This window comes from Dendropsophus ebraccatus, chromosome 8 (genome assembly GCF_027789765.1).
Source record: "Dendropsophus ebraccatus isolate aDenEbr1 chromosome 8, aDenEbr1.pat, whole genome shotgun sequence".
NCBI lineage: Eukaryota > Metazoa > Chordata > Amphibia > Anura > Hylidae > Dendropsophus > Dendropsophus ebraccatus.
In genome coordinates, this window is record NC_091461.1 from 2,584,899 (window position 1) to 2,726,772 (window position 141,874).

The 141,874-nt window shown below is 49.2% G+C and overlaps 6 protein-coding genes across 11 annotated transcripts in view; 3 read left to right on the forward strand and 3 right to left on the reverse strand.

Moving 5' to 3' along the window:
• The first annotated feature begins 17,927 nt into the window (after positions 1-17,927).
• Positions 17,928-39,225, forward strand: RPS6KB2 (ribosomal protein S6 kinase B2). The gene is made up of 15 exons (XM_069979588.1): positions 17,928-18,036; positions 19,563-19,597; positions 19,669-19,789; positions 20,794-20,862; positions 22,194-22,341; positions 22,745-22,802; positions 22,877-22,977; positions 23,082-23,172; positions 24,747-24,837; positions 29,129-29,236; positions 29,317-29,379; positions 29,469-29,546; positions 30,065-30,169; positions 30,250-30,344; positions 37,327-39,225. The coding sequence occupies exons 1-15, from the start codon at positions 17,977-17,979 to the stop codon at positions 37,436-37,438; spliced, it is 1,335 nt and encodes a 444-aa protein (XP_069835689.1). The 5' UTR covers positions 17,928-17,976; the 3' UTR covers positions 37,439-39,225.
• A 3,358-nt stretch (positions 39,226-42,583) lies between these two features.
• TMEM134 (transmembrane protein 134) lies at positions 42,584-76,688 on the reverse strand. 5 transcript variants are annotated; one of them, XM_069979594.1, is made up of 9 exons: positions 76,635-76,688; positions 67,596-67,742; positions 67,034-67,083; positions 65,858-65,947; positions 65,538-65,614; positions 65,417-65,461; positions 65,282-65,335; positions 44,421-44,478; positions 42,584-43,816 (listed from the first exon to the last, which is right to left on the reverse strand). In XM_069979594.1, the coding sequence occupies exons 2-9, from the start codon at positions 67,713-67,715 to the stop codon at positions 43,732-43,734; spliced, it is 579 nt and encodes a 192-aa protein (XP_069835695.1). In that variant the 5' UTR covers positions 67,716-67,742; positions 76,635-76,688; the 3' UTR covers positions 42,584-43,731. The 5 variants fall into 5 exon arrangements, with proteins under 5 accessions (XP_069835695.1, XP_069835692.1, XP_069835694.1 ...); XM_069979591.1 differs by lacking the exon at positions 76,635-76,688 and adding an exon at positions 76,357-76,486; XM_069979593.1 differs by lacking the exon at positions 76,635-76,688 and adding an exon at positions 75,092-75,111.
• Positions 52,908-59,040, forward strand: LOC138798353 (calcium-binding protein 2-like). The gene is made up of 6 exons (XM_069978767.1): positions 52,908-53,264; positions 55,025-55,055; positions 56,885-57,028; positions 58,081-58,190; positions 58,670-58,817; positions 58,973-59,040. Exons 1-6 carry the CDS (start codon positions 52,977-52,979, stop codon positions 59,038-59,040), a joined length of 789 nt encoding a protein of 262 aa, XP_069834868.1. The 5' UTR covers positions 52,908-52,976.
• Positions 76,689-76,780: 92 nt separating the features above from the next.
• AIP (aryl hydrocarbon receptor interacting protein) lies at positions 76,781-92,934 on the forward strand. Its single transcript, XM_069979590.1, has 6 exons — positions 76,781-76,921; positions 84,140-84,319; positions 85,326-85,514; positions 90,176-90,352; positions 90,718-90,859; positions 91,956-92,934. Exons 1-6 carry the CDS (start codon positions 76,826-76,828, stop codon positions 92,156-92,158), a joined length of 987 nt encoding a protein of 328 aa, XP_069835691.1. The 5' UTR covers positions 76,781-76,825; the 3' UTR covers positions 92,159-92,934.
• Positions 92,439-98,567, reverse strand: CDK2AP2 (cyclin dependent kinase 2 associated protein 2). Its single transcript, XM_069979596.1, has 4 exons — positions 98,303-98,567; positions 95,305-95,405; positions 92,675-92,810; positions 92,439-92,593 (listed from the first exon to the last, which is right to left on the reverse strand). The coding sequence occupies exons 1-4, from the start codon at positions 98,370-98,372 to the stop codon at positions 92,526-92,528; spliced, it is 375 nt and encodes a 124-aa protein (XP_069835697.1). The 5' UTR covers positions 98,373-98,567; the 3' UTR covers positions 92,439-92,525.
• A 15,533-nt stretch (positions 98,568-114,100) lies between these two features.
• LOC138798960 (calcium-binding protein 2-like) overlaps positions 114,101-141,874 on the reverse strand; it is a 49,884-nt gene continuing 22,110 nt past the window's right edge. The window contains exons 1-6 of one of the 2 annotated variants that reach the window (XM_069979600.1): positions 139,892-139,954; positions 135,089-135,119; positions 128,567-128,701; positions 119,702-119,811; positions 117,207-117,354; positions 114,101-114,197 (exon numbers count right to left, since the gene is read on the reverse strand). In XM_069979600.1, coding sequence (XP_069835701.1) covers positions 114,172-114,197; positions 117,207-117,354; positions 119,702-119,811; positions 128,567-128,701; positions 135,089-135,119; positions 139,892-139,933 — 492 coding nt within the window. In that variant the 5' untranslated portion in view covers positions 139,934-139,954 and the 3' untranslated portion in view covers positions 114,101-114,171. Of the gene's footprint in view, positions 114,198-117,206; positions 117,355-119,701; positions 119,812-128,566; positions 128,702-135,088; positions 135,120-139,891; positions 139,955-141,874 lie in introns of those variants that run through there. The other variant, XM_069979599.1, reaches the window with a different exon arrangement.

The following is a 141,874-nucleotide window of genomic DNA, read 5'->3' on the forward strand; positions in this document are numbered from 1 at the left end:
TTTTTAAATATATCTAGAGTTGTAACCTGCAGTATTACCAACTCGTCACTTATAAATCACGGACACAGATAAGACAATGTATCATGATTATAAGCCTGGCCCAAGTTTTATTATGGTAATCACATTTTATAGACAGAATATGGGGCGGTACTACTCATTCATATGAAATATGTAACAGACAATACAGGCGGGGTTCCAAGTCACAAGACACATACATGTCACACTCTGATAGGCCAGTCCACAAATGGTCAGTAGCTTCCTGTACTGCGCAGTCAGGGTAACACAATGTTTTATTATTCAAAAATTGTTTATAGATAAGTGTCTCTCCTTTGTTCCTCCGTTCCTTGGGTATTGTGACTATAAATGATAACTTTCCAGGAGCTCTTGTCATTGACGTGCTGCCAGCATTCCTCTTCTTCATCCAGAACATCTCTTTGTCACCCTCTGATCATCTCCAGTCTCTTCAGAGGGCAGTATATATAGGTGTAGTCATATAGGTACGGTGCAAGTAGGTAAAATCCCAATACCTGGCCTTTTCACGTGTATCACCTGTTATGTATTATCCAGTTACAGGTGCTTTTCCCTCTGATTCTGTCCTATCCTGTCTTCTCTTTCTCCACACACTCACAGCCTCCCCCACTCACAGGAGGGCTAATTAGCCCCTGTAGGAGTTAGTTCTTGGTGGGAGGAAATGCGGAGTCTTACCCTGGTTCTCAGAGTGAGTGGATGTGTGAGGAACTTGAGTGACCTGGAAGCTATAGGAACTGACCCTAGTGGGAAAAAGCTATGGAACGTCTATGTATCCCACTGTGCAGTGCAGGACAATTGGGAAACCCTGGTAGTCTGCTTCACTCAAATAACCTCAGACTAGGTCTCGTACTACCCCCCTAGGAAGGGTAGCCCGCACTTAGGGGGCATAAGGCGGTCAGGACTCAAAGTTATCCGTGAGTTTGAGTATTCTCTTTCACTTCTTTTTGGTCTCTCAAACTGTTCCGGCAGAGCACACTACTACATTGGGCATGGCCCCTCTGGCAACTCCTCTCTTCTCTCTACTACAAAGCACCTTTCTACCTCAGCTACCAGCACCTAAGCCTTCCGTAAGTTTTGTACTGATGTACTGCACTGTTACTACGTGTACTGTTTGCACTAAGTTGATCCAAAGTAAAAGTACCAACGCACTGGACTCTGGCACACTCTTTGCGCACCTGCATCTACACAAACCTGTACACTTAGGTTACTCTTTCTTGTGTGTTGTGGCCGTGCCAAGTGTCCGAGGTTTGTCCAATACCACTCCAGGCTACTGTGACAAGTGCCCAAGTGACCCTAGACCCACACAGCTACCACACCACCATACCAGCGGACCCGGCTTGAGTCCCTTCACTGGACATAAACATCAAATGTGGTCCCTAAGTCCCCTCGCTGGCCATAAACATGAGATGTGGTCCCTTGGTCTCCTCGGTGGCCATACACATCAGATGTGGTCCCAAGGTTCTCTTGCTTGCCATAGAAATCAGATGTGGTCCCCGCATCCCCTCGCTGCCCATACACATCAGATGTGGTCCCTATGTCCCCTCACTGTCCATACACATCAGATGTGGTCCGCAGGTTCTCTTGCTGGCCATACACATCAGATGTGGTCCCAGGGTCCTCTCGCCAGCCATACACATCAGATGTGATCCCCGGGTCCCTTCCCTGGCCATACCCATCAGATGTGGTCCCTGGGTCCTTTCGCTGGCCATACACATCAGATGTGGTCCCCAGGTCCTCTCGCTGGCCATACACATCAGATGTGATCCCTGGGTCCCCTCCCTGGCCATACACATCAGATGTGATCCCTGGGTCCCCTCCCTGGCCATACACATAAGTGGTCTCGTCGCTGGTCATACACATAAGATGTGGTCTCCTCGCTGGTCATAAACATAACATGGCTGTTGCTTAGCGCTCATTTGTTTGAGAATAGAATAACAGTACGAACGCCAGGCCAAATGCGTAGGCCTATGGCAAATAACAAAAAACAAACAGCAGCATTAACCATATTTAGTACCTCAGCACAGGGTCCTGTCCTTATGCACCTGTGTAAAGTCTTCACTCAGGTTTACAGAGTGGGAGATGCTGTAACTGTATTCTGTGTTTTCCCTACTAGGTGTCACTATGGTGTTTGCTTGTAACCTATTTCTCTGCACAGCTTAGGAAAGCACTGTGGTATTAGTTTTATGTCACATGTTGTTCCACACCCACTCACAGATGCAGGTGCTTTCCCTCCTTTTTCTAACCTATCCTCTGTTCTCTCTCCTCACACACAGCCCCCACCAATCACAGACAGGGTTAGACTTAGTTCCTGGTGGGAGGAGTAGCCAATCTTTAGTCTAGATTCAGTGTGAGAGGGAGCACAACAGACAGGTCTCTGCAGAAGCCAAGCCAGGGCCTGGCTTTGGCCAGCTCCTCTGATAGGGACACAACTAGACAAGTCCATTTATTCTGAGTACTAGAATCACTATGCAGTGCTATACCCCTACAGGGGGAGAGAAGCCACACAGGAATCACCTTGTCCATGCCAGGAACCACTCTAAATCTGCAGGGCAGTTACCTTAGGAGTCATGGGAATTGACCCCAGTGGCACAAAGGTACGGAACAACCACATATTCCACTGTGCAGCGCAGGACAACTGAGAAGTCTCGGGAGTCAGCTCAACCCAGATAACAAGGCCTGGGCCTCGTATTACCAAACTAGGACGGGTAGCTCGCAACTAGGGGACATATAGCGGCCAGGGACTAGAAGTAATCTGTGAGTACAAGTATTCTCTATTTCTTCTTCTACACACCTCTACTGTTCCTGCAGAGTACATTTCTTCCTTGGACAAGGCCCTTCTGTTAATCCCTCTCCTCTACTCTCTACTGTAAAGTACCTTTCTACTAAAAGCACCTGGTCTCTATGTCAACTACTAGCACCTGAGTCTCTTGCAAGACTGTAACTGTTGTGTGTTGGACTGTATTACCACCATAAGTACTATTCTTGTATTGCACTACGTTTCTCCTTGTTCTACTTTGCTAAAGCACCGGGTCCTATACCACTACAGGCTACCATGACAAGTGCCCAAGTGACCCCTAGACGCACTCAGCTACCATACCAATGTAACAGGTTACCCAGCAGGAGATCAACAAAAAGATAGAGTCCATCCCTCCTCCTCAACAAGAGCCCACAAGGAACCGCCTTAAAGGGAAACTCCAGAGAAAAAAAATATTTTCAAATCAACTGGTATCAGATTTACACAGATTTGTAAATTACTTCTATGTAAAACTCTCCAGTCTTCCAGTACTTATCAGCTGCTGTATGTCCTGTAGGAAGTGGTGTATTCTCCAGTCTGACACAGTGCTCTCTGCTGCTGCTCTGTCCATGTCAGGAACTGTCCAGAGCAGCAGCAAATGCCCATAGAAAACCTCTCCTGCTCTGGACAGTTCCTGACATGGACAGAGGTGGCAGTAGAGAGCACTGTAAGTGGGGAGCATCTAAGTAACATCTTTTGTATATGAACTAGAACTGAGTACCATCTTAATCAAACCTAAAGTTAGCTTCCACCAAAGTCATATTTATAAATACTTTAGCTGTAATTAAAGGGGAACTCTTTGACTCTAATGATTATCAATGAAGGGGGCAGCCAAGGAGCGGGGCGGATCAGTGCTCGGAGGGGTGATAGGAGCACTGGGGGTGGGACTAACAGCTTATGGGCACAACTAACAGTAGGGAAATGGTGCCGAGAATGAAGGAAAGAGACATACCAACCTCCTCTGCGCCTTGTACCCACTAGGGTCCTTAGGCTATGCTCACACTAGATAATGGATACATCCGTAGGCTATGCTCACACTAGGTAATGGATACATCCGTAGGCTATGCTCACACTAGGTAATGGATACATCCGTAGGCTACGCTCACACTAGGTAATGGATACATCCGTAGGCTACGCTCACACTAGGTAATGGATACATCCGTAGGCTACGCTCACAATAGGTAATGGATACATCCGTAGGCTACGCTCACACTAGGTAATGGATACATCCGTAGGCTATGCTCACACTAGGTAATGGATACATCCGTAGGCTACGCTCACACTAGGTAATGGATACATCCGTAGGCTACGCTTACACTAGATAATGGATACATCCGTAGGCTATGCTCACACTAGGTAATGGATACATCCGTAGGCTACGCTCACACTAGGTAATGGATACATCCGTAGGCTACGCTCACACTAGGTAATGGATACATCCGTAGGCTACGCTCACACTAGGTAATGGATACATCCGTAGGCTACGCTCACACTAGGTAATGGATACATCCGTAGGCTACGCTCACAATAGGTAATGGATACATCCGTAGGCTACGCTCACACTAGGTAATGGATACATCTGTAGGCTATGCTCACACTAGGTAAAACGGCCCTTGTTTAATATGTTCCTGCATTATTGGCCGATGAACATTACTTTAAAATCATTGCGGTCCGGCCACGGTATGGGTGTAACTGAGAACCAATCAAGCATCCATTCTCGATCACATTACAGCCAAACGACAGACACACTGTGTGTGAACCGGCAAATATTTCCAGACGTCATCAATTATTTGTGCCACTGTATTGAACAACGGCCATTGTTTCAATTGATTTCAATGATGTTCATTTTTTCCTGACAAGAAAGGCCGTTGAATAACCTGATTGTCCGCAGAAAAAGACCCCTCGGTCCATCTAGTATTAGAAAGTTTCAGAGTCCGGAAGTTTATGGATTAAACAAAAATTGTTCACAAGGATGAATCCTGCTGCTGATCTGGACGATCCTCCGATAATTCCCTTGTATCACACCCTATGAAGGTGTCCATGGATCAGAGGGGTTCCCTCTGACCACCATTCACACCAGACCCTCGTATGGGCCATCACTATCAGTTTGCTGAGATCGAGGTACACACCAGACGCGGCTTCTACACCAGAGGGAAATAAACCAACCCGAGTGGCTGTTCCCGACGTCTTCTGAACTGTAGAATTAGTGATAAAACACAAGCCAATGAGTTTATAACATGAACAAACAGGAGAGTCACACAAACTACATGACCCCAGGACAACTCCCAACAGCCTGGCATTATGGGGCTCAGCATGGTGCATTGTGGAGGCTAGGTCCACAGCAGGCGCCAAAAACGTATATAAATAGTCAACTTCATCTCTGACATCCACAGTCACCAGGCCGGTGAGAAAACACACGCTCTGCCGGGAGGTGGCCACCCAAGTCCAAGCCTCCCCACAGGCAAGAGGATCTGGAGGGTCTACGAGGTAAATCCCCCCGGGGATCAGTCTACATCCAGGGAACTCTATACTAAGAATAGGAGCAAGACCACTCAACTACTGGGTACAGGGTCACGGGAGAGAAGGGACCACCATGATGTTCTCTGGAAGATAAGACACCACCAGAAGACTGAGTTAGCCGAGCGTTCATGTGTATGAGGGGAATGGAAGCGATGGCTGCCAGATGGACACCTGCTCCTGACTCTGTACGCCCATCGTAACTAGCCCCACTTGTGGACAAGGAGAATACAGAGTCCTGGCAACATTTTACAGCCCTTCGTATGGTGTATGAATCCAGGCTGTCTGGCTGTCACTCCTGTGCTCCGACGTGTGCACCTGCCCGGGATGTCGCTTCACTCATAATCAATCAGCGACGTACAAGACACTTGGACAACAGCCTATTATACGCATCAGCAAAGAGGTATATACAGACAGGGCCACCCCCATGTCATCCCTATCACCTCCCAATGTGAACACGTCTTCAAACTGATATTAACGGGGAAGTCCCACCAACATCACTTATCTACAGGACGGGGGGGGGGGGTATGATCGCAGGGTGTCTGACCACCGGGACCCCTAATCATCTTGAGAAGGTGGACCCAAGTATCTGTCAGGATAACATATCCATCAAGACTGTGCACAGCCCCTCCAATCACTGTATATGAGAGCATAGAAACATAGAAAGTTGTCGGCAGAGAAAGACCCCCGCCTCCATCTAGGCACCCTTATAGTATTTCCATTCTTATTATCTTAGGATAGATATATGTATATATACCAGGCAGATATATATATATATATATATACACACACACACACACACACACACACACCAGGCAGATAGATGTATATGTGTATATACCAGGCAGATAGAGATATATATATATACACCAGGCAGATAGATGTATATGAGTATATACCAGGCAGATAGAGGTGTGTGTATATATATATGTATACCAGGAAGATAGAGATATGTATATATACACCAGGTATATATCTCTGCCTGGTGTATATATACATATATATATTATATATATATATATATATATATATATATATATATATATATATATACTACCGTTCAAAAGTTTGGGGTCACCCAAACAATTTTGTGTTTTCCATGAAAAGTCCCACTTCTTCACCACAATACGTTGTGAAATGAATAGAAAATAGAGACAAGACATTGACAAGGTTAGAAATACTGATTTGTATGTGAAATAACATTGTTCTTCCATCACACTTTGCTTCCGTCCCAGAATCCTCCTCTTGCAGCAATTCCAGCATTGCACACCTTTGGCATTCTAGCTATTAATCTGTTGGGGTAAGCTGGAGAAATTGCCCCCCACGCTTCTAGAAGCAGCTCCCACAAGTTGGATTGGTTGGATGGGCACTTCTGGCGTACCATACGGTCCAGCTGCTCCCACAATGGGGTGGTGATCTGGTGACTGCGCTGGCCACTCCATTACCTATGATAGAATACCAGCTGCTGCTTCTGCTGGAAATAGTTCTTGCACAATTTGGAGGTGTTTAGGGTCATTGTCCTGTTGTAGGATGAAATTGGCTCCAACCAAGCGCTGCCCACTGGGTATGGCATGGCGGTGCAGAGTGATGGCCTTCCTTATTCACAATCCCTTTTACCCTGTACAAATCTCCCACCTTACCAGCACCAACCCCAGACCATCACATGACCTCCACCATGTATAACAGATGGCGTCAGGCATTCTTCCAGCATCTTCTCATTTCTTCTGCGTCTCACAAACGTTCTTCTTTGTCATCCAAACACCTCAAACTTGGATTCATCCGTCCACAACACTTTTTTCCAGTCTTCCTCTGTCCAATCTCTGTGTTCTTTTGCCCATCTTAATCTTTTATTGGCCAGTCTCAGATATGGCTTTTTCTTCGTCACTCTGCCCTGAAGGCCAAAATCCGGCAGCCGCCTCTTCACTGTAGATGGTGACACTGGTGTTTTGCGGGGACTATGTAATGAAGATGCCAGTTGGGGACCTGTGAGGCGTCTGTTTCTCAAACTAGAGACTCTAATGTGCTTATCTTCTTGCTTAGTTGTGCAACGCGGCCTCCCACTTCTTTTTCTACTCTGGTTAGAGCCTGTTTGTGCTGTCCTCTGAAGGGAGTAGTACACACCGTTGTAGGAAATCTTCAATTTCTGAGCAATTTCTCGCAGATGAAAGTTCTCATTTTCTGGCCATTTTGAGCGTTTAATTGACCCCACAAATGTGATGCTCCAGAAACAATCTGCACAAAGGAAGGTCAGTTTTGTAGCTTCTGTAACGAGCTAGACTGTTTTCAGATGTGTGAAGATGATTGCACAAGGGTTTTCTAATCATCAATTAGCCTTCTGAGCCAATGAGCAAACACATTGTACCATTAGAAGACTGGAGAGATAGTTGCTGGAAATGGGCCTCTATACACCTATGTAGATATTGCACCAAAAACCAGACATTTGCAGCTAGAATAGTCATTTACCACATTAGCAATGTATAGAGTGGATTTGTTTTAAGTTAGGACTAGTTTAAAGTTATCTTCATTGAAAAGTACAGTGCTTTTCCTTCAAAAATAAGGACAGTTCAATGTGACCCCAAACTTTTGAACGATAGTGTGTGTATGTATATATATATATATAGCCCTTTACCATTGCAGCATGTTATGTGACCACTAGATGGTGCTGTTTACCAGTGCAGTATGTTAGGTGACCACCAGATGGTGCTGTTTACCAGTGCAGTATATTAGGTGACCACCAGATGGTGCTGTGTACCAGTGCAGTATATTAGGTGACCACCAGATGGTGCTATTTACCATTGCAGTATGATAGGTGACCACTAGATGGTGCTATTTACCATTGCAGTATGTTAGGTGACCACTAGATGGTGCTGTTGTAAGGGGATTATATGAAGGACTCTATCAGGAACAATGCAGGGACTGTGCGGACTGTCAGTATTCCCTGTAGTGGGAGCCGCTGCACACTGTGTGGGAGAGATGTCACCAGTCATTCTTAGTGCCGGATTGTTCCTTCAGAGATGGGTTTATTCTGTTTATTCCTTTCAGTGCAATCATGAGCTTCTTTTATGTCCCCACAGCTGTTTGGGTCACATGACCCCGACATCCAGCGGCTGCAGGGTATACAGCGCTGTATATAGAGATGGGGGGAGTGACTCGCTTTGTGGCAGTGTGGTGCTATAGACCATCTGTCTGTAATTCTTTAGATGATGAAGAAGCAGCAGTGAGGCGGCGGCGATGGCGGCCATGCTGTTTAGTGACGAAGACAGTACTAATGGCCTATATCACCTCAGCCATCCACCGTGCATGATGCGGAGCCCCGGGATCCTCCTCGCTACAGGAGTGACGGCTGTAATAACGCTTTGTTGGCTTCTCTTTGGTCCCTTCTGTCTTTTTGGACATTTATATATTATATATATATATATATATACATACATACACATATATGTATATATATATATATATATATATATATATATATATATATATATATATACACACACACATACATTATATATATATATATATATATATATATATATATATATACATACACACACACACATACATTATATATTTTATATATATATATATGCACACACACACGCACAGTGGATGTGGAGATTATATTACTGTATGTACAGCATCTACCATATTCTATATATTACTCCTGGAACAACCTGTCTACCATGAACTATCCTCCCACTTTTCATCCAACTCACTTTTTGACTCCCTGCAATCCGGCTTCCGCCCCACCGCTCCACAGAAACCGCCCTCATCAAAGTGGCCAATGACCTGCTGACTGCCAAAACCTCGCGCCAATATTCTGTGCTCCTTCTCCTTGACCTATCTTCTGCCTTCCACACAGTCGACCATTCTCTCCTCTTACAGATTCTCTCATCCCTTGGTGTCACTAGCTCAGCCCTCTCCTGGATCTCCTCTTACCTCTCCAACCGCACTTTTAGTGTCTCCCACTCCCCCACCACCTCCTCTCCTCGTCCCCTCACTGTTGGTGTTCACCAAGGCTCTGTACTCGGGCCTCTTCTCTTCTCCATCTATACCTCTGGCCTGGGACATATCATAGAGCCCAATGGCTTCAGGTACCACCTCTACGCTGATGACCCTCAGATCTACCTCTCTGGTCCGGATGTCACCTCTTTGCTATCCAGGATCCCAGAGTGTCTATCGGCCATATCCTCCTTCTTCTTTTCCCACTTTCTAAAACTCAACATGGACAACACAGAACTAATCATCTTTCCTCCATCCCGCTCCACCCTGCCATCTAATCTGTCAAGCACTACCAATGGCTGCACTCTATCCCCTGTCCGCTGCCTAGAGGTCTCCTTTGACTCTGCCCTGTCCTTTAAACCCAAATTCAAGCCCTGACCACCTCCTGCCGCATTCACCTCAAAAACATTTCCAGAATCCGCTCTTTTCTCACCCCTGACTCCACCAAACTGCTGGTCCATGCTCTCATTATCTCCCGCTTGCACTACTGTAACATCCTCCTCTCCGGCCTCCATCTAACTCCCTTGATCCCCTCCAGTCTATATAAACTCTGCTGCCCAACTAATCAAACTTTCCCCTGCCTTTTCACCTTTTCCTCTGCCTCTCGACTCTGCCAATACCATCACTGGCTCCCCATTGCCCAACGTATTCATTTTAAACTGTTGACCACGACGTACAAGGCCATCCACAACCTGTCCCCTCCTTACATCTCTGACCTGATATCCCGCTACTGTCCCTCACGCAACCTTACATCCTCGTTACCTCCGTCTGCGCTCCCCCCTTGTTCGTACCTTGCACAACCGTCTCCAAGACTTTGCCCGAGCCTCCCCCATACTCTGGAACTCGCTACCCCGACACATCCGCCTCTCACCCACCATCAAGTCCTTCAAAAGTAACCTGAAAACCCATCTCTACAAACTAGGCTACAACCTATAATAATTCTGCATCACATTGACTGACTGCACTTTACCTCCTGTTTCTCTCTCCGTACCTTATAGATTGTGAGCCCTGGTGGGCAGGTCCTCTCTCCCTATGTAATACCTGGTGGGCAGGCTCCTCTCTCCCTATGTAATACCTGGCGGGCAGGCTCCTCTCTCCCTATGTAATACCTGGTGGGCAGGCTCCTCTCTCCCTATGTAATACCTGGCGGGCAGGCTTCTCTCTCCCTATGTAACCACTGGCGGGCAGGCTCCTCTCTCCCTATGTAAGGCCTGGCAGGCAGGCTCCTCTCTCCCTATGTAAGGCCTAGCGGGCAGGCTCCTCTCTCCCTATGTAAGGCCTAGCGGGCAGGCTCCTCTCTATGTAAGCCCTGGCGGGCAGGTCCTCTCTCCCTATGTAATACCTGGCGGGCAGGCTCCTCTCTCCCTATGTAATACCTGGCGGGCAGGCTCCTCTCTCCCTATGTAATACCTGGCGGGCAGGCTCCTCTCTCCCTATGTAATCCCTGGCGGGCAGGCTCCTCTCTCCCTATGTAAGGCCTGGCAGGCAGGCTCCTCTCTCCCTATGTAATACCTGGCGGGCAGGCTCCTCTCTATGTAAGCCCTGGCGGGCAGGCTCCTCTCTCCCTATGTAATACCTGGCGGGCAGGCTCCTCCCTCCCTATGTAATACCTGGTGGGCAGGCTCCTCTCTCCCTATGTAATACCTGGCAGGCAGGCTCCTCTCTCCCTATGTAATACCTGGCGGGCAGGCTCCTCTCTCCCTATGTAATACCTGGCGGGCCGGCTCCTCTCTCCCTATGTAATACCTGGCGGGCAGGCTCCTCTCTCCCTATGTAATACCTGGCGGGCAGGCTCCTCTCTCCCTATGTAATACCTGGCGGGCAGGCTCCTCTCTCCCTATGTTATACCTGGCGGGCAGGCTCCTCTCTCCCTATGTAATACCTGGCGGGCAGGCTCCTCTCTCCCTATGTAAGGCCTGGCAGGCAGGCTCCTCTCTCCCTATGTAAGGCCTAGCGGGCAGGCTCCTCTCTATGTAAGCCCTGGCGGGCAGGTCCTCTCTCCCTATGTAATACCTGGTGGGCAGGCTCCTCTCTCCCTATGTAATACCTGGTGGGCAGGCTCCTCTCTCCCTATGTAATACCTGGCGGGCAGGCTCCTCTCTCCCTATGTAAGGCCTGGCAGGCAGGCTCCTCTCTCCCTATGTAAGGCCTAGCGGGCAGGCTCCTCTCTATGTAAGCCCTGGCGGGCAGGTCCTCTCTCCCTATGTAATACCTGGCGGGCAGGCTCCTCTCTCCCTATGTAATACCTGGCGGGCAGGCTCCTCTCTCCCTATGTAATACCTGGCGGGCAGGCTCCTCTCTCCCTATGTAATACCTGGTGGGCAGGCTCCTCTCTCCCTATGTAATCCCTGGCGGGCAGGCTCCTCTCTCCCTATGTAATACCTGGCGGGCAGGCTCCTCTCTATGTAAGCCCTGGCGGGCAGGCTCCTCCCTCCCTATGTAATACCTGGTGGGCAGGCTCCTCTCTCCCTATGTAATACCTGGGGGGCAGGCTCCTCCCTCCCTATGTAATCCCTGGCAGGCAGGCTCCTCTCTCCCTATGTAATACCTGGCAGGCAGGCTCCTCTCTCCCTATGTAATACCTGGCGGGCAGGGTCCTCTCTCCCTATGTAATACCTGGCGGGCAGGCTCCTCTCTCCCTATGTAATACCTGGCGGGCAGGCTCCTCTCTCCCTATGTAATACCTGGCGGGCAGGCTCCTCTCTCCCTATGTAATCCCTGGCGGGCAGGCTCCTCTCTCCCTATGTAATCCCTGGCAGGCAGGCTCCTCTCTCCCTATGTAATACCTGGCGGGCAGGCTCCTCTCTATGTAAGCCCTGGCGGGCAGGCTCCTCTCTCCCTATGTAATACCTGGCGGGCAGGCTTCTCTCTCCCTATGTAACCACTGGCGGGCAGGCTCCTCTCTCCCTATGTAAGGCCTGGCAGGCAGGCTCCTCTCTCCCTATGTAAGGCCTAGCGGGCAGGCTCCTCTCTCCCTATGTAAGGCCTAGCGGGCAGGCTCCTCTCTATGTAAGCCCTGGCGGGCAGGTCCTCTCTCCCTATGTAATACCTGGCGGGCAGGCTCCTCTCTCCCTATGTAATACCTGGCGGGCAGGCTCCTCTCTCCCTATGTAATACCTGGTGGGCAGGCTCCTCTCTCCCTATGTAATCCCTGGCGGGCAGGCTCCTCTCTATGTAAGCCCTGGCGGGCAGGCTTCTCTCTCCCTATGTAATACCTGGCGGGCAGGCTCCTCCCTCCCTATGTAATACCTGGTGGGCAGGCTCCTCTCTCCCTATGTAATACCTGGCGGGCAGGCTCCTCCCTCCCTATGTAATCCCTGGCAGGCAGGCTCCTCTCTCCCTATGTAATACCTGGCAGGCAGGCTCCTCTCTCCCTATGTAATACCTGGCGGGCAGGCTCCTCTCTCCCTATGTAAGGCCTGGCAGGCAGGCTCCTCTCTCCCTATGTAAGGCCTAGCGGGCAGGCTCCTCTCTATGTAAGCCCTGGCGGGCAGGTCCTCTCTCCCTATGTAATACCGGGTGGGCAGGCTCCTCTCTCCCTATGTAATACCTGGTGGGCAGGCTCCTCTCTCCCTATGTAATACCTGGCGGGCAGGCTCCTCTCTCCCTATGTAAGGCCTGGCGGGCAGGCTCCTCTCTCCCTATGTAAGGCCTAGCGGGCAGGCTCCTCTCTATGTAATACCTGGCGGGCAGGTCCTCTCTCCCTATGTAATACCTGGCGGGCAGGCTCCTCTCTCCCTATGTAATACCTGGCGGGCAGGCTCCTCTCTCCCTATGTAATACCTGGCGGGCAGGCTCCTCTCTCCCTATGTAATCCCTGGCGGGCAGGCTCCTCTCTCCCTATGTAATACCTGGCGGGCAGGCTCCTCTCTATGTAAGCCCTGGCGGGCAGGCTCCTCCCTCCCTATGTAATACCTGGTGGGCAGGCTCCTCTCTCCCTATGTAATACCTGGGGGGCAGGCTCCTCCCTCCCTATGTAATCCCTGGCAGGCAGGCTCCTCTCTCCCTATGTAATACCTGGCAGGCAGGCTCCTCTCTCCCTATGTAATACCTGGCGGGCAGGCTCCTCTCTCCCTATGTAATACCTGGCGGGCAGGCTCCTCTCTCCCTATGTAATACCTGGCGGGCAGGCTCCTCTCTCCCTATGTAATACCTGGTGGGCAGGCTCCTCTCTCCCTATGTAATCCCTGGCGGGCAGGCTCCTCTCTCCCTATGTAATACCTGGCGGGCAGGCTCGTAATACCTGGCGGGCAGGCTCCTCCCTCCCTATGTAATACCTGGTGGGCAGGCTCCTCTCTCCCTATGTTATACCTGGCGGGCAGGCTCCTCCCTCCCTATGTAATCCCTGGCAGGCAGGCTCCTCTCTCCCTATGTAATACCTGGCAGGCAGGCTCCTCTCTCCCTATGTAATACCTGGCGGGCAGGCTCCTCTCTCCCTATGTAATACCTGGCGGGCAGGCTTCTCTCTCCCTATGTAACCACTGGCGGGCAGGCTCCTCTCTCCCTATGTAAGGCCTGGCAGGCAGGCTCCTCTCTCCCTATGTAAGGCCTAGCGGGCAGGCTCCTCTCTATGTAAGCCCTGGCGGACAGGTCCTCTCTCCCTATGTAATACCTGGCGGGCAGGCTCCTCTCTCCCTATGTAATACCTGGCGGGCAGGCTCCTCTCTCCCTATGTAATACCTGGCGGGCAGGCTCCTCTCTCCCTATGTAATACCTGGTGGGCAGGCTCCTCTCTTCCTATGTAATACCTGGCGGGCAGGGTCCTCTCTCCCTATGTAATACCTGGCGGGCAGGCTCCTCTTTCCCTATGTAATACCTGGCGGGCAGGCTCCTCTCTCCCTATGTAATACCTGGCGGGCAGGCTCCTCTCTTCCTATGTAATACCTGGCGGGCAGGGTCCTCTCTCCCTATGTAATACCTGGCGGGCAGGCTCCTCTTTCCCTATGTAATACCTGGCGGGCAGGGTCCTCTCTCCCTATGTAATACCTGGCGGGCAGGCTCCTCTCTCCCTATGTAATACCTGGCGGGCAGGCTCCTCTCTCCCTATGTAATCCCTGGCGGGCAGGCTCCTCTCTCCCTATGTAATCCCTGGCGGGCAGGCTCCTCTCTCCCTATGTAATCCCTGGCGGGCAGGCTCCTCTCTCCCTATGTAAGGCCTGGCAGGCAGGCTCCTCTCTCCCTATGTAATACCTGGCGGGCAGGCTCCTCTCTATGTAAGCCCTGGCGGGCAGGCTCCTCTCTCCCTATGTAATCCCTGGCGGGCAGGCTCCTCTCTCCCTATGTAAGGCCTGGCAGGCAGGCTCCTCTCTCCCTATGTAAGGCCTGGCAGGCAGGCTCCTCTCTATGTAAGCCCTGGCGGGCAGGCTCCTCTCTCCCTATGTAATACCTGGCGGGCAGGCTCCTCTCTCCCTATGTAATACCTGGCGGGCAGGCTCCTCTCTCCCTATATAAGGCCTGGCGGGCAGGCTCCTCTCTCCCTATATAAGGCCTGGCGGGCAGGCTCCTCTCTCCCTATGTAATACCTGGCGGGCAGGCTCCTCTCTCCCTATGTAATACCTGGCGGGCAGGCTCCTCTCTCCCTATGTAATACCTGGCGGGCAGGCTCCTCTCTCCCTATGTAATACCTGGCGGGCAGGCTCCTCTCTCCGTATGTAAGGCCTGGCGGGCAGGCTCCTCTCTCCCTATGTAATACCTGGCGGGCAGGCTCCTCTCTCCGTATGTAATACCTGGCGGGCAGGCTCCTCTCTCCCTATGTAATACCTGGCGGGCAGGCTCCTCTCTCCCTATGTAAGGCCTGGCGGGCAGGCTCCTCTCTCCGTATGTAATGCCTGGCGGGCAGGCTCCTCTCTCCCTATGTAATACCTGGCGGGCAGGCTCCTCTCTCCCTATGTAATACCTGGCGGGCAGGCTCCTCTCTCCCTATGTAATACCTGGCGGGCAGGCTCCTCTCTCCCTATGTAATCCCTGGCGGGCAGGCTCCTCTCTCCCTATGTAATACCTGGCGGGCAGGCTCCTCTCTCCCTATGTAATACCTGGCGGGCAGGCTCCTCTCTCCCTATGTAATGCCTGGCGGGCAGGCTCCTCTCTCCCTATGTAAGGCCTGGCGGGCAGGCTCCTCTCTCCCTATGTAATACCTGGCGGGCAGGCTCCTCTCTCCGTATGTAATACCTGGCGGGCAGGCTCCTCTCTCCCTATGTAATACCTGGCGGGCAGGCTCCTCTCTCCCTATGTAAGGCCTGGCGGGCAGGCTCCTCTCTCCGTATGTAATACCTGGCGGGCAGGCTCCTCTCTCCCTATGTAATACCTGGCGGGCAGGCTCCTCTCTCCCTATGTAATCTCTGGCGGGCAGGCTCCTCTCTCCCTATGTAATACCTGGCGGGCAGGCTCCTCTCTCCCTATGTAATACCTGGCGGGCAGGCTCCTCTCTCCGTATGTAATACCTGGCGGGCAGGCTCCTCTCTCCCTATGTAATACCTGGCGGGCAGGCTCCTCTCTCCCTATGTAATACCTGGCGGGCAGGCTCCTCTCTCCCTATGTAATACCTGGCGGGCAGGCTTCTCTCTCCCTATGTAATACCTGGCGGGCAGGCTCCTCTCTCCGTATGTAATACCTGGCGGGCAGGCTCCTCTCTCCCTATGTAATACCTGGCGGGCAGGCTCCTCTCTCCGTATGTAATACCTGGCGGGCAGGCTCCTCTCTCCCTATGTAATACCTGGCGGGCAGGCTCCTCTCTCCCTATGTAATCTCTGGCGGGCAGGCTCCTCTCTCCCTATGTAATACCTGGCGGGCAGGCTCCTCTCTCCCTATGTAATACCTGGCGGGCAGGCTCCTCTCTCCCTATGTAATACCTGGCGGGCAGGCTCCTCTCTCCCTATGTAATACCTGGCGGGCAGGCTCCTCTCTCCCTATGTAATACCTGGCGGGCAGGCTCCTCTCTCCCTATGTAATACCTGGCGGGCAGGCTCCTCTCTCCGTATGTAATACCTGGCGGGCAGGCTCCTCTCTCCCTATGTAATACCTGGCGGGCAGGCTCCTCTCTCCCTATGTAATACCTGGCGGGCAGGCTCCTCTCTCCCTATGTAAGCTCTGGCGGGCAGGCTCCTCTCTCCCTATGTAATACCTGGCGGGCAGGCTCCTCTCTCCCTATGTAATACCTGGCGGGCAGGCTCCTCTCTCCCTATGTAATACCTGGCGGGCAGGCTCCTCTCTCCCTATGTAAGCTCTGGCGGGCAGGCTCCTCTCTCCCTATGTAATACCTGGCGGGCAGGCTCCTCTCTCCCTATGTAATACCTGGCGGGCAGGCTCCTCTCTCCCTATGTAATACCTGGCGGGCAGGCTCCTTTCTCCCTATGTAATACCTGGCGGGCAGGCTCCTCTCTCCCTATGTAAGGCCTGGCGGGCAGGCTCCTCTCTCCCTATGTAATACCTGGCGGGCAGGCTCCTCTCTCCCTATGTAAGGCCTGGCGGGCAGGCTCCTCTCTCCCTATGTAATACCTGGCGGGCAGGCTCCTTTCTCCCTATGTAAGGCCTGGCGGGCAGGCTCCTCTCTCCCTATGTAATACCTGACGGGCAGGCTCCTCTTTCCCTATGTAATACCTGGCGGGCAGGCTCCTTTCTCCCTATGTAATACCTGGCGGGCAGGCTCCTCTCTCCCTATGTAAGGCCTGGCGGGCAGGCTCCTCTCTCCCTATGTAATACCTGGCGGGCAGGCTCCTCTCTCCGTATGTAATACCTGGCGGGCAGGCTCCTCTCTCCCTATGTAATACCTGGCGGGCAGGCTCCTCTCTCCCTATGTAATACCTGGCGGGCAGGCTCCTCTCTCCCTATGTAATACCTGGCGGGCAGGCTCCTCCCTCCCTATGTAATACCTGGCGGGCAGGCTCCTTTCTCCCTATGTAATACCTGGCGGGCAGGCTCCTCTCTCCCTATGTAAGGCCTGGCGGGCAGGCTCCTCTCTCCCTATGTAATACCTGGCGGGCAGGCTCCTCTCTCCGTATGTAATACCTGGCGGGCAGGCTCCTCTCTCCCTATGTAATACCCCGCCCCCCCCCCCCTTACCTGCACTGCCTTATTTATAATGATGGCCGGACCATAAGAACAATGATGCACTTTGCCCCTCTGCCATTCTGTCTCGCCCCCCCCCCCCCCCCCCCCCTCACCGGGCAGAGGACCTGATACTGGGGGTCACCGGGCAGAGGACGACCTCATAATGGGGGGGGGGGCACCAGGCAGAGGACCCCATACCGGGAGGGGCACCGGGCAGAGGACCCCATACCGGGAGGGGCACCGGGCAGCATGCAGACATCAGGCGCCATGAACACTAAATCCTACAAACCAGGGCGCCATGACGCCTCCTCCCACAGACCATGTAACATGACAGGAATAAGGCCGCATTACACCAAGCTGCTGTCAGTTCAGAAAACGCCTCAGACCCTCAATGTAACCAGCGCCCGAGCCCTCACAGTACGCCGGCGCCTCACGTGACCTCGTCCCGCGCACCGCCGCCATCTTGTCGTAGCCCGGCACCGCCGCTCCCGCCGGGGACAGGAAGCGGGCTGTGTCCGCTCAGCTCCGCTCCCGATATCTGCCGCTCCCCGGAAGACGCTCGGCCTTTCTGTTCCGGTACCGCCGTCATGGCCGCCGTGTTCGACTTGGACCTGGAGACCGAGGAGAAGAGCGACGAGAACGAGCCGGTGAGGGGCGGGGCTAGGGCTGTAGAGGGGGCGGGGCAGGCCGCTCATTGGTGGGCTGTGTCTCTGGGGGTCCGGGGGGTCCTGGAGATTATAAACTGTGTTATTAGTTATATGTGTGACGTGTGCTGTCCCTGATATCGCAGACACATCGGGGACTGTTCACATTACAGTCTGCCGTGCTGCTTCTCCTCACACAGGAACCCAACCGGACCGACATATATTATATATCCAAAGTGACGCCTGCCGGACGGGCGTATACAGCGAGGCGCCTGCCGGACGGGGGGCGTATACAGCGAGGCGCCTGCCGGACGCGGGGCGTATACAGCGAGGCGCCTGCCGGACGGGGGGCGTATACAGCGAGGCGCCTGCCGGACGGGGGGCGTATAGAGCGAGGCGCCTGCCGGACGGGGGGCGTATAGAGCGAGGCGCCTGCCGGACGGGGGGCGTATACAGCGAGGCGCCTGCCGGACGGGGGGCGTATAGAGCGAGGCGCCTGCCGGACGGGGGGCGTATAGAGCGAGGCGCCTGCCGGACGGGGGGCGTATAGAGCGAGGCGCCTGCCGGACGGGGGGCGTATAGAGCGAGGCGCCTGCCGGACGGGGGGCGTATACAGCGAGGCGCCTGCCGGACGGGGGGCGTATAGAGCGAGGCGCCTGCCGGACGGGGGGCGTATAGAGCGAGGCGCCTGCCGGACGGGGGGCGTATAGAGCGAGGCGCCTGCCGGACGGGGGGGCGTATAGAGCGAGGCGCCTGCCGGACGGGGGGCGTATAGAGCGAGGCGCCTGCCGGACGGGGGGGCGTATAGAGCGAGGCGCCTGCCGGACGGGGGGCGTATAGAGCGAGGCGCCTGCCGGACGGGGGGGCGTATAGAGCGAGGCGCCTGCCGGACGGGGGGCGTATACAGCGAGGCGCCTGCCGGACGGGCGTATACAGCGAGGTGCCTGCCGGACTGGGGGGCGTATACAGCGAGGCGCCTGCGGGGCGTATAGAGCGAGGCGCCTGCCTGACGCGGGGCGTATAGAGCGAGGCGCCTGCCGAACGGGGGGCGTATACAGCGAGGCGCCTGCCGGACTGGGGGGCGTATACAGCGAGGCGCCTGCCGGACGGGGGGCGTATACAGCGAGGCGCCTGCCGGACGGGGGGCGTATACAGCGAGGCGCCTGCCGGACGGGGGGCGTATACAGCGAGGCGCCTGCCCGACGGGGGGCGTATACAGCGAGGCGCCTGCCGGACGGGGGGCGTATAGAGCGAGGCGCCTGCCGGACGGGGGGGCGTATACAGCGAGACCAGGATCGGACTTCCCCCGGGTGCCTTGGTGGGTGATCACTATGGTTGTATTGGGGGGGGAGATTATAGATCCCGGAGGTCCTGGTGTGTGGTCACTATGAGGGAGGGGTATTAGATCCTGGGGGTCCTGGTGGTGGTGGGGTATAGATCCTGGGGGTCCTGGTGGTGGGTGGTATAGATCCCGGGGGTCCTGGTGGGGGGTTGTAGATCTTGCTGAATCATCTTCTTGTCTCCTCCAGGATGAGGACTCTGAGGTGGCGGGCTTCTCGGACGTGTAAGTATGGCCGCCCCCTGTTACCCCCATCCTGTCCTGGTGCGGGGGTCCTGACTCCCGCTGTCTCTTAGGTCGGACTCTTCCTGCACGGAGTATGACCTTGCTGACAGCCGGATGTGCCCGGGGCAGGAGACCCTCTCCCCTCAATGCTTCCACATCCTGCGCGTGCTGGGCCGGGGCAGCTACGGGAAGGTGAGTGCCCGCACCCTGACGCCCCCCACCATGGACCATAGAGGAGTGTCCTGCTTGATGCCCCAGATACCCCTGTAGCGCCCACAGTGGTTCCATCTCATAAGGGTAATAAGATCGGAGCGATGCTGGAAGCAGTACTGAGTGATACCAAAGGGCGGTGTAGCAGTACTGAGTGATACCAAATGGCGGTGTAGCAGTACTGAGTGATACCAAAGGGCGGTGTAGCAGTACTGAGTGATACCAAAGGGCGGTGTAGCAGTACTGAGTGATACCAAAGGGCGGTGTAGCAGTACTGAGTGATACCAAAGGGCGGTGTAGCAGTACTGAGTGATACCAAAGGGCGGTGTAGCAGTACTGAGTGATACCAAAGGGCGGTGTAGCAGTACTGAGTGATACCATAGGGCGGTGTAGCAGTACTGAGTGATACCATAGGGCGGTGTAGCAGTACTGAGTGATACCATAGGGCGGTGTAGCAGTACTGAGTGATACCATAGGGCGGTGTAGCAGTACTGAGTGATACCATAGGGCGGTGTAGCAGTACTGAGTGATACCATAGGGCGGTGTAGCAGTACTGAGTGATACCATAGGGCGGTGTAGCAGTACTGAGTGATACCATAGGGCGGTGTAGCAGTACTGAGTGATACCATAGGGAGGTGTAGCAGTACTGAGTGATGCCATAGGGCGGTGTAGCAGTACTGAGTGATACCATAGGGCGGTGTAGCAGTACTGAGTGATACCATAGGGCGGTGTAGCAGTACTGAGTGATACCATAGGGCGGTGTAGCAGTACTGAGTGATACCATAGGGCGGTGTAGCAGTACTGAGTGATACCATAGGGCGGTGTAGCAGTACTGAGTGATACCATAGGGCGGTGTAGCAGTACTGAGTGATACCATAGGGCGGTGTAGCAGTATCAGGTGGTGATACCATAGGGCGGTGTAGCAGTATCAGGTGGTGATACCATAGGGCGGTATAGCCCCTCTTCCTCATGTTCCTTCTCTCTAGGTCTTCCAGGTGAAGAAGGTGACCGGATCCAATTCAGGAAGAATCTTTGCTATGAAGGTTTTACAGAAGGTGAAGATTCTGGATAAAAATACCGAGAAGCGGACAGGAGGGACCCCCAGACTGTGCCCACACCGATTATACCGCCATACAGTGCCCACACCGATTATACCGCCATACAGTGCCCACACCAATTATACCGCCATACAGTGCCCACACCAATTATACCGCCATACAGTGCCCACACTGATTATAGCCAAAAAAAACAGAAGGTTCAACAGCAACCCACAGATGCAGGGGCTTACCGTATATACTCCTCCCAGCGTACACACGGTAAACACCTGCTCTGTAGATATTAAATCTATCTACAGAGCAGGTGTTTACCGTGTGTACGCTGGGAGGAGTATATACGGTAAGCCCCTGCACCTGTGGGTTGCTGCTGCACCTTCTGTTTTTTTGTCTGTACTTAAGCCACAAGCAGCGTGCAACCTGCAGTGTGAACAGAGTCATAGATGTGCTGCCAATTTTTCCTTTTTTCTCACACCGATTATACAGCCATAAAGTCATGCTAAGGACACGGAACATGCGTCAGCCAAAGCGCAGCGTCCTGTGCGGGTGCAGCTCCCTGTAGAGCAGTGAGTGTTGTGCGGGTGCAGCCCCCTGTGTGGTGGTGAGTGTTGTGCTGGTGCGAAGTGGTGAGTGTTGTGAGGGTGCAGCCCCCTGTAGAGCGGTGAGTGCTGTGCGGGTGCGAAGTGGTGAGTGTTGTGAGGGTGCAGCCCCCTGTATGGTGGTGAGTGTTGTGCGGGTGCGGAGCGGTGAGTGTTGTGAGGGTGCAGCCCCCTGTGTGGTGGTGATTGTTGTGCTGGTGCAGCCCCCTGTATGGTGGTGAGTGTTGTGCGGGTGCGGAGCGGTGAGTGTTGTGAGGGTGTAGCCCCCTGTAGGGCGGTGAGTGTTATGTGGGTGCAGCCCCCCGTAGGGCGGTGAGTGTTGTGCTGGTGCAGCCCCCTGTATGGTGGTGAGTGTTGTACGGGTGCGGAGCGGTGAGTGTTGTGAGGGTGCAGCCCCCTGTAGGGCGGTGAGTGTTGTGAGGGTGCAGCCCCCTGTATGGCGGTGAGTGTTATGCGGGTGCAGCCCCCCGTAGGGCGGTGAGTGTTGTACTGGTGCAGACCCCTGTATGGCGGTGAATGTTGTACGGGTGCAGCCCCCTGTAGAGCGGTGAGTGTTGTGGGGGTGCAGCCCCCTGTATGGCGGTGAGTGTTGTGGGGGTACAGCCCCCTGTATGGCGGTGAGTGTTGTGCGGGTGCAGCCCCCCGTAGGGCGGTGAGTGTTGTGGGGGTACAGCCCCCTGTATGGCGGTCTTACCTGCGCTCCTCCCCCCATTATGTGACTTTGTCTTTCTTCAGGCACGGCTCATCTGTCACGCTAAGGACACGGAACATGCGACAGCCGAGCGCAGCGTCCTGGAGGCAGTCCGCCACCCCTTCATCGTAGACCTGATGTACGCCTTCCAGACGCATGGGAAGCTCTACCTGATCCTGGAGTGTCTGAGCGGTGAGTCCCCCCCCCCCCCCCCACACGTATACTGCTGGAACGAAAAACATAACGCAGGTGACCCAGCCTGGTATTTGGTCATGGTTTACTTCCTGTATACTGTCCTGGTCATGTGATCATACAGGTGTGCCGCTCTTCTATGTGCACGCCAACAAGCCGCGCATCTGTGTGATCACCTGACCAGGACACTCCTAATAATGACAGCAAGCAGAGGCGGGGGGAGCAATTACCTCCAGATCTGTAGCATAGCGGTGTTCAACCCATACCCCCCGTGTAGTTGTGGCGGTGTTCCCCCCGACCCCAGCCCCCCCCCCCCCTCCGTTGCGTTGTCTCCAGGAGCAGTGGGGCAGCTTTCCGACCTCCCATTGCCCTGGTAACTTCTATGTCGTCTTCTCTGCGGCAGGTGGGGAGCTGTTCCTGCACTTGGAGCGTGAGGGGATCTTCATGGAGGACACGGCCTGGTATGTGGCTCCGCCCCCTCTCCGTGCGGCCGTGGCACGGTAGCTTTGTTTCTGAGCCTTATTTTGTTGCCTAGCTTCTACTTGGCGGAAATCACCCTCGCTCTTGGCCACCTGCACTCCCTGGGGATCATCTACAGGGATCTGAAACCAGAGAACGTCATGCTGAGCGCACACGGTGAGTGTGTGTCGGTAACACAGCTGTGCCTCCTGCACCGCCGCTCTGTCATCCCCCCGTGTCCGGTCGCAACGCTGTCGATAACTTCTCTTCTGACTCTTTAGGTCACATCAAGCTTACGGACTTCGGGATGTGCAAGGAGTCGATTCACGGAGACAGTGTGACGCACACCTTCTGCGGGACGGTGGAGTATATGTACGCTCTCTCCTGTATACTGCCCGTTATAGTCTGTAGATTTTCCTTATCTCTAGCTTGCCGCCACCATCGATATACATCACATGATCGCAGCGGTCAGGCATCTCCAGTCAGGCACGTTAGCCGGCCGCTCTCTCTCTTTATCCCTGTATACACGTGCACGCTCATCCTAACTAAGGGCCCTATTACACAGGGCGATTATCGTGCAAATTATCGTTATATTGTTGAATTTAAACAATAAGTTTTGTGTAGATGCAGCAACAAAATCGAACGACTAACGAGAAATCGTTTGGAGCTGACACCAAAGTCATCGTTAATCGCTCGCTGTGATTCTGCGTTTGTTCACTCATTGTTCGCTGTGATTCCGCGTTCGTTCACTCATCGTTCGATGTGATTCTGCGTTCGTTCACTCATTGTTCGATGTGATTCCGCGTTCGTTCACTCATTGTTCGATGTGATTCCGCGTTAGTTCACTCATTGTTCGCTGTGATTCCGCGTTCGTTCACTCATTGTTCGCTGTGATTCCGCGTTCGTTCACTCATTGTTCGCTGTGATTCCGCGTTCGTTCACTCATTGTTCGCTGTGATTCCGCGTTCGTTCACTCATTGTTCGCTGTGATTCCGCGTTCGTTCACTCATTGTTCGATGTGATTCCGCGTTAGTTCACTCATTGTTCGCTGTGATTCCGCGTTAGTTCACTCATTGTTCGCTGTGATTCCGCGTTCGTTCACTCATTGTTCGTTGTGATTCTGCGTTCGTTCACTCATTGTTCGATGTGATTCCGCGTTAGTTCACTCATTGTTCGCTGTGATTCCGCGTTCGTTCACTTATTGTTCGCTGTGATTCCGCGTTCGTTCACTCATTGTTCGCTGTGATTCCGCGTTCGTTCACTCATTGTTCGCTGTGATTCCGCGTTCGTTCACTCATCGTTCGCTGTGATTCCGCGTTCGTTCACTCATCGTTCGCTGTGACTCCTCATCGTTCCGTCATTTGCTGGGATCAGATGGAGTAGACTGTCGTGAAAGATTTCCTATGGGTCCTAGTAGACAAAGCGATTTTCCAACGATTAACGATCTCAGACAACATGAAATCATCCCCCCAATTACCTGAAGCGGTAGTGGTTGCTTGCGGTTGTTCTTGCGGTCATCTTGTCCTCACTGATCGTTTGTTTCAGAGCGATTCCACCTATGGGACCGACCAGACAACGTGTTATTACACCGAATGATCTGTGAACGATCAGCAATGATTTTAGGTCTAATTCCAAACAAGCGATTAACGATTTTTTGTTAGTCATTGTTGCCTGCAATTATAGGGAAAGATTATCGTTTGAATCCGAAAGTTATAACTATTTTTCGAACGATAATTGTCCCTAAATGTGAGTGTGTCCGCAGTGGAGAGAGGTGAAAGACTCCTCTGGTGACGGCATATGCCCCCAAGAACAAAGAAGATTTGATATCCAGCATGCCCGATCCCGAAACGCGTGACTGGTTTGATCCCCTGGCCGGCACACAAGGGGTTAAGGCTGGCGCAGCGCCTTCTCGTTCACCATGGCTCGCCTTTCCCATCTTCCTCCAGGGCTCCAGAGATTGTGGCACACAAGGGATACAACCGTGCGGTGGACTGGTGGAGCCTGGGCATCCTGCTCTACGACATGCTGACCGGCTCCGTGAGTGACGCTCTCCATATTTTGTGTTTATCGAGCTCGAATCCTGACAACTTATTGTTACGTTTGTTGTAACGTGATCAGATAACTTTGTTGCTTTAGGTTATTACAGTTTTTGCTGTTATCAGTATATTATAGTATGTAGTGGCTTTTTTTTGTTATTACTTTTATTTACTTTTTATAATCCCAGTAAAGAAATACAATGTTATAATGTACGAGCGATAAACTCCAGATGGATCGGTCACCATGACACAGTCTGTTCTCACATAGAAGCTTTATGTACTTGGGAGTCCTTACTAGGTTTTTCTTTAGTGTGCGGTATAACACAACTCCTGTGTCTCCACTATGCGGTATAAAATAAACTCGTGTCTCCACTGTGTGGTATGATACGGCTTTCATGTCTCTGCTGTGCGGTGTGATTTAGATCCCATGTCTCTGCTGTGCGGTGTGATGTGGCTCCCATGTCTCTGCTGTGCGGTGTGATGTGGCTCCCATGTCTCTGCTGTGCAGTATAACACCAGCTCCCATGTCTCTGCTGTGCGGTGTGATGTGGCTCCCATGTCTCTGCTGTGCGGTGTGATGTGGCTCCCATGTCTCTGCTGTGCGGTGTGATGTGGCTCCCATGTCTCTGCTGTGCGGTATAACACCGGCTCCCATGTCTCTGCTGTGCAGTATAACACCGGCTCCCATGTCTCTGCTGTGCAGTATAACACCGGCTCCCATGTCTCTGCTGTGCGGTGTGATGTGGCTCCCATGTCTCTGCTGTGCAGTGTAACACCGGCTCCCATGTCTCTGCTGTGCAGTATAACACCGGCTCCCATGTCTCTGCTGTGCAGTATAACACCGGCTCCCATGTCTCTGCTGTGCGGTATAACACCGGCTCCCATGTCTCTGCTGTGCGGTATAACACCGGCTCCCATGTCTCTGCTGTGCAGTATAACACCGGCTTCCATGTCTCTGCTGTGCGGTATAACACCAGCTCCCATGTCTCTGCTGTGCGGTATAACACCGGCTCCCATGTCTCTGCTGTGCGGTGTGATGTGGCTCCCATGTCTCTGCTGTGCAGTGTAACACCGGCTCCCATGTCTCTGCTGTGCAGTATAACACCGGCTCCCATGTCTCTGCTGTGCAGTATAACACCGGCTCCCATGTCTCTGCTGTGCAGTATAACACCGGCTCCCATGTCTCTGCTGTGCGGTATAACACCGGCTTCCATGTCTCTGCTGTGCGGTATAACACCGGCTCCCATGTCTCTGCTGTGCGGTATAACACCGGCTCCCATGTCTCTGCTGTGCGGTGTGATGTGGCTCCCATGTCTCTGCTGTGCAGTGTAACACCGGCTCCCATGTCTCTGCTGTGCAGTATAACACCGGCTCCCATGTCTCTGCTGTGCAGTATAACACCGGCTCCCATGTCTCTGCTGTGCAGTATAACACCGGCTCCCATGTCTCTGCTGTGCAGTATAACACCGGCTCCCATGTCTCTGCTGTGCGGTGGAACACCGGCTCCCATGTCTCTGCTGTGCGGTGTGATGTGGCTCCCATGTCTCTGCTGTGCGGTATAACGCGGCTCTCATGTCTCTGCTGTGCGGTGTGATGTGGCTCCCATGTCTCTGCTGTGCGGTATAACGCGGCTCTCATGTCTCTGCTGTGCGGTGTGATGTGGCTCCCATGTCTCTGCTGTGCGGTGTGATGTGGCTCCCATGTCTCTGCTGTGCGGTGTGATGTGGCTCCCATGCCTCTGCTGTGCGGTGTGATGTGGCTCCCATGTCTCTGCTGTGCGGTGTGATGTGGCTCCCATGTCTCTGCTGTGCGGTATAACGCGGCTCCCATGTCTCTGCTGTGCAGTATAACACCGGCTCCCATGTCTCTGCTGTGCGGTGTGATGTGGCTCCCATGTCTCTGTCTCTGCTGTGCGGTATAACGCGGCTCCCATGTCTCTGCTGTGCGGTGTGATGTGGCTCCCATGTCTCTGCTGTGCGGTATAACGCGGCTCTCATGTCTCTGCTGTGCGGTGTGATGTGGCTCCCATGTCTCTGCTGTGCGGTATAACGCGGCTCTCATGTCTCTGCTGTGCGGTGTGATGTGGCTCCCATGTCTCTGCTGTGCGGTATAACGCGGCTCCCATGTCTCTGCTGTGCAGTATAACACCGGCTCCCATGTCTCTGCTGTGCAGTATAACACCGGCTCCCATGTCTCTGCTGTGCAGTATAACACCGGCTCCCATGTCTCTGCTGTGCAGTATAACACCGGCTCTCATGTCTCTGCTGTGCGGTGTGATGTGGCTCCCATGTCTCTGCTGTGCGGTGGAACACCGGCTCCCATGTCTCTGCTGTGCGGTATAACGCGGCTCCCATGTCTCTGCCGTGCAGTATAACACCGGCTCTCATGTCTCTGCTGTGCGGTGGAACACCGGCTCCCATGTCTCTGCTGTGCGGTATAACGCGGCTCCCATGTCTCTGCTGTGCGGTATATCGCGGCTCCCATGTCTCTGCTGTGCGGTGTGATGTGGCTCCCATGTCTCTGTCTCTGCTGTTCGGTATATCAAGGCTCCCATGTCTCTGCTGTGCGGTGTGATGTGGCTCCCATGTCTCTGTCTCTGCTGTTCGGTATATCAAGGCTCCCATGTCTCTGCTGTGCGGTATAACGCGGCTCTCATGTCTCTGCTGTGCGGTGTGATGTGGCTCCCATGTCTCTGTCTCTGCTGTGCGGTATATCGCGGCTCCCATGTCTCTGCTGTGCGGTGTGATGTGGCTCCCATGTCTCTGTCTCTGCTGTTCGGTATATCAAGGCTCCCATGTCTCTGCTGTGCGGTATAACGCGGCTCTCATGTCTCTGCTGTGCGGTGTGATGTGGCTCCTAGGGATGGTCCGAACCTGCCGAGGTTCGGGTTCGTATGAACCCGAACGCTCGGCAGCAGATTCCCGCTGTCTGCCCGCTCCGTGGAGCGGGCGGATCCAGAGGGAGTAACGCCTGGAAAACTGGGATACAGCCTATGGCTATGGCTGTATCCCAGTTTTCCAGGCGGTCCTCCCGCTGGATCCGCCTGCTCCACGGAGCGGGCAGACAGCGCGAATCATTACCGAGGGTTCGGGTTAGTACGAAACCGAACTCTGTTCGGACCATCCCTAGTGGGTCCATCCCGGACCATCCCTGCTGTGCGGTATAACACGGCTCCCATGTCTCTGCTGTGCGGTATAACACCGGCTCCCATGTCTCTGCTGTGCAGTATAACACCGGCTCCCATGTCTCTGCTGTGCAGTATAACACCGGCTCCCATGTCTCTGCTGTGCAGTATAACACCGGCTCCCATGTCTCTGCTGTGCAGTATAACACCGGCTCCCATGTCTCTGCTGTGCAGTATAACACCGGCTCCCATGTCTCTGCTGTGCGGTATAACACCGGCTCCCATGTCTCTGCTGTGCGGTATAACACCGGCTCCCATGTCTCTGCTGTGCAGTATAACACCGGCTCCCATGTCTCTGCTGTGCAGTATAACACCGGCTCCCATGTCTCTGCTGTGCGGTATAACACCGGCTCCCATGTCTCTGCTGTGCGGTATAACACCGGCTCCCATGTCTCTGCTATGCGGTATAACACCGGCTCCCATGTCTCTGCTGTGCGGTATAACACGGCTCCCATGTCTCTGCTGTGCGGTATAACGCGGTTCTCATGTCTCTGCTGTGCGGTATAACACGGCTCCCATGTCTCTGCTGTGCGGTATATCACGGCTCCCATGTCTCTGCTGTGTGGTATAACGCGGCTCCCGTGTCTCTGCTGTGCGGTATAACACCGGCTCCCATGTCTCTGCTGTGCGGTATAACACGGCCCCCATGTCTCTGCTGTGCGGTATAACGCGGCTCTCATGTCTCTGCTGTGCGGTATAACACGGCTCCCATGTCTCTGCTGTGCGGTATAACGCGGCTCCCATGTCTCTGCTGTGCGGTGTGATGTGGCTCCCATGTCTCTGCTGTGTGATGCAGATTCCATGTCACTCAGTGTGCGTTGTAACGCGGCTCTTATACCTCTGGTGCGCGGTGTAACGCGGCTCTTATACCTCTGGTGCGCGGTATTATTTGGCTGTGGTGTCTCTGTTGTGCGATGTGATTTGGCTCCCATGTCTCTGTCTCTGCTGTGCGGTGTAACACGGCTCCCATGTCTCTGCTGTGCGGTGAGATGCAGATGCCATGTCACTCGGTGTGCGGTGTAACTCGGCTCTTATAACTCTGGTGCGCGGTATTACTCAGCTGTCACATGTTCGTCTTTTTTTGTCCCATCTTCTCCTGTATTTCCAGCCTCCCTTTACAGGAAACAACCGGAAGAAGATCATTGACAGGATCCTGAAGGGGAAGCCATCTTTCCCGCCGTATCTTACCCCAGACGCCAGCGACCTCCTAAAGAAGGTGACGTATCCCATCCTCCCTGCTTCTCCCGTTATCTTCTTCCTTCCTCTCGCCTTTCATCCGCCATTGTTTTCTTCCAGCTCCTGAAGAAGAATCCGGCTCAGAGGCTGGGGTCTGGACAGGCTGACGTTGCGGACATTCAGGTGCCGGTGGTCGCTCCTCGGTCATCTTCTCGGCTCTCTGAGGTTGGAGATGTCACTTCATGTAGTGTCTTTTGTTCCTTTTATTACAGAAGCATCGGTTCTTCAGACACATCCACTGGGAGGATCTTCTGCAGTGTAAACTAGAGCCACCATACAAGCCCAACCTGGTAAGTATACGGAGGGGGAGGGGGGCAGGGGGTGGGATGAGCGGTGCTAGGGGGGTAGGCGGCAAGCAGGCCAGTCCAAAGAGCAGAGCCGGAGAGGGGCAGGGGGTTCTGAAGAGCGGAGCCAAGGGGGCAGCAGGCCAGTCTGAGGAGCAGAGATGGGGGGGGGGGGGTAGGGGGCATCTGACGGAAGTTGGGGAGGAGGCGGGTAGGGGGCAAGCAGACCAGTCTGAGGAACGGAGCTGGAGAGGGGCAGGCCGGTCTGAGAGGCAGAGCCAGCGGATGGGGGGGGGGGAGAAATAGGGGCCATGCGTACCAGCCTATGGAGATGGAGGGGAGCGGGGGTGGCAGGAGGGTCTGATGAGCGGTGCTGGATGTATAGCCGTGATGAAGGGCAATGTGGTGGGCGTGTCCTCTGCGTGTCCCGCCCTCTTATAGTCAGCACTACATATACTGGCCCAGGAGGTGGGGGGAGTTTAGTTTGCAGGATGGATGATGGCCAGTATCGGTGTTTCTTGCAGCTTTCTGAGGACGATGCCAGTCACTTTGGAACTCACTTCACCAGACAGACTCCTATAGACAGTCCTGACGCCGGCATCAGTGAGAGCGCCAACCAGGCCTTCTTGGTAGGTGATGGCTCATGTGGTTGAGCGATTGTCATGTATTATTGTCGTCTTATTGTTTTTTCTCCTCTCCGTGGCTTTAGGGTTTCACGTACATCGCGCCATCGGTTCTGGACAGTCTCCGCGAGGTCTTCAGCTTCCAGTCGTGGCATCAGTCACCCCGACCCCTACCACAGAGGTGCGTCCTGGCCTCTCTCTTTTAGTGATGTGGTGGTCGCGTGTGTTGTGCATTGTGGTGGGAGGGATCTTGTGAAAATTCCCTTCTTTTTTGTGTTCCTATGTGTTACAGTTCCTATGCGTCCATGGTAACAGACTACAAACTAAGCCTGTGTAGTCAGAGTATGCCATCACAGGTATTCAGTCCTTGTATCTGATTAAATACATGTATGTAGGACGTGGGTGGTGTGTGTAATCTGTAACCATGGAGACACATAGCTCTGCAGAGGAGCTGGAGACAATGTAATCAGGATGAGGTCGTGAAGGACTGGACCATATGTTCCTGAGGCCATTAACTATCAGTGGGGGGTGGTCAGACATTGTGGGGGGGGGCATATCCCAGTAGTCAGCCCCTTTAAGGAGATGAATGTGATGTGTGGCCGCTCACTTCCTTCCTGGGGGGCTGGGACGCTGACGCTGCACGTTCTGTCTTACAATACGTTTCCACCCACGTCCCCAGTGTGGTCCTCGCTGTCTGCTGCCGCCTGTACAATGCTGGCGGTGCTGTACGGCTTCCTGCGCTAACCTTCTTAGCATCCTGTTGTGGTTTATGTGTTTGTAGCATATTCATATTTTGTATTCTATCTATCTCCTATCTATCTATCGATCTATCTATCGATCTATCTATCCATCTCCTATGTATCTATCTATCTCCTATCTATTAGAGATGAGCGAATTGGGTTCGAGTCGATCCGAACCCGAACGTTCGGTATTTCATTAGCTGGGGCTGCTGAACTTGGATAAAGCTCTAAGGTTGTCTGGAAAACATGGAAACAGCCAATGACTATATCCATGATTTCCACATAGCCTTAGGGCTTTATCCAACTTCAGCAGCCACCGCTAATCAAATACTGAACACTCGAGCATGCTCGAGGTTCGCTCATCTCATCTATCTCCTATCTATCTATCTATCTCCCCTGTAGGAATATAAACGCAGCACTCAGAAACGAAAATAAATAGTGCCAAGCAGTGTGTCCGTATGTGACCAAACCGGCTTGAACTAAATATAGAAGGTCACCGCAGGACTTCAATAAGGTTCAATGTGATTTTTTGAGCTCACTGCCTGGGTGAAATAATCACATTGAACCTTATTGAAGTGCTGCGGTGACCTTCTATATTTCTCTCTCTCCTATCTATCTCTCTATCTGTTCTGCATTGATAAGTAATATGCTATTTCTGGTGCAGTCATTTACCTTATTAATTACATTGTGACACCCAGGGCGGCTCACAGAGGGTTAATCCGACTTCTCATTTCCTACTACCAGAAGAACATATAGCACAGTTTAGGTGATTTAACACTCAGTTATGCTAATAACCATGGTGGTACAGCCCCCCCTACACACACACACTGCTATAAACACCCCCAGAAACCACCACACGCTGTGGGGTATGCTACTATACTATACTTAATTTACATTTGTGCCGTCTTGGGAATGAAGAAGAAATCTCAGTAAGAAAGTTTGAACTTTCCATTTCGTCCCTTTGGCGGCACACAGAGGGATATAAGCAGCAGTGAAAAAAAATGGGGGGGAATTTAGGAAATCTCCAATCTCCTTACACGCCTGCTGGAGGACGCCTCTCCATTAGGCAGGAGATCCAGCATTTAGTTCTTTACAGACGCCCTGGCCGGAGATGTCCAGGAAGGCGCTCTGCAGGTCTGGTTGAGGGAGACTTGGGCTAACTCTGCTGGACTCGTTCTCTGCTGAGAAAATCTCCATGAATGATGAGGACCCGCTTATGTGAACTGTATGGAGATCGCGGAGATGAACCTCTGCCCAGGACATCAGCCTGTTCCATCTTCCATCAACTGCGACAATCTTGTTCCACCCTGTTTCTTTACATAAAAGACCGCTGGCAGGTTGTCCCACTGAATCAGAAAGCTGCGGTGGCGGACCAGAGGAAGAAAGTAACACCGGCTAGGCACATCGCATACTGTTCATTGCAATTGGATGAGTACCAGGTCTTCAGTCTGGACCAGTTTCTTTGCACCCACCTACTATCCAGGTAAGCCCCCCTAACCGACTGCTGACGCGTCTGTGGTCAGAATCAGACTAGGGATGCTGGACAGTGATTTCCCTAAACAGACCTTGTCCGCGCAAGCTCATACTCAGTTTCACTGTCCAGTCCCCACGGCCTTCTGTTGCACTGGGTAAGGCCAGTGCAACGTCCTCAGGTGAGCCTGAGCCCAGGGAACAGTGTCCAGCTCTGTCATGAGCCCCAGTAAACTCAGGACTGAGTGTACCATTGCCTCTGGTCCTGAAAGTGAGCAAGAGACTTCTGACGTAAGATTCCGGGTCCTCTGGTCCGGCAGACATAACCATGGAGTCGATGATGAATCCTAGAAACTTTCAGATCCTAGCAGGAGAAAAGAAAGACTTCTGAACTTTGAGGATAAAACGTCCATATCTGAAGTTCTTAGGGTTGACTGGATGTCTTACGAGTTTTCCCGAGATATCGTCTTGACAAAACAGTCATCCAGATATGTGCCAGAACGACTGCCACCTTGGGGAAGGGGGGGGGGGGGTGCAGAAGAGAGGTCAAGTGGGAGATAGGGGAATTGGTAGTGTGCCGTTCAACCCTTCGCTAGCTACTACTGGATGGATTTCATCTTGAACCATTATTTCACCAAGAATGAACTCGGCAAGGTGAGGCCTCCAGGACCCTTTTTTTTTTTTTTTTTTTTTTTTAAATGGCGAATCCACTTAGATAAAGTAGTACCTCTTCCAAGGCTTCCTTTAACACAAAGGGGGACATTTATTTAGTCCAACGTTTTCTGCGCCAGACTTAAAAATGTCCCCGCCTCTACATAAATCCTGTGCGCACGGCAGGAATCCTAGAGCTGGAGTAGGTTTCCTGCGTATTTTTTTGGCGAAACTAAAGATGAATTGCGTGGGCTCTGAGTCCGCACCCCCCGTACCGCCCCCTCCACACCACCTCCCTGCCCCCCTGGCGTACCCGGCGGAAAGTGCCTATTTGCGAATATTTTATTTGCAAAACGGACGAAAAAATAAAATACGCCGCTTAATACATGTCCCAAAGTCTTTGAGACCGAAGACGTGAGGGCCCCTGTGATTGTGAAAAATGGTTTTTGGAGAGACTTCCAGGGAGAAGTTCTTGCTATCTACAGACAGGACCTTGGAGTCTGATGAGGTTAGACACCAGACTGCAGCAAGCCAAGACCGCCTGCCCCCACCACAGGGTTGGCGTCAGAAACTCAGCCTTTGCCACCCACTGAAGTCGGCTTCTTTTTGAAGGAAGGGGCAGAATCATCCTAGAATTTTGCTCTTTGCTGCTTTGATTTCTGCAGAAAATTTCTCCTATAGGCTTGGGACCTCCGAAAAGGCCTGCCTTGGGGACGAAACCTCGGCTATTTGGCTGGCTGAGGAAACGGCACCTTCTTAATCAACCTTGGGAGAGAACTCCCATGCCAGGATCCAGCCTATTCACAGCCTTAAACCGAGAGCCCAAGTCTGCCTTTTTCTCCTGTTTTGCCCATTTGGAGTGCATAAGAGTCTAGGAGCGGTTGACCCTTCAGAAGGTCAGAAGAACTAGGTTCGCCCTCCACAATCATTAACATCTTTAACTAGAGCAGAGGTATGATGGTTGTGGAAGAAGTAGGGCTGGGCGGTATACCGCAAAAATACCGATACCGTCACTGGCGTCGGTTAACCGACCTCAACTTTACCAGGACGGTATCTGCGGTATTTTTCCTCCCCTCACCCAGCGGCCGCATGCTCTGCTCCACTCAGGCTTCCTCGCGTCCCTCTTCCTCCGCTGCCTGGCCTGGGTAAAACTATTCTGCTGTCTGGGGGGGGGGGGGGGTGCGCCATGTGTGACGCTCGGCTCAGGACACTGATAACAGTGCTGCTGGGGGTAAAGAAGAAGGCTGGAGATCCGACAGGCTGTTTCCAGGTAGCAGCTCCCCCTCCAGTGTGCGCTCATCGCTGCTGCCGGACGGCTCTGGAAGCTGCACTCACAGCGAGCCGTGGCCCCCCCTCTCCCTCACATACAGCGGCTGCAGGGGGTCAGGTATAGGTCAGCACATCCTCCCTCCACCGGGCACCGCACTCTGTCCCGCGCAGGAATCCTCGGCGCCCGTTATCATTTGTCAGTGTTGGAAGCAGCCGTGTGCGACGCTCTGCCCGGGACACTGACAGCAGATATATGTGACAGGGAGGATTCCTGTGCGGGAGAGAGAGAGCGGTGCCCGGGGGAGCAAGGAGGTGCCGACCCCATACCTGACCCCAACTGTATGTGCTGGGGGGGGGGGTCAGGGCAGAACAGCAGGTAAAATAGATAGATTGATATGAGAGAAATTAGATTATAGATAGATAGATAGATAGATAGATAGGGAGATAGATATGTCTCATATATCTATCTCTTATCTATCTATCTCTCCATCCATCCCTCCATCTCCTATCTATCTAGTATCTACTATCTGTATATCATCTATCTCCTATCTATATATCATCTATCTCCTATCTATATAAAATCTATCTATCTATATTAGATCGATAGATTATATATAGATAGGAGATAAAGATATGAGAGAGGAGATATATTATAGATAGAAGATATACAGATCGTAGATAGATACAAGATAGACAGATAGGACTTCTATCGATATACTGTATAATCTATCTATAATATATCTCCTCTCTCTAATATCTATCGATCGTTGATCGATAGATAGCTATAGCAAACAATATAGGCAGCACTGTGGGTGCCAGCAGACAAATCCTAGACCTTGGATCAAATCAGCTAGTAAAAAATACTCTGCAGCACTCTGATGGTAGTACAAATGTGGAAATGTGGATTTATTCCATAAAATGATGTGCAGCAAACTTTATAAGTAAACCACAGGGTTCTGGCATCTCCTATGTCTCCTAAGTGCCACTTGAAAATGGCATAGGAGACGCCGAAACGTCGTGTTTCAAATGGGTGTGGTTTTCAAAAGGGGGCGTGTCAATTATCGCTCAATTTATCGTTACCGCGGCAATATGTACGATAAACCGCGATATTAATTTAGGCCATTATCGCCCAGCCCTAGGAAGAAGTATAAGTAACCTGGCACACACTAGTCCAGGGACCACAGAGGATGATTGGGAACCTCAGAGGAGCCACAGCCAGACCAAATCACTCAGGCCGTATTCAAATGTCCAGTGTTTTTCATGGAGGGTGATTTTTTCCGCTCCGTGAAAAACACTGAGCGTCTATTCATTGCATCCGTGTGCTGGGTTGGGAGCGGGCGAGATGGGAGCCAGGAGCGAGTGAAAGCATTGGGGGAGATGGGAGCCAGGAGCGGGGGGAGGCATCCGTGACGCCATCTGCACTATGACCTGTCCTATTTTTTTGCGGCAAGGATCACGGCACGGATGGTGTGAATGCCCACGTAGGATTTCATGGGCTCTAAAATTGTCCGTGGTCGTGAATCTGCAACCACTGACAATTTTACGGGATGTGTGAATAAGGGCCCTATTCCACCGGACAATTATCGTTTGCATAATCGTTAACGATTAACGATCTCAAACGACCACTATTGCAAAAGACCTGAAAACGTTTACTCATTTCCATGGAACAATAATCGTTACTTATTATCGTGTTTGCGGCAGATTTTTCTTCGCTATTTCTTCGCTTTTGCATTTGTATCTACTGTGAACGACCGAACAACGTCTTATTCAATGCGAACGATTTGCAAACGAGCAACGATGAAAATAGGTCCAGGTCTTATAAAGCGAACGATTTCTCGTTCGGTCGTTAATCGTTAACTGCATTTCAACCGAACTATTATCGTTTAGATTTGAACGATTTAACGATAATCTGAACGATAATCGTCCGGTGGAATAGGGCCCTAAGGCTTCACTGAGGGCACCAAACTCTGGCAGAGCCAGAAGGAGAATCTCCCTTACAGCTGGAGCCGGACCCACCTGAACAGCACGGTAAGAACAACTGAGGGGTGGCTGGCCAAGAAACCCCCGGTATGCCAGAAGAACAGAGTAAGGCTTGTTGTGGTTTCTGTAGGTGTTTATAGCGTAGCTGGGGGAAATAGAAATTGGATTAACCCTCTGTGTTCTGAAATAGGGATGATATAGAAAACACAGTACAGTACCTGCCACTTCCATGTTAGTTAAAAAGGATGTACCATTAGGTACATCCTCTTTAATCTGAACCCACGGATCGAACGGCGCAGTCACAGGGAAGCCAGTGCCGCTGTCCGTTTTTCGGACCGCGGCCCCGTTCCCGTGCACGGCGCCATTCTATGCACGGTAACTGGCCGGTGCTCAAGCACTGGAGGTAGGCCGGCCCGCCCCCAGTGGGAGGGAATTCCCTCCCCTGTATGAGGCGGCTCCTTTAGAATCAATGGAGCCGCGTCATACAGGGGAGGGAATTCCCTCCCACTGGGGGCGGGCCGGCCTACCTCCAGTGCTTGAGCACCGGCTTCCCCGTGACTGCGCCGTTCGATCCGTGGGTTCAGATTAAAGAGGATGTACCTGGTGGTACATCCTCTTTAATGACATCCGGCTTTAATCCCGTCTCGCCCCATGCTGGCAATGTCTGCTGGGAGTGGCCAAGTCGAGTAGGTGTTCTGGTGTTTCAGTAATCCCTCCTCTTTGATGGGTCCAGTGTTCCCTGATGTCATTTTTTTTGCTCTGAAATCCTGTACACGTGGCCATTATGCAAAGCAGGAAAAGTAACCGCACTATGCTGCCCTATGGGATTGCAGGCCACAGGTGCAGGAGTTCATTGCAGGAAAGTGGAACCCATCACAGCAGACACTGGCAACATTGGAGAAGACGGCATTACTGATGGTTTCCTCATATGTCCAGTACATTTCCCAGTAGTATTATTGGTTCGGTCTGTATTACTCCTTCTTGTATAGTGCATGTATGGCAGTACGCAGCAAATCCTAGAGACTAATGCGCTATGTGACTCATTCATTGCAGTCCTGGAAGTCTCCCATCTGTCCCAGAGAACGAGATCAAGTCCCCGGAATCCTCTCAGCCGCTTCCTATTTCATCTAGAGGGCGGAAAACTAAAGGGCGACGAGGTGTATGATTCAGACCGACCTCCGAACCCAACACTGAGATGAGCCAGCGACTTGTACGTAACACTACGCGATGAGCACAGCGGCAGCTGGAGACGCCTCCTAACTCTGTGTAAGAGCTCTCAGGGAAATATACAGCACAAAGAAGACCCGTCTCCTGCCCTGGCCCTGTCTCCCTCCCTGACCCGTCTCCTGCACCACTATGGGAGCATCTTTTCCTCTGTTGCTCCTTGGTTATTCCTCCTGGAAATATATGAATATCAATGGCCCTTGCAGGAAGCCCTTGCGTGTTGTCATTTACTGGCTTCACCTGTTGGTTGACCTATGACCCTGGAGCAGATCGTAACTCTTTATACACTATGGCGGGATGTCACATAGGTGATGATGTGCACAGCAGAGGGGGTTACGTCACTCAGTCACACCAGAGCTATAGCACCTATTATATATACTTACCTGTAGTGATGGCCGGGGCAGAGAGGTTGCTTCTCTTTTGCCGTAATCCGATAAGAAGGTCTATCCTGTCAATGAGATTCTGTTGCTATGTGCAGGGTGTTATGGTCCCACGTGGTCCCTATTTATATACACACTGTGATTGTGCTCACATAAACCAACATGTGATCGCACCTTCCTCTCACGATCCATCATGGTATAAGGCAGTGATATATAGATATCAGACGCGCAGAGGTAACGTGTTTCAGACCTGTTCCGGACACACACAGCGGGTTCTATACTAAGTCTGAAGCTTCACGTGGCGCTATAGACTAAAGGTGGAGACAGATGCCAGTGTGCTGCTGGCCAAGCTGCTGCTGAAGAAGCCATTTATTTATTTATAATCTCAAAGTAACACGATTATAACCCACGAGTCCTTGACCCACGGGTATCTTATCGCAATGTGTTAGAAATAAGGTATTGGAAAGAAAGAAAAGGTGACGATGACATGGAAGGATCATTTCTCTTATTATTCGCCATAGATTGTGATGCTCTCAGTTCATGGGCATTACTTGGTATCGCAGCTCAGATTTGTTCACCTAAATAGACCTGCACAGTACCTGACCCAGCCTATAGACATGACTGGCGCTGTTTACCAGAAAAAAAAACCAGACCCCTTTATCTTCTCCTGGATGCCCCCTTTAAAAGGAAACTTCAAACAGAATTGGGGCCAGGTTCACATGAGGCTTTCTGTGTCTGTATTATTAGGTTGTTGGACCCTGTCGGACCAGAACTTGTGGCTGTAATACAGAGGCAGAAATACAGCCATGTGAAACTCGCCTAAAGTCTCAGTGAGTTCCATTAAGGAGACTTGCGTGTCGCTCTCTCCATGTTCTTTTTCTTGATCTCCGGACATCAGACTGGGGCTGAACCAGTTACAGAGTGAACCATAACCCCTGATGTAATCACTTGGCCTGTACCACACGGGGTCGGCAGCGGGCGGGGGGCACCAGATCATGCTGTGCTGTGCTGAAACCTCATGGAACAGAGAGCAAAGAACAAAGAGAAGAGAAACTGTAAATCTAAGATTCAAGATGGCGTCTGTAGAGAAGACAACTGCAGGAAATGAAGCCTAGTAAATATGGACAAAGTTTGGACTGTGACCGATAGGCCCGGGGCACTGGTGGAAAGTTGTCTTCCTGCCGAAGTCGTCTTTAACTCCTAACCTCACTGTGACCAACAAAGCTTCTCCTCCGATATCTGACACCGTGAGAAAGGGGAAGAAGCAGCAATTACTGACAGTGTTACAGCCAGCTGGCACCATGAAGTGTTCTGCATTCTGAGAGGAAATAAAATCTATTAAGTTCAATCATTTTTCCTGTGTTTTGTATATTTTTAATTCTTTTTTTTTTTCACATCAAATTCTTTAAGGGAGGGAAAGGGGGTCAGCTAATTACTGTCTACAGCGCATGACCAAAGTCTTCAGAGCTGCATTACTATCTACAGTGCATAACATGAGTCTATAGACCTGTATTACTATCTACAGCACATGACCTGGGCCTACGGAGCTGCATTACTATCTACAGCGCATGACCTGAGTCTATAGACCCGTATTACTATCTACAGCGCATGATGTGGGCCTACAGAGCTGCATTACTATCTACAGCGCATGACTCAAATCTTTGGAGCTGCATTGCTATCTACAACACATGACCCGAGTCTACAGAGGTGCATTGCTATCTACAGCGCATGAGTCTACAGAGGGGCATAATCTGGAGGAAAGACATAATAAGCGACATGGACACAATCTCAGTGCCTGAAAGTGATAAGACTAGGGCGATGGAATATCCTACATTCTGCTGATCCTCTGATAGGTTGTGAGAATAAACTGAGGGAATTTGCTAACTAACCTGCACCAAGTTTCTTACAGTCACCAATGTTACAAAGTTTTACTCTTTAGACCCTCACTAGTGACTTAATAATAGTAAATAATAAAGTAGGAAGGGGCGTGGCCTCCAGGAGAACCAACTGATTTTTTGTAAAAATTATTTTTTTAATGTGAAATCTGATTTTATTAAAGATTTTGTGATAAGAAAAAGAAGCAGAACAAATACAGCCGAACATGTGAGCTGCATTGCGTAGTATACAAAACCAACTGCCGCATGCAAGAGGGAAATGCACATAACAAGAAAATTAGGGTAATAAGGCACGAAACGCCAGAAGGCATACCAAAGAGAAACCCAACACCACTCCATTACCCATGAACATCAATTAAGCTAATGTTAGGTAGGAGTTAGGCACATTTAGCAGAGGAAACTAGAAGAAGCAAAAGAAAGTGACATCTCTTACATGCGCAGCAAGCGTAGACACTCCACAAGAAAAGGGAAAAAAAGAATAAAGAAGTTTCTCCATCTGGGGTAGAGCATGGAAAACACTGTGTCAAGACCCACAAACCTTAACGGAGCAGCTGTGGGAAGTCTGGAGAATCCCTGAACAGAATCCAACCATTCCATATTTTTGAGTATGCAGCATTGCGGTCGTGGTTCTCAGCGATCATCTTCTCGTACCTACTGATAGCAATGCGCTCTGTAAGCCATTCAGACATAGATGGGGCATACCTGTGTCTTCCAGTGTCTTGGGATAAGTAACCGTGCAGCTGTTTAGAAAATGCCTCAGGACGCCTTTCTTGACTACAGACAATGAACACGGTAAGAGGCTTAACAGAGCACACTGAGGTGAGTTGATTACCTTTTTCCCAGAGTAGGCTTCGTACACTGTAGACATGATCCCAAAAGGACTTTATCAAAGGACAAGCCCACCAAATGTGTAGGATTCCGCCGTCACTAGACCCGCACCTCCAACAATCCCCGGATGCAGATGGATACATGTGACTGATATCAGCTGGACAGCGGTACCACCTCGAAAGAATATTATAATTATTTTCCTTTGCATGCAAGGCCATGGAGAGACCATGTGTAAGTGTACAGATCTTCTGAATCTGATCGGCAGTAAATGTCAGAGCAGTCAACCTCCCACTTCGCAAAGAAGGGTGCACGCCCTGCATTGCTAAGCGATTGGAGCAATTGATAAAGCCGGGATAGAATCCGTGGCCCCGATGCATCAGAGAGAAGCCATTTATCAGAATCGGAGAGTGTCTTGGGTAGGCTTGATCGAACATCGGAAAAAGCTAGGTTCAATCGAACACAAACCTAGCCGGACCTGCTGCATTTGATTGCTGATGTCTTCACGGTCCGTGTGGAAGGAGGAGACATCCCGGGGACCACCTGGAATTCCAGGATTCAGCCTAGGTAATAGGCTATATCGCGGAATTCCAGGTGGTCCCCCGGATGTCTCCTCCTTCCGCACGGACCGTGAAGACATTAGCAATCAAATGCAGCAGGTCCGGCTAGGTTCGTGTTCGATTGAACCTAGCTTTTTCCGATGTTCGATCAAGCCTAGTCTTGGGGAGAGCCGCGGTGGACACTACAGCCTGAAAGAAGGACTGGAACTGACCGTACTCTAGCCAAGGAATATGAATGTCAGGGTATTTGGATTTAAGCAAGTTGAGAGAAGGCAGAACCCCTTGAGGAAAAACCTGGTGAAGGCAGGTCCCTTACACATTGTCCTATGCCGGAAAAGTGCGCCTACTTAATCCTGGCGGAAACTCTGGGTTTCGGAACAGTAGGGACATAAAGCCTAGTTGAGAAGAAATACCATACCTAGAAACCGATTTGTCCCATATGCCAAAAAAACATATGGGGCAATAAAAGGCCATGAAGTCGGGTCTCCCCTATCGCCCCGTGAAAGCCACGGAGCCATAAGTATGTCAGAGTGGGGAAATCATCTTCTCAAGTGACACCCATAACTTTGCGTGAGCTGCAATCTAGTAAGCGAGTGAAGATTGCTGCTCCACCCAGATGCCTTGGTTTAGACAAAAGCTTGTGTCCCAACCTTGATTGCGCAGCAGACCACACAAAGCACGTGAACGCGCGTTGAAGCGTCTTATAAAAAACAGCTGACACATGAATAGGAACGGTCTGAAATAGGCACAAAAACCTAGGGAGGATATCCATTTTAAGCACAGCCATCCGACCGAACCATGATAAATGCTTTGTGTGGTAGGCCAATAATGCTGAGAGGATTTTAGCCGGCAGAGGAACATCGTTAGGCAGGAAAAGAAAAAGTTACAAGGGAATTTGGATGCCAAGATATGTGATATGATTTGCATGCAAAATTCATCTGGAGTCCCTGAATAATGGAAGGGGAGAGGGAGACAGAAAGTGCCTCTATTTTGGAAAGATTTACCTGAAAATTGCTAGGTCTGTCAAATCTGTCAAATTCGGAGAGGACAGTGGGAAGGGAGATATGAGGTGACGTCACATACAACAGCAGCTCATCTGCATAAAGGGCCAATTTGTGGTGGTACTGCCCTATACCAATTCCTTTTACATCGGGATTGCACCGCAAAGTGATGGCAGATGATTTTTTTGTTAAAATTTGTGTAAATCCTGAAGCAGAGCTATGCATGTTGTGATATAGATTTACCTTCCTGTAAGGTGCATCAGATATATGAAGAGCATACGCAGTGCTCTAACAGTGGATTCCTGGTCTTCTACGTGTGGCTGGATGTGATCTGTGTAGGAATTCTGTGTTTAGGGCTTGGGGGAAGCTTTTAGATATTTTTTTTTTTTACATTTCTTGACAGTTAAAGTTGCAGAAACTCACAATTATCACGAAATGATTTTATTTTTCAGACATATATTCTAAGCCTGAAAAACAAAGACTTTACACCAAAAGAAGTCAGTGGAGCAAAGGAGGGATGGACGTGTCAGTCCAGGAAGGGATGGATGTGTCAGTCAGAGGAGGGTGGACGCATCAGTCCGAGAAGGGTTGGACGTGTCAGAGGAGGGACTGGCGTGTCAATCCAAGAAGGGATGGATGTGTCAGTCAGAGTAGGCATGGACACTATAGTCAGCATGGTTATAAGCAAAAAATACCAAAGGTCTGCTACTTCCGCAATGGAGATTGGGAGTAACAATCAGCTGTGGTCTGACAACTGGATGAAGGATCACCACCAGTGCTCTGTGCATTATCAATTCTATATACTAGGGCTATGTACATATATGTATTTGTAGGTCACTGACCAACATGGGGCTCATGGGAGAGTAGCAAGGGGGGTGCTCATCTCTCCACACAGATCATGGAAGTGGTCACAATTTAGTTTTAATGGAAATCCTACAATGAAGCCCAGACCTTTTGAAGAGTTTTTCTACCTTGGACCACCGTTTTCTATAGGCAGGTGCCCTGGACTCTGGGGACGGACCGTCTACATACATGTTGGTAAGTGGTGACACTTCTTGAGTAATTTTTCTCCTGAAAACCAAAAACAAATCCCCAAAAAGTGTGTTTTTATAGGAAAGTTTGTGGTTGTCTTGGACATGGTGGGGGTTGTAGTTACCTTATTTACTTCCACCATGTTTCGAGGTGAGGTGGTAGAATACATTCATCGTAACTTTCCGGGGACACCATTGAATAAACCTGAACCAGTTTCATACTTTTACCCCAGCAATTACCCAGTGTAACAAGTGTTGGCCGATTCTACTTGACTCCCATTATAAGGCGGTGATGTCAGTCTCTTCTTCCTTTGGTTCTTGCTCCTCCTCATCTTCTTCCTCTTCGTCATCTTCTTCGGCGCTGTCCTCTTCTTGCTTTCCAGAATTCCATCTAGTCTTAACGTTCTGCATGAACTCCTGGGCTCTTCCCCACAGCTCCTGGGGATGGTAGCCCTCACCCCCTTCAGTGTGAATCAGCGTTTTCCAGGCCAGGATTAGAGCAACGCAGAGCACGATGAGCAGCAGCACCAGTAAGACCACGGTCAGCGTGCTGTCACTGTACTTGCTGTCGGTGGCCGCCAGTGTAACCGGCAGGAAGCTGAGCCAGGATGCGACCAGCAGAGTCCCCTAGGTAGAGAAAGATGAATTACTCAAAAGAATTGGTCAAACCTACCTGATCCTACGTCAGTGACCCAACGGCTGATTCCTAGAGAGCTACGTTCATCCAGATAAAGCAGCAAGCATGTCCAACCACCCTCCATTCAAACGTGGGACTCCGTTCCTGTAAATAATGGGGTCCCAGCGGTCTGACCTACCCTGTGACTATCCTTGTCTTTCTTGGGAAGTTGTGGAGCTTGGCATCTAAGCCATCTCAGGAAGCAATGCCTTTCATATAGCACCAACTACCCCAACAATTCCAATGGGTAACAGTAAAATAATTTGACACCACCTTATACCTAATAACACCAATGAGCATCTTCATGCAGCTTTGCATCAAAGCAGAGAAAGTACAGACATTCATGCGTACAGCTATGGTGCTAAGTATATCTCTCTAACTGCCACAAGGAAGGGCTTAGTGCGTCTGTACACAGCTCCCCTGCAGAAGTATATATTAAGCTAGCTCCCCCTAGTGGTGGCTGCATGGCATCCAGAATTGTACATCATTATTGAGGTAACTATAGATGAATGGGGCAGATGACTTTCATCCTGACTATGGGTGCACAATTCTTACCAGATTCCTGATTTTCTTTTCCATTGCCAGCTCTCCCATTTACCTTCTCTGATTCTTTCTATTATAAAAACACAAAACCGAGATTATACAATGTCTGGCAATACATCAAAACACGTAAAAGTCAACTCTAAATCTACAAATAAGAGGATGATACCCTGAATGCTGCAATACACTCGGGGCAGATTCTGCAAATTTGGCTCCAACCCCCCCCCCCCCCCCACACACACACACACAAAAAAACACAAAAGCTCCAGATCTGCCCATAGCAGGTAATACAGGAGATGTAGGGTTACATGCTGTCACCCTGATGAATGAAGCCACTCTTGGGGTGGGGGGTATTTGGGGGGTGACCCCTTTATAGCATCCATTCGCCCTAATAGGACATAGGAAGGACCAGGACATAATAGTAAAGGTCCTATAGATGTGTAAGACTTACATATAAGACCCTGAGAACGGAGCTGCCGATGTTTCCTCTGAATATGAGATGTGGTGAAGAGTTTGAGGTTTGTGGGTGGAAAACTGCTCTATATACGCTGTGATAACAGGAAGAGGTATACGGCCACCATGTGGAGTGTACTGAGAGGCAGAGCAGCCATGGTGGCAGCAGGTATATAGATACAGACTACATATACATTGTATCAGTATGTAATTGTACATGATTGTGCGACCATCCTAAGAACAATCCCACACATGACATTGCATGACACATCCTGATTTACTATTAGCCTCAGTCCTTTCCCACCCTTTCTTCCCTTGCCTGACATTGCTTCTCCCAGCTGAGGCAGAGGTCACACTAGGATTGTGCCAGGCTGATAAATCAGGGAGAGGTCACACTAGGATTGTGCCAGGCTGATAAATCGGGGCATTCACACTAGGATTGTGCTAGGCTAATAAATCAGGTAGCATTCAGGCTGATAAATCAGGTAGCATTTACACTAGGATTGTGCCACGCTGATAAATCAGAGCGCGTTTACAGTAGGATTGTGCCAGGCTGATAAATCAGGGAGCGTTCACACTAGGATTGTGCCAGACTGATAAATCAGGAAGCATTTACAACAGGATTGTGCCAGGCTGATAAATCAGGGAGCGTTCACACTAGTATTGTGCCAGACTGATAAATCAGGGAGAGGTCACACTAGTATTGTGCCAGACTGATAAATCAGGGGGCATTCACACTAGGATTGTGCCAGGCTGATAAATCAGGTAGCATTCACACTAGAATTGTGCCAGGCTGATAAATCAGGGGGCATTCACACTAGGATTGTGCCAGACTTATAAATCAGGGTGGGCATTCTCTCTAGGATTGTGCTAGGCTGATAATTCAGGGAGCATTCACACTAGGATTGTGCCAGGCTGATAATTCAGGGAGCATTCACACTAGGATTGTGCCAGGCTGATAAATCAGTGAGCATTTACTCTAGGATTGTGCCAGACTGATAATTCAGAGCACGTTCACACTAGGATTGTGCCAGGCTGATAAATCAGGGCACGTTCACACTAGGATTGTGCCAGGCTGATAATTCAGAGCACGTTCACACTAGGATTGTGCCAGGCTGATAATTCAGAGCACGTTCACACTAGGATTGTGCCAGGCTGATAATTCAGAGCACGTTCACACTAGGATTGTGCCAGGCTGATAAATCGGGGCATTCACTCTAGGATTGTGCCAGGCTGATAATTCAGAGCACGTTCACACTAGGATTGTGCCAGGCTGATAATTCAGAGCACGTTCACACTAGGATTGTGCCAGGCTGATAATTCAGAGCACGTTCACACTAGGATTGTGCCAGGCTGATAAATCGGGGCATTCACTCTAGGATTGTGCCAGGCTGATAATTCAGAGCACGTTCACACTAGGATTGTGCCAGGCTGATAAATCAGGGAGCGTTCACACTAGGATTGTGCCAGGCAGATAAATCAGGGGACATTAACACTAGGATTGTGCCAGGCTGATAAATCAGGAAATGTTCACACTAGGATTGTGCCAGGCTGATAATTCAGAGCACGTTCACACTAGGATTGTGGCAGGCTGATAAATCAAGGGGCATTCACACTAGGATTGTGCCAGGCTGATAAATCAGGGAGCGTTCACACTAGGATTGTGCCAGGCAGATAAATCAGGGGACATTAACACTAGGATTGTGCCAGGCTGATAAATCAGGAAGCGTTCACACTAGGATTGTGCCAGGCTGATAAATCAGGGGGCATTCACACTAGGATTGTGGCAGGCAAATAAATCAGGTAGAGTTCACACTAGGATTGTGCCTGGCTAATACATCAGGGGGCATTCACACACTTCTGAGATATGTGGACGTATCTGTGTCTCAGAAGTCACGGTTGTAGTGTGAATGTTCCCTGATTTATCAACCTGGTACAATCCTAAAAAAATGAAAGTTTACATTGATGGGGCATGTCTTTTGGCTTTGGACACGTTCTTGGCGGGGACACACATACAGCCAGTGATTTAGGGGGAGGGGAATGATGGCCACCGTGTCCCTTGGATTTAGCATGGCAGTCCTGATACACAAACTCCATTTGGTCACACTCAATCTCTGTGACTTTAGCTGAAATGAGATTGCACCATTAATGCCAGGTGTCCACATCATAGGAGCAGGATTTGTGGCCCCGTGGGCCATTGGGGAGAGAGGCCCAACATGACATTCACTTTCAACAGAACTGCCTTGTTGACGAACAAAGAGTCTGGGAATTCGCCCAAGGGGCGGGGGCGGGGGGGGGGGGGGGGGGGGGGGGGTGAGCAAACATCGGGCCCTTCTCTTCTGGGTGTTGTTGTCTTCAGGCTACATGGCAGACATAGATTTCCTCCCTGCCAAATTATCTAGAAACCACATCCCCTGGTGTGAAGTATGAAGGGGGGCAATGCGCTTCCGGGTGGTGAAGTGGTGTATGAAGTATCTGCAACACATTCACCAGACCATGTTAGTCATGTTCTAAACCAATAGTCACAGAAAACAGAGCAGGTCTGAGTGTGCCCCCTATTGTTTTTAGATCTGTATCGCATAGAAGTGATTTATGTATTCGAGATACTGAGCTGAGAACCCTGCGGCCACATAGAATGAGACTAATGTAACACCACCACCGCCGCAAGAAACGTATACCCAACGCATCAGTGGTCGCCCAGACATCCTGCTCCATCACACTGCCCCCTATAAACCCACCTGCTCCTGACAGCCACCAACCAGACAACACTACCCGATCATGTACATGTAGGCAAGAATATACTGAGCGCTTCATATGTGAAAGTACAGAGGAGCAGATGCCCCAAGGTAGCAAGCTGTCCACATGGTGGTAGGAATAGAAAGAGACCGGCAGGAGATGGGAGGACATGCCGCCCCCTCTCGCCCTCACAGTTTCTGGATGAGTAACTTGATGGGTGTAAAGTTTTGTTTTTTTTTTAAAGTCATTTTTTTGCAAAATGAGGATTGTGTGAAAATCTGCAACTTGTGAAACCAGAAAACGAATCTACATAGTGGGATATAATACACACTATTAGTCAGTACTCACCACTACACACCCCTAGTCGTCTCCTCCACTATACGATGTGATCATTCTCTATAAAGGCGACATCCGGTATATACTGGCCGGGTCTAGGACTTTCCTGCACTAGGGTTTCCTTATAATCGGATCCCATTTCTTTAGAGACAAGAATACTAATGGCCGCTCCTCAGGATCTCAGAGAGTTGGGGGCCAAATCCGTATACGTGTACACAAAGAAGTGGCCTCTGTGCCCAACGAAGCAAATGTGGCCCTGATGGGTGGGAATGTGAAGTCGCCCCTCCATAATCTAATATCCATGGTGTATCCTAAGGGCAGGCTTCCAATATTCTTACCTTGGAAAGCCCCAAAAGCTGTAAATGGCAGCACATGGTCCTGACAGCTACAAGGGTGCAGGCAGAGGCTGGCAGTCACGCACATCTTCCGGCAGGTGACCTTCAGACCTGGGCGATGGTTGCTATGACCGACCCAGAAACCTGTATGTAGTAGTGTCCCATGACTAGGTGTCTAGGAGCCAGTCCATTAGGACCCAATAGTCTCTGATAGATGCAGCAACAGTGCTGGTAGGGCAGCCTCTTCAGGTTATTTCCTGCCAGGTCAGAAATGGTGGGTACACGATAAGAAGAACATGCGCCCCCACCCCTAGAGACACGCTATAAAACCTCTTTATAGAACGATAAATGACACGACCCTAACATGTTCACTAAACAACACATCGGCACTGAAGGCATTGTCAGAAAACTACAGAGAAAAAGTTACTCGCACTGAACCGTACGGCCGAGGAGTTACTAAAACCCTTCCGTAAGCATCGTATGGTGCAGCAATGGCTCGGTGGATGCTATGGGGCAGGCCTCTACCCCTCAGGGGTCCTGAAGATGATGGGACAGCTCCAGCAGGAGGCCTCAGAGGTGGCTTTATTCTCCTCAATCTTATGAAGAACCTCAGTGCCTCTCCGTTATATGAGACATCTGGAGGTCCGGACCCCATATAAGATGTCTACCGGTGACACCAGCGACAATGTCAGCAGCGTCATGTGGCATCAAGCATCCTAAGGCAGGAAGATCTACGACTCAACATCGAGGAAAGGAGCAAGAACCGGCCAAGGAGAAGACACTGAGAGGCAAAAAGAGAGGACACTTACTGGGGAGGTGGAGGTTTGGCTTCCTCTCGCTCTCGATTCTCCGGCTGCTCTGCAGATGAGTTTTCTCTCTTCACACTTTTCTGCTGAGACTTCCTGTGTGTTCTTACTTAATACCACACCCGAGTGGGCTGAGACACCAGAGACGAGCGAAGAAATATTACAAGAGGCTACGGGGTCTAGAGCTCCCCCAGCAGTGTGGACCCCGCACCTTACCGGCAGATTACAGGCTGGCAACCCTTCGTGTTACCATTGCTGTCTATTCCGACAGCCATAACGTCTGATGACAGCTCCTGTGTGATTGAGAGACCACTCCTGTGTGATTGAGAGACAGCTCCTGTATGATTGAGACCACTCCTGTATGATTGAGAGACCGCTCCTGTATGATTGAGACAGCTCCTGTATGATTGAGAGACAGCTCCTGTGCGATTGAGAGACCGCTCCTGTATGATTAAGAGACCCCTCCTGTAAGATTAAGAGACCTCTCCTGTATGCTTGGGAGACCTCTCCTCTAAGATTGAGAGACCTCTAATGTATAATTGGGAGACCGCTCCTGTGTGATTGAGAGACTGCTATATTATTAATATATGCTCTTACTGCACCTCACAATCGGCTGATCGGCTGATTTGGACGTTCACACCTGCCGAAAAATAAGGGATGTGTGGCCAATGGCCGACAGCAGGAAAGAGCTGCACAAACCATCCCGTTGCAGCCCTGCTGGTCACTCGCGTCGTGTAATAGTCTCTGCAAACCAGTTTCGATCACAGACGGGCTCGATCCATCCACTTCACCTGATTTACCAAAAAACACTCAGCTCTAAATAAAGTTGTGGCCACTAGGTGTCTCCTCTCCCTGCAATGTATATTCACTACCTGCTGCTAGGGGAAGTCTGTCTCTAGTAACAACTAGATCAGGACAAAACACAGTGGGGGCGGGGCTCAGCATGTGTTGTGTGCAGGAGAAAGGGACACCAGTTTCTAGGCTCAATAATTATTTAATGTAAAAGAATTTAATGCTTCCTGCTGTAATCTATCCTAAAAGATATAAGATGGAAAAGAGACAGTGAATAAACCTGCACAACTAAGGGTGAATCTTGTCCCCATTGCGGTGCCTGTACCTGAAAGTAATAAATATAATCTGAATATCAGTGTGTGTGTGTGTATATGTATATATACATATATATATGTGTGTGTATATCTGTGTGTATATAAATATGTGTGAGTGTATGCGTGTGTGTATATGTATATGTTTGTGCATGTGTGAGTGTATATGTGTGTGTACAGGGCTAAGACATCAGGAGTGAGAACGTTCACACCCAGAGGGTCACTTCTTAAGGGCCTATTACATGGGTTGTTCAGAGGAGCAAATGAGCGATCTCAGCGCTCGTTTGCTCCTCGTTCCCCGCTCGCTGCCGCCGCTATTCAACGCGTCTGCAGCGAGTGGGTGAGTGCGGGAGGGGCGGCGGGGAGCTGCGGGGGGGGCTGCCCGGGTGATCGCTGATCGTCCGGGCAGCCCATAGGATATAGCAGCGTCTACTGCCGACGCTCCTATTCAACAGAGCGACAGCAGCAGATCGCTGCTATATCAGTCGCTTGTTTTTCAACATGTTGATAAACAAGCGACTGCAACGATCAGCCGACATGAACGATGTCGGCTGATCGTTGCACTCTATTACACGGGACGATTATCGTCCGTAGCGGCCGATATCGGCCGAATACGGATGATAATCGTTCCGTGGAATAGGGCCTTAAGTTATGTAAAGTTTAATCTGTGCAGAAAGCTGGTGGTGAACGCTACTGGAGAAAGCCCACAGAGATTGTGGGGAGTGCGGAGACTGCAGAGACAGCTGAGAGTGTGGAGACTGCAGAGAGTGCAAAGACTGTGGGGAGTGCGGAGACTGCAGAGACAGCTGAGAGTGCAGAGACTGTGGGGAGTGCAGAGACTGCGGAGAGTCCTGCCTAATTCACAGATATCGGGTAATCCCATGATTATAGTTTTTTCATTTTCTCGGTTCCTGTTCCTTCATCTATATTTTTATAATAATCCTGGAATTTTTCTGTTTTTTCTCTGGTCACTAATAATAGCGAGATTCTTCTGTTCTGTAGAGATGCTGAGCGCAGTCTCCTCTCCTTATCACAGGTTACAGGATAACATTGTCAGTAGATACAGGTAACACAGGAGCTATCCTTTACAATAACTAACACAGGTCACAGCTCTCAACCTCTTCATCCCTGCACATCACAGAGCATGCCCACAACACCCTCACACAGAAGACAATAGGTGATGGTCACAGATCTCTCCCCATCCCTGCACATCACAGAGCATGCCCACAACACCCTCACACAGAAGACAATAGGTGATGGTCACAGCCACCTCCCCCTCCCTGCACAATGACAAGGTCACGGAGCATGCCTACAACACACTTCTATGGATGTAAATGAGTCCCCTTCAGTCTATTGCCTATGGCCAAGAGATTTACTGTAATTGTAAATCTCTAGAGTCAGGCAATATGGCGGCCCCCATAATAATGTACAAAAAATAGAGACACACCAGAAAAAAAGAACATGCCTCCGTATCCGCCTCCGGAGCATTCAATATGACAGATCGAGGAGCCCTGTATGTAATATCATGTAAAGCCTGGTGTGGGATACAGTCTTGTATACCCCCTCCTCCCCTGAGAGGGTCACTGGCCTGTATGTTTATGTCCGTGTTGTCCAATTCTTTTCCACCATCACTTTCCCCACATCCAGTCTCCCAAATGTTCTTTTACCTGGTCCGGGTCCCAGAGCGGGGTCCACTGTCTTTTTCTAGCAGCAGATATAGGTTGGTACCGTGTGTGACAGACTCTGAGACTGAAGTCTGTGTAATGCTGCTCCCACCACCAGAGGTCACTGTGTATTACAGTCTCTTCTAGCAGCAGGTATAGGTCAGTACCATGTCAGTATTCAAGCAAAGAGCATAAGCCGAGTCTCTATGGCAAACATGCTAGGTCCTAAGGATAATCCTGATGCCTAGCTCTACCCACACAGTGGGGCACACATCACTGGATCTGAGTCACTCTGTTCCCATAGACAGCATTAGGTGGAAGTTCATACCCATGGGTGTAGGTAACTCTTCTATAAAGACCCCAAGCTGAGCGCCAAAGTATGCCTGGATAGCATGCCATTCACACTCCACAGTTCCATGAACCGATTCAGTACCACTACACAACCTCTAAACCAGTTCAACTTATACTACAAGCTCAGCTACACTAAATCTAAAGTCACTTCAGTTCACCTCACACCAAGGTCTACACTACAAAGCTTATTGTATACAGAGACTGTACCAGTACTCCTACAGAAGCGTGTCCAGCTGCTGAGCTGTGTAACCTATGGAGTCTTATCTATATCTGCTACTAGTATATTAACTATGTCTGTTGTATGAAGATAACGTACAAAGGTCTAGTGTTTGCCGAGACTCCTTGTATATTATCTTATCTGCCTAAGTTTATTCAGTAAGAAGACTTTACCTGTTTAAGTCCCGTAGTGTGTCTCTTCTATAGTGTGCAACGCTACACAACTCATTACGACTGCAACAACATCTTATTCCCCCCTGGAGAGTAGACACTGTTATTACCGCTAAAAAAGGCAGCTCCATATTAATGCCCATAGTTTTGGTCGTTCTGGGGGTTCGCAGACTTATGGTCCCACAGTACGGGAATGTAGTAACGTGGGCAGGTCAGGAATCCGTTCTGTATGTTATATATAGGTAGAGCGAGGTGCTGGTCACATGACCACCAGTAATCTCTTTAAAGTCTTTTACGTGGCTCAGAACAAGTTGATGTTATTAGATTACTGCTAATCCTTTGTTGCTTTACTAGTCTGAACAACACAGGAAGCTGCGGACAGTCCATCCGAGACCATCTTATGTCTCACAGCGCCGGAGCCAAGACATCCAGCACCCCAGAGAAGGAGGTGGCAAAGAGCCACACTGGGGCAAGGAGCAAAAGTGGGGGAGAAGCCAGTGGCAAGAAGGGTCACGAAGGCGGAGACCACAAATCCGGAGGACATGAGAGGAAGAGCCCGCACCACCACGGCCACGAAGACAGACACCACGCCACCGGCAAAGGTCACCACAAAGGCAAGAGGGTGAGCGACACCCAGAGCATCACAACCAAGACCTACTCTCCATTCCTGAACTCCCTGTTCAGTAAGGTAGGTGGGAATGTAGTTATCATGGCGATTAGTATAGATCCGGGACCCCCAAGGAGAGGCCCAAGCCCACCATAGTGAGAGACAATTCATCATAGCTGTGGGCCCTGGGGCATAGAGGGTCCTCTACATCTGTATACCCTGACAGGACACACAGAGGCCTCCGTATACCCTGACAGAACACACAGGCCTCCGTATACCCTGACAGAACACACAGAGGCCTCCATATACCCTGACAGGACACACAGAGGCCTCCGTATACCCTGACAGGACACATAGAGGCCTCCATATACCCTGACAGGATACACAGAGGCCTCCGTATACCCTGACAGGACACATAGAGGCCTCCATATACCCTGACAGGACACATAGAGGCCTCCGTATACCCTGACAGAACACACAGAGGCCTCCGTATACCCTGACAGGACACATAGAGGCCTCAGTATACCCTGACAGAACACACACAGGCCTCCGTACACCATGACAGGACACATAGAGGCCTCTGTATACTCTAACAGGACACATTGAGGCCTCCGTATACTCTGACAGGACACACAGAGACCTCCGTATACCCTGACAGGACACATAGAGGCCTCCGTATACCCTGACAGGACACATAGAGGCCTCCATATACCCTGACAGAACACACAGAGGCCTCCGTATACCCTGACAGAACACACACAGGCCTCCGTACACCCTGACAGGATACACAGAGGCCTCCGTATACCCTGACAGGACACATTGAGGCCTCCGTATACTCTGACAGGACACACAGAGACCTCCGTATACCCTGACAGAACACACACAGGCCTCCGTACACCCTGACAGGACACATAGAGGCCTCTGTATACTCTAACAGGACACATTGAGGCCTCCGTATACTCTGACAGGACACACAGAGACCTCCGTATACCCTGACAGGACACATAGAGGCCTCCGTATACCCTGACAGGACACATAGAGGCCTCCGTATACCCTGACAGGACACATAGAGGCCTCTGTATACTCTGACAGGACACATAGAGGCCTCCGTATACTCTGACAGGACACACAGAGACCTCCGTATACCCTGACAGGACACATAGAGGCCTCCGTATACCCTGACAGGACACATAGAGGGTCCCTCTACATGACATCTGTATACCCTGACAGGACACATAGCATAGCAACCATTCACAGCTCCCATAGTAACCAGCCATGTTTTTTCCATAAAGTAGCTGTGCTTTAGCTGTCCTGGATAACGGAGCACCGGGATGCTGGGCAGGAGCCATCTCTCCACAGGAATGGTGGTATTATCCAATAGGGGGTGAGGAATCGGCCCAAGGGTCCCCATAGAAGGAGGAAACTAACACCGTGCCCACGATGGCATGACAAACACTGATACCAAAATGGGGGCTTGTTGTTCCCTATAGGACTCCGATAGACATTGATGACGTATCCCAGTGACCATACAGCAGATCCATCTGGTAAGAGTCCAACTGCTGCGGCCACGATAATCACTCAGATCATGTGACATTGTCTCTCTATAGCTTGGCCCATAGTCATTGACCAGAGCAATGGCCTCCAACCAGGGCCTAGGTGGACATGTGGTGCCATTAGGCTTATGACATTGACATCCCGATCAGTGAAGGTCACCTGACCCCTTTCCCATGAAGCAGGGGGTCCGCAGCCTGTAGATGTCTGTAGTATTGAGATGCAATTAATGTCCGGTATAATATACGGCCGGGGCGTCTCTCATGGTCTCTGCTCTTTTTACCTTGCAGGAGAGGGATTTGGCCCCAGAAGAAATGGACGGTGAGTCTGAGGAGCTTATGATTAACCTGTTACGTAACCCGGGGTTCTGCGCCTAATGCCGTGATCCTTGATAAGCAGGAGATCAGTCGGAGGTCATCACTTCTTATTCTTACATTACCACTTTATTATTTTAATCTTTTTTTTCCGTTGTGATTTCTTGCTGAAGGAAACAGCTTTATATAAGGGATTAGGTGCAGCTGGCGGGTCACTAGAAGGTTGTCCAGGATTACAGCGCCTCTCTCCTTCATAGGCCAGGCCTGGTACTGCAGCTCGTCCTCCTGGACAACCCATTGTAAAGCACGTATGGTGGACATGTTCCTCAGGGTGAGGCCTCCATGATGGCCTCTGCCTTGTTCTTCTGTGTACGGCCTGTAGTCAGCGACTCCCAATCACTTCCTGCTGTCTATATATAACTAGAAATGGAAAGATGGACCCAGAACCACTGTAGCTGCCAATTCATGTCGCCTTTATTGTAGAAAAATACAATCTATGCATAGGGTACCATGACCAAGTCTTAGGCTACCCGAAACATGTTGCTGTTTGTACACCTAGGGGCACATTTATCAAGATGCGCCCTTGGCATATGCCACAAAATCTGCGTCTTTTCCGGGACATATACCCCACTCACCTGATGGATGGGGAGCAGTTGCGGCAAGGCAGGGAGGAGGTGTGGCCTTTTCTAGTGCGTGATTTACTATGTTCACACAAATCGCAGCAGAAATCTACACCTTCTCAGACATGCACCTCTTAGCGGGGTGAATGGGGGGGCACCAGCGTACTTGTACGGTCTTAATAAGTGTCCCCCATGGATTAATTTTTTTCTACAGTAAAGACGACTTGAATTGGAAGCTACCATGGTGCTGGATCCATCTCTCTGCTTGTGCTGTCACCATGTGGAGGATCCGTGGCCATTCCTGATAGGAGCGATGAGCTGCCGTATATAATACACGTCATACTAATACAGAGATACACAGTGATGGCAGGGTGGGAGGCATATACATGGGGACTATTTGTACTGTGGGGTCTCACTCTCATCTCTGGGTCGGTGGACGGGATCCCACCATTGTCCAGACAGGCAGAGCTGGCAGCCTGTATGGTGTCTGCAGCTCGTCTCACACAATTCATTGCTAATGTTTGGGGGTCCAGGGGGTCCGATAATCAGGCACCTACAGCAAGTCCTAACAGGTTCATACTGTGGTGTTTTTTCTCCCATAGACTTCAATGGGATTGTTCTGGTTGTCTCAAAAATGCCATTGCTGTGTGTATGGCTTTTTTTTTTTTTTGGCGTTTTTGTCCCCTTTGGTGGTCCAGCAGCTAGGTCATGTGATGAGGAAAAAAAGAACGCAAATACATGAAAAAAACGCCATGCGCCACATTGGCATTTTTTTTTTGGCCTGAAAAACCCAGACAAAAAGTGTGAGGACACCCTAAAAATAAAGCCTCCTCCCTGCCCGATCCCTGGGCTGCGGCTGCTCTGCCGGTGCTCGGTCCCCACTGCTTCCTCTAATGTGTCACAGCACAGCCAATCACTGACCACAGCAGTGACCCGCCCCTCAAACTGATTGGCTGAGCAGGCACTTCCTGGCATGTACATCAGCGGGCGAGGACCGAGCGTTGTCAGAGCAGCGGGGACAGGTCGGGCACAGGAGGAGGTGTCATTTATAAAAGATTTGAGTCTCTCCAGAGAAAGCCCCACGTGGTTCGGCCCTGATTTGCGGTTTTGCGCAGCTGATAATGTCACGGCCTTTCACGACATGTAGAGATATGATGTAATAATTCATGTATTTAACGTTGTCTCCTCCGCTCTGATACTGATCGCCTCTCCGCAGAATTACACGCTGCCTTTTTGGAGTTTGATGCTGATCAGGATGGATACATCGGCTACAAGGAGCTGGGCGAGTGTATGAGGACCATGGGATACATGCCGACCGAGATGGAGCTGATCGAGATCTCCCAGCATATAAAGATGCGCAGTAAGTCCTCTAACACGTTGGGAGTCGGGGTTCACACTCAGAGTCATATTCCTGAAGGAGCCCCCAGATGTATAGTACATATCCGAGGCGTCTAACGCAACTTCTGGTGATGGCCAGCTTAGGCCTAGTGTTATGCTCCGCCCCCTTGGCACTAAACTAGTTATAACACTATCTGGTTATGTTTCCCTAGCACATTATATGTAATCTTCATCATCATATCCTGCCAGACCTAAAACATCAGTGTACGTAATGGCGACCAGTTAGGGGAAGGACTGTTTGTTCTTTTCTGTTCCTGGACAACCACAAGTCACATGTCACATGGCCTGCAGGACAAAAAGTGAAGTCCTCCATCAATTAGCAATTACTGTAGATTAAAGGCTTTAGCAGCAGCTTACTGGGATGATGAGACTTAGGGGGACAAGTTCAAGGAAGCCAGGATGACTCACCGGGAACGGCCTCCGGGACACAGGACCTCCGCCTTGGGACTCTTCACTTTCTCCCATGAGGCACACATCTGCACACACCGCCTTATCCCCGCCACTTTCCATCCATCTCCACATATGGAAATTTCTGAGGCGGGTCAATGTTACAGCCCTTGGCTATGTTCACACACTGATTTTCTATGGCAGTTAGTATGTAGGGACATTATTCTTAAATTTAAATGTCCATTAGATATAACTGAAAGGATGGTAGAAAAAGTACAAGGTGTAAACAAGCTAAAATAACGGTGAACGGATGTTATTTTATACATTGTGTGATCCAACGGACGTTATTTTATACATTGTGTGATCCAACGGATGTTGTTTCCATAGACGTCAATGGAAGAGTTAAAACAATGTTATTCTAAATTGAAATGGTGTCTTTTATTTTACAGTGGGTGAACATGGCCCTGGTGTTATACTCTTCTGACGTATCAATAGTGGGTGTTCTCATGCGTTTCCTTCCATAGAATAGAACAGTGTATGACAGCTATATACCATGAACTGTACTCAGGGCACCTGTGCCGTATCTGCTGTTCTTCTGCCCATCTTACTCTGTGTGGTTGTTTATAGTGGGCGGTCGTGTGGACTTCGAAGATTTTGTGGAACTGATTGGACCAAAGATGCTGGCAGAAACCGAGAATATGGTGGGAGTACGAGAGCTGAAGATTGCCTTCAGAGAAGTGAGAAGACTCTCTCTATTACCCCCAGATAGAAGGGAGAGACGATAAGTCGGGGTGTCACTTATTCCTCATTGTGGGACAGGTAGTGGAGTGCTGGGACTTGTCAGCTCTCCCGCAGTATCCGGTCCTCTTTTCTTACAATGGAGACTGATCTCCTGCCTAGTGGGTTACTGCTCCTACACTACCTTACCTTGGGTGGAGGATGTACCGTCCCTACAATCTGCTGCTGTGTAACATAACCAATACTACAGCTCATGTCCTACTGTGAGGGCTCTCCTGGTTATTGGCAGGCAAACCATGTAGTCTTTTTCTGCCGACAATCTTCCATGTTTCTTGCAGGATCAGACAGATCCTGTGGACATGATCATGATTTTCTGATCTTTTCCAATCTTTGTAAATTACTTGTCTCACTAAAGAAGTGCCATTGCTTTCAGCACCTGATGAATTTTTGGAGTAAACGTCTTTCCATTCTTCTCCAGTTTGATGTGAATGGTGATGGCCATATCAGTGGTTTAGAACTGCGAGATGCTGCTCAGAGCTTCTTAGGAGAACCGCTGAATCCAAGCGAAGTCCAGGAGATTATTCACGATGTCGACCTGAATGGTGACGGGAGAGTTGACTTTGATGGTAAGAATTCTTTCTATCACAAAGGATTTGTCAGTATTCATGCAGACTGATCTGCGTCTGGCTTCTCTTCTCCCAAATGTTTAATGATGACGGGAAGCGTGGCTGCTCATTTTTACTCACTACTGCACTACTGAGATGTGATAATTCTCTGTTAGCATTAAGCGGAGATGCCGAACTTTTCGGGTTTAGCAATGTTCTCTCAGCTCGAATGTTCAGCATTTGACTCCAGCAAAACATGGATACAGCCTATAGCTGGGATGGGGAACCTGCGGCCCTCTAGCTGTTGCAAAACTACAATACCCATCATGCCTGGACAGCCAAATCCCTGGTCTATGGCTAGATCTAAGTTTTCCTGGCCACCCAAGGGCAGCATCCAACTTCTCCAGATTCTGTGAGTCAAATGCTGAGTGTTCAGATTCAGAGCAACTCCACTCAACACTATAAAGTTCTGTATAAGTATTATAAGTATGAGATAACCTCGCCTACAATGTGGATTCTAACCTTAAAGTGTACCAAGAGTAGATGTGATATAAAGCAAGTTTGCAATTTTTGTTCATTATTTTTATTGTTGTTATCATGCTGTAAAACAAAGCTGAACTTACCAGAAATCCAGGTCCAGTCTCCTGAAGGCAGATTTTCTGGCTTGTGTTGGTTAAAAAACAAACAAACAGACTAACCTCAGGAGATCCAGCCACTACAGAGAGTCACGGCTCAATGTGTCCATCAGTCACATGACTGCCTTCTCTGCGAGCGCTCAGATGGCCTGGGATACACAGGGCTTCCTGTTTTCTGACTGTTTCCTGTTTTGTTTTTGTTTGTTTTTTTTTAGAAAAAAAAAAAGTCAGAAAACAGGAAGTGCTGTGTTTTCCATGATAACTAAAAACAATTAATGAATGTAAATTGCAAACTTGCTTTATATCACATCTACTGCTGATTTAGATTTTGAAAGTTATAACGACAGGTACACTTTAAAGGGAACCTGTCACCCCCCGTGGCGGGGTGACAGGCTCCCGACCCCCCGATAGAGCCCCCTATACTTACCTAATCCCGCTTCTGGAGATGGTCGGGTGATGAAGATCTCAGCCGCTGCAGCCCGGCGTGCGCTGAGAGATGAGTCCAACACCCATAGAGAATGACAGGAGAGTCCAGCGCTCCGTCATTCTCTATGGGTGTTGGACTCATCTCTCAGCGCGCGCGCCGGGCTGCAGCAGCTGAGATCTTCATCACCCGACCATCTCCAGAAGCGGGACCCGGCGGGATTAGGTAAGTATAGGGGGCTCTAACGGGGGGTCGGGAGCCTGTCACCCCGCCACGGGGGGTGACAGGTTCCCTTTAAGATACACTGAAGGGGTTGAGGAAAGTGTTGTAACAATGTTCACTTCTTGCTCTTTCACCTTCACATCAATAAAGCGGCTGAAATTTAGCACATACCCCAGCGAGACAACCAGCCTTTAAGCCTTTGGATGAAAATCAGGCCCATGTAAGCATGGACACAGGGTCTGTGTACCTGATGTTTGCGGCACCACTCTTTTTGCTGTCCCACTTTTTTTGAGCAATTTGATTAGGATAAAAATGCTAAACAGATACGTAGGAACACTGGGCCCCACAGAGCACCCCCTCGGCTCGCCCGCCACCTCTTTAAGTGGCGCTTACTATACATATTTATCAGGGGCGCCCGAGGAAGTTCTGAGGCCATGCCGGGGGAAGTGTCCCCCGCCAGCGGTGGTGTCCGCCGTGGCTGTTTAAACTTAGCTCTGTGTGTCCAAGGAACGCCCCCAGTGCACCTTAGGAGCCAATTAGCATATGTGGAGCTAAATCAAATTGGTAAAAATAGTCAGGACTGACAGCAAAAAGAAGACCAGCACCACAAACATCAGGTACACAGCAGCAGAAGGATATCATTTGCACAAACCTGCTGATAGTTCCCCTTTAAATAGTGTCCTATAGTTTACATGTAGATATAGTAATTTAGAGACACGCAAGGTCACCACGACAGCAATAAGCAAGTATACACTGACACCCCAATTTGACAGGATGCCGACATATACAGTACATGACAGTCTAAAGTAAAATTTCACTATTGATTATTTTTGTAAAAACCTTTCCACTTTTCAAAAGTTACGAGTCTGTGTTCCATGGACTGCTTTGGTTCTGATTCCATAAGACTGCGTCTTATAAAACTGCTCCAGGGAACCGAAACAAGATTGTGATCTCTGAAGTTGGGTCAAGGACCCCTTGTTTAGCTAAAGGATAAGAAATCCCTGCAGTCTAATTATTGAAACAAACCAAGTAGAGGGACTGTGGTAGAATTCCTGTAATACGTCTTATAGCATTTATCTTAAAGACAATAGTGGTATTGCACAAAAAACTTGCGAAACTGAAACACAAAACAAAATATAGATAAATAGTAATTGACAAGGGTCTAAATTATGTAAGGGTATCCCCTGTGTGACCCTGCCTAATGCTAAGAGGAGACCCCCTGGTTCAGGCGTATACTGTTTCTGTGCGTTATAGTTTGCTAGCTCCTGTAAGTATCTGCATTGATTGCTGTACTTCTATATGCCGAGTGACGCGCTGTGGAGTGATAGCCGGAGTGGCTCTTCGATCTCAGCAACGCTAACGTTATGCACTGAGCAGCGTGCTTGCTTGGGTCCGTGGACAGTCTGGTTCATAGGGATAAAATCACGTCATTATGTTTAGAGCGTGTCATAGTCCACAGACAGAAACAGCATGCAGCTCTACCAATCACTCTGGAATCACATCACATCTTCCAACACCACAGGGTCTGGTTCACCATTAACCATTAGACAGGATTGTGGGCAGAAGGAGACATCTTCCCTGTACTCACACCGCCATCTCCACAATGGAACGTAAACATCATCACTCTTTATTAGATGAGGCCAGATTTCTATAATAACAGAGGCATATCCCCACAACTCTATATCAACATTCTTCATATTCCCTGAGGAAGTTGTCGCCATCGAATAAGGGAAAGCCATCTGCCATTCCTCTGTAGGCCAACTTTTCTCTCTTTCTGACCTTAAGATTGACTAATGACTGGATCTAATGACTGGATTAACCCACACCATTTTAGACTCCCTCCTGGCTTTTGGGGACGCCTGAACCAGAGGGTCTCCTCTTAGCATTAGGCAGGGTCAGGCAGAGGATACCCTTACATACTTTAGACCCTTGTCAAAAACTATCTATACTTTGTTTTGTGTTTCAGTTTCACGATGTTTTGTGCAATACCTCATTATCTTTATGTAAAATAAGGCGCTATGAGACGTACTATAAGCAAGAGTGTGACAAGAATAAGGAGCACATTTATCATTCTGCAATGTGTAATGTTAATTTTCCCACCACTGGGCGGCTGCTTTACACGAGTGGTCCGTGATGAAAACCGTGCACTTCTCTTCAAGTTTGGGCTAATTGCAGTTTGATAAATGTGCCGCTAACTGTACTGACGGATGATTCACGAGAGTCGGGTTTCGGTGATACCTGTAGACCTGCACTGTAGCTGCCATCTATAAAGAAACAGACTGATAAAAATTGCTTGGAGCTGCTCATACCAGCCAAACCAGAATCTCCTCCATATTATTTATCAGCAATGTAAGAAATGACCTCATCACATGACGCATAAAAAACAAAACAAAAAAAAACAGCAATAAACACAGTGGAGTCCATCATTCTGACAGATTAAATCCAGAGTAACTACCATGTGCAGCACAGACTACAGCTATAACGGCTGGGTGTGACTCTATATAAGGTCCTGGTAGGGGTAACGGGTATCTGGAGCCATGCTAACTGCATCCCTCAGTTGGAAATTTCCAGCTGTTTGACGTCACGTTATCCTGCTGGAATCTGCCCCAGGGGCGACAATCACCATGTATGCATGTTAATGATCTGCAGGAATGGAGCCATATCCAGATCGGCTGAGAGTGCCTCCATATGGCTGAGTGGCCCAGACAATGCCACAAGAACATCCCCCGACCAGAACGCTGCAACCACCAGCTTGTATTCTAGCAGCAGTGGCTGCCGGTCCAATCCCTATACTGCTGAAGCAGCCTATATTCTTCCAGCAATGGCTGCTGGGTGTTTGTTCTCTAATGTTACTTTCCTGACATGCCAACATCCATCCAATCCACAAAGGCAGGAAACGTGACACATCAGAGAAGACAACCCTTTATCGACCAACAGAGAAGACAACCCTTCACCAACCATCGGAGAAAACAACCCTTCATCAACCATCAGAGAAGACAACCGTTTATCGATCAACAGAGAAGACAACCGTTTATCGATCAACAGAGAAGACAACCCTTTATCGATCAACAGAGAAGACAACCCTTTATCGATCAACAGAGAAGACAACCCTTTATCGATCAACAGAGAAGACAACCCTTTATCGACCATCAGAGAAGACAACCCTTTATCGACCATCAGAGAAGACAACCCTTTATCGACCATCAGAGAAGACAACCCTTTATCGATCAACAGAATTGCAATCCTGATACTGCCGGGAATACTGGAGCCTTTTCTGCTGACGCAACATTGTTAGAGGTGCAGTGACCGTCTGCTCTGAAGCCCCATACACAATAGGGATCACTTATGTGGTAGATGCACATCTGGTAGCCCCGGGTCATTGTGGTGGTAAAATGCTCTACTGTAGTGACAAAATAATATGAATACACTGTATATATCAATCTTATTTGTTTTATTCCTTTATTAAAAACATGTAAAAGTGGTCACAGGTTTGACATTCAGCGGTCAGGACTCGCGGCTCCAGCTATCCACTCAGGCGCAGTAGTATCGTTATGACGCGTATACAGCTATGGTGCAGTCTCTGACCAGGGCTATAGTGGAAGCAGCCAAGTCCATCAGATCTCCCGTATTGTACCAGTTTTCGTGCCTTGAACTGATCTGGACAGGGAGGTTTCAATGGTTTGTCTGGGATTACAATAAAGTCAACTTATATTATGGGAACAGTCCAGCTCATCGCTCTTCCAGTGAATGCTGCAAAACCAGACATAGCCAAGAGCATGAGGGGGAAAAAGCCAGCCATTTACTCCAGAATTTCCCAACCTGATGCTTTCCAGCTGCTGCAAAACTACAATGCTGGGGAAGTGTAGTTTGCAACCGCTGCAAAGGTTGTACAAATGTAGCAACATTGCAGGTCTGCTTACTCATGGATGATGGGAGTTGTAGTCCTGCAACAGCAGGCAAGCCAGAGGTTGTTGGACAATGCTTTATAGTAATCCAGGACAAGCACTGTAACATGACACAACAATGAATCACAGCCAGAGCTGAAATCCTCCAATACTGATAAGAATCGCTCCTCACACCGTCCTCTATTTTTTGCTGTTTTTTTTTTTTTGCAGAGTTTGTCATGATGCTGTCATCCAGATAAGTGAGGAGCAAGGAAAGATGAAGGGCTGCGGAGACTGTGTGAGTGCTGCGGACACTCCTAAGGAGACTGTGCACGCTGAGGGCTACTATTAAAGTGCATACAATTTTCTAGTAAAATCTTTCCACATCTTTATAAATCCATTAAACACTTACAATGTAAAAATATTCATTTTCTTAAGTTAAAAAAGCAAAATCCTGCAAATGTGTCACAGAATCATTGGCTACAGAGGTTACAGGTGTCCTCAATCCTTCCATGGCGGAGAGAGTCGGGGGGCCACAGAGTAGACACCGCCCTCTAGTGGTCCATTCACAGTGCCTCAAGAGTCTGTAGTGGTTTCCATAGTGTTTTGGCATTCAGTGTCTAGAAGGTCAGGAGTCTCTGGTTGAATCACTTGTCAAAATACGGGAGGTAGAAAAACTGGAAACCATGTCGGCCTCTCACAGCACAGTAAATAAATATTACATGGTATACTGCAGGGAGGAAAACAAGGAGCATCAGCCACTGGTCCACAGCATGCCCACTACTATCCTGTATTATACTCCAGAGCTGCACTCTCTATTCAGCTGGTGGGGTCACTGTGTACATACATTACATTACTTATCCTGTACTGATCCTGAGTTACATCCTGCAATATACTCCAGAGCTGCACTCACTATTCTGCAGGTGGAGTCACCGTGTACATACATTACTGATCCTCAGTTACATCCTGCAATATACTCCAGAGCTGCACTCACTATTCTGCTGGTGGGGTCACTGTGTACATACATTACATTACTGATCCTCAGTTACATCCTGCAATATACTCCAGAGCTGCACTCACTATTCTGCTGGTGGGGTCACTGTGTACATACATTACGGATCCTGAGTTGCAACCTGTATTATACTCCAGAGCTGCACTCACTATTCTGCAGATGGAGTCAGCATGTCTACCATTACTGATCCTGAGTTACAGTACATCCTTTATTATCCTCCAGAGGTTAGACACACCCCTAACAATAAGCACCGTTGTGAATGCAGCTCTGGAGCTGTAAAGAAAAGACAGACCACTACAATGGCTCACCTCCTGGAATCAGCAATAGCAAACCAGGCACAAAAAAGATGGCGCTAGAGACGGCTGTGGATGAAGAGATGTGGATTAGTCATGATGCTGCAGTGTACATGGTGCAGACCCTATAGTAACCATATGGCTGTATACCTGGTGACGGGCTGACCTGTAGTCCCACACCGACAAACACAAACACTGGAGAGAGAAAATACAGGGTTAACAGCCCGGGCATAAACTGGGAGACATAGGATACGGAAACAACAGGGCTCACCCAGGCCAAGAAGCAGGAGGAGGAAGGACGAGAGGACAACCTTCTTATTCTTCTGTACAAGAGGATGTCTGGTCCAGCTGGAAAAGCAGTAACAGAGACATGAGGAGGGTGATAGTGATGTAGCAGAGTTCAGCGACACTCTGCATTATTTAGACACAGCATTTTACTACGCAGCCAGAGAAGCTGCCCCAGCCAGACATTGCCCCATGGTGAGGATCCATGGACGGCTGAGTCCGCCAGCGTGAGACAGGACGGTACACAGAAGGGCAGTTGTAGGGGTATACACAACGTCACATACACACGGACGATGCGGCACTTACCCAAAGCATTCCTGTGTGGATAACTGGGTGCTGTTACTAATCGTGCTGAACGAACACTGGGAGCTGCGAGAGGAAAGTGTCGGAAGACCCCTACAAGGAGAAGGATCAAAGTCACTGAACAGAGTACACCTCATTGTGACTATTTATTAGGGGCTCATTATATGTCCATTGATTGTTACGGGTGCCAGGAGGTGAGATCACAGCCCAATGGCGGCATGATGTAGCCATCAATACCCGTGACAGCCATGGGCCACCATGTGTGGATGGGGGAAGACAGAGCCAGAATATGCCCCAAGTCCTCTGAATGAAGAATGAGAAATTCTTCTTTATTTACCCCTTAACGCAATTAGACCTACTGGCCTGCCATGAAAAGGCGGGAGTTCCCACATCATGGCATACCGGTACACCATTATGCTCAGGGGCCCTATGAAGTGAGTGAGGAATGACTGCTATGAGCAGACGGGTCCTCACAGCTAATGACAGGAAGCAGCAATGGTGCTGCCGCCTGCCATTAATCCCTTAAACGCAAACGATTAGGTTTCAATGTGCTTCTGTCACTGTCTAATCAGGGTTCTAATAGTTTTCCCAGTCTGCCAGAGGTCTTGTACGTACCTCTGTGCAGTCAGCAAAGCGATGTTCTCATAGTCTTGCTCAGGCAGGTTCTATGGGAAGATCGCCGATAACACTGATCAATGCTATACAATTGCCTCAGGCAGACTCTAAGGGAAGATCGCTGATAACACCGATCAGCAGTGCTACACAGGCCTCAGGCAGACTCTATGGGAAGATCGCTGATAACACTGATCAGTGCTATACAGGCCTCAGGAAGACTCTATAGCTTTGACCAGTGTTCGCTATCTAATGATTGCCAGTAAGAGTCCCCTAGAGGGACTTAAAAAGAGAAAGCAAAAAATAAATGTAAAAACCCACGTTCCCAATTTACAAATGAAACGTGTAAAAATAAACATTATATTATTATATATCGTAGCCTGTGCAATGGTCCGAATGACGCCCCAACCAGCCCTATAGGTGCAAAAATAAAATGTTACGCCTTTTAGAGTGAGAAGGAAAATACGAAAACGCAAACATGAAAAATGGCGCCTGGTCATTAAGGCCAAAACAAGCTGCAGAGGTAAGGAAGGGGTTAATGGCCCCACGTGTAGTAGTGTCTCCTACCTTTCAACGTCTTTGATTTTCACGTCCGTTTCTTCATCATTTTCCAAGTTCTAGAAAAAAAGACAAAACAGTTTAAAGAGCAAAAGAACGCGTATGTGCGTAAATGTGAAGGAATGTGGTGAGAAGGAACGTAACGCAGACGCAGCTACAGATCAAGCTCAAAACATCCGCCACCGAGATGAAGAGAATACACTGCAAGTACGTAGGTTCTAGCGCCCCCTAGGAGTGAGGGAACTTAACAGGGTTCTCCAGCGGTAGAAAAACATGGCTGCTTTATTCCAGAGACAGCACAGCTCTTGTCTCCGGGTAAGGTATTGTTTGCATTTAAGCTCCATTCACTTCAATGCGGCCATGTTTTTCTACTATTGGAGAACCCTTTTAATAGAAATCCTGTCTCCAAAACAAATATGGATGTCATAAATGGATGCAAAGGAAAAAAAAAAAAAAAAGCTTGTCAAGTGCAACGCCGGCTCTGGAAGACAGTCTGCATACTCCACTGTCCCGGGTGAAGATCACAGGCTCAGCTTATATGCAGAGTTGTGTTTTCTTATATAAAACCCACCTTGTACTTGTGTCGATTCTGCTGTGTCTCAGTATCTCCCCCAAAATGCAGAGCCCCGAATCTGGGTCCTGTATCCTCCACAGACATCTCGAATGCATCATCAATAGTGAAGTTACCCATCAAACCTCAGGAACCACGCGGCTTCACCTGCAGAACAGAGCATGTAGTCACCTGTGCAGAGGGAGTCACCTTGTACTACAGACCAGCATAGAAAGGGGTCTGCTTATGCTGGTTTGTGATGACAACTACTGTACAGTATATAATAAATGTTCTTTTTTTGTTCAAAAATAAAAAGTGTGAATTTTTCCTCATGGAAAAAAAAAAAAAAAAGAAGTCCCCTGAAAATAAGACATAGCGCATCTTTGGGAGCAAAAAAATATAAGACACTGTCTTTTGGGAAACATGGTAGCTTTTGCCTTGGTTTCTGAAAAGTAAGATTTTGGTCCCATGTGACCAGAGCACCTTCCTCCATACATTAAGGGAGTCTCCCACAAGCCTTGGACAAACTCAGAATGAGGCAGTATAGACAGATCCTACATTCTCTGCTCGATGGAGTGTACAGTTACCGTGGCGGTATGGACAGATTGGGTGAATACTTTCACAAGGGTCTATATACTTATCCTGACAAGGTCCTGATACAGTAAGGGGCCATTCACACATGCATAACATACAGTCCGTACAGGACTATATACTAAAGACTGGCCCTCAGAAATTCCAAAATCATGATTCAGCTGTGTTGGATCAGTAGCTGGGATTTCCAAGGTCCGGTCTGCAGTATGTAGTCTTTTAAATATTTTTATTAATGACCTTGTAGAGGGGCTACAGAGTAGAATCAACATTTTTGCAGATGATACTAAACTGGGTAGAGTAATCAGCACAGAGGAGGATAATATCATATTATAAAGGGATTTGGAGAAGCTGGAGGCTTGGGCGGTGAAATGGCAGGTGATGTAAAATGTGGATAAATGTAAGGTTATGCATTTGGGCCGTAGAAATAATAAATACAGTTATGTGCTAAATAATAAAACACTGGGTAACACTGCTGCCGGGAAGGAGCTGGGGGATTGGTGGCCGGTAACCCCATCTATAGTGATCAGTGCCAGGCAGCAGCTGCCAAGGCTAATAAAATAATGGGATGCATCAAAAGAGGCCGAGATGCTAAAGATGAGAACATAGTTTTGCCTCTTTATAAATCACTGGTCAGACCACACATGGTATATACTGTGTACAGTTTTGGGCACTGGTATATGAGGACACAGCTGAACTGGAGTGGGTGCAGAGGAGGGCCACAAAGGTCATTAAGGGAATGGGTGGGTTACAGGACAGGTTCAACGCTTGGGGTTATTTACGCTAGAAAAAAGACGTCTTAGATGAGATCTGATCCCAATGTACAAATATATGAATGGAAAGTACAGAGATTTTTGTAGTGGTCTCCTTACTCCTAGGTCTGTAACCATGACAAGGGGGCATCCTCTACATCTAGACGAAAGAAGATTTCATCATCAGCATCAACGCGGGTTCTTTACTGTACGAGCGGTAAGACTGTGGAACTCTCTGCCACATGAGGTTATCATCGCCGATTCATTATATAAGTACAGGGGAGGCCTGGATGCTTTTCTTGAACAATATAATATTACAAGTTATGGGCATTAGATTCCGGTGATACGTTGATCCAGGGATTGTTCTGGTCGTCATTGGAGTCGGGAAGGAATTTTCTCCCTGTGATGGGGCAATTGTCATCTGCCTCATAGGCGGTTTTGCCCTTCCCTGGAATAACACAGTAGGGTTTCCCTAGGTTGAACCTGATAGACTCTTGTCCATGTGCACGGACTGTATATTGCGGAATAGTGAATGGCCCCTAAAGGCTCTTTTACACAAGCCAATCTCCCGCACAACAACAAAATGTATCTGCTACTGGTAAAAAAAAAAAAAAAAAAAAAGTGTTCTATACTAAACTGAGTGTGTGGATTGCAGATACGAAGTCAGAATTGTTGTAGTATGTCAGAATTGTCGTAATTTTGCCACGCAGAAGTAGGCCTACTTAAATTAAGCACTTGGAAAGCGTTGAAGAATTTAGAACAGAAGAAATTTTACTCCAATTACCTGCTCTACTTCACAGTTTTCGTAGAAAACAGTGTATGAAAATGTAATGGAATAAAATTTTAAAAAGTCTAATTTTTCAATGTAACAATCTTACTTGAACAAGGCCCGGTACAGATAAAAGTGCGTCAGGCGTTTGCGAACAGTCATGTTTTCCAGTTGCAAAAAAAACATCAGTAGTCCCCCATATCTGTTTTCCATTGTAGAAATATCGCAATGGAAGCGCTCTCCATGTTTGTCACTTACGTGTCCCAAATTGGGCGGGAAAAAGTCAAGATAGGGATGTAAGAAATGCATTTTCAATTACGTTTAGGAGCCAAGCTGTTCATATGCTGAAGGCACGCTGTCTACTAATTCAGGAAGTTTTCAGCTCGTCTGTTCCCAAGGAAGTTCTGCACTACTAGCACAGATGCATCACAAGCTGCACGTTCCCGAGGGTTGAGTTTTGGAAGTTCCAGAGGATTTTGTTCTCAATGTGCCATCATGCATTAGTTTCTTGATTTTGGGGCCAATAAACATCCCGGCCTTTGTTTTAGCCTCAGTTTTCAGTGTGCTCAACTTCCCCTTCAAATACTGGAAACCTTATCCATCACAATTACATCACAAGTACAATTTCAAATGTTTCATTAAACCAAGTTTAATGTGAAGTGGTGGAATATAGTGTTGAAGTGGATGGACCAGGGATTTGTGTTGCACATTGTACTGACTGTCTGCTCGACTCGGAGAGTCATCATGACTGGTCCTGGTGCGTATATCCACTGGAATATTCCCAATATATAGTGCACTATTATTATTATACCTGAATAGGCTTTGCACATCTAACTTAAAATTTAGTGTAACTTAGAAATTAGAGGTGTCAGGCAAATTATTAGTTCATATTTGGAGTCTGGTCGCTCATTTTAGTATATATAACATTTTCTCTCAGTAGAGAAATCATTGTTGTAAGGTGTTATCGGAAACAAAAGTTTGTAGGAACGTTAATTTGGCCAATAACGCAGATAACTGGCTAGTGTAAAAGTGTCAGCGATCTTTTGACTGGTGATAAATGTTATCGTTATCAGCTGCACATCTGTGTAAGCAGGAGATATGGGGCCAATAACAAAGAATGTTAATGGCCACTGCAAACAAGTGCCGAGAGGAGTGGAAGAAAGACAATAGGGGTAGTGGTGGTGGTGGCAGTAGTAGTAGTAGTAGTAGTAGAGACAATAGGGGTAGTGGTGGTGGTGGCAGTAGTAGTAGTAGTAGTAGTAGTAGAGACAATAGGGGTAGTGGTGGTGGTGGCAGTAGTAGTAGTAGTAGTAGTAGTAGAGACAATAGGGGTAGTGGTGGTGGTGGCAGTAGTAGTAGTAGTAGAGACAATAGGGGTAGTGGTGGTGGTGGCAGTAGTAGTAGTAGTAGAGACAATAGGGGTAGTGGTGGTGGTGGCAGTAGTAGTAGTAGTAGAGACAATAGGGGTAGTGGTGGTGGTGGCAGTAGTAGTAGTAGTAGAGACAATAGGGGTAGTGGTGGTGGTGGCAGTAGTAGTAGAGACAATAGGGGTAGTGGTGGTGGTGGCAGTAGTAGTAGAGACAATAGGGGTAGTGGTGGTGGTGGCAGTAGTAGTAGAGACAATAGGGGTAGTGGTGGTGGTGGTGGCAGTAGTAGTAGAGACAATAGGGGTAGTGGTGGTGGTGGCAGTAGTAGTAGAGACAATAGGGGTAGTGGTGGTGGTGGCAGTAGTAGTAGAGACAATAGGGGTATTGGTGGTGGTGGCAGTAGTAGTAGAGACAATAGGGGTAGTGGTGGTGGTGGCAGTAGTAGTAGAGACAATAGGGGTAGTGGTGGTGGTGGTGGCAGTAGTAGTAGAGACAATAGGGGTAGTGGTGGTGGTGGCAGTAGTAGTAGAGACAATAGGGGTAGTGGTGGTGGTGGTGGCAGTAGTAGTAGAGACAATAGGGGTAGTGGTGGTGGTGGTGGCAGTAGTAGTAGAGACAATAGGGGTAGTGGTGGTGGTGGTGGCAGTAGTAGTAGAGACAATAGGGGTAGTGGTGGTGGTGGTGGCAGTAGTAGTAGTAGTAGAGACAATAGGGGTAGTGGTGGTGGTGGCAGTAGTATCAGTAGAGACAATAGGGGTAGTGGTGGTGGTGGCAGTAGTAGTAGAGACAGCGAGGTGTTAGTGGAGACAGCGGGAGTGGTAGAAGTGGTGCCACCATTATAACAGTCATCCAAGTCTCAAGCTTTCTTATTCACAGTCCCTGAATCTTTAGGTAATTCAGACCAGCGACTCTACTCTTCGCTCGTCTTCATATACTACAGTTACCGTCTCACTGTGGTTTATGTTTTCAGCACTGCCCCATTCTGTACCCAAGGCCACAGTAAGATGTAGAGTCATGGGGTCAACACACCGGTGTCTCCTCTCACCCAGGATCATGTTAGACGTAACATCATGAGAGATACACACCGGTGTCTCCCACCACCCCAAGTCACAGTGCCCCTCACAGTGAGCTGTAACGCGTCGGGGTCTCCCCTCACAGTGAGCTGTAACGCGTCGGGTTCTCCCCTCACAGTGAGATGTAACAAGTTGGGGTCTCCCCTCACAGTGAGCTGTAACGCGTCGGGGTCTCCCCTCACAGTGAGCTGTAACGCGTCGGGGTCTCCCCTCACAGTGAGCTGTAACGCGTCGGGGTCTCCCCTCACAGTGAGCTGTAACGCGTCGGGGTCTCCCCTCACAGTGAGCTGTAACGCGTCGGGATCTCCCCTCACAGTGAGCTGTAACGCGTCGGGGTCTCCCCTCACAGTGAGATGTAACAAGTTGGGGTCTCCCCTGGAATTTTGCTGTGTCACAGGACAGTTCACACCATGAGGACATTACATCCTGGAGACGCCATTGAATAACATAGGAATCCTGTCAGCCCTTACAGGGCAGCACAGTCGTGGCCCCCTCACCCCCCCCCAGCACAGTCGTGGCCCCCTCACCCCCCCCCCAGCACAGTCGTGGCCCCCTCACCCCCCCCCCAGCACAGTCGTGGCCCCCTCACCCCCCCCCCAGCACAGTCGTGGCCCCCTCACCCCCCCCCAGCACAGTCGTGGCCCCCTCACCCCCCCCCAGCACAGTCGTGGCCCCCTCACCCCCCCCCAGCACAGTCGTGGCCCCCTCACCCCCCCCCAGCACAGTCGTGGCCCCCTCACCCCCCCCCAGCACAGTCCGTGGCCCCCCCCCCCCCAGCTCAGTCGTGGCCCCCTCACCCCCCCCCCAGCACAGTCGTGGCCCCCTCACCCCCCCCCCAGCACAGTCGTGGCCCCCTCACCCCCCCCCCAGCACAGTCGTGGCCCCCTCACCCCCCCCCCAGCACAGTCGTGGCCCCCTCACCCCCCCCCAGCACAGTCGTGGCCCCCTCACCCCCCCCCAGCACAGTCGTGGCCCCCTCACCCCCCCCCAGCACAGTCGTGGCCCCCTCACCCCCCCCCAGCACCGTCGTGGCCCCCTCACCCCCCCCCCAGCACAGTCGTGGCCCCCTCACCCCCCCCCAGCACAGTCGTGCCCCCTCACCCCCCCCCAGCACAGTCGTGGCCCCCTCACCCCCCCCCAGCACAGTCGTGGCCCCCTCACCCCCCCCCCCGCACAGTCGTGGCCCCCTCACCCCCCCCCAGCACAGTCGTGGCCCCCTTACCCCCCCCAGCACAGTCGTGGCCCCCTTACCCCCCCCCAGCACAGTCGTGGCCCCCTTACCCCCCCCCAGCACAGTCGTGGCCCCCTTACCCCCCCCCAGCACAGTCGTGGCCCCCTTACCCCCCCCCAGCACAGTCGTGGCCCCCTTACCCCCCCCCAGCACAGTTGTGGCCCCCTTACCCCCCCCAGCACAGTCGTGGCCCCCTTACCCCCCCCAGCACAGTCGTGGCCCCCTTACCCCCCCCCAGCACAGTCGTGGCCCCCTTACCCCCCCCAGCACAGTCGTGGCCCCCTTACCCCCCCCAGCACAGTCGTGGCCCCCTTACCCCCCCCAGCACAGTCGTGGCCCCCTTACCCCCCCCCAGCACAGTCGTGGCCCCCTTACCCCCCCCAGCACAGTCGTGGCCCCCTTACCCCCCCCAGCACAGTCGTGGCCCCCTTACCCCCCCAGCACAGTCGTGGCCCCCTTACCCCCCCCAGCACAGTCGTGGCCCCCTTACCCCCCCCAGCACAGTCGTGGCCCCCCTTACCCCCCCCAGCACAGTCGTGGCCCCCTTACCCCCCCCAGCACAGTCGTGGCCCCCTTACCCCCCCCAGCACAGTCGTGGCCCCCTTACCCCCCCCAGCACAGTCGTGGCCCCCTTACCCCCCCCCGCACAGTCGTGGCCCCCTTACCCCCCCCAGCACAGTTGTGGCCCCCTTACCCCCCCCAGCACAGTTGTGGCCCCCTTACCCCCCCCAGCACAGTTGTGGCCCCCTTACCCCCCCCAGCACAGTTGTGGCCCCCTTACCCCCCCCAGCACAGTTGTGGCCCCCTTACCCCCCCCAGCACAGTTGTGGCCCCCTTACCCCCCCCAGCACAGTTGTGGCCCCCTTACCCCCCCCAGCACAGTTGTGGCCCCCTTACCCCCCCCAGCACAGTTGTGGCCCCCTTACCCCCCCCAGCACAGTTGTGGCCCCCTTACCCCCCCCAGCACAGTTGTGGCCCCCTTACCCCCCCCAGCACAGTTGTGGCCCCCTTACCCCCCCCAGCACAGTTGTGGCCCCCTTACCCCCCCCCAGCACAGTTGTGGCCCCCTTACCCCCCCCAGCACAGTTGTGGCCCCCTTACCCCCCCCAGCACAGTTGTGGCCCCCTTACCCCCCCCAGCACAGTTGTGGCCCCCTTACCCCCCCCAGCACAGTTGTGGCCCCCTTACCCCCCCCAGCACAGTTGTGGCCCCCTTACCCCCCCCAGCACAGTTGTGGCCCCCTTACCCCCCCCAGCACAGTTGTGGCCCCCTTACCCCCCCCAGCACAGTTGTGGCCCCCTTACCCCCCCCCAGCACAGTTGTGGCCCCCTTACCCCCCCCAGCACAGTTGTGGCCCCCTTACCCCCCCCCCCAGCACAGTCGTGGCCCCCTTACCCCCCCCCAGCACAGTCGTGGCCCCCTTACCCCCCCCAGCACAGTCGTGGCCCCCTTACCCCCCCAGCACAGTTGTGGCCCCCTTACCCCCCCCCGCACAGTCGTGGCCCCCTTACCCCCCCCAGCACAGTCGTGGCCCCCTTACCCCCCCCAGCACAGTCGTGGCCCCCTTACCCCCCCAGCACAGTCGTGGCCCCCTTACCCCCCCAGCACAGTTGTGGCCCCCTCACCCCCCTGCACAGTTGTGGCCCCCTCACCCCCCTGCACAGTTGTGGCCCCCTTACCCCCCCCAGCACAGTTGTGGCCCCTCACCCACCTGCACAGTTGTGGCCCCTCACCCACCTGCACAGTTGTGGCCCCCTTACCCCCCCCCCCCCCCCCCCCCCAGCACAGTTGTGGCCCCCTCACCCCCCCCCCCCAGCACAGTTGTGGCCCCCTTACCCCCCCAGCACAGTTGTGGCCCCCTTACCCCCCCAGCACAGTTGTGGCCCCTCACCCACCTGCACAGTTGTGGCCCCCTTACCCCCCCCAGCACAGTTGTGGCCCCCTTACCCCCCCCAGCACAGTTGTGGCCCCCTTACCCCCCCCAGCACAGTTGTGGCCCCCTTACCCCCCCCAGCACAGTTGTGGCCCCTCACCCACCTGCACAGTTGTGGCCCCCTCACCCCCCTGCACAGTTGTGGCCCCTCACCCACCTGCACAGTTGTGGCCCCCTTACCCCCCCCAGCACAGTTGTGGCCCCTCACCCACCTGCACAGTTGTGGCCCCTCACCCACCTGCACAGTTGTGGCCCCCTTACCCCCCCCCCCCCCCCCCCCCCCCCCAGCACAGTTGTGGCCCCCTCACCCCCCCCCCCAGCACAGTTGTGGCCCCCTTACCCCCCCAGCACAGTTGTGGCCCCTCACCCACCTGCACAGTTGTGGCCCCCTTACCCCCCCCAGCACAGTTGTGGCCCCCTTACCCCCCCCAGCACAGTTGTGGCCCCCTTACCCCCCCCAGCACAGTTGTGGCCCCCTTACCCCCCCCAGCACAGTTGTGGCCCCCTTACCCCCCCCAGCACAGTTGTGGCCCCCTTACCCCCCCCCAGCACAGTTGTGGCCCCTCACCCACCTGCACAGTTGTGGCCCCCTTACCCCCCCCAGCACAGTTGTGGCCCCCTTACCCCCCCCAGCACAGTTGTGGCCCCCTTACCCCCCCAGCACAGTCGTGGCCCCCTCACCCACCAGCACAGTCGTGGCCCCCTCACCCACCTGCACAGTCGTGGCCCCTCACCCCCCAGCACAGTTGTGGCCCCCTCACCCCCCTGCACAGTTGTGGCCCCCTCACCCCCCTGCACAGTTGTGGCCCCTCACCCCCCCAGCACAGTTGTGGCCCCTCACCCCCCCAGCACAGTTGTGGCCCCCTTACCCCCCCAGCACAGTTGTGGCCCCCTTACCCCCCCAGCACAGTTGTGGCCCCCTTACCCCCCCAGCACAGTTGTGGCCCCCTTACCCCCCCAGCACAGTTGTGGCCCCCTTACCCCCCCAGCACAGTTGTGGCCCCCTTACCCCCCCCAGCACAGTTGTGGCCCCCTTACCCCCCCAGCACAGTTGTGGCCCCTCACCCACCTGCACAGTTGTGGCCCCCGGCTCCTCTACACCACACTACGAGCTGTGTTGGTTACAGGCTCACATCCCCGGCTGCTTCCTCCTCACATCCCTCCCATCCTCATCCTCCTGCAAACTTCATAACAAAGTTCTGCCTCCCCCGGTCATGTGACCGCCCCCTCCCCTCACGAGATTTCCCGCCCACAGTCACGCGGTTTTGGAGACGCTGCGTCTCCCACATAATAACGCACATAAAGCCGGCCCCGTACACCCCTGAGCGCAGTGTGAACACAGCCCACCGCCCCCTGCGTCGTGTATACACCGCTTCAGTGACGTAATCTCCCGTCTCTGTTTACATTCTCCTCAGGCATACAAAATGGCCGCCGGGAGCAGCTGAACGCGCATGCGCAGCGAGCGCCGCCAGACGGGACCCCCGGCGCATGCGCACCCCTCCTCCCTCTCCGTGTATGGACGTCATAACCCGGTGAAGATGGCGACAGGGGCAGTGGCTCTCGGTGAGGGGATAAGGAAACGCACCACAACGCCCAGCAATGCCGCATTATCGGAATATCGAGACGGCACAAAGGTAAAATGTGTTGTGCGTCAGATCGTGCAGGCCGGGCCGTAAACCGCAGGCTGGAGCTGACGTGACGTCACCTGCAGACGTGACGTCACCGCTGGCCTCATGATAAGCGCATATTGCTGGTGATAGATGTTTTACGTATCATAGAACACACCAGAGACTGTTCCTCTATCATAGGCTGCTGGTATAACTGCTGTAGCTATACGAATAAAGCTTTGTGATAACAGGAGCCCTACAGTCCCGCGGGGGCGTGGCTTAAACAAGAGGGCGTGGCTACAGCTAGGTAGACCAGCCCCTGAAACAACACAGACCCCAGGATAGGGCACCTACAGGTCACATGGCGGGAGATGAATTGTCTATAGAGATGACTGAACCCGAGCGTGTGATAACCGGTGGCTGATGAAGAACATGGATACAGCCTATGGCTGTCAGGATATAACATATACCTATCAGGAGGTGACGTGTGTATGCTATGGCTGTCAGGAGGTAACATGTGTACCCTATGGCTGTCAGGAGGTAACATGTGTATGCTATGGCTGTCAGGAGGTAACATGTGTATGCTATGGCTGTCAGGAGGTAACATGTGTATGCTATGGCTGTCAGGGGGTAACGTGTGTATGCTATGGCTGTCAGGAGGTAACATGTGTAGGCTATGGCTGTCAGGAGGTAACATGTGTATGCTATGGGTGTCAGGAGGTGACGTGTGTATGCTATGGCTGTCAGGAGGTAACATGTGTACCCTATGGCTGTCAGGAGGTAACATGTGTACGCTATGGCTGTCAGGAGGTAACATGTGTACCCTATGGCTGTCAGGAGGTAACATGTGTACGCTATGGGTGTCAGGAGGTGACGTGTGTATGCTATGGCTGTCAGGAGGTAACATGTGTATGCTATGGCTGTCAGGAGGTAACATGTGTATGCTATGGCTGTCAGGAGGTAACATGTGTATGCTATGGCTGTCAGGGGGTAACGTGTGTATGCTATGGCTGTCAGGAGGTAACATGTGTATGCTATGGCTGTCAGGAGGTAACCTGTGTACGCTATGGCTGTCAGGAGGTAACATGTGTACGCTATGGCTGTCACGAGGTAACATGTGTAGGCTATGGCTGTCAGGAGGTAACGTGTGTATCCTATGGCTGTCAGGAGGTAACATGTGTATGCTATGGCTGTCAGGAGGTAACATGTGTATGCTATGGCTGTCAGGAGGTGACATGTGTACCCTATGGCTGTCAGGAGGTAACATGTGTATGCTATGGCTGTCAGGAGGTAACATGTGTCCCCTATGGCTGTCAGGAGGTAACGTGTATGCTATGGCTGTCAGGAGGTAACATGTGTCTCCTATGGCTGTCAGGAGGTAACATGTGTATGCTATGGCTGTCAGGAGGTAACATGTGTATGCTATGGCTGTCAGGGGGTGACATGTGTATGCTATGGCTGTCAGGAGGTAACATGTGTACGCTATGGCTGTCAGGAGGTAACATGTGTACGCTATGGCTCTCAGGAGGTAACATGTGTACGCTATGGCTGTCAGGAGGTAACATGTGTACCCTATGGCTGTCAGGAGGTGACGTGTATGCTATGGCTGTCAGGAGGTAACGTGTGTATGCTATGGCTGTCAGGAGGTAACATGTGTACCCTATGGCTGTCAGGAGGTAACATGTGTATGCTATGGCTGTCAGGAGGTAACATGTGTACGCTATGGCTGTCAGGAGGTAACATGTGTATGCTATGGCTGTCAGGATATAACATGTGTATGCTATGGCTGTCAGGAGGTAACATGTGTATGCTATGGCTGTCAGGAGGTAACATGTGTATCCTATGGCTGTCAGGAGGTGACGTGTGTACCCTATGGCTGTCAGGAGGTGACATGTGTATGCTATGGCTGTCAGGAGGTGACATGTGTATGCTATGGCTGTCAGGAGGTAACATGTGTATGCTATGGCTGTCAGGAGGTAACATGTGTATGCTATGGCTGTCAGGAGGTAACATGTGTATGCTATGGCTGTCAGGAGGTAACATGTGTATGCTATGGCTGTCAGGAGGTAACATGTGTATGCTATGGCTGTCAGGAGGTGACATGTGTATGCTATGGCTGTCAGGAGGTGACATGTGTATGCTATGGCTGTCAGGAGGTAACATGTGTACCCTATGGCTGTCAGGAGGTAACATGTGTACCCTATGGCTGTCAGGAGGTAACATGTGTATGCTATGGCTGTCAGGAGGTGACGTGTATCCTATGGCTGTCAGGAGGTGACGTGTATCCTATGGCTGTCAGGAGGTAACATGTGTATGCTATGGCTGTCAGGAGGTGACGTGTGTACGCTATGGCTGTCAGGAGGTAACATGTGTACCCTATGGCTGTCAGGAGGTAACATGTGTACGCTATGGCTGTCAGGAGGTAACATGTGTACCCTATGGCTGTCAGGAGGTAACATGTGTATGCTATGGCTGTCAGGAGGTAACATGTGTATGCTATGGCTGTCAGGAGGTAACATGTGTATGCTATGGCTGTCATGAGGTAACATGTGTATGCTATGGCTGTCATGAGGTAACATGTGTATGCTATGGCTGTCAGGAGGTAACGTGTGTATCCTATGGCTGTCAGGAGGTAACGTGTGTATGCTATGGCTGTCAGGAGGTAACATGTGTACGCTATGGCTGTCAGGAGGTAACATGTGTACGCTATGGCTGTCAGGAGGTAACGTGTATGCTATGGCTGTCGGGAGGTAACATTTGTATGCTATGGCTGTCAGGAGATAACATGTGTACCCTATGGCTGTCAGGAGGTGACATGTGTATGCTATGGCTGTCAGGAGGTAACATGTGTACCCTATGGCTGTCAGGAGGTAACGTGTGTATCCTATGGCTGTCAGGAGGTAACGTGTATGCTATGGCTGTCAGGAGGTAACATGTGTAGGCTATGGCTGTCAGGAGGTAACATGTGTACCCTATGGCTGTCAGGAGGTAACGTGTATGCTATGGCTGTCAGGAGGTAACGTGTATGCTATGGCTGTCAGCAGGTAACATGTGTATGCTATGGCTGTCAGCAGGTAACATGTGTATGCTATGGCTGTCAGGAGGTAACATGTGTACCCTATGGCTGTCAGGAGGTGACATGTGTATCCTATGGCTGTCAGGAGGTAACATGCGTATGCTATGGCTGTCAGGAGGTAACATGTGTACCATATGGCTGTCAGGAGGTAACATGTGTATGCTATGGCTGTCAGGAGGTAACATGTGTATGCTATGGCTGTCAGGAGGTAACATGTGTATGCTATGGCTGTCAGGAGGTGACATGTGTATGCTATGGCTGTCAGGAGGTGACATGTGTATGCTATGGCTGTCAGGAGGTAACATGTGTATGCTATGGCTGTCAGGAGGTAACATGTGTATGCTATGGCTGTCAGGAGGTAACATGTGTATGCTATGGCTGTCAGGAGGTAACATGTGTATGCTATGGCTGTCAGGAGGTAACGTGTGTGTATGCTATGGCTGTCAGGAGGTAACATGTGTATGCTATGGCTGTCAGGATATAACATGTGTATGCTATGGCTGTCAGGATATAACATGTGTATCCTATGGCTGTCAGGAGGTGACGTGTATCCTATGGCTGTCAGGAGGTGACGTGTATCCTATGGCTGTCAGGAGGTGACGTGTATCCTATGGCTGTCAGGAGGTGACGTGTATCCTATGGCTGTCAGGAGGTAACATGTGTATGCTATGGCTGTCAGGAGGTAACATGTGTATGCTATGGCTGTCAGGAGGTAACATGTGTATCCTATGGCTGTCAGGAGGTAACATGTGTACCCTATGGCTGTCAGGAGGTGACATGTGTATCCTATGGCTGTCAGGAGGTGACATGTGTATGCTATGGCTGTCAGGAGGTAACGTGTATGCTATGGCTGTCAGGAAGTAACGTGTGTACGCTATGGCTGTCAGGAGGTGACATGTGTACGCTATGGCTGTCAGGAGGTAACATGTGTACGCTATGGCTGTCAGGAGGTGACATGTGTATGCTATGGCTGTCAGGAGGTGACATGTGTATGCTATGGCTGTCAGGAGGTAACATGTGTATCCTATGGCTGTCAGGAGGTGACATGTGTATGCTATGGCTGTCAGGAGGTAACGTGTAACCTATGGCTGTCAGGAGGTGACATGTGTATGCTATGGCTGTCAGGAGGTAACGTGTATGCTATGGCTGTCAGGAGGTAACATGTGTATGCTATGGCTGTCAGGAGGTGACATGTGTACGCTATGGCTGTCAGGAGGTAACATGTGTATGCTATGGCTGTCAGGAGGTAACATGTGTATGCTATGGCTGTCAGGAGGTAACATGTGTGACCTATGGCTGTCAGGAGGTAACATGTGTATGCTATGGCTGTCAGGAGGTAACATGTGTATGCTATGGCTGTCAGGAGGTGACATGTGTATGCTATGGCTGTCAGGAGGTGACATGTGTATGCTATGGCTGTCAGGAGGTGACATGTGTACCCTATGGCTGTCAGGAGGTGACATGTGTATGCTATGGCTGTCAGGAGGTGACATGTGTACCCTATGGCTGTCAGGAGGTGACATGTGTATGCTATGGCTGTCAGGAGGTGACATGTGTACCCTATGGCTGTCAGGAGGTGACATGTGTATGCTATGGCTGTCAGTAGGTGACGTGTGTACCCTATGGCTGTCAGGAGGTGACAGCTGTATCCATGGTTACCAGGACTCCCTAGGGCGGCCTCCATCTTCTGTGGCCTTGGCTGATCACGCGCCGTACACCCGGGTTGCCTCATCTATAAGCATCTACAATCCCTGCAGTCTCTATGGGGATTTCATATATCACTGAGCTCAGCACTTCAGGCCTTCCAGGGACGACTCTCCGGATTGCTGGGGGTCCGGGACCCCAATAGATCAGCTAGTTATGCTGCGTTTACACGGAGCGATAATTCGCCCGATCGTACGATTAACGATTTCGAAGTAACTTTTTTTTTTTTTATAACGATCAGTGTTTAGACGTTTTATCAATAAATCGTTTTGCCATCGCTTAAGGGTCCATTTACACAGTAAGATTATCTGACAGATTATCTGCCAAAGATTTGAAGCCAAAGCCAGAAACAGACTATAAACAGAGAACAGATTTTAAAGGAAAGACTGAGATTTCTTCTTGTTTCAAATCCATTCCTGGCTTTGGCTTCAAATCTTTGGCAGATAATCTGTCAGATAATCTTTCTGTGTAAATGGACCCTAAGCCTATCTCGCACATAGGTTTAATCGGTGAACGACTGTTTACACGGAACGATCTGCAAATTATTTGCGAACAATGATTTAAGAACATGTTGTAAGATCAAAATGAACAATTTCTCGCTCGTCGTTTGATTCGCCGCGTTTACATGTACGATTATTGTTTCGATCGTTATAGTGCAAATTCGCACGATAATCTTTCCGTGTAAACGCAGCATTACCCCTAGCAATCTTACACACAGCTACACTGTATCCATGGGGTATCTCAGCAGGCTTCATGGATATAGTGTAGCTCTGTGTGTATCTCAGCAGGAGTGGTGGATACAGTGTAGCTCTGTGTGTATCTCAGCAGGAGTGGTGGATACAGTGTAGCTCTGTGTGTATCTCAGCAGGAGTGGTGGATACAGTGTAGCTGCGTGTATCTCAGCAGGAGTGGTGGATACAGCGTAGCTGCGTGTATCTCAGCACGAGTGGTGGATACAGTGTAGCTGCGTGTATCTCAGCACGAGTGGTGAATACAGTGTAGCTGTGTGTATCTCAGCAGGAGTGGTGGATACAGTGTAGCTGCGTGTATCTCAGCAGGAGTGGTGGATACAGTGTAGCTGCGTGTATCTCAGCAGGAGTGGTGGATACAGTGTTGCTCTGTGTATCTCAGCAGGAGTCATGGATACAGTGTAGCTCTGTGTATCTCAAGCAGGCGTTGTGGATACAGTGTAGCTGTCTTGGATTACATTGTAGCTGTGTGTATCTCAGCAGGCATCGTGCATACAGTGTAGCTGCATGTATCTCAGCAGGCGTCGTGCATACAGTGTAGCTGCATGTATCTCAGCAGGAGTGGTGGATACAGTGTAGCTGCGTGTATCTCAGCAGGCGTTGTGGATACAGTGTAGCTCTGTGTATCTCAGCAGGAGTCGTGGATACAGTGTAGCTCTGTGTATCTCAGCAGGCGTCGTGGATACAGTGTAGCTCTGTGTATCTCAAGCAGGCGTTGTGGATACAGTGTAGCTGTCTTGGATTACAGTGTAGCTGTGTGTATCTCATCAGGTGTCGTGGATACAGTGTAGCTGTGTGTATCTCAGCAGGCGTCGTGGATACAGTGTATCACTCTACATGGTGCCATCAGAAGCGTCATACTGTGTAAGGGATTTGTTATATACGCATCTTCTCTCCTTATTATAATAGTCTTGAGGGTAATATACTGCGGCCTTCTGTTCTGTCTGTGATGATAAAGAGGAGACTGCTGTAAAGTGATCTGTACAGTCTGTTATCAGGGGTATATAGACATCAGGGGGCAGTCTGGCACGGTTATCGGGGATATACAGACATCGGGGGCAGTCTGGCACTGTTATCGGGGATATACAGACATCGGGGGCAGTCTGGCACTGTTATCGGGGATATACAGACATCGGGGGCAGTCTGGCACGGTTATCGGAGATATACAGACATCGGGGGCAGTCTGGCACTGTTATCGGGGATATACAGACATCGGGGGCAGTCTGGCACTGTTATCGGGGATATACAGACATCGGGGGGCTGGGGGCAATTTGTGTCCTTGCATCTATCTAGTGATGATCAGTGAGGCCTCGTGGAGCAGTATAATATAATATAATGCCTGCCCACCCAGCTATTATACTGCTCTGTGAGTCAGGGCAGACCGGGCTGATCTGCTGATCTCTCTGTAACTGAGATGTAGGGTTACATGCCATCCATGACGGATCATGTATGCCCGCACTGAGACCACCGAAGCAGATGCTGCTGGCAGACAGGGGAATCCTCAGTGTGGGAGCCCCCGGCTGTGATGCCCCGGCCTGCACACCCCCCCCCCCCCCCCCCCCCCCCCCACCTCCCCCGTGGTAGTCGGTAACAGAGTGTTTCTGCAGTGACGTATCTGTATTGTGCTGGGAGCCGGGAAACTGTTAGACTGTCGGCCGCTCAGATCTGCTGTATGTGGGGGAATGAAGAGTAAGGCGTGATTGTTGTGTCCTCTAGGCCACATTCCACTATCGCAGCCTCCTGTGTGACGAGAAACGCACCGTGCTGGATGACAGCTCCACCAGAGATAAGCCCATGGAGCTGATCATAGGCAAGAAGTTCAAGCTGCCCGTATGGGAGACCATCATCCGCAGCATGAAAGAAGGCGAGGTGGCCGAGTTCCTGTGTGACATTCCGGTGAGCGAACCTTTCTATACAATACAGGCGGCCGTAACATTGCAGCCTCCGGGCCCCCACAGCTCCAGAAAAACTCTCAGATTAGCTGCTTGGTTTTTCTTTCTATTTTTGAGATAAAAAAAGTGCACTAAAATAGAAGAAAAACCCCCCAAAGACAAATAGTGTGAGCCTGCAGCTAGCCGTGGGCATTAGAAGCAGGGTTACATTGGACTCACTGTGTGGAGCCATGCTCCAAGCATAGCACCGCTGGGGGGTGATGGGGGGGCCTTCCATGGAGCGGGATAACCGGTGCTCCGTAAGAGAGGAGATGCACTGCTAGATGTCTATAGACCTGATGACCAGAAAAGCCTTGTCTGTTTGACCAAGCCTTTATTTACTCCCAACAGTAACACCCACCCACCCCCATCCCGCCATCAGTGACTGTGACTACCGGTATTTGGTACAAGTGGGAACCCTACCAGTGCGTCTCCTCTCTTACTCAGAGCTGAGGATATGGCTAAAATTTTAGCTAGTGTGAAAGCATGGCCCTGTGGTGTGTCACCCATCACCCTCCCAGGCCCCATAACCCTGTGATGTGTTTCCAACCTTCTCCCCACCCGAGTCTGGTCTCCATAGCCCTGTGATGTGTTTCCAACCTTCTCCCCACCCGAGTCTGGCCTCCATAGCCCTGTGATGTGTTTCCCACCTTTCACAAATCCCCCCCCTAATCCCTGAGCCTGGACCCCCCTAGCCCTGTAATGTTACTTCCCCCTTGACCACATAGCCTTGTGATGCCCCCTTTACTCCACAGACCTCACAGATGATTGAGCAGATTAAAGTGTGGGGGATCAGGAGGCCGAGTCACCACCTTCATCTCTGTCACATTCCTGCCCTATACAAGCCCCACCCCCATTCCAGCTATGGGGAGGTGCTGTGTATAGTTTGGGTGTCTCGGGGTTGGTGGGCTCCATATACACGGGTGATTTAGTACAGATATATTATGCTGATCTATTCAATCCTTTTCCAGCACGTCATTGAATACCCTCAAGTATCGCGTAGCTTGCGCCGGATTGCGGCCGGACAGGACCCTCGTGATGGCCAGCGGCACTGCTGTGGAGGGATTGCGCAGCTTCATGACCACTCCCTTGGTTTTCCAGACCTGGATGCTCTGCAGAAGGAGCCTCAGCCCCTGATATTCGTCATCACTCTGCTGAAGGTAATAAGAGGTCTAAACTTCAGGTATAGTGTCCTCAGCTCGGAGCGAGAGGTCAGATACAGATAGATCCAAGTACATGACCTGCCGGGCAGCCACTCCCCTACTCCATCAGTGCCGCACTGAGGGAGGGACTACCGGAAAATGGCCCAAAGGATGAAGATAAGAAGCTTTCCTCCTCAGCGCTGTTTGGGCTATAGGGACATATCAGCAGGTTAGATGCTTCTTACGGCCATATAGACGGCCCAACAATACATGTAAACTGTCTACTAGGTACATGGCTCCATGATTGTGCAGTAAGGGTTGTGTGTATATATGTATGTATTTATATATAATCTCTCTATGTATCTATCATTAGTGATGTCTGTGCAGCCCTTGCTGTGTGACGATGTCTGTGCAGTCATGGTTTAAAAGTGTAAAATAATGAAGTAATACCTGTCTGCACTCCCCGGTGTTCTTCTAGTTGCTTCCATCTGTGCAGTGTCAGGCCACTCAGCCAATCACTGGTCGCTGCACTGTCCCATCTCAGCCAGTCATTGGCTAAGCGGCCAACCATGTTTAAAAGGCAACAATCACCCGATAATTTTTTTTCTTCAGATGATCATTGCCTGTTATGTGGAGCGATAATCTGCCGAATTGGCCCAATTTAGCAAATTATCGCTCCAGGTAACAGGGCCCTTAGGTTCCACCTAAGGGTCCATTCACACAGATTTGTTGAAACAATTTCTATTCAGATGACCTGAACAGTAAACCTGCTGGCTGTGAATTTTTTTTTCTTTACAATTTCAATCCCAAAAAGCCAGAACATTAGATGCGACTCCAGTATAGCAAAGAATCCTATTCTGCAAAAAGTCAGTGGAGCCTCGAAACACGGGTCTGGCCAGATATCCCTCCAGGGAAGGACCAAGCCAAGGGGCGGCTCCTGTTGGAGAAAATTAAAACCACGATATTAAAGGGGTCATCTACTCCTTTATGAATTGCTAGCTGGTCTTACTCCCCAAGTCCCCCTGAGTATTCTGAGCCTTCTCCTGTCTTTTTAGCTGCTGTCGTTCCTGTGTTAGATGTTTTTCAAAAAGCCGATCTATATCCAGGATAGCAAACTACATTTCCCATCATGCATCTCCCTGATTGGTCGGTTTGTGTACTCGCCCCCTTAGCTTTCTTTCCTGCCCACTGCTGTCATTACTATTGCACAGTAACCACAGGGCTGTTTTATTCACTGACTTTGCATCACATCACCCCAATATGTATTCTATACTAGCTGATGGTGTAGCAGAGCTGATGGTGTAGCAGAGCTGACGCCCCCATGGTGTAGCTATGTGCTGCATAATAGCATCTGTTTACCAGGGATGGGGATGTAGTATAAGTTTAGATCTCTGCTTGCTCACTGTGTATGAAAACATTCTAGTTCTGTCCAGAATCTAAGAACATCCATAACACTTACACTAAACAGAGCTGTGACACAAAGACAGGTACATATGGCTGCATTCACTGACGGCAATCAGATATAGAACTATAAGACAATATACAGAGCTGTGACAGAAAGACAGCAATCAGATATAGAACTATTACGCTTCATATTACAGAGACCTAGGCTCAGGGACACATGTAACAGGGCTCCAGATGGCGACCAAAATGGTCGCCAATGCGACTGATATCTTGCAAATGGCGCCCAGATTTATTAATCGACTGGCCCCGGCGGCGGCTGTCTCTTTAAGGACTTCCGCATGCTGCACCGAAGCACGTGGCGCCTCTGCGGCCGTCCGTCCAATGAATGACGGACGTGCTGGATGACGTGTGCGGGGACACGCTTCTCCAGTGACGTCATCCCGCACGTCCCTTCATTCATTGGACGGACGGCCGCAGAGGCGCCACACTCCTCCAGCGCCTCTCTCCCCCCCTCACCCGGCGGTTCTTCAAGTGCACCCCAGCAGCACCAAGATTGTGGATAGTGTGTGTGAGTACAACCGGAGGGACGGCAGGGGTGGCGGCCGGCCACTAATCTGTGTGGGGGGACCGCGGCCTGGGCGGGGGATTGGTAGTGTGTCTGTTGGCGGCCAGGTGCGGTAGTCAGTGCGGGGGGGGGGGGGGGGGGTGTATGTATATAAACTGCACAGTACCACTTCCCTCAGTGTCTGTATGTATATACACTGCACAGTACCACTTCCCTCAGTGTGTCTGTATACACTGCACAGTACCACTTCCCTTAGTGTGTGTGTGTGTATATACACTGCACAGTACCACTTCCCTCAGTGTGTGTGTGTGTGTATATACACTGCACAGTACCACTTCCCTCAGTGTGTGTATATACACTGCACAGTACCACTTCCCTCAGTGTGTGTGTGTGTGTATATACACTGCACAGTACCACTTCCCTCAGTGTGTGTATATACACTGCACAGTACCACTTCCCTCAGGGTGTGTATATACACTGCACAGTACCACTTCCCTCAGTGTGTGTGTGTGTATATACACTGCACAGTACCACTTCCCTCAGTGTGTGTGTGTGTATATACACTGCACAGTACCACTTCCCTCAGTGTGTGTGTGTGTATATACACTGCACAGTACCACTTCCCTCAGTGTGTGTGTGTATATACACTGCACAGTACCACTTCCCTCAGTGTCTGTGTGTATATACACTGCACAGTACCACTTCCCTCAGTGTCTGTATGTATATACACTGCACAGTACCACTTCCCTCAGTGTGTATGTATAGACTGCACAGTACCACTTCCCTCAGTGTCTGTATGTATATACACTGCACAGTACCACTTCCCTCAGTGTCTGTATGTATATACACTGCACAGTACCACTTCCCTCAGTGTCCGTCTGTATACACTGCACAGTACCACTTCCCTCAGTGTGTGTGTATATACACTGCACAGTACCACTTCCCTCAGTGTCTGTGTGTATATACACTGCACAGTACCACTTCCCTCAGTGTCTGTATGTATATACACTGCACAGTACCACTTCCCTCAGTGTCCGTCTGTATACACTGCACAGTACCACTTCCCTCAGTGTGTGTGTATATACACTGCACAGTACCACTTCCCTCAGTGTCTGTATGTATATACACTGCACAGTACCACTTCCCTCAGTGTCTGTGTGTATATACACTGCACAGTACCACTTCCCTCAGTGTCTGTGTGTATATACACTGCACAGTACCACTTCCCTCAGTGTCTGTGTGTATATACACTGCACAGTACCACTTCCCTCAGTGTCTGTGTGTATATACACTGCACAGTACCACTTCCCTCAGTGTCTGTATGTATATACACTGCACAGTACCACTTCCCTCAGTGTCTGTGTGTATATACACTGCACAGTACCACTTCCCTCAGTGTCTGTGTGTATATACACTGACTCAGAACCTGACTTGTAGACCACCTCACACATTCTAGTGGACTGTATATTGTTGTCAAGTTGCAAGCTTTTAAGTTCAAGTTCAGAAGAGTAAGCCTCATTAAAAGGCTAGCCAAGTAAAGTTGAAGTACTGAGTCAGACTGTATATGGTTGTCAAGTTGCAAATTTCCATGTTGAACGTTTTCAAACTAAGAAAAGAAAGGATCTAAAGGAGGAGGAGGAGGAGGCTGCCGTGGCCTCTGCACACAGTAAGTCCCATTTAACATAACATTAATTTTACATGTTTTAAAATGTTGGCGACCAAATATTCTATTTGGCGCCTACATTTTTCAGGTTAGGAGCCAATGGCTCCTAGGTAAATTTTTTAGTCTGGAGCCCTGTGTAAGTCTATGGAAGCAACACAGGTGCATGGAGATGATGCAGATAATGTCTCCTCGGGTCAGGTTACCAAGTCAATAGACAGCTAACCTGGCCCCCAGAGAGGAGATCACGTCTTGTGACTACAAAGGGAAGAGGGAGCTGAGCGTGGTCAGAGTGGACCCAGAGTATAGGATTTTAGACATACAAAGCCGATGAGGAAAAACAGGGAAAGGATGCAAGATCGGTTATACATGTATATTACACATAGGGTGGGATTGGGAAGGGGGATTGTTTCGAATATTGTTTTTGTTACTCGGATAACACCTTTAGGTGGCTTCTGCAGTCAGTATCCAACTCCATTTACGAGTCAATGGATAATCTGAGCCGCTCGGGAGAGCGTTGTTAGAATGACAGAGGCTTCGGGTACTTCTGGAGCCTCCCGAAGCCTCTGTCATTCTTCCGAAGCTCTCCTGAGCAGCCGAGCGTCTCCGATTAGACACTCTGCTGCTGGGGAGAGTTTTGGGCATCCCCAGCGCAGTCAGTGTACGTCACACTGGCTGCACCAGCAACAGGAGCGGAGGAGACGACGACGTGCGGAGGCCTGGAACGGGCCCGGATGAGTTAATGTTTTGTTTTTTTAAATGGTCACCCCATGGGGGAGGCAGGCCACTTTTGAGCTCCTGCCGTAAGGGGCGACCATACCCAGCGTATAAGACGACCCCCAACAAGATTTTTCAGGGTTAAAAAGTAGTCTTATACGCCGATAAAAAACAGTAGTCTGACAGCTCCCTCCCAATGTCCACAGCTGTATGTCTCGGGTGGAGGCTCCTCTGGTCACTGGGGAGTTAACATTCTGTTCTTTCATCTTGTGGGAGTCTGCACCCTTCAAGGGGCTAAGAGTAGATGTATCTTTCAACGATCTTCTCTTGCAGGTAGAGGAGCCGGGCTCGTACAGACAGGACGCGTGGGCCATGTCCGATGAGGAGAAGCTGGACGCCGTGCCTCTTCTCCACCAGGAGGGAAATCAGCTGTACAAGGAGGGGAACATCCCGGAAGCTGCTGCCAAATACTACGAGGCCATCGCCTGCTTGAAGTCCCTGCAGATGAAGGTAACTCAGTGGCGCCTCCTGTGCATTTAAACAATCATTGTACCTTTCTGTTCCTTTAAGATCTTTGCTTGGTATTAGATGAGAACGTCCACCGTCTATACTCCTGCTCATAGTATGGTACCATAGGCATAGTCTATACCACAGTGCAGTAGTTCTTGATGCCTGTATGGGCTGACCTCCATGTTTGCAGGGTTTTGCCCCATGACAGTCCAGATATTAGGAGCACTAAATATAACTGTGCTGCCTGAACCAGTCTGCATATATTCAAGTCATAGCTCCCCGCAGTCAGGGAGTTATTTTGATGTAGCAGAGTTGAGCCTGCACCACCACCGCTGTGTTAACCGTATGCTGTTTTATCATCTCAGGAGCAGCCAGGATCCCCGGACTGGATCGCTCTCGACACTAAGATCACACCATTGCTTCTGAACTTCTGTCAGTGCAAACTGCTGGAGGGCGAATACTACCAAGTGCTGGAGCACTGCTCCTCCATACTGAACAAGTACTCAGGTAGGTAGTGCTCCTCCACACTGAACAAGTACTTGGGTAGGTAGTGCTCCTCCACACTGAACAAGTACTTGGGTAGGTAGTGCTCCTCCACACTGAACAAGTACTTGGGTAGGTAGTGCTCCTCCACACTGAACAAGTACTTGGGTAGGTAGTGCTCCTCCACACTATACAATTACAATGTACGCGTTAATCTCTCACTAGAACCTGATTTTCTTCTGCTTCATATCCCTCAAACTGATTATTTGCCGACCATAGGGTCCATTTACACAGAGATTATCTGACAGATTATCTGCCAAAGATTTGAAGCCAAAGCCAGGAATGGATTTGAAAAGGAGAAATCTCAGGCTTTCCTTTATGACCTGACCTCTGTTTATAGTCTGTTCCTGGCTTTGGCTTCAAATCTTTGGCGGATAATCTTTCTGCGTAAATGGACCATATCTTTGTTTCGGTTGCAAAACGTTGCTTGCTTGCTCATTAGTTAGAACCACACATGCCATCTACAGATGAAGTGGTAGCCTAGGTCAAGAAATACTTACTCTATGATCATTTAGAAGTCTCACGCACAAAAGAGAAATCCACAAAGGGGTTCTTTAAAAAGTGGAAGACATTCATATTTACCTTACTCAAGCTGAAATAAAACAAGTAGTCTTGCCTTTCAAAGATACTAAGTGGTATTTGGCTAAAGATGTAGTTATACTGCAGAAAATAAAAAGTTTAAATAAAAATAAAAAATATTGGTGGAAGTCAGACAATGCGAGGTCGGTGAATAAGGGGGACGCAGTGAAATTACCAAGCGGCAGGAGTGTGCTTACACGTGGGAAACATGAGTTGTGAACAGAGGCATTGTCTTGTAGACGGCAGACATCTTTGGTGAGCAGGTCACGTCTCTTGGTTTTGATGGCCTTCCACAAAGACTGTTGTCAGTTTAATGAACACGCCTCGTAGCTTGGGAATCTTATTACAGATCTAGTAAAGCATCCAGCATGAAGTTGTGGCGGTATTACGTGGCTGACTTGTCATCCATTATAGTGGTGGACTGTAAATGACTGCTCACCACCCTGCTCCTGGCCTGAGCCATCTCTGTATTCTGTTCTAGATAACGTAAAGGCCTTGTTCAAGCGAGGACGGGCGCACGCTGCTGTTTGGAACGCAACAGAGGCCGAGCAGGACTTCGCCCGGGCTGTAGAGCTGGACCCATCCCTCGCTCCTCTGGTTGCAAAAGAATTGAAGAAGCTTGAGAAACTTATGAGTGAAAAAGATCAAGAGGACAAAGACCGGTTTCGGGGCATATTCAAATGACTGCTGGCAGCGGCCCCGTCATCTCTAGGTCAATACTCCATTGTGAACAGGTGACTTGCACAATATAATGTGGCCTTCAAGTCATTCTTTTAGCTGACCCATGTCTACGTATAAGCGCCATGTGGCTAATAGAATTGTACTTCTATTGTGCGGCATTATGACGGAGATCATGGCTGCTATTAAACCACAAGGAGGCGCTGGACATTGTCATCTTACAGTATACTGCTAAATCTTCTGTCCCAGGAGAACCACCCCGGCCCCCACTTTACCACACACTGGATTCTGCCAACAAGAGTAACTTTATTTGCTTATATATATATATATAAAAAGTGGAAAGTGTTTGACAAAGTGCAGAGTCGGAGGAAGGTCACGTACGTGCGTTGCGTTCTGTTTCGGCTAGGCATTCTCTCACAAGAGCTCTGGCATGAATGATACCTGCAGCGATACAAGACTGGGATTATCACAGCGTCACATGGCATCATCTGCTTTACGCTCTTCCATAGTTTTTCCACTCACCTCTTTTTAATCTCTCCATTGCACTTTTACTCCCAGCGTAAGTCGGTCTGATCTCTCGCCCCATCTCTTCAATGACGGACAGTAGATCGCTGTAAGTCCCCTGGGAGACGGCCTGTGATACAGCGGGCTTCACTCCCTGGTAATAGAAAGCTTATTTTTTACCTCCTTCCATGTTCACACATTAATATTTTATATTGTTTGTATATTTATATCACTGCATGCCAGTCTGTGTACTCAATAAATGTTACATCTACCTGCTACCTTCCTGTACCTGCTGTGTAAGATACTCCCATCTGCCTCCTGGGCACCGGCAATAGTGCCCTCGCCCTGTATCACAGCGGCCGCGTGCCCTCGCCCTGTATCACAGCGGCCGCGTGCCCTCGCCCTGTATCACAGCGGCCGCGTGCCCTCGCCCTGTATCACAGCGGCCGCGTGCCCTCGCCCTGTATCACAGCGGCCGCGTGCCCTCGCCCTGTATCACAGCGGCCGCGTGCCCTCGCCCTGTATCACAGCGGCCGCGTCACCAATTAACATCGGGGGGGGGTTACACATGGGTAACTGCTTGTAATCTCGCCTGAGGTTAAACGCTCGAATATAATAATCGTGTCACTCCTAAATTACTTTACTCTAGACGTAGAGGATGCCCCCTTGTTATGGTTACAGACCTAGGAGTAAGGAGACCACTACAAAGATCTCTGTACTGTCCATTCATATATTTGTACATTGGGATCAGATCGCCCCTAAGACATCTTGTCTCTAAACTAAAAAGCCCCAAACTTGATAACCTGTCCTGGTCCTGTAACCCAATACAAAAGCTGGACTGACCAGCCATGCTGCTGCCCAACCTTTCAGGTGTGAGACTTGGAGCTTGTTATCCAGTGCTCAATCCTATCAATAAAAACAGAGAAATGGGATCTTCCTAGTGTATTATCATAGGTATAAGGTGAGCTCAAGATAGAAAACTCACTCACCTGGTGGAGTTGTGCTAAACAGTAGGCACAACTCTATGGAGCGCTATTGGCATAAGGACACTGCAGCCAAGGCAGGAGCACCAAAGGATTGGTGGACATAGATGAGGAGCATTGATCCGATCAGGACCCGAGGATCAGACCGGCGCTGGTGTCACTATCAAACAGGATAACCACGTGCAAGTGTACTATATTAGGTAGCACATTGATGCATTAAATAATCCTTACAGTAAAGAAGAATATGTTACCTAACTTAGTACTCTTGCACGTGGTTAGCCCGTTTGATCGTGGCACCAGCGCCAGTCTGAAAGGAAAACTCCCTGGTCCTCGGGTCCTGATTGGATCACTGTTCCCAATCCAATCAATGAAAGCACAACACTAAATCATTCATTGCAGTAAACTATCTCAGATTGCCTATATAATACAGTACATATACATCACCAGGATGCACTGACGGCAGCTGTCGGGAGGACGATGCATCTTTCATCTTCGCCCGCTTAGGTCCAGCAAGTCTTATGGTGCGTTTACAAAGAAAGATTTATCTGACAGATCTTTGAAGCCAAAACCAGGAACAGACTGTAAACAGGGAACAAGTGAAAGGAAAGACTGAGATTTCTCCTCTTTTTAAATCCATTCTTGACTTTGGCTTCAAAAATCTGTCAGATAAATCTCTGTGTAAACGCACCATTAGTCCACAATTGAATAAAGACACCAGCTGCACTCCACGGATAGCGTTTGCATGGATAATGTCCATAGGTCTGCAACATTTCGAGGAACTCTGCCATCTTTCTCAAATATAAGAAAAGATGGCGGCGAAAGACGGCGGAGTTCCTCAAAACAATGCAGACGTGAGGATGTTATCCATGCAAACGCTATCTGTGAAGTGCAGCTGGTGTCTTTATTCAGTTGTGCACTTGCTGGACCTAAGCGGGTGAAGATGAAAGATGCATCGTCCTCCCGACAGCTACCGTCAGTGCATCCTGGTGATGTATATGTACTGTATAATACAGGCAATCTGAGACAGTTTACAGCAATGAATGAGATTGTGTCGTGCTTTCATTGATTGGTCCCATAACTCAGCCATTCCCTTGGTCACTCTCCTCTGCATATTGGACATTAGTGCAGTACTGGTGCTATCCATCATTTAACAGGTCTAACAGAGTCCCACACGTACTGTGTAAGACGAAAGGCCATTGCTCAGTGACTGCCGCCCACCACAAGCTGTTCTTATCCCTCAGATTGATACCAGCACCAGTGATTTTCCATCTTACATCTACTACAGACATCATCGAACCTTCTGTCACAGCCAACGCATTGTGTAACATTTGTCTGCAACTGAGCTGAGCTATTGTGTCCAACATTTCCAATGGTATCTGTAATACTCTTAACGGGACCTGTGATGCACATGTGAACTGAGACTCGTGCCGAAAACAGATGACCACCACATAGGAACCTGCTCAGTGTAGTGAGGGCCACACAGCTGTCCCCCTGCTCCTCTAATGTGTGGACACCACTAACCTGATCCTACAGCCATATGTTTGATCATAAAACCCCCCTCCCACTTAATGTTGCAGCAGTGTACCCCAACCCGTGACCCCCCCTTCATTCCCACTTGCCCCTCTAGTATGTTGTACTATGTGTATAAGCTCCACACATTCTCACCTGAAGGAAGCCCATGGATGGGGGTCCAAAGTCACTGAAGATGGGCCGGAAAGAGGAGACTGATACAGCTCCTGAAGGGGATGAGACCGCGGCTCCCGGAACTGCAAACCACATCAGATGAGGGGATGAGATGTTTATGGCTGCACACAACTATCAACCCACAGTATAAGCATTACAAGCCCACGGGGGGTTACAGGGGCCACACAAACAGGGACAAGGCTGCATTCACAGATGGGGATGGAGAAAGATTTGTGACAAAAAGGTAGAAGGATTACTACAAGAGCAGTATATAGGGACACATCACAGGAGCAGTATATAGGGACACATCACAGGCTCCTGTATAGTAAGAGCAGTATATAGGGACACATCACAGGCTCCTGTATAGTAAGGGCAGTATATAGGGACACATCACAGGCTACTGTATAGTAAGGGCAGTATATAGGGACACATCACAGGAGCAGTATATAGGGACACATCACAGGCTCCTGTATAGTAAGGGCAGTATATAGGGACACATCACAGGCTCCTGTATAGTAAGGGCAGTATATAGGGACACATCACAGGCTCCTGTGAGGGACAGCGAATCCTGAATACACCACTCACAAAAGTTAGGGATGTTTGGCCTGCAGGTGAAATGTCTGAGAAACATAGAAGGTTCTGGCTCCAGTAATGGGGTGTACCCCAACAACATGTCGATGTCGCTATAACTCATCATGTGCCCCCGAGCATCAATTACAACTTGACAACGGCGTCTCCTGCTGATCTTTTTCTACGCCTGACCATATACCAAACCTATGGGATCAGCTGAGTGGCTGTGTAGAGGCTGGTAACTCTGTAACCCGGAACCTAGATGACCTCAGGGCCGCCCATAAGGCGGAGTGGGGTGCCATGCCTCAGGCAATAAGGACAAATGACAATTTATAGGCCGTGACATGTTGTTGTAGTAAACACTAGAGATGAGTGGATTTACAATAGTATGGAAGCGCTTCTTAAAGGAGACCTGTCACCCCCCGTGCCGGGGTGACAGGCTCCCGACCCCGTTACAGCCCCCTATACTCACGTGATCCCGCCGGGTCCCGTTTCCTGAGCCGGTCGGGTCACGGAGATATCAGCGCCCAAAGCCCGGCGCTTGCTCCGTCATTCTCTACGGGCATCGGACTCTCCTGTCAGCGCGTGCGCCAGGCTTCGGGCGCTGATATCTCCGTGACCCGACCGGCTCAGGAAACGGGACCCGGCGGGATCACGTGAGTATAGGGGGCTCTAACGGGGGGTCGGGAGCCTGTCACCCCGGCACGGTCACTTTAACTAAACAAATAGCAGAGAAGAGCCGTCACTCACCAGCCGGCTTGTGGTAGTACCTGATGAAGGCCATGCTTGGCCAAACCACGTCCTAACTGTACCCGATGCTGTCTGCACTACAATAACTTAGCAGAATCTATTTGGTGAGGCTGCCGTATAACTGACTGCCGCTCCGGGTGCCTTGAAAAGCTGGATCCGATACTGGGAGAAGGTTTTCCAGCACCCAAAGCGGTCAGTTATACGGCAGCAGCCAAATATCCCGCACATATAGTGAGTAGTGTATATAGAGAGTAGTGTATATAGAGAATATGCCCACAGACTGAGCTGTACAATACACAACAGACACAAACATCCCATTGAACTTAGTGGGGTCCCTCTGGTTTCCTTTTTATCAGTCCCCATCAGACTGATACTATACTAAAATCTGTGTGTACGGTGACCCCCAGCACCCCGACTGATCGACTGCTTGAAGGGGCTCGGCCACGGCCAAACTACTGGCAGTGGCAGATGGAAGTTTTCAGCACTGTCCCGTTCATGCTGCAGTACCTCAGAGCACCACTCCTCGTAGTATGGCGATACAAGGATGAACACGTAAACCTTATAGGTGCTGCCACTCCTCAGATTTGCTGATTGTTGGGGGTGCAGGGAGTCAGACCACCATCAATGCAATATACGTAGAACTGGGGACAAGTATGGCTGCCGGGGGTCCGGGAGTGGTGATTGTGTGTGACCACTGCTGCCCCACTATCTATAGGAGCTGAGAACGGCGCTCCCCGCCTACGGGGGGGCCCGGCACAGAGCTCCCCGCCTACGGGGGGGCCCGGCACAGAGCTCCCCGCCTACGGGGGGGCCCGGCACAGAGCTCCCCGCCTACGGGGGGGGGCCCGGCACAGAGCTCCCCGCCTACGGGGGGGGCCCGGCACAGAGCTCCCCGCCTACGGGGGGGGGGGGGGGCCCGGCACAGAGCTCCCCGCCTACGGAGGGGCCCGGCACAGAGCTCCCCGCCTACGGGGGGGGGCCCGGCACAGAGCTCCCCGCCTACGGGGGGGCCTGGCACAGAGCTCCCCGCCTACGGAGGGGCCCGGCACAGAGCTCCCCGCCTACGGAGGGGCCCGGCACAGAGCTCCCCGCCTACGGGGGGGCCCGGCACAGAGCTCCCCGCCTAGGGGGGGGCCCGGCACAGAGCTCCCCGCCTACGGGGGGGCCCGGCACAGAGCTCCCCGCCTACGGGGGGGCCCGGCACAGAGCTCCCCGCCTACGGGGGGGCCCGGCACAGAGCTCCCCGCCTACGGGGGGGCCCGGCACAGAGCTCCCCGCCTACGGGGGGGCCCGGCACAGAGCTCCCCGCCTACGGGGGGGCCCGGCACAGAGCTCCCCGCCTACGGGGGGGCCCGGCACAGAGCTCCCCGCCTACGGGGGGGCCGTCATGGAGCTCGCTCTCGGATCCTGGGACCCAGCAGTCGGTCCCCGGTTAATTTACACTTCTATGTAATACACACACACACGACGGCTCTGATGTCATACCCCGAGTCCTCCACCTGTGGCGCTCTGGAGGTCACATGACTACCACAGCCTTCTGTCAGGGCATGATGGGAGTTGTGGTTCTGTGACCAGCGGAGGGTCATAGGTCAGAGAACACCGGGGCATGGTACAGTAACCGATGGGTACCGGGAGCACCTGTGCACACGGCCGCTCTTACCGGGGGTGACGGGGGTGCCCGGGGCGCTGCTGCTCCCTGACGGGGCCGGGGCGATGGGCTTGTAGGACATGCTGCCCGGTGTGTGCTCGCGGCTCTTCCCCCGGTGCTGTGCGGCGGCTCTCGGCTTGTCGGTGACGGCTCCGGTCGCTTGTCCCGTGTTCCCGGCTGTCTGCCTCCCGGTCCGGATGATAATGGCGCCGGCCGCTCTCTACCCCCTCACCTCAGCTCACCCGGCTCCGGCGGCCCCTACGCATGGTGACGTCATGACGCAGCGTGCCCGCCGGCCCCGCCCCCTCAGATTGGCGCCGCTTCCTCCGCTCACCTCACACACGGCGGGACCTGCGCGCTTATTGTGCGGTAATGGTGCGGTTATCTCATCCACACCTCACTCTCAGCTGCTGTCAGTGAATAGAAATAGCCCTTATTGTCCCTGTATGTTAGGAGGCGGTGTTCACACTAGTGTGGCAGCTCTGTCAGGTGTGAGGACTATAGCGCAGAGTTTTCAGTGTCTCCATGGGAACAGACTACAAGCCGAGCGGTGCTGTCGCCTCCCAGGTTGTACTTTACATTTGACCTGTAGTTATCAGGGAGGAGGATTGCACCTCCCAGGTGATAAGTTATCTGTTACCATGGAGATGTATTTGTCCCCTCAGGAGCAGCATACACAAAACGATAGAAAGTTTTAACTGCTGAAAGGGAAACTGTTGCCGCCCTTTTCCCTCCTCAGATGTGTAAAGATGGAGCCTGACTGCTGTCTAATTGGCCCAAACACTGTATGCAGATAAGTGCTAACAGTCAAGGAGGAGGAGTCACGACCACCTGCAGTCTACATAGCCATGTTTCCTCCTCAGCATTAACATTAGGCCAAATGCTGCGTTTACACGTAACGATTATCGTGCAAATTTGCACGATAACGATCAAATTTGAACGATTATCGTACGTGTAAACGCAGTGAACGATCAAACGACGAGCGAGAAATCGTTCATTTTGATCTTTGAACATGTTCTCAAATCGTCGTTGATCGTTCGCAAAAAATTCGCAGATCGTTCTGTGTGAACAGTCGTTTGCTGATTTAACCAATGTGTGAGATAGGCTTAAGCGATTGCAAAACGAATTTTCCGTACGATATATCGTACCTTCTAAACGCTGATCGTTATGAAAAAAAAATCATTACTCCGACATTGTTAATCGTACAATCGGGCCAATTATCGTTTCGTGTAAACGCTGCATAAGATGCCAAGATTGACCACTTCCGCAGTGATGGAGAAGGAGTACACAGCAATGGCCGCCTGAGATGATAATGTGAGGTCAAGAAATCCTCTGAACCATGGCTGTAGAGAAAGCAGCCATGAAGGGCACAACTATCCAGTGATGAGATATGTGCTTTATTACCACGACCAGATCAGACCAGGAGCTCGTGGGGGTCACCTATGGGGTGATTGTCAGAGAAGAAGATAGAGGAGACAACTGCTGATGCCCAGACTACTACGACAACAGCAACCAGTCACAGACCAGATGAGGTCAGGCTCAGGAGCCGGCCGTGGTCACATATCAGGTGAAATGTGCTCAGAGGGAACATTACAGAAAAAGAAGATAAAAAAGAGGACTTTCGATCCCCATACTACAACAACAACCAGTCATTGATGGAAAACATCAGTTCAGGCCGTAAAGCTCATGGTGGTCACCAGGGCAGTTTCTAGGTAATTTGAACTACAGGGCGAATCTTGCTGAAAGCGCCCCCCCCCCCTCCCCAAGTGATATGTGGAGGGGGGGGCGGGTGTTACTAGGGGGAAGCAGTGTGTGTATCATGGCATACAGCAGTGTTATTCAACCCTTTTCTACGTGGGGCAAAAAAAGTCATTCAGTGACTCACAGGTGACGTCTTCTTTGTTCCCTTTTCCTCCCCTTCTGGCCCGGACCACCATGATGATCTCTTGTGAACCTGCCAGACAAACATTTTTAGGCTCCGCACTTTTACAATTTCCACTTTTTTGTGTCATGTGCAGTAAAGTGAGTAGGTATGTGGGTTGCCCCCTGTATGTAGCATCCCCTGCTGTGCCCCCATATAGTAATAATGCCACCTGTGCTGTCCCCATAGTAATAATTCGCCGTGCTGGACACAGAGGTAACAGTATCAGCAGGAGATCAGTCTGGAATATCTCCTGAGCAGAACCTCTCTGACTTTAACCCCTTAGCCAACCATGACGTATCTGATACGTCATGGTGCCGCGGGGTGTGCTCAGAGCGGTGTCCCGCCCTGAACAGCGCTGATCCCAGCTGACATGTGCAACCGGGCAGTGCCTCTATTAGCTGGCTCGGGTCCCGTTGCCGCGCCGGCTAATTAAGCCTCTAAGTGCAGCTGTCAAACCTGACAGCTGCACTTAGAGGCTTGCCTCCGTGCATCCCTGGTGTCTAGTGGGACGGATCTCCCTCCCGCGATGCGATCGCGCGCGGGAGATTCGTTCTTCTGCCCGTGCCGGGCCTCAGCGTCGGAATGACGCTGATCCCGGCTCGGCAATAGATTGCTATGGCCTGCAGCAGGCCATAGCAATCTATAACCGATCTCATCGATCTTTGCTGTGTATATACACAGCATTGATCTCTATGAGAGATCAGTGCTGTCTATATACAAGTCCCCCAGGGGGACTTCTAGTTAAAGTAAAAATAAAAGTAAAAATGTTTTTTTAATAATAAAAAATCCCCTCCCCTATTAAAAGTCCAAATCACCCCCCTTTTCCCATTTTATAAATATAAATAAATAAACAAATAAACAAACATTTTTGGTATTGCCGCGCGCGTAATCACCCGAACTATTAATTGCACGGTAAACGGCGTAAGCGCAAAAAAATTCCAAAGTGCAAAATTATGCATTTTTGGTCGCATCAAATCCAGAAAAAATGTAATAAAAAGTGATCAAAAAGTCGTATATGCGCAATCAAGGTACCGATAGAAAAAGCACATCATGGCGCAAAAAATGACACCTCACTCAGCCCCATAGACCAAAGGATAAAAGCGCTGTAAGCATGGGAATAGAGCGATTTTAAGGAACATATATCTGTTAACAATGGTTTGAATTTTTTACAAGCCATCAGATAATATAAAAGTTATACATGTTACATATCGTTGTAATCGACTTGAGGAACATGCATAACCAGTCAGTTTTACCATAGGGCGAACGGCGTAAATGCAAAAACTCCCCGAAATCAAAACAAATTCCTTTTTTTTTTCAATTTGACAGCGCAAATGATTTTTTTCTGGTTTCGCAGCATATTTTATGGAAAAATAATGCCTGACATTGCAAAGTACAATTGGTTTAGCAAAAAATAAGCGCTCATATACGTCTCTAGGTGAAAAAATGCAAGCGCTATGGACTTTTAAACATAAAGTGGAAAAAGCAAAAGTGCAAAAACGAAAATTGGCTTTGACCTTAAGGGGTTAAGGAATCACAAGATCATTTGGTATTGCTTAGCTGCAGGATCTAACTTTGAGGCTGGGTTCACACTATGTATATTTGAGGCTGTATTTGTGAGGCTGTATAGCAACCAAAACCAGGAGTGGATTGAAAACACAGAAAGGCTATGTTCACATAATGTTGTAATTGAGTGGATGGCCGTCATTTAATGGCAAATTTTTGCTGTTATTTTAAAACAACGGCTGTTATATTGAAATAATGGCAGTTATTTACCGTTATATGACGGCCATCCACTCAATTTCAACATTGTGTGAACAGAGCCTTTCTGTGTTTTCAATCCACTCCTGGTTTTGGTTGCTATGAGGACCTGACTTGAGGACCAAATACTGCCTGAAGTATACAGTGTGTGAACCCAGCTTTAAAGTGCATTTGAAAATGTGACCCTGTAAAATGGGCTTCCTCATGTCAGCAACTTACCTGACCGTGCTCCAGCGATGTCTGCCCCGGCTGGAGTGCAGCGCCGTCGCTCCGCCTCCGCCGGCCGGGTGACGTCGCGGAGACCCGACGGCGCCCCTAGCGACCGGAGACGCCGTGGGGTCACGTGACTGGCTGTCGGCCGACCGGGACACAGCTGAGTGGCATTGCACTCAGGGTGAGTGGCTTTCAGTTCAGCCACTCTGCATGCAGCGATGCAGCTGCTGTGTTTTGCTCATTAGGAGTCCGGACCAATTAGCTCTGGTCCAGGACCCTCCCTCTGGTATATAGTTCAGAGCCAGCCAGCAGTACATCGCTGGCTATTAGATCAGTTCATAGATCAGTTCTAGTCCCAGCTCACCCTGTCCTTTTCCTGTCATCCCCGTCCTGATTCCTTTTGCTTGACTACTCGTGTTTTGACCTTTGCCTGGACTTAGACTATTCCTTGTTTTCCTGATTCTGTACCTTGTTGCTAGTGTGGTTTGACCCGGATCGTTCATTACTCTCTATTGTGTTTTGTCTGTCTGTATTGTTCTGTGTGTTCACTTACGCAGCGTAGGGAACGTCTTCGTGGTTGTCCGCGACCGCCTAGGGTCGATTGAGGCAAGCAGGCAGGTGACAGTGGGTGGGTTCAGACCTAGGGCTCACTGTCTTGTCGTGTCTGTATCACCTGATTCCTGACAGAATAGCCAGCCCATACTGCCGCTAGCCTTATGGATAACAGGACCGCCATGACTAACATTGTGGAACAGATGCAGAGACTTAATACTATGGTCCAGGAGCTGGCGGTTAGGGTCCAAGACCAGGAGACGGCACCCCGACAGCTTACCGTGACCTCCCCAGTACCCCCGGAACCACCTGTTCAACTCCCGGACAAATTTTTGGGAGACAGGAAGAAGTTCCGTGCCTTTAGGGAGGGGTGCAAATTGTTTTTTAGATTGCGCCCCCGATCCTCAGGAGATGAGACCCAGCGGGTGGGCATTGTTATGTCCCTTCTCCAGGGTCCTCCTCAGGAATGGGCCTTTTCCCTACCTTCTCACTCGCCTGAGTTGCTGACTACTGACCATTTTTTCGCTGCGCTGGGGTTATTATATGACGATCCTGACAGTGCCTCTAACGCAGAACGTCAGTTAACAAGCCTGAGACAGGGCCGTCGTCCAGTGGAAGAGTACTGCTCTGAGTTCAGACAGTGGAGTGGTCTTTCCACATGGAACGACTCTGCGCTCCGGTACCAGTTTCGTGTGGGTCTTTGCGACCGCTTGAAGGATATGTTGGTAGCGTACCCCACTCCTGAATCACTGGAGGATAGTATGACCTTGGCCATCCGGGTTGACCGCAGACTGAGGGACCGACAGAAGGAAAAGAGTACCCCCGATCATTCCAGGTCCTCGAGCTCCCCACCTTCCCATCCCGTTTTTTCATCACCCGTAGAACCTATGCAGGTAGACGTCACATTCAGACTCAAACTTCCTACGGCGTTGAAAATTCATTCTGTATTCCATAAAGCATTGTTGAAAAAATATATTCCACCTGTCTCTCCATCACCTCCTCCTGCTCCGATCGTCATTCAGGGGGAATTGGAATATGAGGTGGAGAGAATTCTGGACTCCCGCTGGGTTCAAGGGTCATTACAGTATTTGGTCCACTGGAGGGGTTACGGACCAGAAGAGCGTACCTGGGTGGCGACCAGGGACATGCATGCCCCTCATCTAGTCAGACGATACCATACTCGGAACCCGTCCAAACCTGGTCCATGTAATAAGGGTCCTGAGGCCCCTCCTGAAGGGGGGGGTAATGTCAGCAACTTACCTGACCGTGCTCCAGCGATGTCTGCCCCGGCTGGAGTGCAGCGCCGTCGCTCCGCCTCCGCTGGCCGGGTGACGTCGCGGAGACCCGACGGCGCCCCTAGCGACCGGAGACGCCGTGGGGTCACGTGACTGGCTGTCGGCCGACCGGGACACAGCTGAGTGGCATTGCACTCAGGGTGAGTGGCTTTCAGTTCAGCCACTCTGCATGCAGCGATGCAGCTGCTGTGTTTTGCTCATTAGGAGTCCGGACCAATTAGCTCTGGTCCAGGACCCTCCCTCTGGTATATAGTTCAGAGCCAGCCAGCAGTACATCGCTGGCTATTAGATCAGTTCATAGATCAGTTCTAGTCCCAGCTCACCCTGTCCTTTTCCTGTCATCCCCGTCCTGATTCCTTTTGCTTGACTACTCGTGTTTTGACCTTTGCCTGGACTTAGACTATTCCTTGTTTTCCTGATTCTGTACCTTGTTGCTAGTGTGGTTTGACCCGGATCGTTCATTACTCTCTATTGTGTTTTGTCTGTCTGTATTGTTCTGTGTGTTCACTTACGCAGCGTAGGGAACGTCTTCGTGGTTGTCCGCGACCGCCTAGGGTCGATTGAGGCAAGCAGGCAGGTGACAGTGGGTGGGTTCAGACCTAGGGCTCACTGTCTTGTCGTGTCTGTATCACCTGATTCCTGACACCTCAATAGCCTAATCCAGACCATGTTTTCCTTATTTTGCTGTAATTTACCATAACTTGCCACAAAATACAGGATGAAATAGTTGTGTGTACGTGTGCCTTATTGGTGAATGGTTCTTGATTTGCTTCATTCACATGTATTAGGGGGTCATTTGGGCACTGAGAAAGGCCAGGTTGTTATAAGAAAATTTAAATAGATTGTAAGTCCTGCCCTAACATTGTGGATTTTTTTTTGTCAAATGTCTTCATCTGAAAGAAATTACAATATTGAAAATAAAGAACTACTAGCAATTAAATGTGCATTTTCTGAGTGGATACATCTTTTGGCGGGAACTGCTAATCCTGTAACTATGTAATCACTTATCAACCTGGATCAAAAATGGTAAAGCTGATGCTTTGTCCAGGATGTTCCCAGAGCCTACACAAAGAGAGAAATGTGAAAACACAATCTTATGTGAGAAAAACTTTGTAGGGGCTACACATTTGAAAGATTTTCTCAGTCTACTAAAGGATGGATACTCTAACGACCCTTAGTCATCCAGAAATATTAATCTCTGCTTCAAAGATGTATTCTGGAAAAAAACATAAACTGTATGTACCAGAGACAGCATGACTTACTGTTTTAAAATGAGTCCATGATCCCAAGATGGCTGGACATTTATGCATCAAAAAGACCCATGGACTTTTATCCCGTTTGTTTTGGTGGCAAAGCTTCAAGAAAGATGTCTAGAAGTATGTTTCTTCATGTTTTGTTTGTGCTCAAAATAAAACTTCACGCTCTTCTCCTTTAGGTTTGCTTCAGCCACTTCCCATTCCCTCTAGACCCTGGGGCTGAATTTCTATGGATTTTGTGGTTGATTTACCACCTTCCAAAGGAATGACCACCATCCTAGTTGTTGACCATCTCAAAAAGATGGCGCATTTCATCCCGACTAAGAGAATACCTACGGCAGAACAAACGGCCAAGCTCAGGAAGTATTCAGATTGCATGGAATCCCTGACAATGTGGTTTCTGATCGAGGTGTACAATTTACATCTAAATTTTGGAAAAGTTTTTGCTCTGGTCTAGGGATAGGAGTGAACTTGTCATCTGCCTTTCACCCTCAATCAAATGGGCAAACAGAAAGAACTAATCAAACTCTTGAACAGTACCTTTGATGCTTTATAAGTTACCTTCAGGATGATTGGGCTGATTATCTACCCACAGCTGAGTTTGCATACAATAACTCCTAACATAGCTCAACATTACAAAGTCCATTTTATGCTAATACGGGCCTTCATCCAGTCTTTATTCCAGATTTACCAATTTTAACCACTCTTCCAGCAGTGACTGAACGTTTGACAGCACTCCAGAGAGTTCAAGAAAAGATTGTTGAGAATTTACACAATGCCCTAACAGGCTGCTGACAAAAATCGAAGAGCTGAACCTGTTTTTCATGTTGGAGATAAAGTATGGCTCTCTACAAAGAATATTAAGTTGCAAGTACCCTCTCCAAAACTGGGTCAGAAATATATTGGGCCATTTCAAATTTCTGCCCAAATTAATAAAGTCACCTTTGAATTTAAACTTCCTCAGTCTATGAAGGTCCACCCTGTTTTTCATTGTTCTCTTTTGAAACCATATAATGAAAATACCTTTCCAGGCCCCAACTTGCCCCCTCCACTACCAGTAAATGTACAGTGTGAAGATTAATATGTTGTAGAGAAGGTCTTGGACTCCAGAATTCATCACAGAAAGCTTCAATACTGGTGGAAGGGTTTTGGCCCTGAGGAACATTCTTGGGAACCAAAAATGTTCATGCCTCTAGACTTACCAAGGAATTTCATCAGCGATACCCTAACAAGCCAAACTCTGGGATGCCCAGAGGTCATCCTGGAAGAAGGGGAGTACTGTCCGGACTTGAACCCCGAACCTCCAGGCAGCAGCTCTCCTCACTGAGCTACTAGCAATTCTGGACAGTGCCTTTGTCAGGAGCCGGACAGCAGGACAAGACAACAGTGAGCCCTAAGCTCAGCCCCGCCCACTGTCCTCTACCTATTTGCCACAATCCGCCCTAAAATGGCGGCGAGCAACTGGGCGGCAGTCCCTGCGCTGGCTAGGTGGGACACAAAGACAAGACAGACAGACAAAACACAATAACGAATGGTCAACAGTCCGGGTCACAACAAACGGGCAGCAAAAGTACAAAATCACAATCCGAAGGCAAAGTCAATATACAGGCAGTATGGTCAGGGGCAGGCAGCAAACAAGAATGGTCAAAAGATACTAAGCAGAATTCAGGAGAAGCACAGAAACAGAACCACAAGCAGGCAGAGACTAAGTCAATAACCGGCAAGGCACAGGCAGAAGCTGAAATCTTAAATAGGAGACCAGAAACCATGTCCAGAAAGTGATAGGAGAGACCAGCTGTCAATCACTGAGGCAAAGGCAGGTTAACTGTTACAAGACCAGAAGAAACTAGCAGCACAGACACGGGTGGGGCAGGGAAAACAATTAGCAGACCAGAAGGAATAAGACACAGTTCAGACAGGGCAAAAACAAGGCAAACAAAACACAGAAGATTATGGCCAAAATCGCAGTCTCGGTCGTACCTTACGCACCGAGGACTGCGCCAAAGTTGCATTCATGACAGCCTTTTTCTGAATCTGTTAGACAGTTTCTTATTCCTTGATAACCTTGCCTTGGTTGCCTAATTAGCTTCATTCTTCGACTTCCTATTTCATCAAGTTGCTCCTTCCTCCTTGCCAGATTATTGTGCTTCCCAGCCTGTAGTCCAGCATTTTCTCCTGAGCTCCCTACTTACTGCTATTCTTCTGTGTACTGAACTTGGACTGTTATTTGATTACGCCTCTGCCTTAACCTACAACTTCTTCTATTCTCCTGTGTACCGAACTTGGACTGTTTGACCACGCTTGCTGCTGTAACCACAGTCATCTGGATTGTCAGCCACTGGACTCCCACCTTGCCTTCCAGACTTTGACGATTTCACTATATCAGGTGAGCAATCGTAATAATATCATTACATTGACAGTGGTGAGTTTCACTCCTCAAAAAAACAATAACGTATCTTTTATTAATAAGCCTTATATATAATCTGTTTTATATGGCTGTCAGCAGACACATATATAATCTGTTTTATATGGCTGTCAGCAGACACATATATAATCTGTTTCATATGGCTGTCAGCAGACATTTATATATAATCTGTCTTATATGGCTGTCAGCAGACATTTATATATAATCTGTCTTATATGGCTGTCAGCAGACATTTATATATAATCGGTCTCATATGGCTGTCAGCAGACCATTATATATAATCTATCTTATATGGCTGTCAGCATACCCTTATATATAATCTGTCTTATATGGCTGTCAGCGGACACTTATATAAAATCTGTCTTATATGGCTGTCAGCAGACCAGTATATATAATCTGTTTTATATGGCTATCAGCAGACATTTATATATAATCGGTCTCATATGGCTGTCAGCAGACCATTATATATAATCTATGTTATATGTCTGTCAGCATACCCTTATATATAATCTGTCTTATATGGCTGTCAGCGGACACTTATATAAAATCTGTCTTATATGGCTGTCAGCAGACCAGTATATATAATCTGTTTTATATGGCTATCAGCAGACATTTATATATAATCGGTCTCATATGGCTGTCAGCAGACCATTATATATAATCTATGTTATATGTCTGTCAGCATACCCTTATATATAATCTGTTTTATATGGCTGTCAGCGGACCATTATATATAATCTATGTTATATGTCTGTCAGCAGACCCTTATATATAATCTGTCTTATATGGCTGTCAGCGGACACTTATATAAAATCTGTCTTATATGGCTGTCAGCAGACCATTATATATAATCTGTCGTATATAGCTGTCAGCAGACACTTATATAAAATCTGTCTTATATGGCTGTCAGCAGACCATTATATATAATCTGTTTTATATGGCTGTCAGCAGACACTTATATACAGTGGTTTGAAATAAATTAGAATATGAACATCAAGTTATTTTTTTTTCAGTAATTCAATTCAAAAAGTGACCTCATATATTCTACAGAGTCATTACATACAGAGTGAAGTTTTTCTAGTGTTTATTTCTGTTAAAGTTGATGATTATGGATTACAGCCAAGAAAAACCCAAAAGCCAGTATTTCAGAAAATTAGAATAATTAACCCAAAACACCTGCAGTTGCTTAAGGCCCTATTCCACCAACAGATCTGACGACAGATTATCTGCCAAAGATTTGAAGCCAAACCCAGGAACAGACAATAATCAGAGATCAGGTCATAAAGGAAAGACTGGATTTCTCCTCTTTTCAAATCCACTCCTGGGTTTGGCTTCAAATCTTTCGCCCCTATTCCACAGGTCGTTTAGAGGAGCAAACGAGCGCTCTCAGCGCTCGTTTGCTCCTCGTTCCCCGCTCGCTGCCGCTGCTATTCAACGCGGCTGCAGCGAGCGGGAGGGGGCGGTGGGGAGCTGCGGGGGGGCTGCCCGGGGGATCGCTGATCGTCCGGGCAGCCCATAGGATATAGCAGCGTCTGCTGCCGATGCTCCTATTCAACGGAGCGACGGCAGCAGATCGCTGCTATATCAGTCGCTTGTTTTTCAACATGTTGAAAAACAAGCGACTGCAACGATCAGCCGACATGAACGATGTCGGCTGATCGTTGCACTCTATTCCACCGGACGATTATCGTCCGTAGCGGCCGATATCGGCCGAATACGAACGATAATCGTTCCGTGGAATAGGGCCTTTTGGCAGATAATCTGTCGTCAGATCTGTTGTGTTATAAAAGGTCCCGGTTCAGTATGCAGCACAATCATGGGGAAGACTGCTAGCAGATGTCCAGAAAGCCATCATTCACACACTCCACAAGGAGGGGAAGCCACAAAAGTTCAGAATCTGTCTGCTCTCAGAGTGCTGGATCAAAGCAGATTAATGGGAAGTTGAGTGGAAGGAAAAAGTGTGGTAGAAAAAGGTGCACAAGAAACCGGGAGAACCGCAGTCTTACAGGATTGTAACCAAAATGCCATTCAAAAATTTGGGTGAGATGCACAAAGAGTGGCCTGCTGCTGGAGTCAGTGCTTCAGAAGCCACCACCACATCCAGATGTCTGCAGGACATGGGCTACAAGTGTTGCATCCTATGTGTCACTCCTGACCAATAAACAAGGCCAGAAGTGTCTTATCTGGGCCAAGGAAAAGAAGAACTGGACGGTGATCAGTGGTCCAAGGGGCGGATTTCAGATGAAAGTAAATTTTGCATTTCATTTGGAAACCTGGGTCCCAGAGTCTGCAGGAAGAGTGGAGAGGCCCAATCCAAACGGCTGGAGGAAGAGTGGAGAGTCCCAATCCAAGCTGCTGGAGGAAGAGTGGAGAGGCCCAATCCAAGCTGCTGGAGGAAGAGTGGAGAGGCCCAATCCAAGCTGCTGGAGGAAGAGTGGAGAGGCCCAATCCAAGCTGCTGGAGGAAGAGTGGAGAGGCCCAATCCAAGCTGCTAGAGGAAGAGTAGAGAGGCCCAATCCATGCTGCCGGAGGAAGAGTGGAGAGGCCCAATCCAAGCTGCCGGAGGAAGAGTGGAGAGGCCCAATCCAAGCTGCTGGAGGAAGAGTGGAGAGGCCCAATCCAAGCTGCCGGAGGAAGACCAGAGAGGCCTAATCCAAGCTGCCGGAGGAAGAGTGGAGAGGCCCAATCCAAGCTGCCGGAGGAAGAGTGGAGAGGCCCAATCCAAGCTGCTGGAGGAAGAGTGGAGAGGCCCAATCCAAGCTGCTGGAGGAAGAGTGGAGAGGTCCAATCCAAGCTGCTTGAGGTCTAGTGTGAAGTTTCCACAATCAGTGATGGTTTGGGGAGCCATGTCATCTGCTGGTGGATCCAGGACCGGGACATCTTAGAGCTCTTCATGAATCCCTGTGCTGGAAAGATTTTTGGAGATGGAATTTTCCTCTTCCAGCAGGATTTGGCAGCTGTCCGCACGACCAAAAGTCCCAATCCCTGGTTACTAACCACAACATCACTGGGCTTGATTGGCAGCAAACTCGCCAGACCTTCACCCCATAGAGAATTTATGGTGTATTGTCAGGAGGAAGATGGAAGACACCAGAGCCAACAATGCAGACGAGCTGAAGGCCGCTATCACAGCAACCTGGGCTTCACTAACCCCTGTGAAGTGCCATCAGCTGATCGCCTCCATGCCACATTGCCGCATTGATGCCGTCATTCATGCAGAAGGTCCCCGACCAAGTATTGGGGACTTTACTGTACAGACTTTTTATTTGGTCGACATTTCTGTGTTAAAAACATTTTTTTTCAGTTGGTTTTATATAATATTCTCATTTTCTGAAATACTGACTTTTGGGTTTTTCTTGGCTGTAATCCATAATCATTAACTTTACCAGAAATAAACGCTTGAAAAAGTTCACTCTGTATGTAATGAATATAGAATATATGAGGTCACTTTTTGAATTGAATTACTGAAAAAAAAATTACTGATATTCTAATTTATTGCAAACCACTGTATAATCTGTTTTATTTGGCTGTCAGCAGACCATTATATATAATCTGTTATATATGGCTGTCAGCAGACCATTATATATAATCTGTTTTATATGGCTGTCAGCAGACCATTATATATAATCTGTTTTATATGGCTGTCAGCAGACACATATATAACCTGACTTATATGGATGTCAGCAGACCCTTATATATAATCTGTTTTATATGGCTGTCAGCAGACCATTATATATAACCTGTTTTATATGGCTGTCAGCAGACCATTATATATAATCTGTTTTATATGGCTGTCAGCAGACACATATATAACCTGACTTATATGGCTGTCAGCAGACACATATATAACCTGACTTATATGGCTGTCAGCAGACACAGAGGAGTTCTAGCACCTGATACATACTCCAGTCCTGATTGTCCTTAGACAATCCTAGCAGTCAGGCCAGTGTCTGGGTTTCTGCTCAGTCCTGGGACAGTAGTGTAGGTGATGGCCAGTATAGGATTGGTGTAAGGGTAGAGGCAGTAGAGCAGGGCACACAATGAGAGGAATAGTCTTTGTGTTTTTACTGTTCTCAGCAGTTTTATTGTTTTGGTTCTCGCTGTTATTAATTTGGGGCCTTATAAACCTTTTCCCTTCAGCAAAATCTGTTTCCAGTCGTCTCAAAGTGCTGAATTATGCGCTACATTTGGTTTTACAATCCCCAGGTGATTCAGTATCGTCAGGTATTCAGTTGTTTTGCAGGGAAACCCGACAAAAAGTATCTGGAAAAGTTGAATCCTCACTTATGTGGATTATACATCACTCATCAGGATTATACATCACTCATCAGGATTATACATCACTCATCATGATTGTACGTCACTCATCAGGATTATACGTCACTCATCAGGATTGTACATCACTCATCAGGATTATACATCACTCATCAGGATTGTACGTCACTCATCAGGATTATACGTCACTCATCAGGATTGTACATCACTCTTCAGGATTATACATCACTCATCAGGATTATACATCACTCATTAGGATTGTACATTACTCATCAGGATTATACATCACTCATCAGGATTATACGTCACTCATCAGGATTATACGTCACTCATCAGGATTATACATCACTCATCAGGATTATACGTCACTCATCAGGATTATACATCACTCATCAGGATTATACATCACTCATCAGGATTATACGTCACTCATCAGGATTATACGTCACTCATCAGGATTATACATCACTCATCAGGATTATACATCACTCATCAGGATTATACGTCACTCATCAGGATTATACGTCATTCATCAGGATTATACATGACTCATCAGGATTATACGGCAGGATTATACATCACTCATCAGGATTATACATCACTCATCAGAATTATATGTCATTCATCAGGATTATACATGACTCATCAGGATTATACATCACTCATCAGGATTGTACATCACTCATCAGGATTATACGTCACTCATCAGGATTATACATCACTCATCAGGATTATACGTCACTCATCAGGATTATACATCACTCATCAGGATTATACGTCACTCATCAGGATTATACATCACTCATCAGGATTATACATCACTCATCAGGATTATACGTCACTCATCAGGGTTATACGTCACTCATCAGGATTATACATGACTCATCAGGATTATACGTCATTCATCAGGATTATACGGCAGGATTATACATCACTCATCAGGATTATACATCACTCATCAGAATTATATGTCACTCATCAGGATTGTACATCACTCATCAAGATTATACGTCGCTCATCAGGATTATACATCACTTATCAGGATTATACGTCACTCATCAGGATTATACATCACTCATCAGGATTATACATCACTCATCAGGATTATACGTCACTCATCAGGATTATACATCACTCATCAGGATTATACGTCACTCATCAGGATTATACGTCACTCATCAGGATTGTACATCACTCATCAGGATTAAACGTCACTCATCAGGATTATACATCACTCATCAGGATTATACGTCACTCATCAGGATTATACATCACTCATCAGGATTATACGTCACTCATCAGGATTGTACGTCACTCATCAGGATTATACATCACTCATCAGGATTATACGTCACTCATCAGGATTATACGTCACTCATCAGGATTATACATCACTCATCAGGATTATACATCACTCATCAGGATTGTACATCACTCATCAGGATTATACGTCACTCATCAGGGTTATACATCACTCATCAGGATTATACGTCACTCATCAGGATTATACATCACTCATCAGGATTATACATCACTCATCAGGATTATACGTCACTCATCAGGGTTATACATCACTCATCAGGATTATACGTCACTCATCAGGATTATACGTCACTCATCAGGATTATACGTCACTCATCAGGATTATACATCACTCATCAGGATTATACATCACTCATCAGGATTATACATCACTCATCAGGATTATACATCACTCATCAGGATTATACATCACTCATCAGGATTATACGTCACTCATCAGGATTATACATCACTCATCAGGATTATACGTCACTCATCAGGATTATACGTCACTCATCAGGGTTATACATCACTCATCAGGATTATACGTCACTCATCAGGATTATACGTCACTCATCAGGGTTATACATCACTCATCAGGATTATACATCACTCATCAGGATTATACATCACTCATCAGGATTATACGTCACTCATCAGGATTGTACATCACTCATCAGGATTTTACGTCACTCATCAGGATTGTACGTCACTCATCAGGATTGTACATCACTCATCAGGAGTGTACATCACTTATGTGGCCGCCCACCTCTGGACGCAGCAGACATTAGACAGGGGTGGGTGGAATAATGTACATTTATTTGGTAAAGCTCGGACACAGGAGCTCGGCTATACTCTACTCCAGACATCACTGCGGCTCCTCAGCGCGACATCATCCGTACAAACTCTGCAAGAGAAGAGGATGGAGAATGAGACCAGACTGAGGGGGTAACAGAGGACAAGACTCTGTTCACACCAGCACCACGGCTGCCAGACCGATCCCATAAATGGCCTACCCTAATCTGAGGGGCGTTGTGAGAACGTGTGTGATCTGTCGGCTGCTTTGCCTGATCTCACAAGAATCATTGTGTCATAGAAATGAGTAGTGTTATCCGGTGTATGAGCTCCATACCAGGCCGGAGACTAATATAAAAACTGATCCTCCTCTACAGAATAAGTTACTGATCCTCCTCTACAGAATAAGTTACTGATCCTCCTCTACAGAATAAGTTACTGATCCTCCTCTACAGAATAAGTTACTGATCCTCCTCTACAGAATAAGTTATTGATCCTCCTCTACAGAACAAGTTACTGATCCTCCTCTACAGAATAAGTTACTGATCCTCCTCTACAGAATAAGTTACTGATCCTCCTCTACAGAATAAGTTACTGATCCTACAGAATAAGTTACTGATCCTCATCTACAGAATAAGTTACTGATCCTCATCTACAGAATAAGTTACTGATCCTCCTCTACAGAATAAGTTACTGATCCTCCTCTACAGAATAAGTTATTGATCCTCCTCTACAGAACAAGTTACTGATCCTCATCTACAGAATAAGTTACTGATCCTCCTCTACAGAACAAGTTACTGATCCTCCTCTACAGAACAAGTTACTGATCCTCCTCTACAGAATAAGTTACTGATCCTCCTCTACAGAATAAGTTACTGATCCTCCTCTACAGAATAAGTTACTGATCCTCATCTACAGAATAAGTTACTGATCCTCCTCTACAGAATAAGTTACTGATCCTCATCTACAGAATAAGTTACTGATCCTCCTCTACAGAATAAGTTACTGATCCTCCTCTACAGAATAAGTTACTGATCCTCCTCTACAGAATAAGTTACTGATCCTCCTCTACAGAATAAGTTACTGATCATCCTCTACAGAATAAGTTACTGATCATCCTCTACAGAATAAGTTACTGATCCTCCTCTACAGAATAAGTTACTGATCCTCCTCTACAGAACAAGGTACTGATCCTCATCTACAGAACAAGGTACTGATCCTCATCTACAGAATAAGTTACTGATCCTCCTCTACAGAACAAGGTACTGATCCTCATCTACAGAACAAGTTACTGATCCTCATCTACAGAATAAGTTACTGATCCTCCTCTACAGAATAAGTTACTGATCCTCCTCTACAGAATAAGTTACTGATCCTCATCTACAGAATAAGTTACTGATCCTCCTCTACAGAATAAGTTACTGATCCTCCTCTACAGAATAAGTTACTGATCCTCCTCTACAGAATAAGTTACTGATCCTCCTCTACAGAACAAGTTACTGATCCTCATCTACAGAATAAGTTACTGATCCTCCTCTACAGAATAAGTTACTGATCCTCCTCTACAGAATAAGTTACTGATCCTCATCTACAGAATTAGTTACTGATCCTCATCTACAGAATAAGTTACTGATCCTCATCTACAGAACAAGTTACTGATCCTCATCTACAGAATAAGTTACTGATCCTCCTCTACAGAATAAGTTACTGATCCTCATCTACAGAACAAGTTACTGATCCTCATCTACAGAACAAGTTACTGATCCTCATCTACAGAATAAGTTACTGATCCTCCTCTACAGAATAAGTTACTGATCATCCTCTACAGAATAAGTTACTGATCCTCCTCTACAGAATAAGTTACTGATCCTCCTCTACAGAATAAGTTACTGATCCTCCTCTACAGAATAAGTTACTGATCCTCATCTACAGAATAAGTTACTGATCCTCATCTACAGAATAAATTACTGATCCTCCTCTACAGAATAAGTTACTGATCCTCCTCTACAGAATAAGTTACTGATCCTCATCTACAGAATAAGTTACTGATCCTCATCTACAGAATAAGGTACTGATCCTCCTCTACAGAATAAGTTACTGATCCTCCTCTACAGAATAAGTTACTGATCCTCATCTACAGAATTAGTTACTGATCCTCATCTACAGAATAAGTTACTGATCCTCATCTACAGAACAAGTTACTGATCCTCATCTACAGAATAAGTTACTGATCCTCCTCTACAGAATAAGTTACTGATCCTCATCTACAGAACAAGTTACTGATCCTCATCTACAGAATAAGTTACTGATCCTCCTCTACAGAATAAGTTACTGATCATCCTCTACAGAATAAGTTACTGATCCTCCTCTACAGAATAAGTTACTGATCCTCCTCTACAGAATAAGTTACTGATCCTCATCTACAGAATAAGTTACTGATCCTCATCTACAGAATAAGTTACTGATCCTCATCTACAGAATAAGTTACTGATCCTCATCTACAGAATAAGTTACTGATCCTCCTCTACAGAATAAGTTACTGATCCTCCTCTACAGAATAAGTTACTGATCCTCCTCTACAGAATAAGTTACTGATCCTCATCTACAGAATAAGTTACTGATCCTCATGTACAGAATAAGTTACTGATCCTCCTCTACAGAATAAGGTACTGATCCTCCTCTACAGAATAAGTTACTGATCCTCATCTACAGAACAAGTTACTGATCCTCCTCTACAGAATAAGTTACTGATCCTCCTCTACAGAATAAGTTACTGATCATCCTCTACAGAATAAGTTACTGATCCTCCTCTACAGAACAAGGTACTGATCCTCATCTACAGAATAAGTTACTGATCCTCATCTACAGAATAAGTTACTGATCCTCATCTACAGAATAAGTTACTGATCCTCCTCTACAGAATACATTACTGATCCTCCTCTACAGAATAAGTTACTGATCCTCCTCTACAGAATAAGTTACTGATCCTCCTCTACAGAATAAGTTACTGATCCTCCTCTACAGAATAAGTTACTGATCCTCCTCTACAGAATAAGTTACTGATCCTCATCTACAGAATAAATTACTGATTTTCATCTACAGAAGTTACTGATCCTCTTACCTTCAAAATCTACAAGACCGTCCCCATTGACATCCACATCCCTCAGGATTTCATCAACCTCCCGAGGCCCGAGTTGTTGGCCGAGCAGCTTCTTCATGGCTTCTCGCAGCTCCCGGGTGCTGATCCTGCCATCACCGTTTGAGTCGAACTGGTTTAGGTAAAAATGTGTCATGGTTGCATCATCAGGCGTAAAAGGTCAGAAAGCAATGCAATCTACTCATATAAACTTATAGGTGTGTTACCACCATGGATACTTATTCCCTATCCACAAAACAGCCCTATTACCCCCCGTGATCCCCAAAAGGGGCCTCTGAATGGAGCAGCACTGCCCGGACAATGAATGGGGCAGCACTGCACAGGCAATGAATGGAGCAGCACTGCACAGGCAATAAATGAAGTAGCACTGCACAGGCAATGAATGGAGCAGCACTGCGCATGGACAAATAATGGAGCTGCACTGCATGGACAATGAATGGAGCAGCACTGCACAGGCAATGAATGAAGCAGCACTGCACACGCTATGAATGGAGCCGCACTGCACGGAAAATTAATGGAGCAGCACTCCACGGGCAATGAATGGAGCAGCACTGCACGGGCAATGAATGGAGCAGCACTGCACGGGCAATGAATGGAGCAGCACTGCACGGACAATGAATGGAGCAGCTCTGCACGGGCAATGAATGGAGCAGCACTGCACGGACAATGAATGGAGCAGCACTGCACAGGCAATGAATGGAGCAGCACTGCACAGGCAATGAATGGAGCAGCACTGCACAGGCTATGAATGGAGCAGCACTGCACAGGCTATGAATGGAACAGCACTGCACGGACAAATAATGGAGCAGCACTGCATGGACAATGAATGGAGCAGCACTGCACAGGCAATGAATGAAGCAGCACTGCACACGCTATGAATGGAGCCGCACTGCACGGAAAATTAATGGAGCAGCACTGCACGGGCAATGAATGGAGCAGCACTGCACGGAAAATGAATGGAGCACCACTGCACGGGCAATGAATGGAGCAGCACTGCACGGACAATGAATGGAGCAGCTCTGCACGGGCAATGAATGGAGCAGCACTGCACGGACAATGAATGGAGCAGCACTGCACAGGCAATGAATGGAGCAGCACTGCACAGGCAATGAATGGAGCAGCACTGCACAGGCTATGAATGGAGCAGCACTGCACAGGCTATGAATGGAGCAGCACTGCACGGACAAATAATGGAGCAGCACTGCATGGACAATGAATGGAGCAGCACTGCACAGGCAATGAATGAAGCAGCACTGCACACGCTATGAATGGAGCCGCACTGCACGGAAAATTAATGGAGCAGCACTGCACGGGCAATGAATGGAGCAGCACTGCACGGAAAATGAATGGAGCACCACTGCACGGGCAATGAATGGAGCAGCACTGCACGGGCAATGAATGGAGCAGCACTGCACGGGCAATGAATGGAGCAGCACTACACGGGCAATGAATGGGCAGCTTCCACTCTCCTGTCCTCAAGTGAACATGTCATACATCTGGGTGGCTGCCATGTCATACATCTGGATGGCTGCCATGTCATACATCTGGATGGCTGCCATGTCATATATCTGAAAGGGGGGTTGCTGATATCTGTTTATATTCTACACAATATCCCCACCAGCCCAATAACCTCTCCACCTGCCCCATAATCTCCTCACCTATCCAATAACCTCTCCACCTGCCCCATAATCTTCTCACCTGCCAATGAAAGCCCCCCTGCCCAATAACCTCCCCACCTACCCGATGACATCCCCACCTGCCCAATAACCTCCCCACCTGGCCAATGACACCCCCACCTGCCCAATGACAGCCCCCCTCCCCGATAACCTCCCCACCTGCCCAATGACACCCCCACCTGCCCAATGACAGCCCCCCTCCCCGATAACCTCCCCACCTGCCCAATGACATCCCCACCTGCCCAATGACAGCCCCCCTCCCCGATAACCTCCTCATCTGCCAAATGACATCCCCACCTGCTCAATGACATCCCCATCTGCCCAATAGCCTCCCCACCTGCCCAGTGACATCCCCACCTGCCTGCACAGTTTGCTGTTCCACCATTTCTAGAGATGAGACCATGTGTATTTTACGCAGCAGAAATTGGAGCCGTTCCGTCACTATCTGCTCTAAATTATAGTGTTTGGTATTTCGCACCCTTACAGACATGTATTGGTCTAATCTGCTTTCTGCCTTCCTGATTTACTGTTCACAAATTATATGTTCAAATAAGTGACGTTACTGATCCTCACGTTTTTAAATGAGTGAGCTACATTGTGTGTATCGCCACTGAAGAAATAGCACTGTTTTCGCTAGACGTATTTTGGAACATAATACACAACATAGGGACATAGGCTAGCAGTGTGTGATGGTGTAACGTGCCCTGGTGTATTACCTCGGCTTTCACCAGTCAGTAGGAAGCTCTCCTTGCACACCCATGTCAGTCTAAGAGGTTCTCTTACCTCTTTAAAAGCATCTCTTAGCTCCTTCACACCGATCATGTCAGCCGTCTCTGCAAGAAGTTTCGGCCCCATCAGTTCTACAAAGTCTTCAAAGTCAACTTTACCCCCTGCTGAGAGCAAAAGAGCAATTTAGTGCATAGTATTACTGACAGAAGGGGCCACATCTGTAACCATGTAACGTTATATTGGTCTTCTTATGTGTCTCACCCATATCCATCCTTCTCCTTGTAGTAAATGAGTACGTTTTGGCTGCATGAAGCTACCACTAGAGGGACCTATTGTATTTACTGTAGGTGTATACAGAGTTCATTAAAAGTGTGTATGCTTCCCCTAGTGACAGCTGCAGGAGGCCAGAGTCTTATCATTTAACTCTATGGTTGTCTCAAGGGGGGTTCGATTTCTCTTTACAGAATAGTTCTATTGTTTGACTATAATAATGCTGACACTCTGCAAAGAGAATACTATAAAATGTTTAGGGAATATATACCTTCCTGTGCAGCCATGTGACCTCATCATGGCTGCAGTATCAAATCAGATAAAATTGTGTCTTTTTCAGTATTTAAAAATTATATGCAAACAATAAAGATGGCGGATGGCGGGCTAATGTTTTCTATAAATGTGGCCCCTCAGGTGCAGGATTTTGGCTGTGGCCACCTGGAAATACAAGTGCATGACATGACTGGCAGTGCTGAGTGGGGGGGTGTTTCCAGGTATGATGTCAGAGCTAGGCTGCCTGCTCCAACCAATCAGCTATCTCCCTCCTCCTCTCTCTCTAGGCAGTTCTGCAACTGCCTACTCCCCCTCTTTCCTATAGACATTTGCTGGTTCATACTAGACTAAGGGCCCTATTATACGGGACAATTATCATGCAAAAAAATCGTTAAATCGTTAAAATGTACACTACCGTTCAAAAGTTTGGGGTCACATTGAAATGTCCTTATTTTTGAAGGAAAAGCGCTGTACTTTTCAATGAAGATAACTTTAAACTAGTCCTAACTTTAAACAAATCCACTCTATACATTGCTAATGTGGTAAATGACTATTCTAGCTGCAAATGTCTGGTGTTTGGTGCAATATCTACATAGGTGTATAGAGGCCCATTTCCACCAACTATCACTCCAGTGTTCTAATGGTACAATGTGTTTGCTCATTGGCTCAGAAGGCTAATTGATGATTAGAAAACCCTTGTGCAATCATGTTCACACATCTGAAAACAGTCTAGCTGGTTACAGAAGCTACAAAACTGACCTTCCTTTGAGCAGTTTCTGGAGCATCACATTTGTGGGGTAAATTAAATGCTTAAAATGGCCAGAAAAAGAGAACTTTCATCTGAAACTCGACAGTCTATTCTTGTTCTTAGAAATGAAGGCTATTCCATGCCAGAAATTGCTAAGAAATTAAAGATTTCCTACAACAGTGTGTACTACTCCCTTCAGAGGACAGCACAAACAGGCTCTAACCAGAGTAGAAAAAGAAGTGGGAGGCCACGTTGCACAACTAAGCGAGAAGATAAGCACATTAGAGTCTCTAGTGTGAGAAACAGACGCCTCACAGGTCCCCAACTGGCATCTTCATTACATAGGACCCGCAAAACACCAGTGTCACCATCTACAGTGAAGAGGCGGCTGCCGGATTTTGGGCTTCAGGGCAGAGTGGCAAAGAAAAAGCCATATCTGAGACTGGCCAATAAAAGAAAAAGATTAAGATGGGCAAAAGAACACAGACATTGGACAGAGGAAGACTGGAAAAAAGTGTTGTGGACGGATGAATCCAAGTTTGAGGTGTTTGAGTGACAAAGAAGAACGTTTGTGAGACGCAGAAGAAATGAAAAGATGCTGGAAGAATGCCTGACGCCATCTGTTATACATGGTGGAGGTCATGTGATGGTCTGGGGTTGCTTTGGTGCTGGTAAGGTGGACAGTGGACAGCGCTTGATTGGAGCCAATTTCATCCTACAACAGGACAATGACCCTAAACACCTCCAAATTGTGCAAGAACTATTTCCAGCAGAAGCAGCAGCTGGTATTCTATCATAGGATTCATTATTTCTAACCTTGTCAATGTCTTGTCTCTATTTTCTATTCATTTCACAACGTATGGTGGTGAAAAAGTGTGACTTTTCATGAAAAACACTAAATTGTTTGGGTGACCCCATACTTTTGAACAGTAGTGTAAAAGATAATCGTTCTGTGTAATTGCAGGCAACGATTGAAAAATCATTCGTATGTCGTTGATCGTTGATTTAGATCCGAACCTAAAATTATCGTTCGCTAATCGTTTGCCAATTGTTTGCTGTAATTCTATATACGTTCGCTCAAGTTCCGAATTTGTTCACTAATCGCTCAGTGTAATAGCACATTGTTCATTGTTTTGCTGGGATCAGAAGGAATAAACGATTATAGTACCGATCACAATAACGAGCGTAGTAACGATCGTAACTAACAATTATCGTTCTGTGTAATATGGTGAACGATTTCAGGTTAACGATAAACAATCTCATTTGCGATCGTTTATCGTTAGTCGTTAATCGTTAAAAATCGCTCCGTGTAATAGCACCCTAAGGGTCCTATTACACTGGACAATAATTGAGCAAATTTTTATTATAGTGTTTAAATTTAAATGAGAATTGTTTTGTGTAAATGCAGCAACGATCAAACGACCAAAGAGAAATCATTAATCGATTGTTTGGCGCTGACCCCCAAATCATTGTTAATCGTTCGCTGTGATTCTGCATTTGTTCACTATTTGTTCAGTATAATTCCACATCGTTCCTTCATTTGCTGTGATCAGACGGAGTAAAGGATCATAGTATCGATCGTTGTAACAACTATTGTTCTGTGTACTATGGTGAGCGATTTCAGGTTATCTCGTTTGTGATAGTTAATTATCAAAAATCGCTTTGTCTAATAGGACCCTTACTTTTTAAGACCTAGAAGGTTTCTGAATCTGCAGTCAGATTAAAAAAAAAAAAAAGACGATAAAGAAGAGACTAGAAAAACACACTCTAGGCTGATTCAACTTTGCTGTTATGTCCTTATACCAAGTCAGAATGAGGCCGAGTATTGTGTGTGGCCTACACGTCCCTGTATGGTCTCCTGAAGGGATCTCCTCCCAGACCTGGACTAAAGCATCACCTCCTGGACAGTCTCTGGTGAATGGAAGGAGACTTGATGTCCCGGATATGCTGGATTGGATTCAGCACTGGGGAATGGGCGGCCAGTCCATAGCATTAGCAGGAACTGCTGACACACTCCAGCCACATGAGGTCTAGTATTGTCCTGCATTAGGAGGAGCCCAACCACACCAGCATATGGTCTCACAAGGGCTCTAAGGGTCTCGCTACCTAATGACAATCAGGCTACCTCTGGCAGCACATGAAGGTCTGTGCGGCCCCCCAAAGAAATGCCTCCACACACACCATCACTGACCTGACCCACTGCCAAATCACTCATGCTGGAGGATGATGCAGGCAGCAAAATGTTCTCCAAAGCATTTCCAGACTTTGCCATGTCTACCACATGTGCTCAATGTGAGCCTGCTCCCATCCATGAAGAGCACAGGACGCCAATGTCCAATCTGCCAATCTCTGGCAAATGCCAATCGCCCTGCACAGTGTTGGGCTGTAAGGTGGACATCAGGCCCTCATAACATACCAGTGGTCTGCTGGAGGTTCTTTTGCAGGGCTCTGCCACTGCTCCTCCTGTTGCTCCTTGTACAAAGGTGGAGTTAGCAGTCCTGCTGCTGAGTTTTTGTCCTTCTATGCCTCCTCCACGTCTCCTCGTGGACTGGCCTGTCTGTTGGTATCTGCTTCAGGCTCTGGACACTACGGCCTCTTCCACGTCTCCTGGTATCTGCTCCATGCTCTGTACACTACTGCCCCCTCCATGTCTCCTGGCGTACTGGCCTTACTGGTATCTGCTTCATGCTCTGGACACTATGGACCCCTCCATGTCTCCTAGTATCTGCTCCATACTCTGGACACTATGGCCTCCTCCATGTCTCTTGGTATCTGCTCCATGCTCTGGACACTACGGCCCCTACATGTCTCCTGGTATCTGCTCCATGCTCTGTACACTACAGACCCCCTCCATGACTCCTGGTATACTGGCCTTGCTCCTCATATCTGCTCCATGTTCTGGATACTCCGGCCCCTCCACGTCTCCTGGTATCTGCTCCACGCTCTGGACACTACGGCCCCCTCCACGTCTCCTGGTATCTGCTCCACGCTCTGGACACTACGGCCCCCTCCACGTCTCCTGGTATCTGCTCCACGCTCTGGACACTACGGCCCCCTACACGTCTTCTGGTATCTACTCCATGTTCTGGAAACTATGGCCTCCTCCATGTCTCCTGGTATCTGCTCCATGCTCTGAACACTACAGCCCCCTCCACGTCTTACTGGCCTGTCTCCTGGTATCCGCTCCTTGCTCTGGACACTGTGCTCACATACACAGCTAATCTTCTTGCCACAGCTCGCAATGTTACAGTGCCATCCTGGATGAGCTGCACTACCTGAGCAACTTCTGTGGGTTGTAGCCTCATGCAGGGGTGAGAGCAATGACAAAATGAAAAAGTGACTAAAACAACAGCTAAAAAAGATGAGAACAGGGAAATGGTGTGGGGTCACCCTGTGCATGACCGCTCCTTTATAAGGGTCTTTTCTACCTGCTGTCTGCTCCATTTGCATTTAAAGAGTCACTGTCGTGAAATTTTTTTTTTTGCAGAGATCAATAATCCAGTCGATTTTAAGAAACTTTCTTAATTGGGTTTTTTAGGCAAATATGCCATTATCTGCATTTAAAAAGCCTTTTCTCAGGTCCCCCCCTCCTCTCCTTTCTTTCATCCACTGCAAAAAAGCAGGAAATTGTGACTTGTTGCATAAGACACAACCCAGTCTGTTCTATAGAGAGGGGAGGGGGGAGGAGGGAGGAGGGAGTTAGCAGCAGAGAGCAGAGGACAAAGGATTACACAAACACAGAGCTGGGGGAAGCTGTATTCAGAGGTCAGAGAGGTCAGTGCTGACTGTCAGAGGAGATAGCCGGTGATGTATTTGTAGATTAACTCTTTGTTGTCCTATTTTGGTGTCTCTTTTCCCTCTCTCCATAGGAGAACAATGAAGACAGGGGGGAGAGTTTCAAACTGCTTTTTCATGATAAAAATTCATTTTTCGGCTAATAAACCCAATTACAAAATTTCTTAAAGTCGCCTGTACTATTGATTTCTGAAAAAAAAATTCACGACAGTGACTCTTTAACCTCTTAAGGACGCATGACGTACCCGCACGTCATGCGTCCGTAAGAGGTGTTCAGAGCAGGGCCACGCGGCGACCCTGCTCTGAACCGACACGGTCCCGGGTGCCGCTTGTAGACCGGGACCGCGGGTATTAGCGGGCACGGTCCAATCGCCGTGCCCCCTAATACAGTAATCAGATGCAGCTGTCAAACATGACAGCTGCATCCGATTACCGGACGCAGCTTATCCCTGGTGTCTAGTGGTGGAAATCGCTCCTCCGGGATGTTGTCCGTACCTGCTACTGGCTGCGGACTGCTCCAAGATGGCGCCGTCCCCGGCACGGCACTCGTTTGTTTTCAGCTGCAGCAGCCAAAAGCAAACGAGTGCCGATCTCATTGATCTTTGCTGTATAACTATACAGCAAAGATCTCAATGAGGGATCAAAGTGTATATACTAGAAGTCCCTAACCCCAGGGGGGAATAACCCTAACCCCAGGGGGGGAATAACCCTAACCCCAGGGGGGAATAACCCTAACCCTAGGGGGGGAATAACCCTAACCCCAGGGGGGGAATAACCCTAACCCCAGGGGGGGAATAACCCTAACCCTAGGGGGGAAATAACCCTAATCCCAGAGGGGGAATAACCCTAACCCCAGGTGGCTTCTAGTATATGTGTAAAAAAAAAAAAAGTATTGTTATAAGTAAAAAGCCCCCTCCCCTAATAAAAGTCAGAATCACCCCCCTTTTCCCAGCTTTTAAATAAAAGTAAAAAAATAAATAAACATGTTTGCTATCGCCGCGTGCGTAATCGCCCAAACTATTAATTTAGCCCATTCCTGATCTCACACGGTAAACGGCGTCAGCGCAACAAAATCCCAAAGTGCAAAATTGCGCATTTTTGGTCGCATGGTCGCATCAAATCCAGAAAAAATTTTAATAAAAAGCGATCAAAAAGTGCATATGCGCAATCAAGGTACCGATAGAAAGTAAACATCATGGCGAAAAAATGACACCTGACACCGCCCCATAGACCAAAGGATAAAAGCGCTATAAGCCGGGAATGGAGAGATTGTAAGGAACGTATATTTGTTAACAATGGTTTGAATTTTTTACAGGCCATCAGATACAATATAAGTTATACATGTTATATATCGCTGTAATCGTAACGACTTGTGGAACATATATAACAAGTCAGTTTTACCCCAGGGCGAATGGCGTAAAAACACATACCCCCAAATAAAAGGAATGCGGTTTTTTTTACAATTTCACCACACATTGAATTTATTTCTGGTTTCGCAGTGACTTTATGCAAAAATTCAGTCGTCACTGCAAAGTACAATTAGTGATGCAAAAAATAAGGGCTCATGTGGGTCTCTAGGTGGAAAAATGCAAGTGCTATGTATGTATGGCCTTATATACAGGGAAAAAACGAAAACGCAAAAACGAAAATTGGCCCCGTCCTTAACCCTTAGGGGACACAGCCAGTTTTCATTTTTGCGTTTTCGTTTTTTCCTCGTGTATATAAGGCCATAGCGCCTGGATTTTTTGCGCCATGATGTGTTCTTTCTATCGGTACCTTGATTGCACATATACGACTTTTTGATCGCTTTTTATTACAATTATTCTGGATTTGATGCGACCAAAAATGCGCAATTTTGCACTTTGGAATTTTTTTACGCTTACGCCGTTTACCGTGTGAGATCAGTAATGTGATAAATTAATAGTTCGGGCGATAACAAACATGTTTATTTATTTATTTATTTTTATTTATAAAATGGGGAAAGGGGGGTGATTCCCACTTTTATTAGGGGAGGGGGCTTTGTGTTATTAAAAATACTTTTTTTTTTTACTTTACACATATACTAGAAGCCCCCCCTGGGGTTAGGGTTATTCCCCCTGGGATTAGGGTTATTCCCCCCTGGGGTTAGGGTTATTCCCCCCTGGGGTTAGGGTTATTCCCCCCTGGGGTTAGGGTTATTCCCCCTGGGGTTAGGGTTATTCCCTCCCTGGGATTAGGGTTATCCCCCCCTGGGGTTAGGGTTATTCCCCCTGGGGTTAGGGTTATTCCCCCTGGGGTTAGGGTTATTCCCTCCCTGGGATTAGGGTTATTCCTCCCTGGGGTTAGGGTTATTCCCCCTGGGATTAGGGTTATTCTCTCCCTGGGGTTAGGGTTATTCCCCCTGGGGTTAGGGTTATTCCCTCCCTGGGATTACGGTTATTCCCCCCTGGGGTTAGGGTTATTCCCCCCTGGGGTTAGGGTTATTCCCCCTGGGGTTAGGGTTATTCCCTCCCTGGGATTAGGGTTATTCCTCCCTGGGGTTAGGGTTATTCCCCCTGGGGTTAGGGTTATTCCCCCTGGGATTAGGGTTATTCCCCCCTGGGGTTAGGGTTATTCCCCCTGGGGTTAGGGATATTCCCCCCTGGGGTAAGGGTTATTCCCCCTGGGGTTAGGGTTATTCCCCCTGGGATTAGGGTTATTCCCCCCTGGGGTTAGGGTTCTTTCCCCCTGGGGTTAGGGTTATTCCCCCTGGGATTAGGGTTATTCTCTCCCTGGGATTAGGGTTATCCCCCCCCTGGGGTTAGGGTTATTCCCCCTGGGGTTAGGGTTATTCCCCCTGGGGATAGGGTTATTCCCTCCCTGGGATTAGGGTTATTCCTCCCTGGGGTTAGGGTTATTCTCTCCCTGGGATTAGGGTTATTCCTCCCTGGGGTTAGGGTTATTCCCCCTGGGATTAGGGTTATTCTCTCCCTGGGGTTAGGGTTATTCCCTCCCTGGGATTACGGTTATTCCCCCCTGGGGTTAGGGTTATTTCCCCCTGGGGTTAGGGTTATTCCCCCCTGGGGTTAGGGTTATTCCCCCTGGGGTTAGGGTTATTCCCCCTGGGGTTAGGGTTATTCCCCCCTGGGGTTAGGGTTATTCCCCCTGGGGTTAGGGTTATTCCCTCCCTGGGATTAGGGTTATTCCTCCCTGGGGTTAGGGTTATTCCCCCTGGGATTAGGGTTATTCTCTCCCTGGGGTTAGGGTTATTCCCTCCCTGGGATTACGGTTATTCCCCCCTGGGGTTAGGGTTATTCCCCCCCTGGGGTTAGGGTTATTCCTCCCCTGGGGTTAGGGTTATTCCCCCTGGGGGACTTCTAGTATATGTACTCTGATCTCTCATAGAGATCCATGCAGTATAGTTATACTGCATGAATCCATGAGATCGGTGTTCTATTGCTTTTAGCTGCTGCAGCCAAAAGCAATAGAATGCCGAGCCGGGATCAGCGCCATTACGGCGCAGACCCCGGCCCGGGAAGGATGCGGGGATCGCCCCCCCACAATAGCGCCGTGGGGGGGCAATCCCCCCACTAGTCCACCAGGGATGGAGATGAGCAAGTATTTAGAAGCAGCTGTCAACTTTGACAGTTGCTTCTAAGTACTTAATTAGCGGGCACGGCGATCGGACTGTGCCCGCTAATAGCCGTGATCCAGGGCTACATGCGGCGCTGCGCGACCCCCCTCTGAACTCCCATAGCGGCACCAGGACATTCAGTAACGTCCTGGTGCAGCTATGGGTTAAAGGGTTAAGTGTTCCTTTTTTGTGCATTGTATATACTGTACCAGACTCCTGCACACATATCATGAACACTAACTGATTTTCTGGGAGAGTTCGATGAGCTCCATCTCGGTCGGCATATATCCCATGGTCCTCATGCATTCGCCCAGCTCCTTGTAGCCAATGAAGCCATCCTTGTCACGATCAAACTCCTTGAAGGCTTCTCTCAGCTCTGGGGATGTAAGATGCCATTGTTAGTAACATCCAGGTATAACAGACAGGAAGAGCATTAGAGAGGAACAGAACATGGTGCCGTATATACGGAGACCACTCCAGGACGTGTCTGCTGAGAGTCCCTTATAGTCGTGTATCCTATGTATGGCCAATGTTGTCCCTAATCTTTGCAATGCTAAGCACTCTCAATAATGTCAATGAATGTGTAATCTCTGCTCGGACACTGTAAATCCCATTTTGTTTTATTATTAAGTCTTGTCTGGGTTATCACAGGCAGCATGAAGCAGGGCCAGGCTCCTGGGGAGAAGCCGCAGGGACCACCCTGGTGGGGAGAAGCCGCAGGGACTACCCTGGTGGGGAGAAGCCGCAGGGACCACCCTGGTGGGGAGAAGCCGCAGGGACTACCCTGGTGGGGAGAAGCCGCAGGGACCACCCTGGTGGGGAGAAGCCGCAGGGACTACCCTGGTGGGGAGAAGCCGCAGGGACTACCCTGGTGGGGAGAAGCCGCAGGGACTACCCTGGTGGGGAGAAGCCACAGGGACTACCCTGGTGGGGAGAAGCCGCAGGGACTACCCTGGTGGGGAGAAGCCGCAGGGACTACCCTGGTAAGGAGAAGCCGCAGGGATTACCCTGGTGGGGAGAAGCCGCAGGGACTACCCTGGTGGGGAGAAGCCGCAGGGACTACCCTGGTGGGGAGAAGCCGCAGGGACTACCCTGGTGGGGAGAAGCCACAGGGACTACCCTGGTAAGGAGAAGCCGCAGGGACTACCCTGGTGGGGAGAAGCCGCAGGGACTACCCTGGTGGGGAGAAGCCGCAGGGACTACCCTGGTGGGGAGAAGCCGCAGGGACCACCCTGGTGGGGAGAAGCCGCAGGGACCACCCTGGTGGGGAGAAGCCGCAGGGACCACCCTGGTGGGGAGAAGCCGCAGGGACCACCCTGGTGGGAGAAGCCGCAGGGACCACCCTGGTGGGGAGAAGCCGCAGGGACCACCCTGGTGGGGAGAAGCCGCAGGGACCACCCTGGTGGGGAGAAGCCGCAGGGACTACCCTGGTGGGGAGAAGCCGCAGGGACCACCCTGGTGGGGAGAAGCCGCAGGGACTACCCTGGTGGGGAGAAGCCGCAGGGACTACCCTGGTGGGGAGAAGCCGCAGGGACCACCCTGGTGGGGAGAAGCCGCAGGGACCACCCTGGTGGGGAGAAGCCGCAGGGACTACCCTGGTGGGGAGAAGCCGCAGGGACTACCCTGGTGACTCAGAGCCCTGTTCTCATCAGTTTTTTATTTCCATGTGAAAATGTGGCTGATGGCGCTCCTGTGTGAGTGCAGCAACTAGAGGAATAGATTACTCTGCTAGATGGATACCCTGTCTAGCTGGATGAAACAAACAGTTGTATTACTATACACTAAGAGGGAGATTTATCAAAGGGTGTAAAATTTAGACTGGTGCAAACTGGCCACAGCAACCAATCACAGCTCCTCTTTCCTTTCACCAGAGCTGAGAGCTGAGCTGTGATTGGTTGCTGTGTGCAGTTTTCACCAGTCTAAATTTTACACCCTTTGATAAATCTCCCCCTAAGTGTCTCTCTGTGTTTGCTGGCCCTCTTCATGTTAAGTGATGGTATATATACAAGTGGACTGTCAAGCAGTCCAAAAATGTACCTCTGCCCTGTTTGTATCCTCGCAGTGATGGTCGGTGTCTAAAAATAATACAGTATAGGTGTCACTTGACCAGCGGTGTGGTTTGTCTTAATGTTCTCCACATTGGGTGAAATCACTAGAGATGAGCGAATTTGCCGAAGTTCGAGTTCGTATGAACCTGAACTATCGGCTTCTGATTGCCGCTGTCTTCAGCCTCCGTAAACAGGGTGGATACAGCGTAAGGACCGCCTGGAAAACTGGGATACAGACTATGCCAATGTCTGTGTCCCAGTTTTCCGCGCGGTCCGTAAGGCTGTATCCACCCTGTTCACGGAGGCTGCAGACAGCAGGAATCAGAAGCCGATAGTTCAGGTTCATACGAACTCGAACTTCGGCAAATTCGCTCATCTCTAGAAATCACCTCCCGGATATCAAAAATATAGTATATATGGGGGGGTCGTGTCCGGGCGGTAGAAGGTTGTTTGACCATTCCAGGCTTCCGTAGGAGACGTGACGTCACGTTGGAATCTGAAGGACTCTGTCCAAAGTTCTGCAGCGGGAGAGAGGAGCGTTACCGTCCGGAACGCAACCCCCCCATATATACTATATTTCGAGGACTTAGCCGAATACTACTCACATATGCGGGAGGTGATTTCACCCAATGTGGAGAACATTAAGACAAACCACACCGCTGGTCGAGTGACACCTATACTGTATTATTTTTAGACACCGACCATCACTGCGAGGATACAAACAGGGCAGAGGAACGTTTTTGGACTGCTTGACAGTCCACTTGTATATATACCATCACATAACATAGGAAGAGGGCCAGCAAACACAGAGAGACATTAGTGTATACTAATACAACTGTTTGTTTCATCCGGCTAGACAGTGTATCCATCTAGCAGAGTCATCTATTCCTCTAGTTGCTGCACTCACACAGGAGCCCGATCAGCCACATTTTCACACAGATTATCTCCAATTTACTGATCACAGGTAACAGTAATCTGACACGCAGCTCCAGCAACCTAAATTAACATCTATATTGGGTTGTGTAAACAATATAATATAGGCAGCGCTTTCTAAGTACAAAAATCCCCTCTTTTAAAAGTTTTTTATTTCCCCTGAAACGCTAGAGCTTTAAAAAAAAATCATAGATGTTATAAAGTATAATGCTGACCCTGGTGAGAGCAGGAAGAAACTGATGCCAGGTCCCCAGGATACTGTCAAAAAGGCATCCCAACATATACTGCAGAAATCCTATAGGCTTTAAAAGGTATATGTGTTATTTGAGGGGCACAAAACTATGGTCTACCACACTTTTATGTCCTGCAAATAAAACATAACAGCTATACTTACTGTAGCTAGATAGGTATACTATACAGATAATCCTCGAGAGACTGGACCTGGATACAGTAAGTATAGTTGTTATATAGCTTCCCCTCAGGAAACTGGACCTGGATATAGGAAGTACAGCTGTTATATAGCAGCCTTCAGGAGACTGGACCTGGATACAGTAAGTATAGCTGTTATATAGCAGCCTTCAGGAGACTGGACCTGGATACAGTAAGTATAGCTGTTATATAGCTGCCTTCAGGAGACTGGACCTGGATACAGTAAGTATAGCTGTTATATAGCTGCCTTCAGGAGACTGGACCTGGATACAGTAAGTATTGCTGTTGTATAGCAGCCTTCAGGAGACTGGACCTGGATACAGTAAGTATAGCTGTTATATAGCAGCCTTCAGGAGACTGGACCTGGATACAGTAAGTATAGCTGTTATATAGCAGTCTTCAGGAGACTGGACCTGGATACAGTAAGTATAGCTGTTATACAGCTGCCTTCAGGAGACTGGACCTGGATACAGTAAGTATAGCTGTTATATAGCTGCCTTCAGGAGACTGGACCTGGATACAGTAAGTATAGCTGTTATATAGCTGCCTTCAGGAGACTGGACCTGGATACAGTAAGTACAACTGTTATATAGCAGCCTTCAGGAGACTGGACCTGGATACAGTAAGTATAGCTGTTATAAAGCTGCCTTCAGGAGACTGGGTCTGGATACAGTAAGTATAGCTGTTATATAGCTGCCTTCAGGAGACTGGACCTGGATACAGTAAGTATAGCTGTTATATAGCAGCCTTCAGGAGACTGGACCTGGATACAGTAAGTGTAGCTGGTATATAGTTGCCTTCAGGAGACTGGACCTGGATACAGTAAGTATAGCTGCTATGTAGCTGCCTACAGGAGACTGGACCTGGATACAGTAAGTATAGCTGTTATATAGCAGCCTTCAGGAGACTGGACCTGGATACAGTAAGTATAGCTGTTATATAGCAGCCTTCAGGAGACTGGACCTGGATACAGTAAGTATAGCTGTTATATAGCAGCCTTCAGGAGACTGGACCTGGATACAGTAAGTATAGCTGTTATATAGCAGCCTTCAGGAGACTGGACCTGGATACAGTAAGTATAGCTGTTATATTGCAGCCTTCAGGAGACTGGACCTGGATACAGTAAGTATAGCTGTTATACAGCTGCCTTCATTAGCTGCCTTCAGGAGACTGGACCTGGATACAGTAAGTATAGCTGTTATATAGCTGCCTTCTGGAGACTGGACCTGGATACAGTAAGTATAGCTGTTATATAGCTGCCTTCAGGAGACTGGACCTGGATACAGTAAGTACAACTGTTATATAGCAGCCTTCAGGAGACTGGACCTGGATACAGTAAGTATAGCTGTTATAAAGCTGCCTTCAGGAGACTGGGTCTGGATACAGTAAGTATAGCTGTTATATAGCTGCCTTCAGGAGACTGGACCTGGATACAGTAAGTATAGCTGTTATATAGCAGCCTTCAGGAGACTGGACCTGGATACAGTAAGTGTAGCTGGTATATAGTTGCCTTCAGGAGACTGGACCTGGATACAGTAAGTATAGCTGCTATGTAGCTGCCTACAGGAGACTGGACCTGGATACAGTAAGTATAGCTATTATATAGCAGCCTTCAGGAGACTGGACCTGGATACAGTAAGTATAGCTGTTATATAGCAGCCTTCAGGAGACTGGACCTGGATACAGTAAGTATAGCTGTTATATAGCTGCCTTCAGGAGACTGGACCTGGATACAGTGAGTATAGCTGTTATATAGCTGCCTTCAGGAGACTGGACCTGGATACAGTAAGTACAACTGTTATATAGCAGCCTTCAGGAGACTGGACCTGAATACACTAAGTATAGCTGTTATATAGCTGCCTTCAGGAGACTGGACCTGGATACAGTAAGTATAGCTGTTATATAGTTGCCTTCAGGAGACTGGACCTGAATACACTAAGTATAGCTGTTATATAGCTGCCTTCAGGAGACTGGACCTGGATACAGTAAGTATAGCTGTTATATAGCTGCCTTCAGGAGACTGGGCCTGGATACAGTAAGTATAGCTGTTATATAGCTGCCTTCAGGAGACTGGACCTGGATACAGTAAGTATAGCTGTTATATAGCTGCCTTCAGGAGACTGGACCTGGATACAGTAAGTTTAGCTGGTATATAGCAGCCTTCAGGAGACCGGACCTGGATACAGTAAGTATAGCTGTTATATAGCTGTCTTCAGGAGACTGGACCTGGATACAGTAAGTATAGCTGTTATATAGCAGTCTTCAGGAGACTGGGCCTGGATACAGTAAGTATAGCTGTTATATAGCTGCCTTCAGGAGACTGGACCTGGATACAGTAAGTATAGCTGTTATATAGCAGCCTTCAGGAGACTCGACCTGGATACAGTAAGTATAGCTGTTATATAGCTGCCTTCAGGAGACTGGACCTGGATACAGTAAGTATAGCTGTTATATAGCAGCCTTCAGGAGACTGGACCTGGATACAGTAAGTATAGCTGTTATATAGCGGCCTTCAGGAGACTGGACCTGGATACAGTAAGTATAGCTGTTATATAGCTGCCTTCAGGAGACTGGACCTGGATACAGTAAGTATAGCTGTTATATAGCAGCCTTCAGGAGACTGGACCTGGATACAGTAAGTATAGCTGTTATATAGTTGCCTTCAGGAGACTGGACCTGGATACAGTAAGTATAGCTGTTATATAGCAGCTTTCAGGAGACTCTACCTGGATACAGTAAGTATAGGTTTGTTATAAAGCATGAAAAAAAATAATGTAAATTGCAGACATGCTTTATATCACATCCCCTGCTGATTTCGATTTTGAAAGTTATAAAAAGACAGGGACACTTCAATACCAGTGGCAGAGACTCATTGTGTGATGTGAATGGGGCCTTACAGTATACGGTATCTAGCTAGATCTACAATCCTGGTCAGGCTGGGTTCACATCACGATTCATGCTTCCAAGGCACGCATATATTATCTAAATCTGAAAATCTGCTGCCAACATATTTGTACTTGGATCCACCGGGGCCCAACTCAGATCAATTACCTTAATGTAGCTGACTACATTTGGGTCACTGGATGGGGTCTGTGCACAATCAGGCTCAGATACAGTGCAGACAGTTTTAGGATTTGGAAGGTATATTTGTGTCTCAAAGACATGAATCATGATGTGAACCGGCCTAAAACGCACAAGAGGCACCAAACATATACAACAAATATGATCCTTTTCTTAAACCCCACAGATTTATAGCAGAATGTCCAGTGTGTTTATGGAAACCAATGTGAGATGTCCGGAGACAAGGAACATATAGGGCACAGACATAGTAGAGTAAGCTGGGAGACTGGTACCTTCAATCTCCTCTGGTCTCAGCTCTCTGTCCTGGAATAAAAAAGACGAGTGTTCATAAAGAGAGAAAATATCTGTGTATACAAATAGTAAAACAACAGGGGTTCTAGTAGTTGACATGGCAGATCTAACAAATAAATTATCCTTTTTTCCTTCAAAAATGTGATTCTTTCCTCTTAAAAAAGTACAGCGGTTTTTACAAGAAAATTATAGTGTCAGAAAATGTTTGCCTAATGTCTACCTAAAAAACAGTGTGATGGCCTAAAAATCTCTCAATCTGAGTGACCCACCATGAGAAGACTTGGGGTCCTGAAGACGGTGGGTAAGGAGAAGAAGGCCCTGGGCCCTGAGGAAGGCGGGTAAGGAAACGAAGACTCAGGGCCCTAAGGGAGGACGGTAAAGAAAAGAAGACTCAGGGCTGCCCTGCGGGACGATGGTAAGGAAACGAAGACTCAGGGCCCTAAGGGACGATGGTAAGGAGAAGAAGGCACTGGGCCCTGAGGAAGGCGGGTAAGGAAACGAAGACTCAGGGCTGCCCTGCGGGACGATGGTAAGGAAAAGAAGACTCGGCTGCCCTGAGGGAGGATGGTAAGGAAAAGAAGACTCAGGGCTGCCCTGCGGGACGATGGTAAGGAGAAGAAGGCTCAGGGCCCTGCGGGACGATGGTAAGGAGAAGAAGGCTCAGGGCCCTGCGGGACGATGGTAAGGAGAAGAAGGCACTGGGCCCTGAGGAAAGAGAGTAAGAAAACGACTCAGGGCCCTAAGGGAGGACGGTAAAGATAAGAAGACTCAGGGCTGCCCTGCGGGACGATGTTAAGGAAACGAAGACTCAGGGCTGCCCTGCGGGACGATGGTAAGGAAAAGAAGACTCAGGGCTGCCCTGCGGGACGATGGTAAGGAAAAGAAGACTCAGGGCTGCCCTGCGGAACGATGGTAAGGAAAAGAAGGCACTGGGCCCTGAGGAAGGCGGGTAAGGAAATGAAGACTCAGGGCCATGAGGGAGAAAGGTAAGGAAAATAAAATTCAGGGCCCTGAGGAAGGAGGGGAAGGGGAAGAAGACTCAGGGCCCTGAGGAAGGAGGGGAAGGAGAAGAAGGCACTGGACCCTAAGGAAGAAGGGTAAGGAAAAGAAGGAACTGGGCCCCTTCACCACAATGAAACAAAAAGTATAAAACAACCCTGGACAATCCCATAAAGAAATATTTAATAAACAGGTGAGCGCCGGGATCTGACCACCCAAAAATTAGGGGGACACAATCTAAATAATGGAGACCAAAAAGCTTTAAAAGAAACCAGGGAAGTCATGATAAATCCCACACAGAAAGCAAATATCAAGATATGGTGGAAATATTGTGATATGATGCGAAAGTGTAACACAAAATGTGGGAATTTATCTGGATACCATCCTCATAAATCAGACCCGGGGGTCCTTCTACTGAAACTGGAGGGTATACAGATGAAGGACGTATGATTATTGCTTCCATAGATGCTGAGGCGTCATACAGTTCTGTACAGCATGGAGTCGGTGTGCAGACAGTAAGATACAATGGTGGAAGATAACCGCTTTATAATAACCAGCAGCTCAGAGGCACTACGATGGGAAGCCCCTGGGCCCCCACCTATGCACATCTGCTCCTGTGCTGGTGGGAGACACACGTGGTCTTCTCTGATCTAATTTATGAATGGCAGTCACACATAGCCCGGTGGTTTAGGTTTATAGATGACGTCTTTGTACTAAGGAGCAGGTGATGATTTCACTGGCTATTAGGTGTAAATCATGGCGGACTCTACACTAGCTCCGAGCTGTGCACCTCTATGACTTGTGCACGGCCGCCTCAGATTCACCAGATTTACTTGAGAGGCGTGCAATCTGCTGCGGGGCATGGGGTGAGGACTTTATATTGATAACCCACAGTCCCTAAGACCTGGAAAAACGTGGAGGAATTGTGTAAACGATGAAGATGGAACATAAGCGATAAAATGTCATCTATGTATATTGGGAACTAGGAGATCCTGGATCCAGATGTCAGACTGTACACCCCTGTGTCCTAAGGGAACTAAGTAGTGTGCTAGACAGATTCTTATATACAGTCATGAGAAGAAGTCTGTGCCTCATTGATTTCTATGGTGTTATGTATTATGTATAAGGTAAGAGACGTTGTACATGAGTGAATGTTCATGAGGGCGTGCAGAGCCTTTGCAGAGCTCAGTTCATTGTGTGGCCGGGCTGTATGAACAGTCGCTGCAGGGTTTGAGCGGTCTATTAACCACATAGGAGTCACCTACACACATCCCCATTTACCCAGATAGAAGTGCGGGTGACTAATGACAACTTTAACGCCCTCACTAAGATGTGATCAGCCACAGAACGGTTCTGGGCAGTGTTCCGGCCAATAATCGGCCCATGTAAGATGCTCTGCTGTGGTCACAATATGGAATTACACATGGCAAATAGCAGACATAGGATCCTTTGTTTGACCCTTCGCTGCCATGAAAACCCACCGGTACTTTGCCATCTCACCAATGTGGTGGGGAGAACCTGTGCAGGACCCCGCTCTCTGTATTGTTAGCAAACAAGGCAGTTTGGGAATTACCCAAAGATTTATGGGAAATATGTGAACCAGGACCTTCTGTCCTGGTGGCAAAAGATGGCACCAATATGATAACACCAAAAAGGAGGCAAAATGTGTACAGTTGTCTACAGCTGGAGGCCTGGGATTAGTTATATGTACAATTCATATTGTGTCCGTGTCCTTCATATAACAATCACTTCATACACAGTATAAATACATACGATCTGGGTGATAGCGATGCTGTGCCGCAGAAAGATGCAGGCCGTCCCAGCGAGGCTCTGCAGTGCCGCAAAGCTCTGCAGGGGCCGTGACCAGCTGTCGACAATCCCTGGACCCACCTCACAGGGAGAAAGAGGAGCAAGCTGCAAGTGGGAATGTTTCCCATCCTAATGGAGAGAAAGTAGACGACATTGGGGTATGCTGAAAATGTCTGACAGATGGGACCCCACCTATGTGAAGAGCTGATGTGCTGCCAGGGCTCATTCACACTATGTTTTGGCCACAAGCTGCAGGTACATATAAGCATCAGGTCATTAAGGTTTGCCGGCATATCCTGCCACATGTTTCTGCCGACTCATCTCCGTTAATGGCCGTATACAGTCTAGATGTGACTATGTTCAATCTATTTCCTGCTTAGTCTCTGCAGGACTCATAGTGCAGCTGTCCAGGGGTTTAGGTCCCACACAAATACTCATTGTGACCCAATGTGGTCACTATAATATTACCGTACATTCAGCCTAATAGACACATTCGTCCCACTGGGAACACTGTGCCATATACATCAGCCATTTGGACAACATATAGCGCTAACTAAAGACCCTATTCCACTGGAAGATTATCGTTCAGATTATCGTTAAATCGTTCGAATCTAAATGATAATTGTTCGGTTGAAATGCAGTTAACGACCGAACGAGAAATCGTTGATCGCTTTATAAGACCTGGACCTATTTTTATCGTTGCTCGTTCGCAAATCATTTGCATTGAATAAGACATCGTTCAGTCGTTCGCAATAGATACGAACACAATAGCGAAGAAATAGCGAAGAAAAACGATCGCAATTACGATCATAAGTAACCATTATCGTTCCATGGAAATGAGTGAACGTTTTCAGGTCTTTCGCAATAGCGGTCGTTTGAGATCGTTAATCGTTATTATGCAAACAATAATCGTCCTGTGGAATAGGGCCCTAAGGCAGGTAGAGAGGAGTGAGGAGATGACCATTCATCTCCATTTACCTGGGAGCTCCTGTGGCTATAATGTAATCATCTATGGTGGGAGAAGATCCCAAAAACACATCATTGTATCCTGGGCAAAATCCCAGATTCTTCTCAATCAGCTTCTCTACAATGGTGTAGACAGTCTTATCTATAATACCTATGCTCCCCAGTCCTATACTTAGACAAGTCCCTCACCAACCCTCCTCCTCTTTCTCCACACAAAGTCTACCTCACTTTTCTCCATCCTCCTCCTCTTGATCCATTTCCTTTACACATGGTCTACCACATTTATTCTCCTACATACACGGTCTACTAAAACCCCTCTAAATTCTCTGCCTCCTTCATGGTCTACCTCCCCACTGTCTATTCTCCTCTTCCACACATGGTCTACCTCACCCCTCTCCATCCTTCTCCTCCATACATGATCTACCTCAACCCCTCTCCATCCACCTCCTTTATGGTTTACATCACCCCTCTCCTTTCTTCTCCTCACATGGTCTACCACAACTACCCATCAACCTTTCTCCTCCTCCACACATGGTCTACCTCACCCCTCTCCATCCTTCTCCTCCATACATGATCTACCTCAACCCCTCTCCATCCACCTCCTTTATGGTTTACATCACCCCTCTCCTTTCTTCTCCTCACATGGTCTACCACAACTACCCATCAACCTTTCTCCTCCTCCACACATGGTCTACCTCACCCCTCTCTATCCTCCTCCTCCATACATGGTCTACCTCAAATCACCAATCCTCCTCCTCCTCCACACATGGTCTACCTCACCCCTCTCCATCCGCCTCCTCCATACATGGTCTACCTCAACTCACCAATCCTCCTCCTCCACACATGATCTACCTTTCCCCTTATCCATCCTTCCTCAACACATGGTCTACCTCACCCTTCTCCATCCTCCTCCTTACATGATCTACCTTGCCCCTTATCCATGCTTCTCCTCCACACATGGTCTACCTCACCCTTCTCCATCCTCCTCCTCATCCATCTGGTCGTCGTACCTTGCTTGTTTTCTTCCGCTGACTTTTAGTGCAGTTTCCCATCTCTCCTCTGTGATTTTGTTGGTTTCATTCTCCGCGTTGGTCGTAGTCACTGTGCCTCAAGCCATGGATGCGTATAGGGGATCAATATTAGCATGTACCTCGTTGTGCCTTGGTGAACACGTCCCAGACTATGGTAATATATGTATCCGGCTATATCAGGCTGTGTATTTCTGTCTGTGATGAGTTATGAGGAGGATAAACCTGCTGCCAGGGATTAAAGATTTCAATGAGAGAGAAAGCCATGTGAGAGGAGGGTAGGATGGAAGAGGAGAGCGAAATATTGAGGCGGAACCTCAGCAATGGCACAAATATATGTAAAGTCAAGTGGTGAGGGAATCTGTGCTGCATGGGGCACCTTGAGTCCATTGTGGGAGATGAGGGCAACATCTATCTGTAAAGGACTTATCATCACAGACAAAGAGAAATGGGGCATCTCCTGCCAGACCTTTGGTCTTAGGGGCCCACACTGGATTTGGTGGATTGGTAAGCCAAGCCTATAAATGGTTTAGACAATATTTTAAGGAATATTTCATATTTCTATCTTGTAGCCAGAGTTGATGTTGGGAGATTTTGATTGAATTCAACTTAATGACTGGCGACTCTACCCAAGCCTCTGCCCCTGATGTCCTGCCCAATGTCTTGTTTTTCGAGCTATAGAAGAAGATGGCTGCCATATGTGTATGACCATCAATATGGAACATAAGGGAGATCAAAGAGACAAAGGAGATTGGAGACTAGTGGGTTACATACGTTAATCTGGTCACACATTTCAGATAGTTGTCATCTCTCTCCTGATCCTAACATACACATTCAGCAGGGGAGAAGGACACAACCAGACTACTCTGTCCCCTCCTCTAGACATCTGTGTAACCTCCAGAATCCTCTGTCCTCTTCTAGACTCCTCTATCCTTAAGTGTTTTCTGACTCCCCCCCTCCAGACTCCTCTCACTCCCCCCTCCAGGCTACTCTCACTCCACCCCCCAGACTCCTCTCACTCCCTCCTCCAGACTCCTCTCACTCCCCCCTCCAGGCTACTCTCACTCCACCCCCCAGACTCCTCTCACTCCCTCCTCCAGACTCCTCTCACTCCCCCCTCCAGGCTACTCTCACTCCACCCCCCAGACTCCTCTCACTCCCTCCTCCAGACTCCTCTCATTCCCCCCTCCAGGCTCCTCTCACTCCACCCCCCAGACTCCTCTCACTCCCTCCTCCAGACTCCTCTCACTCCCTCCTCCAGACTCCTCTCATTCCCCCCTCCAGGCTCCTCTCACTCCACCCCCCAGACTCCTCTCACTCCACCCTCCAGACTCCTCTCATTCCCCCCTCCAGACTCCTCTCACTCCACCCTCCAGACTCCTCTCACTCCACCCTCCAGACTCCTCTCATTCCCCCCTCCAGACTCCTCTATCCTTAAGCGTTTTCTGACTCCTCACCCTCCAGGCTCCTCTCACTCCACCCTTCAGACTCCTCTCATTCCCCCTTCAGACTCCTCTATCCTTAAGCGTTTTCTGACTCCTCACCCTCCAGGCTCCTCTCACTCCACCCTTCAGACTCCTCTCATTCCCCCCTCCAGACTCCTCTGTCCTTTAACATTTTCTGACTTCTCCTCTGACCCCTCCTTTAGACTCATCTGTTTCCCTCCTGACTCCTCTCTCCTCCTCCAGACTCCTGTGGTGATGGCCTATGTTCCACAAGATCTGACCACTGAAAACCACATGATACTTCTGTTGCCCAACATCTGCCAGGAGACCCCCATAGATTTTAGAGGTTGGACAGTTCTATCCCAATCAGTAGGTTCAGCCCAACTGTAATATATATGACCAGCTACAGTCAGACTTTAGATAGATAGTGATAGGTTCAGCTATCAGCCCCGGGCACAGACTTGAGTGCAGTGAAATGATGAAGCGGAGGCAGCTGCAGTCTGACGAATATCAGAGACGA

What these genes read in the sequence shown, in the direction of transcription:
- RPS6KB2 (XM_069979588.1), top strand. Translation starts at nt 17,977, where the DNA reads ATGGCCGCCGTGTTCGACTTGGACCTGGAGACCGAGGAGAAGAGCGAC. An exon ending in GTGGCGGGCTTCTCGGACGT is followed by an intron (nt 19,598 to 19,668) that starts GTAAGTATGGCC and finishes GCTGTCTCTTAG; the next exon opens with GTCGGACTCTTCCTGCACGG. An exon ending in GCGCCAACCAGGCCTTCTTG is followed by an intron (nt 30,170 to 30,249) that starts GTAGGTGATGGC and finishes CCGTGGCTTTAG; the next exon opens with GGTTTCACGTACATCGCGCC.
- LOC138798353 (XM_069978767.1), top strand. Translation starts at nt 52,977, where the DNA reads ATGTCTCACAGCGCCGGAGCCAAGACATCCAGCACCCCAGAGAAGGAG. An exon ending in TGAACTCCCTGTTCAGTAAG is followed by an intron (nt 53,265 to 55,024) that starts GTAGGTGGGAAT and finishes TTTACCTTGCAG; the next exon opens with GAGAGGGATTTGGCCCCAGA. An exon ending in GGCCCCAGAAGAAATGGACG is followed by an intron (nt 55,056 to 56,884) that starts GTGAGTCTGAGG and finishes GCCTCTCCGCAG; the next exon opens with AATTACACGCTGCCTTTTTG.
- TMEM134 (XM_069979594.1), bottom strand. Translation starts at nt 67,715, where the DNA reads ATGGGTAACTTCACTATTGATGATGCATTCGAGATGTCTGTGGAGGAT. An exon ending in AAAATCAAAGACGTTGAAAG is followed by an intron (nt 65,948 to 67,033) that starts GTAGGAGACACT and finishes TTCTCCTTGTAG; the next exon opens with GGGTCTTCCGACACTTTCCT. An exon ending in TCCACACAGGAATGCTTTGG is followed by an intron (nt 65,615 to 65,857) that starts GTAAGTGCCGCA and finishes CTGCTTTTCCAG; the next exon opens with CTGGACCAGACATCCTCTTG.
- AIP (XM_069979590.1), top strand. Translation starts at nt 76,826, where the DNA reads ATGGCGACAGGGGCAGTGGCTCTCGGTGAGGGGATAAGGAAACGCACC. An exon ending in AGTTCCTGTGTGACATTCCG is followed by an intron (nt 84,320 to 85,325) that starts GTGAGCGAACCT and finishes ATCCTTTTCCAG; the next exon opens with CACGTCATTGAATACCCTCA. An exon ending in CATACTGAACAAGTACTCAG is followed by an intron (nt 90,860 to 91,955) that starts GTAGGTAGTGCT and finishes ATTCTGTTCTAG; the next exon opens with ATAACGTAAAGGCCTTGTTC.
- CDK2AP2 (XM_069979596.1), bottom strand. Translation starts at nt 98,372, where the DNA reads ATGTCCTACAAGCCCATCGCCCCGGCCCCGTCAGGGAGCAGCAGCGCC. An exon ending in CATCCATGGGCTTCCTTCAG is followed by an intron (nt 92,811 to 95,304) that starts GTGAGAATGTGT and finishes TTCTATTACCAG; the next exon opens with GGAGTGAAGCCCGCTGTATC. An exon ending in AATGGAGAGATTAAAAAGAG is followed by an intron (nt 92,594 to 92,674) that starts GTGAGTGGAAAA and finishes GTATCGCTGCAG; the next exon opens with GTATCATTCATGCCAGAGCT.